The following is a 140,865-nucleotide window of genomic DNA, read 5'->3' as shown; positions in this document are numbered from 1 at the left end:
TTATAAGTTTGGTTGCGTTGAAATAAAAAGTTCTACATGGCAAAAGCCACCGTCAGCAAGGCTAAAAAACAGGCAGCTGGCTGGGGAGAAACTGTTTTCCAAACTTTAAACAGAACGCAATTCAGACGAGTTGAGGAAAGCCTGAAAAGCCAAGAAAAGCAGAAAAAAGCAGGCGAAAGGTATGTATAGAAAATTCTAGAAGAAATAAAAATGACCGAAACCCATATGAGAAAGACACCCCCATTTAGAAATCGGGAATATGCAAATTAAAACAAGATGCTGTTTTTCACCCCTACGATGGGCAAACAGTGTTGAAGTCTGATAGTTTCACATACACACGGTTGCCGGAATGTGCCCATACACCCTGCTGGTGGAAGAGTAAGTGGGTGCAACTGCTTTGAAGACATAAGCCCCAGAGAGACTTTCAAAGACGTGCCAGGGAAGCAGGTATGAGGATGTGCAAGGCAGCACTGTGTATAACGGAGAGGGGGGAAATGAACCAAAAGTAGCATCTACGAACAATGGACAAATTCAGCTCCTCTGTTTCCTCTCTTCGGCATTTCTTAGCCAGTTTTGTAGCCAAAGAGGCAACATTTGCATGACGGACCCCCTTCCCCCGTGCATCCTTGTCTCTCTGTGACTTCTTTACCAGAGCTGACCCGCAGGTCACTCTGGACCTGAGCCTGTGGACAAGTGCCCTCCAGCCCTGCACACTTGGAGGAGCACAGAGCACCCTTCCCCTCAGTGGCCAGAATGGTCTGTCACTGTGTCGGTGTGGATGGTAGAGACGCAGAGGGCCCTCACCGGGCTCCAAGGTAAACTTGGCCTTACGTGGTCAGAGCAACGTGCAGTCCCATGCAGTCCATGGGAACGCATGGATGCTGTTACGGCTCTGGGTTTAAGTTCCTGCTCCTCGTCTCCCTGCCTGTGTGGCCCTGAGCTCCAGAAGTTCCCATCCTGAGCTTTTATCACTCTTCTCTAAGATGACACGTGTCCCTGGTGAGGAACGGAGATGCCACGTGAAAACACCCAGGACAGGGCCTGGCGCCTTGAGGACCCACCTGGGGCCGGCCACGCGTGTCCTGCGTAAGGTCCAAGAACCGTTTGAGAGCTCCGAGCTGGGCCAAGCGGGAAAGTGAATCTCTGCCCACGTTGGAGCTGGGGCCTCTGCCTTTTGCCGCATCTCGAGGTTACGAAAAGCCAACCCTCAAAGGCCTCCTGCCGAGCAATCCTCGGAGGGTCCTGCTGTTCTACATCTAAGCTTCAAAACAGAAGTAACCTCAAGATGCATCTTCTACAAGCTGTGTTTTGCAAGAGCTGGGCTCTTGCAGTTGGTTTTGAGTGGCCCCGACAGTCTCTTCACGCTCGGCGAGACTCTAGGCTGGAGTCTGCGAAAGGAAAGATGCGTGGAAGTGGTGCCTCTGTGTGGGCGATGTCTTCACAGGGGCATCCAACGCTCTCGATGGGCATTACCTCTGCAGAGGGGGACTGGGGACCCGGGGTGAGAGGGAGCATCACTTTGCTGGCAAACCTTTTCATACTCTGCAGTCACCCTCCCCCATCCCCATTTATAGAAATTTATCATCATCATCATCATCATCACCATCATCATCATCACCATCATCACCATCATCACCATCATCACCATCATCACCATCATCTTATTTTATATGCTTAACAAAAGAAGAGAACTTTGGGTCAAAATGGTGCAGTAAGATTCTGCTTCAAGTACCCTGACAGCTTCCCTTCCGCAAATGCTTAGAACAGCACAGAAATAAAAGACTGACACATCACAACTTGTGGGGTATGGCAAAGGCAGCAGGCAGAGGACAATTTATAGCCTTAGCTGTAAATGAGTTCAGTGTTTGACTCAAGTCCCGAGAAAGAACTTTGAAGTGAGTCTGCAGAAAGGAAGAATGACACATGTAAGAGCAGGAGTTAATAAAATAGAGCAAAAAAATAACCAATGGTTACACTTGAGAAACACATGAGCAGGGAAGGGTCTGGAGTTTATTACAATTTTTTACTGGCATAAATGACTTCAGCAACAAATGTATCCTAAACACAATGACTCAATAATTGCGTGGTTATTTGTGTACCATCTGCCTTCCCTGGGATGCTATATGTTCTATGCTTGTCTATCCCCACAGTCTGACTCTCGAGTGATGTTCGTCAAACATACGCAAGTTGAATTCGTGGGTGGAGTTCTAGCCCTGTCACCAACAGGATCTTTGAGCAAGTTATTTAACTAATCTGAACTTCCCCTTCCCAGTCTGTCAAATGGGGAGCACAAAACCCCCCTCACACGGCTGTGGCAAGAAACACATGATGTAATGCCCTTGAAGTTCTTTCTGGTACAATTCCTGCACAGGGTGAAGAGTCAATAAATGGAGCGAGGTGTAATTATGAGTCAGAGAACTGGCTCAGACATAAGAGTGTATACTCTGCTTGCCAGGCAGCCCCTAGCTCTCTGAAGGGCAGCACCTGGTGCTGCTGGAAGGTTCCGAAGAGGCAGGCTTGAGTGGGAAGGGAAAATCTGGCCAAAGGGAATCACGGTGGTGGGGGAGGTCCCAACGAGATGACCAGTGCCAGTGACAAGCCTGCACTGGGTTGAGGAAGACAGTGCACCCACCCCTGCCCTGCTCGCTCTGGATTCCTTTTGCTGGAATTCTCTTCCCCAGACTTTTCCATGGCTCCGTCCTTTTGGCATATGGGTCTTGACTCAGTGTTGCCTCTGTTCCGGCCATTTGCCCTTTTGCCCTAAGATCCAGCCCCTTCCTTTCCCTGCCCTGCTATATATCGCAGGCCCCGGGGGGAAAGGAGTTTTCCAGGCTTGCTTGCCCACTGGCCTGTGGCTAGGTTTGGCCCTTGGGAAGTGCTGGCAACAGACCAGAGGGCAGGAGAAAGGGACGAGCCAGGGTGGTTCCAGCCCTTCTTCCCTCTCTGCTTCAGGGACCATGTCCAGCACCTGCTTTGTCTCCCTGTCGTCCAGAACCCACGGGCCAGCCCTTCCCAGTACGGTGTCCATTCCTGGGCTCTGGGACATCACTTCTTCTCTTTGCCTCCATAGGGTTGGTAGTAGCTGCCTGTCACTGCTCATTGCTGGTTCGCCTCCCTGTCCCGCCTGTCTTTTCTGCCCTCCTCGCACTTCTGTGACTAGTCCTTGCCGGTAAAGTCCTTCCACGGAGCTGCCTGCTGTGCACTCTGCTTTCTTGATGCGCTTGATGTGACATATCTCGTGTGAATCCACGGGATTCCGTGGCTTTGCTTTACAATTACTCCTGTAAAGCATCCAGTTTGGGAATAACTCAAGATTTCGAATTTCCTTTTCCAGAGTCATCAGACCGGTTAAGAAAGGTCAGAAATCACTAATTCCTGAGAGTGCCTTGTTCCGCTTGAAGGCCATCGGTCCTGGGAGGCCCCCGTTCTCCATTAAGTGCTCAAGTGTGTGTACTCATCAGGAAGAAATGGAACAGAGAGGCCATCACTCAGATTCAGCAATGACCTGACAACATAGGCCATGCACACGATCCATTCCAAATACCAATAAACGCGTAATTATGGCATCGGAGGCCGGCAGGACTCAGCCAACTTGGGTGGAGGCTGCAGTTCTAAGCCATCTCTAGAAACACATGGGAAGGCTGAAGCCTCTGAGTTTTGAACTTCAAGGCTGCCACATACTGAACAGTCATTTCCATGACTGTGGATGTGCCACAGCGTTAGAATTGTTTGGAAATACGCATTGGATACTTACTCTTCAGGCAGCTTCTCTCCAGTGCCACTGCCTCTATCTCAGGGCTCTTCCCTTCTGGTCTGGACCCCTCCCAGCTTCCTACTGGGTCTCCTGCTGCCAGAATACCCCTCGTCTCCCCCAGGTCCCTCCAAGCCACCCTACACGGCATCGTGAGAACCGCCCGTCCCAAATGCTTAGACGGCCGAGTCACTCACCCACCTGATGCCCTTGAATAACTCCCCATTGCTCGCAGGATAATTTCCTGATTCTTTAGCACAGCGCTCAAGGTTACTGCATGGTCTGCCCCCTGACTACCCACCTCGGTTGACATGAACCATTCCCTCTCAATGTGGGCTTTAAACACAACTTTTCTCATGTTTCTGCCACTGCACCTGCTCAGTTACCCCTCCGTATCTTCGCTCATGCTCCTCCTCCCTCCTAGAATACTTTTTCTTTTCTTTTCCTTCTGGCGCTAACTCCTCCCTCCCTCCCCCCTCCCCCACTCAATTTTAAGATAAAATATTTGGTATCTGAGAGATGTCTCGTCCTCCTGAGCTGAAGAAACGAAGTATCCCGATGCAGTCAAACCTCTCTGTACTTCCCAATCCCACAGCTCTTCCTCCCTTCCCCCCAGGTAGCCGCTATTTTGAATTCGGGGTTTTATAATTTCTTTAAGGATCTGTATACATTCACGTGCGTGCTCATCCCTAAGCCGTACACGCTGTCGCTGAGAATGTTTTAAGACCTCGTATAATTCTACCCCCCCAAACCAGTGCTACACTCTCTGTTAGCTAACTTGAATTTAAAAAAAATAAATACAAACCCTTATATAAATGATATAATATTCTATGTATTCTCCAGCAACTTGCGACTTTTGCCTACTATCGTGTTTTTGAGAGGTTGCGTGTTGTAAGCCTTAGTCAATTCACTCTCAGTCCTGTCCGATGTGTCGGTGTATGTGAAGGCGTGTATGTGTTTACATCGGTTCTCTTATTGAGGGCATTCAGGTTGCTTCTAATTTCTCTTCTTCCTTCCCTCCCTCCCTTTCTTCCTTCTTTTCCTCTCTCCCTCTCTTTCTCTCTCTCTTCTCTCACAAACCTTACTGCTGTGAACACCATCAACATATCTCCTTATGCATATGGGCAAGAGCTCTTCAAGGGTACCATGATCATGCAGGAATGGAACTGAAAATCAGCGGGCAAGTAAAATTTTCAATTGTACTAGGTGTTGTCAAATAATTTGCCGGAACGGTTGGAGTCGTTTATGTGGCTCATCAGTGGCCCATAAAGAAAATCCCCTTCAGTCTACATGGTTGCCTCAACTCTCTAACAACACATTTAAAAGATTTGGGGACAATCTCTTTATGCTTGTGATTTGGCATTCCCCTAATTATAAGTGGACTGTCATGTTTCCCATTGTGTGAAACGTCTGGGTAACTTTTGCTCGTATTTCTTTTATTCTTCTAAGGATTTTTGTAAATGATCGGAAAAAAAAATCAAAAATATATTTTGGATAAGAATCTGTTTTGGGTTATATATATTGCTAATATCTTTTCCCTGTTTGTGGTTTGTCTTTTTCTGCTTCTGGTATCTTTGATTAGCAGGAATGTTTCAAGTTTTGTCGAATTATTCTATTTTTTTCTCCTAGTGTTTATGCTTATGTCTTTTTTCCTCCATGTAATCTGAGGCAAGGATCAGATTTCTTTCCATCTGGGTAACCAATTCCCGAGCGCCATTTATCAGTCAACCCTTCCTTTACTTTATGCCAACTTTTCCAGTTGAATAAAAGCAGTGATCATAGACATCCTTGACTTATTCATCTTTTTAAAAGGAGTGCTTTTAAATGCTTTACCTGCAATTGTGATGCTTATATAGATTTTTAATTTATTCTTTCTATCAAGTTAAATAAATTGCCATCTTTTTCTAGATTGCTAAGATTTTATCATAAATGTTCAATTTTGTTTGATGCCTTTGTCTGCAGTTAATGAGGTACCAATTTAATTTTTCGTTCAATCTTAGTATAGTGAAATTATCAACCGTTTGCTAATAAGCCATCTTCACATTCCTACGATAGACCCAACTTGATGATTACGCATTATTATTTTATAGTCATTGATCGACTTGGATCGCAAATATCCCATTGAGTCTTTCGCAGGAGTCCCATTGAGACTTTCGCATGAAACTTGTGAACAACGTTAGCCAATGATTTTCCTTCCCCTACTGCCCCTCCCTGGTTTTATTATCGAGGTTATAGTAGCCTCACAAAATGATTTCTCTTTTTCTATTTTCTAGAAGAGTTCATATAAGATTGGAAGTCGAAAGAGGGTAGAATTCTCTGGTAAAACAATCTGGGCCTCGCAGATGGTATTTAAGTAAGTATTAAGCCACTTTATTTAGTGGTCACAGAACTACTCAGATTTTCTATTTGTTCTCGGATCACTTTCGGTAAGTTAATTCCTGAGGACTTATGACAGAGCTCAGAGGCCGTACCCTGCGGAAAGACTTCTGTGACCACTGCTTGCCTTCGTGGGTTAAATTATTCTCCTGTTAACTCCTACGTAGCATTGACATCCGTTCACTCAAAAAGTATTTATTGAGTGTGTGCTATGCGTCCTGTTCTACACGCTAGGGAAACAACAGTGAACACAGCAGACAGCAATCCTTGTTTGCACAAAATGTACATTCTAGAAGGGGCGGGCAGGCAATAAGCAAAATAAATGAATGAATTAAATGATATCCCAGAGAGAAAAGCCCCAAACGAAAGGATGCCAAGGCAGGAAGGGCCATAAGTTGTAATACACGGTCAGAAATGTCACTGTGTACGTTCCTTCATATAAGGGATATTTATTTGTGGGTGCTAGGCACTGGGATTACGGCAGGGGACTAACTAGACAAGCCTCTTGCTTTTGTGTTTGTATTTTAGGGGGAGACAAGTAACAAATAAATAAAAATCAGATCAGAATTATAGCTACTGCTGAAAGAGATCAGCAGGTGCTTTGACCGAGAGAGTCAGGGAAGCCTGCATTGAATGGAGTGTTGAGGGCAGACTCTTGGAGAGGGTGTCCTTGAAGCTGGGACCCGATGGAGAGAAGCAGGCAGTTGTAGAGGGTGTCATCCTGAAATGACCTGCCCCCCCCAGTCTTTCCCACTAGACTATGAGCTCCTCGAGGGAAGATATGCATTATTCCCATGGGTGTCCCCGACCTATCACAGGGCCTGTGTTGTAGATGCCCCAACAAGGGGAAGCAGCGAAAAGCATTTGAAACCTGATGTTAACCAGCTGCAAGAATCTGTTTATAAAGCAAATTGCTGTCATCGATTCAACAAATACGCATTGTGCCCGGGGCTGGGTTACCAGGTGAGGAGGACCTCCCCTCGAGGTGTCACAATCTCGAAGGGGGACAGACCGGGGTTATCTCGTTCACGACAGACAGTAGGCCCCAAGCAGCCCCCAGCACGGTGAGGCTGGCCTGCGGGGTGGCAGTGAGCCGGGGGCTGGGCCTCCACACAGCCGGCGTGGCACAGCCCTGGTGTGCCAGGCCCCGGGGGATGGAAGGATAGATACGGTGTCAGAGCTGGCCTGGGTCCTCCTCGGCCCGGGGTCTTCGAGATGGATCTGAGCCGTGACCAGACCACGGGAAGGTGAGCGCACAGAGCCCATCCGCCGATTTCTTAATGCTGGCGGGACACGAGCCAGCCCTGTTGAGAAGATGACACTGCAGACATTGCCTGGGCATCCAAACCTGCACATTCTAAGTCACCGGGATGTCCCGAGGCCCATTGGTTGCGGCCATTTAAATCCCAGAAGCACTTGCTTCCTCGTCTCGGGAAGCTGGGTGGGACTCATGCGTTGATTCCAAGTCGCTTTGCGCAGCTGTCCTCAGAAGGGTCAGAAATGTGTTTATGTATCATTTGGCTAATGCTTTGTGAGGGAAGCAGACATTTGGAGGAGTCAGGAAAACAAGCTTTAAAAATACATAAATAATAACAGCATCTTGCTTCCACATTTACTCACACTTTCGTAAGTAAGCATGGGTTTCCGAGAACTTAGAACCTGCTAATTTCTTCCAGGTGCTATTCAGGAGATATTATATGTATTGAAAAGAACAGAAGTCTCCTCTACTAAGGCGAAAATTAAAACGAAATCTCCAACTACTATCTTTTTTCAAGTTTATTTATTTCTCTTGTGAGAGAGAGAGAGAGAGAGAGAAAATGCTGTCAGTGCAGAGCCCCTCGCTGGGCTTGAACTCACGAACGAACCCCAAGATCGTGATCTGAGTCGAAACCAAGAGTCGGATGCATAACTGACTGAGCCACCTGGGGCCCCAGAATCTCCAGCTACTGTTCTCTTTTATTTTATTAAAAAAATTTTTTGGGGGGCGCCTGGGTGGCGCAGTCGGTTAAGCGTCCGACTTCAGCCAGGTCACGATCTCGCCGTCCGTGAGTTCGAGCCCCGCATCAGGGTTAGGGGCCTGGAGCCTGTTTCCGATTCTGTGTCTCCCTCTCTCTCTGCCCCTCCCCCGTTCACGCTCTGTCTCTCTCTGTCCCAAAAATAAAAAATAAACAATAAAAAATTTTTTTTAATCTTTATTTTTGAAAGAGAGACAGAGCGCGAGTGGGGAGGCACAGAGAGAGAGGGAGACCCAGAATCCGAAGCAGGCTCCAGGCTCCGAGCTGTCAGCGCAGAGCCCGACGCGGGGCCTGAACGCACAAACCGTGAGACCATGACCCGAGCCGAAGCTGGACGCTTCGCCGACTGAGCCGCCCGGGCACCCCTCCAACTACTATTGATGGAAAAAGTAATGGACAATTTAGGACAGAACCTGAAGAACAACAAAGGTGCAGGACCGAGCAGCTACCTTCTCAAATACTCCAGGTATCCACTGCCACCGTGGGGTCAAACCAATCTTGGCGCACAAGCCGTCTCCGGGTTCCTTCAGGAAGCGCTGGGAGCCGCACGGATGCCCCGAATGCTGGACTCAAAGCCCTCGTCAGCAGCATGCACCCGTCTGGGACCCTCCTGCGGGAGCGACCTTGGCCGACCACCTTGCGGCGGGCCACGGTAGCCATCCACGCGGGCTCCCGGGCCCCCCCGGGATCAGGCCATCTCCTGCTTAGCAGCAAGAGAACAACAAGGTCATAGAAGGGACAGTGTTCCCCAAAAACGTTCAAGACGGAGTCTACGACAGTCGCTGTTTTTCTTTTTTCTAACTTTTCTCCTTTTTGCCTTGCACCCATCACCGACTGGTGTCTTGAGGAGGCTTGCAGTCTGCCTTTTCTTCTACCTAAACTTAGTTGGGGTTTTTTTCTCCTTAAATAGCTTTATTAAATAAGCCTCACACGTGAAAGTGAAGCAACATCTATCCCACCCCGTCGGGCTTTCCTCTTCCCTTCTTCACGGGACTTGCCATGGCCGTGCACGTGGTGGTTTGCAAACGAGTCTTTGTTTGTGACCGCGCTTCAGCTAGGTGTCCTGGTTAGGGCTTGTCAGGTATAGTTAGCCCCCTGCTTTGATGGGGAAACTGAGGCCCTGAGAATCTGATTAGTCATCTAGTCCTGTTCTCCCCTTCTCCATCCCCACTGGTGTCGCCATAGAGCAGATGTCACCCTGCCGTCCCTGCCCTTGGAGTCCACAGTGATCCCATCCCTGGCCTCCATGCATCCAGATGTATCTGTTTCTGCTCCTCCGTGGCCCCGGGACAGCTAAGGAGCTACTGCCATGGTGGCAGATGGGACCGTGTGCCGTCATCCCGCAGGGCCGCCGGAGGGAGGGACTGGGTATTAGTCATACCCGTAGCTGCTGCCTGCACCAGCCGAAGCAGAGTAAGGGGCACAGCGAATGGCTTTGAACTCATGTGTAAGCGAATGCAGGAGAAAGACCTAAAAAGGGAAGGAGGGCCCCAAGTTTGTTTGGTGACTTGGGAACAGAGCTAAGGGGAGACGGCCAGGCCCCTGACTCCTGGGTTAGGGTCCTTCCCGTGCCATCGCGACCCCTTTTCGAGTTGCAGGAGGGTTTTGAATTTTGTCAAATGACTCTATTTGCTTTGAAAACCTTGATTCAGAGGGGCGCCTGGGTGGCTCAGTCGGCGAAGCGTCCGACTTCGGCTCAGGTCATGATCTCACGGTCCGTGGGTTCAAGCCCCACGTCGGGCTCTGTGCTGACAGCTCAGAGCCTGGAGCCTGTTTCAGATTCTGTGTCTCCCTCTCTCTCTGGCCCTCCCCTGTTCATGCTCTCTCTCTCTCTGTCTCAAAAATAAGTAAATGTTAAAAAAAAATTTTTTAAAACAGAAAAGAAAACCTTGTTATAGAATAATTTTTTTTCTTTTTTCTTTTCTTCTCTCTCTCTTTTTTTTTTTTCACAGCCATCAATTTACAGAAGGGTGATGGGTCGCCCGGGTGGCTCAGTCGGTGAAGCGTCTGACTCTTGGTTTCCGCTCAGGTCATGATCTTGTGGCTTTGTGAGTTCCAGCCCCGCATCAGGCTCTGAACTGACAGCGTGGAACCTGCTTGGGATTCTCTCTCTCTCTCTTTCTGCCCCTCCCCCACTTGCACTGTCTCTGTCTCAACATAAATAAGTAAACTTAAAAAAATTTTTAAAAAAGTGATCACTGGTGAGATCATGACCTTCTGGGTGAAGGCAAAACCCATCAAGTGCCCACCTCGGTCCTTGCCTTTAACTGCAACTGGGGGAGGTAAAGTGGGGGTGTGGGGGGGCGGGGGCAAGACTCTTCCCGTGGAGAAGCTGTCCATGCAGCTTCTGGAGGGTAAGCCCCTCGGCGTCCACCTGCCTTAGAAGCCAGGCCCTCCCTGGGACACCCCGCACCCCGGCCCCAGGCCGGTCTCATGCCACAGTCTCTTCGGACACACAGTGCCGTGTGCTGTGGGGTCACCAGATTGCGCTCCCGGCATGCAGCCCCTGTCCCCGGGGCCCCGGCATCCGACATCCACAACTGCAGGCGACCACAGCCCCACCTTCTTCTTTCCGGGCTACTCACCTCGGACCAACGCTTGTGTTTCTTCTTCTGAGATGGCCATCTGTGGGATTAAGCGGACTGGTCATTTGGGGAAGTATACAAATGTTAAAAATACGTAAAAAAGAAAAAAAAAAGAAAGAATCTCAACCAGGTTTTTAAATGGAGCCATTGCCTTCAAAACCAAGCCGGGAGCTCAGTGGGTGCTCCATAAACATTTGCGCAGTGTGTGAATGAAAATGTCAAATCCTTGAACCATAGGCAGGGAAGATGATCACAGGGCAGCGGACTTGTGAATTCTCCATTTTAGCTTGTTCTTGCTTTAAGAAAAGTGCATGTGCCAATGTTAATGTTTAATATCTAGGAAGCTCCGAGTTCCAGCCTGAGGCTAACGAGAAATATCAGTGACTCTGGAGAGATTCGTTGAAGTGACAGCAGAAAAGGATAGGAATGGCTTCTGCCCCAGGGTCTGCGGGGAAATCCCAAGATGCTTGGTGAAACGCTCTCCGTGATGTTATTTCAAACGGCTTTTCCCCTTATTTAATTCCTTGTGCCGTTTTGTCTCCTTCTTTATTCTGTCATTCCGTTGCTCGAGACTCCCAGCTCCCATCACCCCTCATTATTTCCTGTATTCTGGGTTTGCTTCAGACCCCCAGGGCCTACACTGCATAATGCGTCTCGGGCTGTGACCCGAATCCAGGGAGCACAGGGCAAGCTGAGAGAGGAGAGAAAGAGAAACCAGAAAGCCACAGAGGGGAAGGAGAAAAGGAGAGGCAGTTTCTACCTGCTCGTCCCGCCCCACCCTGCTGGTCACAGTGTCTCTCTCTCTCTCTCTCTCTCTGTCTTTCTCTCTCCACAACACGGCTGCAGCCACAGGAGAGACAGTGGGTGGGCGGATGTTACTCGCCTGGCATCTGATGTGCTGGCCATGAGCCCTGGGTAGCCAAACACAGGGACACACAGCCTCTCCACGCGCTGAGGCTTTGGTGTGAGCTGCATTCCTGGGTGGCTGCCTCAGTTTCCCCGCTCAGTACTCCGGGTCTTAGCCCAGTCCTGACAACTGTCCAGAGCTGCAGGAATCCTCAGGGGGGACTTGGCATCCCTTAGGGTCTTCCCCACCCCCCTGGCCAGCCCAGACAAAGCGGTCTCCTACGTAGTAGAGTTAAAGTCCCTTTAAATGCCCTTCTGACCCCCGCAGGCTAGTGTAGAGTTCTGAGGTTCCTGCGCGCTTCAAACCCAGGCCCATGGTGTGCGCGTGGGAGGGCGTGTGTGTGCATGCACATGTGTGTGCAAGAGGCTATCGAGTGTCTCTTCCCCATCCTCTTAAAAAAAATTTTTTTTTTAACATTTATTCATTTTTGAGAGACAGAGAGAGACAGGGCACGAGCAGGGGAGGGACAGAGAGAGGGAGACACAGAATCTGAAGCAGGCTCCAGGCACAGAGCCCAAGGTGGGGCTCGAACCCACGAACCATGAGATCATGAACCTGAGCCGATGCTGGACGCTTACCCCACCGAGCCCCCAGATGTCCCCTTGCCCCTTCCTTCCACTTCCAGGGAAGGAGCAATGCCTCCCAGCTTCTCCCAAGCAGTGAAGAGGGAGCTACCACATTCTCTCAAGTGTCCTGGGGGGAGAGGAGGCGCCCGCACGGGATGGGATTGTCACGGTGGTCTGGCCACTGCTGGGGCAGAGGGAAGAGAGTGGCATCTGGAGAACCTGAGTCCGGGTCCTGGTCCTCGTGTGTGTGTGTGTGTGTGTGTGTGTATCTGTGTGTGTCCCTATGCACGGTTCCTCACCAATCTGGGGCTCAGCTCGCACACCTCTAACACCGAGGCGCTGCTGACAACCAGCTTCTCAAAACTTCTGGCAGCTTCGAACAACACTGGGTCAGCGGCTGCCTAGTGGGCGGAGCTCAGACCCCAAAACCAGCCGCTGCTCCTCTGCCCTGGGGAACAGGCAATCTAGCTTCAAACAGCCTCTCCTTTAGAGAGCGGGACTAGCTGTTCATGAACAGGCAGCGGAGGCTGACGAGGGGCGGCCGGCCCTCTGACACGAGCAAGCAGGGTCGGCTGCTGGGTGGTGGCTGCCTCCCACACTTTGATGCCCTGGCACAGGGCCTGGACCCCAGCCCTGCGGGCCTCTTCCTTTAACGACAAAAGGAGCAGGTACAAGTGGATGGGACTCCTTTGAGCTGACAGATACTAAAGGCCCGGATGCTTCTGGAAACATCCAGGGAGGAATTGTAGGGGGTTAAAGCTGCAGCCGGAATCAGAACTGGAAACCCCTGTGTGACGTTAATTACCCCACTTGGAGATAAGAGCAGTGCTTCCCAGGAAGCCTTTAACATCACGGCCCCGGACGACTCAGGGCTGCGCACGGGGAGGATGAGGCTCGTCAATTATGCATGGCCCAGGCGTGCGACGCGATGGAGTCAGCTCGGCCCTGAGTGGTCAGGAGCCGGGGGGGGGGGGGGGGGGGGGGGGGGGGGGGGGCTGAGCCTCGGACCACGATCCCCTGGGAGGGGAAATGGGATGTGGCTCATCTCCAGGCTGCCCCTCCCCACCCGGGCTGTGCCGCCCCTCGGGAGTGACTCAGAGTGAGAAAGAAATCATTTGAATGGTTGAAGGTCAAAAAGGGAAAATAATTGTCGGGAGTTGTGCGCATCACAGGGCTGGTTAACGCGAGAAAGTGGAGCGGGAAGAGCTGGTTTCTCCGGGTTTGCTGGGCCCCCTGCTTGGGTGTGCTGGACCCGGGGCTTGGATGCGCGCAAGGTTTGCGCTGGAAAAGCCATGGAGAGTCTGCTCCAGGCTGTCAGTTTGCAGATAAGGATGCATAGAAGGCGAATGTGATCCCCCCCCCCCGCCCCCGCCTTCAGGGTTGCACAGCGGGTGCATGGAAGGGTAAAACATTGTGGAACAGAGGGGGCGCACGGAAGGGCTGCTTGGGGGAGAGCCCAGGATGTTGGGCGGGGGTGGAGAAAACAGTTGCTTCTCCAGCTTTTGTGGCATCACACGCCCTGGGGACCTGAATGTCTGTTACTCCCTCCCTGCCAGCCAAACTGTTAAGGGCAGTGGAGCCCCCAGGCCTTGCCTCCTGTCTCCCCCCCCCAACCCCCCACCCCGCCCCCCAGCCTGCCTTGAGGGTTTGGAGAAGGAAAGAAGGAGTGGAAGAGTGAGGAAGGAAAGAAGCAGACAGGTTGGGGGCAGCAGAGAGCGTAAATGACAAGGACACGTGATGGGGCAGGCCTCGGCAGAGGGGACCACATCCTCCTCAAGGGGCAGGCTCTGAATTTGCCAAGCATTATTCCCTCTCTGGCCTGCACTGCCCCATTTGGGCAATAAAGGATGTTGGACCCCCCATCTCAGACTTTTCCTGGGCAGATATTCACTGATTCTGTCTTCTCGGGGGCGTTCCAGGTGGTTCTCCCTCACCCCTCCTGTCCCAGCCGTGCCCCTGGAAACTGGGGAGCTCAGTCCTGACCCCAATGCCCCCGCTCAAGGCTCCCACCCCCAAGAGGAGAAGAAAGGGCCCCGCACCAGCTCTCTAGGCCAGCGTCAGAAGGTTGAGGTGCTTTCTGTCCCCCCTGGGGCTTGGCCTCAGTTGTAAACACACAATGTTTAGAAAGGTTCTGGGTGGGTTTTGCATCTTCGAGTAACACCTGGGCACCCTGTGTGGTGGCAAGTACCCCAGGGCGGTGGGGGTGGCGTGGTGCCATGACAGGCCCCACCCGGGCCTAGCCTGCTGGTGCCCCTGCAGCCTCTCCAGCCACCGGCGAGGCTTGCTTTGCTGTCTCCTTGCCCAGAAGAGGAAGCCAAGGCCTGGTCACAGGGCAGTGGATGGGGCTGCAGCCTGGATCCTCTTGTCCCAAAACTTTCCTTACGCCTGACAAACGTGGGGCCCGCAGGCCCTGTAGGAGCCTCTGGCTACGGCCCTCAGACACCGTCCTCGGTCTTGTAACCAGCGGTGACAAGGCTCCCTGGGCTCACAGGGCGGGTAAGTCTGGCTGTCTTACTGCCTGGCCGTGGAGGCCACGTGACGGGGCTCTGGGGATCCTGAGGCCATCTTGGTCCCGTCCTGGGTGGGGGCCATCTTGGTCCCGTCCTGGGCGGGGACCATGGTGGCAGGGGACGAGCACAGGAGGGGCTGCTTCTGGACAGAGGACGAGGGCCTTCCTGAAGAAATATCACCACTTGGTCCCGGGGACCGTCTGAATAAGTCACTCTCTTGCCTAAAACCTCCAGAAGCCTTTCCATTTCTCCTGGTCCCTGGGACCTCACACTGAGTCAGCATGGCCTGGGGGCTGCCCTCCGGGCCTCCTTGGCTGGAGCCTCCTGGGTACAGACTCTCCCCTGGCCCCACCCGGCTTCCAGAGCCAGCCCACTGCTCCCTTCCGAGGCTGCTGCCAGCCCCGCCTCTCCTTTCTGGCCCAGCCCTCTGCGCCTTGCTGGGGGACGGGACAGAGCCCGGCAAAGGAGCACCCAGCTCTCAGAGAGCAGCCTCAGGGCCTCCAGTGCCCACCCTGTCCCTGTGGTACGGAGACTGCCTCTGCAGGGGTTCCCTCCTGGTCCTTCATGAGGCCAGTGTCCAGCCTGGCATCCTGATGTCCGGGAGCCCACGAGTGCCCCAAACCATTTCTGTCCGAGGCCATAGCCAGACCCCAGACCCTGGAGCCCTGCCAGGTGAGGGGAGAGGAATGACAGCTAGGGCCACATGGGAAAGAGGACAAGATGAGGGCGGGGAATGGTGGCCGGTGAGCCCTGGAAGGAGGAGAAGCTGGGGGGCTGTCTGTCCGGGAATCTTCTGGGGCTCACACAGGGGCTGGGGTGGCCGGGGTGGGGGGTGGGGGGCTTGCCCGATGAGCTCACTCCAGGGAAGAGACTTCCCGCGAATGTGCTCGGAACCAAGGCTGAAGGAAGCTCGGCTCTGTAGCGAGGAGGTCACATCGCCAAACTCAAGATGGTAAGAGATCTGGTGTCTGGAAAGAATACCGTATTAAGGAGCAATTCTTCTCCTGTTATAAGTCCATTAGGAAATTAAAAATCTGGGCTGTGACTTTAAAATATGGAATGGAATTTTCTTCGGAGCCTGCAGGTAAAAAAAAAAAAATTTTTTTTTTTTCTGTAAATGCTGAAATCTAATGAATCTAAATCTCCTCATCGAGGAAAATGTTCCCAGAGGTGGTTGCTGCTCCTTAACCGTCTCCTGACTTGCAGCTAGGATCATGTTTTCAGAAATGTTAACATAAAATCCGACAACGTGTGCCCTGGGCTGGAACGGGGATCCGTGCTCCTGAGCGTTGGGGAGCACCTACTGTGTGCCAGGACCTACCCTGTGCTGAGCCAGGGGTGGGGGGGAGGGGAGGGAAGAAGGGTCAGGGCGGCCAGCAGACGGCTGGGGCGGGCTCACACCCCACAGCCCACAGCGGGTTGGGGAGACCGAGGTGCGTGTCGGGACACAGGGGCACATCTGCCGTCGTGAGCTGGGCCACCAGAGAGCGGCCGGAAGAGCCAGAGAAAGAGCCGCAGAGGACCGCACCCGGGGGGGGGGGTGCTGAGGGCCCACCAGCCCACCTGGGACACCAGACGGAGCAGACGCCGCCGTGGGGACCCGGGCTCCTAACGACGATCTTCAATTGAGAAAGCTACGCGAGAATCCAAGGAGCCCGTAAAAATTTTATCGAGGCTTTTGACCAAAGTGGCAGAAATTCTAAAAACTCGTGTCTTGAGGGTGACTATCATCGACCTAGGATGTTTGATTTGATGCCACGCACAGTCTTGAAGGATGCTGGGTGAGTGTGACGTGTGAGGTGTGTGTGATTTGGGGGGGGGGGGTGGATGTGTGGGGGGGTTATGAGGTGCGCATATGATGTGATTGTGTGTGCGTGTGTGTGTATGTGTGTGCCCGTGCGTGTGGTTGCTAAGCACTAAACCCGTGCACAGCGGATGCCCTCCAGGGAAGTCAGCGGGCCACAGGGTCCGAAGGGAGAGGAACCGCGCTGACCTCAGAGGGGGGACAAGGGTGGGGGGGGGAGGGTTGAGGACGGAGGTGGGGAGAGGCAGAAGCAAATGAACACACTGTTTTGACCCCTCCCCCCAATCAGATAACAGTTTTCTCAACACTTGTACACAACTTGGTGGCATTTAAACCCTATCAACCGAAAGACATCGTCTTGGCAAAACCCCACAGTGGCATCGAGGCTTGAGAACGTTGCAAGCAGCTTGTCGATCTGTCACAGAATCAATTCAGCGTTAGGAGGCTGAATTTCTTGGCCCCCGACCCTGCCCCCGACTAGCTGTGTCACTTGTACAGTGACCTCACTGGTCTTCATTTTCTGCAGAATCTGCAAGATGTGGGAGTCTCTCTAGACCCCAGTGGATCTTCTTTTTTTTTTTTAAGTTTATTTATTTTTGAGAGAGAGAGTGTGAGTTGGGGAGGGGCAGAGAGAGAGGGGGACAGAGGATCTGAATCGGGCTCTGCGTGGACAGCGATGAGCCTGACGGGGGGGCTTGAACTCATGGACCACGAGATCATGACCTGAGCCAAAGCCGGACCGAGTCACCCGGGTGCCCCTAGACACCAGTGGATCTTAACCCGAGTCTGTATGAGAACCACCTGGTGCTTTTCCCTCACGTGCGTGCCCAGGTCACCGTCCAGATCTCCTGAATCAGAACACCCGGGGTGGAACCGGGGACCTGGATGTCAAGTAAGCCCTACATGCGATTTTAGCTGCGAGGCAAAGTTGGGAACCAGCTGTTTAGATTATTCTGGCTCCTGTAACAAACAGCCCCCCAAATCTCACTGGGTCAACGTGACTGTAGTTCGTTCTTGGTCACGTAACCATCCAGGCACAGGCACCTACAGCAATCCTCCAGTGGGGATTTGGCCACCCTGCCTCCTGTCTTGTGCCTCTGTCATTGTCACTGTCCTCTTTGGTCTCACGGGGTGCGGGGGTGGTCTCCATTCCGGTGAGCTGGAAGGGGAAGAGCACAGAGGATCAGCGGAGCGTGGACCCCTCAGATGGGACGCAGTCACAGCGGCCACGTGGCCCCACCTTCTTCAGGGCGGCTTGGGAAACGCAGTCCGCGGGAAGCCGAGGACCTGGGTCTGCCTCAGCGGGTATAATAGTCGAGATTCTTCAGGCAGCAGAGTTTTTGGATGGTTGTCCCTTTTGCTGCCATGGTCATGGGGACAAACCTCTGCAGAGCTCTTCCATTCCGCCTCCAGTTTCCTCTGCATCAGTGTCCCCCCCCCCCCCACTCCCCCCAGATGCCATGCTCCCTGCAGCAAGTGCTACGCTGCATTCCTCATTCTTTCTGTCCCCCAAAGCACCCGGCAATGACTTTGCAAAGATGATGCACTCAAATGTTCGCCGAGTGGATGACTTACATATGTGATTTTTCACAGACTCGCTAGCCCTGGGACAAAGGGCTGGAGCCCTGGGATCTGCAGACCCAGGTCCTAACCCGGTTCCAACTTTTATTAGGCTGTGGGCCCCTCCCCCCAAGCCTCGGTTTCAGTAAAATTGGCCAACAACAGTGCCAACCTCAGAAAGCTGTGGCGAGGATGACTGAGCTACTGGTCATGACGCTGAGCACACTACCTGGGTGACAGGTGTACCTCCGCCGGGGGTCTGCCCGGGGGATCGCGCCGTCTTGAGACAGGCTCAGCGGAGGTCACATCCGCAGCCACCAGGACCTGGACAGATCAGCTCCATTTGTCTTTTTGCAAATGGCCTGCAAGTTTGGCACCGCGGAAAATAATATCTAGAAGGTTCGACAACTTTATCCAGGCGGCCCTGCCGACTCTTGAAATACTGGCAGGATGAGGGACGGCATAATGTCACTACGGAATTCCTTACATTTATACGGTACTTGGTGGCACATGTCAGTTTTTGACAGCTGCCATCCTAGCTCAGGGCTCAGCCAACTTTCTCCATAAAGCGCCAGATAGTAAACATTGCAGGCTGTGTAGACCATGTAATCTCTGTCACAACTACTCACTTCGCCAGTTTGGTGTGAAAGCAGCCCCAGACCGTATGTAAACAAATAAATATGGCCACGCTCCAATAAAACCTTATTTACGAGACAGGTAGCAGGCTGGATCCGGCCGGCTCGCAGCTCCACTGCAGGTTCAAGTTTAGTCATTTCGGCATCACGTGACTCTCTCTGCTGTAGCTGAGCGGACCGGAGGACAGTAACCCAAGACCAGGGACCCATCGAGTTACCTCCCCGGAGAAATGGAAGGACGGGGTAAGCCCATGAGGGTCAGTCAGCCTTGTTTGTCCTGCGTCCCAGGGCCTCCCAGTGCCCAGCACACGAACGGTGGCACTTTATAGACATTTATGACACGGAGCTCCAGATCGAGCCACTGGAGACTAGTCAGTGTATGGTGGACATTGACACTGCAAGGTCGCATATCCCCCTGGCAGATCAAAAGAGAGAGAAAAGAGAGAAGGGGAGCGCGGAGAGACCACGTGGCCCAGGGAAGAGAGAGAGAGAGAGAGTCAGAGAGAGCCAGAGACTGAGACAGAGAGAGGCAGACAATCTCTGAGTCCTGATGACTTCCCAGCCCCACCTGAATCCAGCTCACCCTTAAGCCAACTCCCCTTCTGAGCTCTCTGCGTGGGTGTTTGCTCTGAACAAGGACACCAGTACGGCAAGACTCAGGATGCAGCCCTCCTGAGCTGTCCCAGGACTTTTTCTACTAGTCAACGGTTTGCCACCCCTCTTTTCCATCAGAAACCCTGCCGAAAACCCGGGCTCCTCCAGGAGAGGGGTGAAAAACCAGCCTTCCCGAGAGAGAGCACCGGGTCCCGGGGCACTCGGGGCTTCTGCAGATCTCCTCGCCCCCTCCCTCTCCCCTGGATCCACCCTCCCATCTGTGGGGGTTGCCCTACTCTGCCTGGAGGGCTCCTGGGGCTCGGAAAGCACCCCAGGCTGCGGTGGCTTCGGTTCCAGGCGCATCTGTGAGGGGAGCGCATTCCGCAGGCAGAACAGGAGTGCACACACACACACACACACACACGTGCACAGACACTGCCACCATCACCATCACCACCACCACACCACGCCATTTCCTGTTTTTCTCACTGTCAAGCCGAGCGGCTCCCTGGTCTGCTTATCACACCATTAACCTGTTCGCTTCCAGGCTGGCGAACGATTCCTTTCATTTCCTCCTATTGTTTGACGGGAACGCATTTGATGCTGAATGTGTGTACGTGTGTGTGCGTGTGTGTGTGTGTGTGTGTGTTTGTAATGGAGGAAATGGCCTCAAATGGTCTGTTTGTCAGGCTTATCGGTGAGAGGAAGGCAGTTCTAAATTCTAATTCCTGGGGAAGAAGCCGGGAGGCCATCCTGTATCCTCTCCTTCCGGATATTTTTAACGCGTTGAGCACATATTTGCCAAATGTCCCCCCCTCCCCCACCCCCCCAGCCCTTTACCGGGCACTGAGAAATGCTCAAGAGACAACAAAAGAAAATGAGACCCGGACCCAAGTCTGGGGGGAAGCAGGCAGTTGACGAGTGGTGGGGGGGAGGGAGACGAAAAACGACATCTGTGAAGCCCTTGTGGGGTGTGTGGGACTGTCCTCTAAGGAAGCCCTTTCCTCCATGCCTCCCGGAAGGTGGGTTCCGTTTTATAGATGAAGAAGCCGAAGCTCTATTAGGAGGTGACATGGCTATAAAGTGGGGAAGCTAAGATGTGAGTCCACGTCTGTCCTGGCTGCGTCACCAGACCAGGCTGACTTTGGAAATTAATAAAACCGGCAAAAGAAACAATCCTTGGCCTCCAGACGTGGGCTGGGGGTGAGCCAGCTGCTGGACCCGCAGGTGCATGGGAGGGTTCAGAGAGTAGCCGAGAGTGAGGACAGGGCTCCTGGGCAGAGGAAGCCCTCGAGAAGAAGTGTCTGGAGGCGGGGGGGAGCACCCATCCCAACCAAGGGGCCTCCAGGAGGAGGTCCCTGCTCAAGGGTTGGGGAGGCTGAGCGGACCCAGTGTGGAATTGAGGGCCTTCTCTATGGGCCTTGGCCCAGCACACGCGACTCCCCCACCCCTAGCCGCACCTCCTTCCCTTCGGGCAAAGCTGGTGGGGTCTGTGTAATGCTGGGTCTCCCCATGCCTGGAATGGTCTCCCCATTCCACGTCCGGAATGACCTTATATGTGAAATCTGCTTCCTTCAGCGCAGAAAATTGCGTGTTTTACACTGTGACAAGGGGAGAGATACCTTTCTCAGATTTGTGGGGCCCGGTCTGAATAATATACCCCAGTGGGAAAGGGACACGGCTTTACACCATCCTTGAGAACGTCAGCATGGCTGATGGATGCGCCCCGCTGTTGGGAAGTTAAAAGGCCTCAGGTGGGTGGAATACCAGCTTGGGCCATGGCTTGGAAACCAGGAAGAGTCGGGAGGTAGGCCGTCTCCGTGGGCACCGCACCCTGGTCTCGCCAGGCCTGCATCAAAGCCTGCCTGGCCCTCGAGTCTGGGGACTTGGGGTCCATCTCAGGCTGTCAGGAAAACTGCTGTATGAACTGGACAAATTGCCCTCTCCTCTTGCCCTCAGCTTCCCTCTAAGTCAGCAGGGCCGTGGGCAAGACTGCGGCCACCCGTTAGAATCACTGTGGCTCCAGGCCTTGAGACCCTGACTTAATTTGCTTGAGGTTGGACCCAGTTTTTGGAGCTTCTAAAAATCTCCCCCAGCAGATTCTAACACCCGGCTGGGGCAGGAGCCTGGGACAGGAGGACGTTAGGATTGTCCTTGGGGCCTCACCCAGGGGCATGAATGAGGTCTTTGCCTCTGGAAGGAGAAATGAACCTATTTGAAAATCAGAATTGTTGTCACTTCTGACCGTCCTGTTTCTTTATTTTGATAAGCAACTCAGAGAGAGTTTGTAGGTAACGTTATTGAGATCACAGCTAATGCTTTTGTGTAATTACAGAGTATCCAGATGAAAGGCCAGGGCAGAGAAAATTGTGCTGCCCCATGCCGTAGCCACCATCCCTGTATGCCGATTGAAAATCGAACTGATCAAAAAATGAAACAAAATTAAAAGTTCATTTCCTCAAGTGTTTAGGACCCCCATGTGGCTGCTGACCGCTCAATTAACCGCCCTAGGGAAAGGACGTGTCCGTCATCACAGAAAATTCTACTGGACAGTGCTGATCGAGAGACAAGATTGTGGTGCAACCTTGTTCATTTTATAGATGGGGCAACTGAGGCCTGGTCACATTGCCGAGTGAGGCGGGGGCCCTGGGATCCTGACATTCCAGGCCCCTTGAAGAGAATTGGGGAAAGCCTTTAAAGGCTTTTGAGACTGAAGTTTTCCAGATCCATACATTTTCCTTCTGACTACCTGGCTCGACCACTAAAATGTAATGTTCTATGTCTGGTCACCTCTGCCAATGCCTGGCACACACAGAGAGCTCAAATGTGTGTTGACTGGATAAATGAAGATCAAGAAGGAAGGTGGATGGACTCCAGCAGCAGGGAAGAGGCTGCAAGAGAAATCTTTAAAAAAATTTTTTTTTTGATGTTTATGTATTTTTTGAGAGGGGCAGGGGCAGAGGGAGGGAGACGCAGAATCCGAAGCAGGCTCCGGGCTCTGAGCTGTTATGACAGCAGGCGGTGCCACGTGGGGCTCGAACTCGTGGACCTCGAGATCACGACTTGAGCCTAAGGGTAGGAACTATAGGAGGCAATCGAAGGCAGAGCGGGAGAAAAGAAGTTCCCAGGAGAGTAACCGCTAATGCCTAATGCTGCCAAGAGCCCCAAATAGGGACCGAAGTGTAGGCGGACCCTGGGGGACAGTCAGGGGATGGAGGCTGAGGCTGTGAGGCCGTGGCTGTTGGCGTCATTCGGGCGGGCCGTGTTCGCTCAGACCCCTGGTCGGTGTCGGGCTGTACTCTGCCCTTCAGGACCTGCCTTGGCAGGTGATCACAGAGGCCCCCACAGCAGCTCGAGGGCACCAAGTGTGCGTCCGGGGCTGCCCCGGAAGCTGTCACAGTCTGGCGTGGCTAAAAATGGAGGTGTGGGCTCCCACCTCTGAGCCACAGGATGTCAGTGCTCGGAAGCATCTGTACGGAAGGGAGTTGATTTTATCGAGCGTGGATCCGAGCCGGGTCTGTTATCTGAAGAGACGCCTGAGCGGGGCTGTTCGGAAGCAACAGGCCTGTGCACCCTCCTCCAGGCCCGGCCCAGCCCTCCTCCCGAAGCTCTCCGTCCTCAGCCACTGTGGTCTTCAGGCTGAGGTTAAAGTTCAGATAGCAGGTGTTTTTAGGACAAGGCTGAAAGGTTTTCTAAAAATACCCGATTTCAGTTTCTTTTTTCAAATTCTCAGTGGAACCTGTGACTTATTAGGGTTTTGTAGTCAGGGCCTGAGATAGGGGGCAATCAGTCACTGAAAATATTCCATGGGGCGCCTGGGGGGCTCAGTCGGTTAAGCGTCAGACTCTTGATTTCGTCTCAGGTCAGGATCTCATGGTTTGTGGGATCGAGCCCCGCATTGGGCTCTGTGCTGACAGCAGGAAGCCTGCTGGGGATTCTCTCTCTCCCTCTCTCTCTCTCTCTCTGCCTCTCAAAATAAATTTTAAAAAAATTCCAATTCTACGCCAATGCCCTGGGAGGGTTGTGCTGATGGCATTATAGCTGTTGGAAGGAGAGACAGTGGCACAGATTTGTGGCTACAAGTTGGGACCAAAGATCTAACGGTGGCAGGAAGGCACCCTGCCCCTGCCACACGGTTGAGATCTTACAAGATGTGTCGACTCCCCTTGTATCCCTAGAGGTAGGTGGGAAGGGAGTCGTGGTTGCTCTCAGAAGCAAGCTCTCTGCATCCTTAGGGAAACAGCTGCTGGCGCATGATGGAGGGTAAGAGTGCTGACTGCCCCAGGTGAGGGGCCCGTGGCTCTGAACCCTGAAGGGACTGAGGTCCCTCAGCTCTTGTGGGTGGAGCCAGGATTTGAACCCGGACTTATGGCTCTAAATTGCAGGGGGTTCCGCTGCAGAAATCGTCCTTTGGGAAGCCTTCCTCCTCTTTGAGCCTGTTTTCCTATCTGTCAACTGGGTTTGTTGGGATGTGTGTTTGTCAACATCGATCACTGCCTCAAAGGTGGGTGGAGGTCCCCAGTTGGGGCAGAGGGTTTGGGGAGTGGTTAAGAGTCTGGCATTGGAATCACACTGGCCACAAAATCCAGCTCTGAAGCCCTGCTCTGGGGGGAGGGGGGGGTGTGTGTGCAAATTGTTTAACCTCCCTGAACCATAGGACTGTAGAGTCTGTGGAAAGGAGATAATGGTTTTCTCCCCTCTCTCTCCCTCGGTCTCTGATTGTTAGAGTTAAGAAGGAGCAGGGGTGCCTGGAGGACTCAGTCGGTTAGGCATCCCACTTCGGCTCAGGTCATGATGTCGCAGTTATCGAGTTCAAGCCCCACATCAGGCTCCGGGCTGACAGCTCGAGGCCTGGAGGCTGCTTCGGATTCTGTGTCTCCTTCTCTCTCTGCCCTAACCCTAACCCTAACCCTAACCCTAACCCTAACCCTAACCCCCCACCCCACTCGTGCTCTGTGTCTGTCTCTCTCTCCAAAACAAATAAACATGAAAAAAATTTGCTTTTAAAAAGGAGCATCCATGCACAGGGTGCATAGATCAGTACCGGGCATCTGCAAATAGGGGCAAAATCCCCCAACGCTACTTGTCAGAATCTCCAGGAAACTGAGTGGATTTGAAAAAGTCGTCCGAGATTTCTTCTAGAGAGACCACGGATGCCTGGAGGGTGGGGCGGCCCGTCAGGTTCTCTGCATGGATTCCACCGGCTTTTCACCCCACCCCCCACCCTCGGGGTCACTCTCGGTAGGCGTCATTTTGCAGAAGAGAGAGACAGGAAACGTAAGAGTTTCACTCGCTTTCACAAGATCTCTGGATCAGGATGCCGCTCATGGCTCTGACTCCTAGTTCAGTGGTCTTTTACCCTAGGCTGCTGTCCTGGTGGGAGGACTTCCTGTCCGCCAGCTTTGCAGATGGGCCAGGACTCAAAGAGCAGGCGACTTGCTCTAACCCCATAGCCCAGGGCGCTAGCGATCCCCTCCCCCGTCCAGCCCTGACCTTCCATTGCCTCTGGAATCTCCCTAGTTCAGCGCGGCATCGATCGCACGATGCGTTGGTTAAGATATTACATTTGGGGGGTGTAATTATTTCCAAGGCAATTAGGTATTCAATATTTCTTTTTCTGCCTGCCGGTAGGAATTAATAGAGAACCTTTCAATCAGGAACAACTGTGAAACAATTTCTGACCCCAAAGATAATCAATATCACCCAGCAGAGCGTTCTTCTATCTTCAGGAGGCTGTTCATTTCTGATACTTTTACAACCAGGGGGGACTGTTCTGTTTCCATCTTCATCAGAAGCCCCTGCCCACATCCTTTACAAACGGTCTTTAAAAAGACACAGAGGGGCGCCTGGGTGGCGCAGTCGGTTAAGCGTCCGACTTCAGCCAGGTCACGATCTCGCAGTCCGTGAGTTCGAGCCCCGCGTCGGGCTCTGGGCTGATGGCTCAGAGCCTGGAGCCTGCTTCGGATTCTGTGTCTCCCTCTCTCTCTGCCCCTCCCCCGTTCATGCTCTGTCTCTCTCTGTCCCAAAAATAAATAAACGTTGAAAAAAAAAAATTAAAAAAAAAAAAAGACACAGAAATCTATATGGCTTTTTCTTACTATTTCCTTGTCAGTTCCAGGGTGCTGGGCATAGTCCTAGAGAGTCCTGCCCAGTGGGACACTGAGGGATGTTCATGTTGTTACTACTTTGCCCTGAGCCTCTGACCACATTCTCTGGGCCCTGTGGTGGGAATGGACCCTTACCCATGCCACTAGGTGATGTGTCCTGCTAGTCCCTTAGAGCCCACGGACCTGGCACCTTCCCAGGAGCACCTCTGAAGTAGTTAATGGTATCTTTTCTCCCCTCTGCCATGCAGGCTCAGTTCCAGGGCTGGTCTGTGCCTCAGTTTCCCTGCTGTCACAAGGACTGGTGTTCTGCCTGCCTGGCAAGGTCCCTGACATCCTATCCAACTCTTGCTGGGCTCCTCCCCAGGGTGGGGGCTCTGTGTACGGGGTACGGGTACTCAGAACAAATCTTTGTCGTTGGCTCCTGTTCTCTCTATCCCCTCTCCCATTTTTCTGTGTCCACATCAAGTTCTGCTCTTAAGTCTGCAGGGATTGTGAAGGGAACTCAATTAATGGCAATCAACAGAAGGGGGGAAGATTTTTCATATGCTAATAGGAACGGCTGATCTCAGACCTCCATTTACATACAACAAGGCAGGGAAGACTATTGGGCAAAAAGGGTCATGGGGGAAATGCAGAGAATGTTCTAGAACAAAGACGTCCTTTGCATATCTTGGATCTGAGGACCCCGTTTTCACTGGAACCAATGTAATTTCTGTAATTTCTACTCCCTCTACCATCTGAGGGAGTGTGGATGACCCATACCTCTGGTTCATTTGCAATGCTGGCCGCACAGGCTGCTGTCTTGGGAGACACCGTGGGAATTTCGACAGCTGATGGGAAAATGACCACACAAGTGCCTCTCAGGAAGGGAGAAGGGGGACCTACGATCCTTAAAGCCTTGAAGTCGTCCCATTATCAGTTTGTGAGGACATAGATTCAGGGGGGCTGCCGCCCCTTTCAATTCTCTGCTTCCCACGCTCCTCCCCGCTAGCTGACATGGACCTAACGGTCCCCACCATGTGACAGTGAGAGAAACCGAGGCGCAGAGATGCGAGGCGGTTGCTTCATGGTCACCCAATCGGAAATGGCAGAGCCACAGTATCAACCCAGGTACGTCTGACTGCACGTGCTTTCTCCAGCGGAGACGTCGAAGAGATTTGGGGATGATGCCACACAAGTGTCCCGTGAGGGCACAGAACAGCCGGTGGTCCACTTACCAAACGTTTAATGAGCATTCAAGCTACAGTAGGCGGCTGCCTCAGGCCGCCTGGCTCGTCTGAGTTGCGTGCATGAGACCAAAGTCCCAATTTGGGGATCTGTTCTATCCTCTGAAGTCCCCACACTGGTACTTCCTGGGCTCCGGGCTTCTGAGATCTCCCCTGTTGTTTCCTGGGAAAGAGAATAAGGAAGTGATGGCTGTGATCACGTGCTTGTGTTTCCAGTTAAACAAGCTCTCCAATGACCGTGTGTTGACAGGTCAGGCATGGCGCTATCTCCAAGGGCAAGGAGGGGATGGGCACTGTGCCCTTGGGGGATGCCCTATTGGCGTTGGATGTCTGATGTCCTTCCAGGCCGTGGCACGCTTTCAGCGTCAAGATGGGCAGGTGGCTCCACACCCGGGTTTTCCACACCCGGTGAAGGTTCTTTGAAAGGGTGGGGGTGGTGTGGGCTGGAGGGTCCTCAGCTCCTACTGGATTCCAGTCCTTCCTGCTCCTGACTCCTGAAGGCCCCTTCTGAAGAGCCTTTAGGGCAACTTATGCTTTTCCACCAGGCAGTGTCTCTCTGTCCACACATCCCTCCCTCCCTCCCTCCCTCCCTCCCTCCCTCCCTCCATCCACTCACCTGTCCATCCGTCCATCTATCCATCTACCAGCGCATTTTCTATCTGTTCTCCATTGCTCCCAGCTCTGGGTCGACAGAGACGAGAGGAAAAAGAAGGGCCCTCTCTTCTGTCTCTTTTGATGGCCTTTGGTCATGCATTTTCCAATCCCTAGATGGGGAGACACGGGCCAATCACGAAAAGTGAATGCAACCCCAACTGGCTGTCTCAGGGGATTTCAGATCAGGCCAGGCCGGTGGAGAGAGACAAAGACTACCTTCAGCTGATTCCTGGAGGCCGCAAGACCGGTCAGCTGAGCGGTCTTTACGGCACATTGGACGGCCCTGTCTTTCTTCTCCCCGGATCCTGGCATCACACAGGCAGCCATTAAAGGACAAAATCCAAATTGTCTGCTCACCTGGCAACCCTCCTCCCTGCACCCACGCCCCGCCTGGAATGGGCCCCCTCAGACCTTCCAAACAGTCTTCCCACTTGTCACTTTGGGTTTGCTGTTCTTTTTTGCCCAGGAAAGAGGACAATCAGCATAATGGCTCCCTTGTGCTGAATGTGACATCAGAGAGAGGCTACCAGAGCTGCTTCCAAGCTCTCCTCTCCGCTGTCACTCCCAGCGTCCCTGGTAGCGGCCCCAGGACCCGCCCAGCTCGCCTCGTCTGCCCCCCAAAAAGAGGCAGCAGGCGGTGGGGAAGATCACGGGGGTTCTGATGCCAGAGGACCTGTAGCGTGGCCTCTTAGGAGTCGGCCGAGCAGAGTTAATTGCCTCACATCTCTGGTCCTGGGTGTTCTCATCTCGGAGGGGGGATAGCCTCGTATCTCAGAATCAAATAAGGTAAGGCACCTGAAAAGTGCTTTGCGCCGCAGAGGGTGGGAAGCTATTCTAGGACTGGAGCGATCAAAGCCTTTGAATCCCAGCGTCAAGGCGGAAGTGACTGATGAGGCCTGTGACCATCTCATCCTTCTTCAGTGTTCTTTCTTTATTTTTTTTAATTTTACATTTATTTGTTTTCGAGAGTCAGAGAGAGACAGAGCGTGAGCAGGGGAGGGGCAGAGAGAGAGGGAGACAGAATCCGAAACAGGCTCGAGGCTCTGAGCTGTCAGCGCGGAGCCCGACGCGGGGCTCGAACTCACAGACTGTGAGATCATGACCTGAGCTGAGGTCGGACGCTCAACCGACTGCGCCACCCAGGCGCCCCCTTCAGTTTTCTTTTTTAAAAAAAAAATTTTTTTTTCAACGTTTATTTATTTTGGGGACAGAGAGAGACAGAGCATGAACGGGGGAGGGGCAGAGAGAGAGGGAGACACAGAATCGGAAACAGGCTCCAGGCTCTGAGCCGTCAGCCCAGAGCCCGACGCGGGGCTCGAACTCACGGACCGCGAGATCGTGACCTGGCTGAAGTCGGACGCTCAACCGACTGCGCCACCCAGGCGCCCCGTCAGTTTTCTTAAAAAAAAAAAAAAAAAAAAAAAAGGCTCATCACAAAAATCTGCAACGTGAACTGAGAGGCAATGTCTAGAGCCAGGTGCCCTGGAGGGAAAGGGCATGGTGGGGAACTTTCTGGGCATAACTTGCCACTTGTCCCTAGCACCCAGTGGGCAGGCCCCCCCCTTTCTTCCTGAGGCTCTGCTGCATAAAAGGAAGGCCAGAAAGCAAGCATCACTGATACATTCATTCAACACACATCACCGGGCACCTACTGGGTAATAGTGCTAAGTGCTGAGGCTACGAAAGTGGAGAAGGGAGGAGTCCAGCAGAGGTGGGGGCTTGCACAGACCTGACCCTCAGCAGCTGGGCCACTAAACAAGCCACGGAGCCCCTCTGAGCCTCAGTTTCCTGGTCTGCAAGCTGGGAACAATAAACAGCACACACCGAAGGGGGTGATGTGGTATATGCGTGGAGTATTTAGACACTGGTCAAGAAATGATAGATGACGATGGCGATGACAGTGACCGTGGTGCAGATGATGACAAAGTTCCTCTCCTTGGGAACACGCTAGGACACTACGGAGGTGCAGAGTGGGCACCTGAGTTTCACTGGGGGCCTGGGTAGCGGGCCTCCGGAGGAGGTGGCTCTTGGTCGGGCGGAAAGGGAAGGGAACTCACCAGACCATCCGTCCGGAGGGGTTGGGCCTCGGCTGCAGTCACCCCAACCCTCAAATCTCGGGGGCTTGACACTTCGGATTTATTCTTGTTCACACCCAGGCTCTGCACGTCCAGAGACTCAACATCCGGCTGTTGTAAGGACTCAGTGACGGAGGCTGCTTCCGCCTGGGGTCGGTCCACCGCCTCACCACCAAGCCCATGGAGCTCCCACCTGCTCTTCTATCCGTTGGCCAGAACTCATCACGTGGCCAGTCTGACTTGCAAGGAGGGCTGGGAAATGCGGGAGACTACGTGGGCATTCAGGAGCAATAAATGTGTGGCGCCCAGAAGGTGGGGTGGGGAGAGCCTCCCACGCTGGGGGAACAATATATTCAAAGGCTCAGGGACCAGAGGGAGAACGGTGTCTGGGAAGCCGTGAGCAAGAGTGGTAACGAGAGCAAGAAAGGAAAGAGGGACTGGGGGCTGAGTGGTGGCAAGGATGAGCCAGTGGGTCGTGCTCGAGAGCTCTGGCTGCAGTGGATCCAAGGGCTGGAGGCAAGGAGCCTCGTGGGAGGCCATAGCGGGGAGTGGGGAGCCTGCACAAGGGGTGTAGAGGTCTGAGTTGGGGCCATGGCCGCAGGGCAAGAGAGGAGGGGACAGGTTTTTGAGCTGTCGGCACGTAGAATCCAGAGGCCAGCTGGAAGTCAGGGAGATGGGGAGAGATCTGGGCAATTCCCAGCCTCTGCACTTGGGTGATTGCCATTCCCCGGGACAGGCATCCGGAAGGCAGCTTTGGGGGAAGATGAAGGGCTCGGGGGTGCATCCGCCCAGGATGCAGTGGGATACAACATTCTAGGGCTTGGGAGAGAGACTTGGGCTTGTGAATCGTCAACCCACGGATCACAGCCGTCCCGTCTGCTCAGTCGACCTCCTTGGCAGACCCCTGCCAGGCACCGCTTGGAGGAGGCAGGGCAACCAGCCAGTCCTGAAAGAACAAAGGGGAGGCTGACAGATTAAAAAGCACCATGTGTTATCTCAGCAACTGAAGTTCTGATCAATTTCCAGTCTGCGAATTTCCAATGGATAGGGGGCGGGGTCGGAAGTGGGACAAAAAATTGAGGTGCTAATTATGACAAGAGGAAGAACGCTGTTAACACGGAGTGGACAGCCTGGGGCGCAGCCCGAGCACAGCACATCAATATCCTGCTTTGTAATCTCTGAGGTAATTGAAGCGTGATTGACCCCCCAGGTCTCTGGTCTTGGGGATTTGGACTCCACTGTATTGTGAAGGGCTCCCTCCTGGAAGTGACTGTCACAGCGCGTCCTGTCCTCCTGGCAGACGGGAGCTATTGACAGATGCATCATAAAAAGCCTCGTGCATTATTAAGTGGCAGAGGTAGTTTCCTCGTGCCCCGAAGTCCTTTGCTGTCTTCTTGGTTGTTACTCTGACATTTCAAAGGCTTCTTCCAAGTCAGCCCCGACCCACGGTTCAGCCTCTAGGGACGAGTCCCATATCCCCGAACACGGCAGCTAGCGGAGGGTGAATCCCAGGTGGGATCTCTGCAACTTAATCAATACTTGCACTGGATTCTGGCCATTTTGCAGACGGGTAAATGGAGGTGCGGAGGCGTTAAGTCATTTGCCTGCTTCGCGTATGAGAGTGCAGCCAGCGACAGAAGTGCTGCTCTGGCTTATGCAAATCATGGCTGCAGGTCCTCTGCGGAGGGAAGGAGCAGGTACAGCTAGAAAAGTCGAGGACTCCACCCAAATCACCCGCCCAAAAGGGGAAATACAGCCACCCTCGTCTGAGCCTCTCTGCCCTGCAGAAAGGCCCGAGCGCCTTTTATTCAACAGAGGACTGTTCAACAATAAATATTTCTCACCCAGGGCCCCGAGAAGTTACCACCGTTGGCTCCTGCCCAGCCTGGCTGAGTCAGCAGGAAATCAGCCAAGGTGCAGAAAACCTTGTGTTCTGTGGTTTTGGTGTGTTGTTTTTTAAATATCGGGCTGGAAAGCAACAATGACTGAAAAACACACGTGAGCCCCAGCACCTCTGCGGGGCTCCGATCCCGGTCAGGGTCAGGTCAGGGTCTTGGGGTGCTGGGAATATCTCGTGGGTGGAAGGGTGGAGGCGTGGGCCTTACAGGGGATTCGGAAAGGTGTCCAAGGCAGACCTTTCTCACCTGCAGTTTCTTATCTATAAAATGGGTCGATGAATTGTCTGCTCCTAGGGGCTGGAGCGAGGTTGAAGTTTTCTGCGAAGTAAAGAGGGTTTTAGGGGGAGAGCATCAGCCTTGGATTCAGTCCTTCCCGTCACACTTCTTAGCAGAGTCCTCAGGCAAGACTTCTCCTCTTTGAGAGACTAATGCTCGTTCGCAAAATGGTATGTTAGTATTTCCCATATGGATCTTTCCAAGCTAGGAATGGGGGCTCAAAGGACTGGACAAACATGAAAGTGTAAATTGTGAAGGTCTAGGGGCACCTGGGTGGCTCAGTTGGTTGGGCGACCGACTTCGGCTCAGGTCATGATCTCGAGGTTTGTGAGGTCGAGCCCTGTGTCGGGCTCTGTGCTGACAGCTCGGAGCCTGGAGCCTGCTTCGGGTTCTGGGTCTCCCTCTCCCTGCCCCTCCCTTGCTCACACTCTGTGCCTCTCTGTCTCTCGATAATCAATAAACGTTAAACAAAATTTAAAAAAACAAAATAAATTGTGAAGTTCTAGGCATATACATATGTGTGTGTATATATATATACACACACACACATATATATATATATATATTTTTTTTTTCTTTTTACGCTGCTGTTATAATAGTGCTTTGCCCAGAGCAGGCCCTGACTGGTGGGACCTTGTTTATCTGTGTTAGGCTTTTAGCCGAAATGGGGGGACAGCTCCTTGGTTGGGGCTTAACAGAAAAGGACTGATTCTGTCTGTCCCTTCACATTGTTAATATTCCAAATAAGAATTATGCAGTCTTTTCTATGAATATTTGATTCCTTGACTCTTCAAATACCAGCTCAGCTCTCGGGCTGAAGTGAAAGAAGAAATAATTGTTTTTACAACGACCCCAGCCGGGGATGACAGCTGTAGGTCCTGGTCACAGCCTGAAAAGGAATGTCCAAGGATTGTCTCAGTTTGTGTAATGTAAATGTTGAGTCGGTGGTTCCTGGAGGGAGGGAGAAGCCACACCCAGCCCCTGTTGAGGTACAACATTGAAAGAACCGACCGCTCAGCCCTGAGCCCCTGAGAGGCAGGAGGGAAACCCTGTGTGAAGGCTGCCTTCCAGGTGAGCTCCCCGCCCAGGACCCACGGAGGCCCAGCCCCAGGGGAGGGGGAGGGGACTCTAGGCTTCATGTCCAGTGCAGCCCCCAGTGGGCACCTGTGGGAGGCGGGCCAGGGCCAGGACTCAGGATGAAAAGGGTCCCCTCCGCTTGGTGCAACGACACTGTGTCTTCCTGGCTCTGGAAAGAGGCAAGGACCAGGCCTGCCTTTACTGCAGAACCCAGAGATCTCTTGGCCCAGGCAAGATCCTTCTTACCTCTTGGCTTCTTGGGTCCTGGGCTCCTCTCTCCCAGAATGCTCCTTCCCGAGAGGCCAACCAGAGGCCAGATCCAGCGCATCTACCGTGATACAGCCTGGTGTGGACCAGGAAATAAAAGGAGTAAACAAGAGACGGCAAATGGCTCAGAGGACTATAATCATGACGTTGTCATCTGAAAACGCTCACGGTCCTTGTTGGCATGTGTTATTGGTGCATAAGTGTGTGAATCGGGAGCAAGGTGACTGGTGGCTCCTCAGGCTCCTGAAGGGACCCCTGACTGAGTGCTCCAGCCTGTTGAGTGCCACCCTGCTAGGGTGGGACTCTCAGGTGACATCTGGCCTATTTGTGGGTTGGGGGGCTGGTACCTTGAACAGAGCACTGATTCAACAGGCAATGAGCCCCACCCTGTCTCTATGTAGCAGCGAGCCTGGGAGACCATCCTAGGTTCCTAGGGAGGAACCAGTCCGTCTCTTTCGCCCCTTTCTCCTGTGGCCTCTGTACCTCCCGGTAGCTGGCCCATTTTCTCACTCTGCCCCTTTCCTTGACAGGCTGGAACAGGTTCGAGACCAGGCCTCTGAGAGGTTCCAAGAGGTCAGAGGGCCTAACCCCACCACTGACCAGAAGGGCTCACAACTCAATTCTGGATCGATGGCCCAGCTGTGAAACCAGCCTCCTCTGGTTCCCCTGATGTGGCCCATGGATTTAAATCCCCAAGTCATGCCTTGGCTGAATACTCCCTGGCCCAACCTCCTCAATGCTGAGAATGCCTAAGACTTAGAAGGTGACAAGGCCACCTGCAGTCTTCTCTTCTATCTGGGAGGGGAGAGGGTGGGGCAGGAAGAGAAAGGCTTTCACTGGTCACTCACTGAAGGTGGAGGGCCCCAGGCTCTTTCCCAGGGCCAGTGTGCAGCCGAGGGTGGAGATGTGAGCAGTGTTTGGGCTGTTGTGTCTTGAGTGGCGGTGGGAGGAGCAGGGGGATTTAGAGAAGAGGGTCAGGTGCTCAGGTAAGGCGAGAGACGTCAAAGGTAGGCTCGGAACCCAAACTTTTCTGTCTAAGGGGGCTCTCCCCTCTGCTCTGGGCTGTCTGTCCCTCTCCGCCCCTGGCGCCTCCCCCCCTCCATCCCCCCATCCCCCAGACAGCACACCCACAGTCACAGACGGGGACACTGCAGGGTTGGAAGGTGACTCAGAGCTTCTCTGACCACAGGGGCTATTAGGGATGCATGGATCCTGCGTTAACTACAACTTACTGAGTTGCTTACTGCTTTTCACTTACTGAGAACGTTATCGGAAGGGTTTAATGAAAATTGTTAAGTCTTCTTAAAAACCTAACCAAGTGAGAAAGCTCACTGAGCCCTGACCTTAAACTCTGACATTTGCTGACCTCCTTGTTAACAAGGGGAAGACACCCATCAGCACCTGGCTGGAATTTAATTTCTGTGTTCTCTCTTAATTATGTTTACTTTTTGAGAAACTTTTATGGCAAATGATAGTGGCTTTTCCATTTGTGAGGAAAAGAGATCCCCCCCTTAAAAATGCATCTTAAAAACTCCTTTTTTACCGTGGACATTTCCCAACTCAGACCAGAAATCGCAATGGGTGCCTGACGTACCACCCTCCAGCATCAACCGTCGTCGGCCTGGGGCGAGTGTCATTTCTTTATTTCCCCCGGCTCTTCCCACACTTCCGTATCGAAGTAAGTCCCAGCTTTGTCCGTGTATGTTTCAGGATGTAAATTGCTTCTATGTGAGCGTGTTAGAAGAGCATGGTATGTTAATCATCGTATAGGGAGGTCCAGATAAACGGAAAGCTAAGAGTGGTCTGAATAACCGGGGGTTGGGACCCTTGCCGACTGAGTGCATGAGACACCTGCATGAGAAGCCAGGCCAGGCACAGACACGGCACTTGGTTCTTCCCTTCCGAATCCTTTCGGACTGGGGGCCTCCAGAGGGCAGGGCTGCCGACCTGGAGGCCCAGGGTGGGGGTCCCCAGACCCACCCGGGAAAACGTCTTCCGAGGAAGCAACAACGCCCAGGAGACACTAGTCTATGGGACTTCCTGACGCAGACGTCTGGCAGGCTGAATTTTAAAATGACCCCGACCTATCACCTTTGCCCCCAGGGTCATGCTTGTGAATATGTCAGTTACGTGGCAAAAAGGACCTTGCAGAGGTCAAGTCACTAATCGGTCAGCCTTAAGACAGGGAGATTATTCTGTGTTATTAACATCCTGGATTCTCCTTGGTGGAGTCCATGTAACCACAGGAGCCCCCAAAGGCAAGACGAAGAGAAAAGCAGAGGGGCTCCAAGAGGGAGAAGGACTTGACTGTTGTTGCTGTTTTGAAGGCAGAGGAGGCCACATGAGAAGACACGCGGGTGGCCCCTAAGAGGAGAGAGAGAACCCCAGCTGACAGCCATCGAGGAAGCAGGCACCTCCGTGGCCGCAAAGAAATCGATTCTGCCGACACCCCGAATGAGCGTGGAGGTGGTTTCTTCCCCAGGACCTGCAGATGAGAGCCCAGCGTGGCTGACACCTTGGCCTCACTCTCGTGACACCTGCAGAAGATAGCCCACCAGACTTCCGACCCACGGCGCTGCGAGGTAACAGATGGGTATTGACCGAAGCCGCTGAATTTGGGGTAATTTGTTTCACGGCAATAGAAGACCGATACAGAGAATGAACACCTCCCGTCACCTCTAGTGATGCGTAATAAGGATGCTAATGACCCGTTTTGGCGAGAGCACAGTTCCAAGAGCTAATCCGGTTCCATCTTTCGTGTCAGGAGCAGGGATGTGAGGCCCAGAGAGGGGAAGGGGCCCACCCAGGGTCTCGTAGCAAACCAGGCAAGTCATTGAGTGCAGAACCCAAGCCCGGGACCCTGCAGCTCATTCGTTCACCAAGTGCCCCAAGTGTAGCGAGCAAGGTTCAGCCAGGTCGGAGGGAAGGCCCCCGAACAGGGTGCTCACAGCCTTGGAGCACCCCATACCACGCCACAGCCGCAGCCACCCTCTTGCTGGGTTTCGGTCCGGGTTTTTGTTTTGTTTTGTTTTGCTTAGACAACGGAAGCTTGTTTTCTCACAGTTCTGGAGGCTGAGAAGTCAAAGACCAGGGTGCCAGCCAGGTCGATTTCATACTGATGCCTCCACTCTTGGCTTCGGGCCGTGTGCTCACGTGACCTCCTTTTGTGCATGTTTGGAGAAAGAGATCTCTCTTTTTTTCCTTTTCTTATAAGGCCATCGATCCAACAAGGATTAAAGCGACGACAAAAGTAAATCTGATCGGTCACCACCGTAGGATGCTGGAGAACCAAGCCATGGATTTTTTAAAAAATTTAATTTTATTTATTTAATTTTTCATTCTCTTATTTTATTTACTTATTTTTTTAAAGGAGGCTCGGGGCACCTGGGTGGCGCAGTCGGTTAAGCGTCCGACTTCAGCCAGGTCACGATCTCGCGGTCCGTGAGTTCGAGCCCCGCGTCAGGCTCTGGGCTGATGGCTCGGAACCTGGAGCCTATTTCCGATTCTGTGTCTCCCTCTCTTTCTGCCCCTCCCCCGTTCATGCTCTGTCTCTCTCTGTCCCAAAAATAAATAAACGTTGAAAAAAAAAATTTTTTTTTTAATTTAAAGCAGGCTGTACACCCTGAGATCTCACAACCCCGAGATCAAGAGTCTCCCACTCTACCGATGGAGCCAGCCAGGCGGCCCCGAGCCATAATTCTGAAAACAGTAAATGAAAAAATTAAGCGTTTATCTTGCCTTCTCTTTACTAACTATACCACAAGGTAAGCCGATAATACTCAAGGAAAACTTTCCTTTTCTAGGAGTGTTCCATCCAAGAAATGACGAAAGAATAGTGGATTTTGGATGTTATAGTTTTGGATTTAGAAACATTGTTAGCTAGCAACATCACAAGAAGAAAGACAGCCAGAAGTCACGTGCTTCTGCTGGAAACACACATCACCATCCGCCAGGTCTTCTTGTCAGAAATATCTACCCTGAGTCTGACCAAGCCTGTACATCTTCTTTACCCGCTCATCCGTCGATGGCCACCTATCTTGCTTCCACATCTTGCCTATTGTAAATACCACTGCGGTGAACCTAGGGGCACACGCATCCTTCCAAATTCATGTTTTCACCGTTTTTCAAATAAATACTCAGAAGCGGAATTGCTGGGTCGATTTCTACCTTTAACTTTTTGAGGAACCTCCGCACGGTTTTCTAGGGTGGCCACCCCAGGTTGCATTCCCACCAACAGGGCGCGAGGGTTCCCTTTTCTCCACGTTCTTGCCAACCCTGGTTATTTCTGGTCCTTTTGATGCTTGCCACTCTAGCAGGTATGAGGTGGCATCTCACTGTGCTTTGATTTGCGTTTCCCTAGTGATTAGGGATGTTGAGCATCTTTTCATGTGTCTCTTGGCCATTTGTATGTCTTCTTGGAAAACATGTTTATTTGGGACCTCTGCCCATTTTCTTTTCTTTGCTTTTGAGTTGTAGGAGTTCTTGATATTTTGGATATTAACCCCTTATCGGATCTATGATTTGGCAGATTATCTCTCCCATCCAGTAGGTTGCCTTTTCATTTTGTTGATGCTTTCTTTCGTCGTGTGGGGCTTTTTGGTTTGATGTAGTGCCGCTTGCTTATTTTTGCTTTTGTTGCCTTGGCTTTTGGAGTCAGATCCAAAAAGTCATCACCAAGACCAGTGTCAGGGCCCTTACCGTCTATGTTTCCTTCTGGGAGTTTTATGGTTTTAGGTCTTACATTCAAGTCTGTAATCCCTTTTGAGTTAGTTCTTGTGTGTGGTGTGAGATAGTAGTCTAGTTTCATTCTTTTGCATGTGACTGTCCAGTTTTTCCCAACAGCATTTATTTATTTATTTGTGTTAACATTTATTTATTTTTGAGAGACAGAGACAGAGCATGAGGGGGGAGGGGCACAGAGAGAGAGGGAGACACAGCAGGCTCCAGGCTCTGCACTGTCCGCACAGAGCCCGATGCGGGGCTCGAACTCACAAACTGTAAGATCATGACCGGAACCGAAGTCAGTCGCTTAACAGACTGGGCCACCCAGGTGCCCCTCCCAACGGCATTTATTGAAGAGACCCACTGGGTTTCATTGCCATTAAAGCAACTTCTAAGGAGCTGCCTTTTCTCTAGTTTCCGTCTGAGAGCAGGTGGTCCCTAGAAATGGACACCGATGTTTTCTGATGCCATTGTCATAGAGCCACCGTGTCTGTTGTCCGTGAGTCACTTTGGGAAGCAGTGTGAATGGAGCACAGGAGGGTACGAGAGCCTTGGAGTAAGTACGAGAGCCTTGGAGTAAGACAGGCCCAGAGAAGAGGCAGGACTACAACGTAGACATGAGTCACCTTGCAGGGGCAGGGGAGGGGTCACAAATATTTAATTATGGGGCTAGCCCGATCAGATTTGTGTGTTGGAAAGATCCCAGCTGCGTATGTAGAAAAAAAAAAAAACAACAGTTCGTGGAGGTCAAGGAGAGGAGGCAGGGAGAGTAGCTAGAGCTAGCTGCAACAGGTCCCAAGGGAGAGATGAGATGGGTCCAAACTAGCAGTTCTCAACTCCACTGGGCACTGGGGGGGCTCGCGAAATACACAGATTCCTAGGTACCATGCCAGAGATTCAGATTGCTGGGCCCCGCGCTCGACCTATAGAAACGGAATCTCGGGTTTCGAAGCCCGGGAATCTGAAGTTTAAAATCCTCCCAGGCTTCTAAGGCGAGCCAGGCTTGGGAGGAGGATGGTGGCTGATTGGAGGCGCAAGAGCGAAGGATGACACTGGGGCTTCTGCATCAGGCACCGGGGCAGGTGCGTGATGGGGGCATTCATAGAAATGGCTGTTGCAAAGCACACAGCGGGTCTGGGTTGGACCCAGCAGCGAGGCCGGGCGGGGAGGGAGTGCAAATCACGAACAGCCAACTCAGAGCCTCTCTGTGTGTGGGTGTTATTCCCATTATCCTCCCCAGCACCGCTTTGTAACATTTGAGTGCGTTACATGCTCAGCCAGGAAAATGAAATTTATTTAGAAGGCCCAGGTATTTCACATCTAGGGCAGGAGGCCGCTGTAAATTGACCAAGTCAACAGCTCATTTTTGCTCTTGGGTGGATTGTAGCTCTTATGACAGAAGCGAGTGGAAATGCTACCGGCTATAAACTTTCACCTCATTGGCAAAATGTCGATTATGCAGCTAAAAACCTCTGGTGAGTAGGCGCTGCCCTCTGACAATTGGTAGCAACAGAGTCTCGGGCGGTGATAGCGATGACATTAGGTCTCTTTCATCACCCGCACGGTCTTTGTATGGCCAATTACTGGCCCTACATTCACTCCTGGCCTCAGATACTGCAGAATAAAGAGGCTGTTCCCATGGTGCTGTCATCGCTCAAATCACTTGGGGTCCTCAACTGATTTTCCTTCAGAGGTTTCTGCCTGCGCTTTTAGGACCTCCAATCTTCATCGGGCGGGGAAGGCATCGGATTCTAGGCAAGAGTGAAAATCACAGGAAGTTAAGTCTGGCGGACAAGGCGCTAATCAAGCCAGGGGGTTCCAGTGGGGTCACTCACCAGGCATTTACTGGGTGCACCTGCCACGCCAGGCGCTGAGCTAGGGGCTCCGAGGGCTGACACGCATAGGCCCCCGTTCCTGTCCCCCCGGGGCTTACAGCGCTTCAGATTTCTCAGCTGGGAACTCTGAGATGCAGCCTGTGAACGCCTTCAGGCTGTGGCAGCATCTTAGGAGTAAGGGAGCCGTTTCTCTCGGGGGAGTAGGCAGCTCTCAGGTGCGAACACAGGTTCTAATGCTTGTTCGAAGTCGGCCCTGCTTCTCCCTTCCGTGGAGAAGTTTCGACGCAGAGTCGAAGTCTGCAGCTTTAAGGAACCGCGGGTTGTTAGTACCCTCGATCCGGTAGAGGTTTTTGGATCGGGTGTAGGAAATTTTCACAAGAACCTAAATCTCACGTCGATTTGTGATGGATTAGCATACCAAAATTGGCGGAAAGTGCACTTAATGGATGCATTACTGCAGAAGGGATCTGTCTAACCAGAGCATTTCTAAATTTATGAAATTGAAATGCACTTCAGGTTACCGAGCAGTCTAAATTTGTCAAAGTCACAGGGCTGGAGGCAGGTCGTTGCTGGTGGCAGGGATCTGAAGCCAGGTCCACAGAGCGAGGGCCTGTGCGAGGATCCCCAAGGACCCTTCACACCCAGGCGCGGCCCCTCCCCGCACGCACGGGGAGCTTCCAGCAGCCCTCCACCCCCATGCTGTCCCCTTGGAAACAACCTCAAATGTGGGGACAAGGTGAAAGTGAATTGCAACTTCATCCCCGTCTCTGGTTCTCTGGTCGAGTGCTCATTGCAAATGAGGGCGTCAGCTGATGATGATGGCCTTAGGCATTTAAACTGTTCTTCCTTCTTTCAGTGGCTTTTGCATCGCAGTGGGAGGCCCTTGGGAGACCCCACTGGCTCCGGTCTCCATGCTCTAATGGAATGACCAATGGCAAGGTTTCCGCTGTTGAGCTGGGGCCCGTAGCAAGTAGTGCTCAAGGCCCAACCTTATCTCCTTTCCTTCTGAGGGGTCTGCTGTCCCCACTTTCAGATTATGGGGTCCGGGTCCTTTCAGAAACACGACTCCCATCCCTTAATCCCTTGCAAAGGGACTCCCAATAGCAATTCGTCTGGAGTTCACAGCTCTGTCAAATGCCAGGCCGTGCCTTTCAGTCCTCCAGCTGGAGACACTGAAGGCCAGAGAAGGGCTCCAGGTCTCATAGACAGCTGGTGGCTCAGAGCCTGGGTCTTCTGAGCCTCGGTATTTCCGAAGCACTTAGCACGTACGTGGCGTGGAGAGTGTGGCCCACGCTGTGTTCACCCCTTAACTTGGTTCTCGCTGCACTTTCCCATCAGGCGTGCCTGCCATTAACTCGAATTCGTTGGCATTCGCTCACACTAATGGTATAGGAGAGGCTTTGGTGCTTTTCCTGGGTTGTTTGGTTTCTGAGCCTCTGTCTCCTTGCCTGAAAAATGAGGCTAAGCATGGCCGGCTCACAAGGCTGTTGTGGTCCAAGGATGTAGTGTAGGAAAGTGCTTAGCAGAATAGGAAAGTGGTTACCAGAGTGCTTATCACATGGCGGGGCTCTGTGTGTCCCCATCCCTAGGAGGGAATGGAGACTTGGTCATCTTGGCAGCTCCAACATTCACTCCAGTGTGTGGCACAGAGCAGGTGTTCAGGGAATGTCTGCTGAGTGAGTGAATGAATGTGACTCGGTAGCCATGAGAGGTCCCTGGCCTTCCAGTTTTCTGATGTGCTTGCACTGCGTCCTATAGAATCTCTATTCAAGCAATACCTGTTCACCGGTTCAATTTATTGGTCCAAAAAGTTGTTACGTGACTGTTCTGCACAAAATTCCTTTCCATAATGCTGACTGCTAATCATAGCTAATATTTCTGAGCTCTTGCGATGTGCCAAGATTTGTGCTTAGTGTTTTTTCAAACATTTTGACGTTAATCTTCACACAAGCCCCTGCCAAGGGAATGTATCAGTCAGCTACTGCCACAATAATGCTGCGTAACAAACTCCAGCGGCTTACAAGCATTTCCTCCCTTGCCCATGCGTCTGTAGGTTGGCTGAGGCAGTTCTGCGTCCAGCTGTAGATGGGGTGACTTCGTCCCAGGCTGCCGGTTGAGTTCGGGTCTGCTCCATGTGTGGTTATCCTGGAGCCTTGCTGGAAGAGACGGCAGCTTCTTGGGATGTCTTCTTCTCATTATGAGCCACCAGAGCACAAGAGAGGAAGCCCAGCTCTGCAACACATATCGATCTCCTCATTCACTAACATCCTCTAAAATCTCACTGTCTAAAGTGAGTCATACGGCCAAGTCCAAAATCTTGGAATGGGGAAATATATTCCATGCTCTATGAGGCTGTGACAAGGGTGTGGAAGTGTAATATCCCCATCGGATCACTGATTCGATTTACTACTAGTAGGTGCTAATGTCCCAACAGAAAGTGACATGCCCAAGGTACTCAGCTAGTAGGTATGAGAGGTATGGTTTGAACCCGGGCATTTTAACTCCAGAGTTATGGAAGCCTCAGGGTGTGCATATGGGGAAGGGGATATTTGTTTCTTTTTTTTTTTTTTAATTTTTTTTTCAACGTTCATTTATTTTTGGGACAGACAGAGACAGAGCATGAACGGGGGAGGGGCAGAGAGAGAGGGAGACACAGAATCGGAAACAGGCTCCGGGCTCCGAGCCATCAGCCCAGAGCCCGACGCGGGGCTCGAACTCCCGGACCGCGAGATCGTGACCTGGCCGAAGTCGGATGCTTAACTGACTGCACCACCCAGGCGCCCCGGATATTTGTTTCTTAAAATCATCTTCACGTTTCCACCCATTAGCTGCCAATGTTACGTTGGCTCCATTCTCTCTCCGTTACACATCCATCGGTCTACCCGTTCGGTCATTCACACGTCTGGCTTTGGGGTGTTCTCTCAACCCTCCAGAATCATAGGGAAAGTGTGGAGGGCAAAAATTGCCCTCTAGTTGATCTCAGGCACGTGTATAAATACCTTTGGGAAGTCCCTGGTGGAATTCAGATCAAAGCGGTACCGTGATTTTACTCAAAAACAATTTGCTCCGTGTCAACTGTGATTTCTGACACCTGAATTTGAAAGTGATCTGGGTGGGCCCGGACCCATCTCCATAACGGGGTCATGTGTTTACTTGGAGGGAGGAGAGGAAAGACCGAGGTATGTGTGGCCATGGAATAATGTTCCACACAGCCTTACAGGAGCGGATTTCCTCCTCAGTGTTTCCATAGAACCTTCCCTGTGTTTGTTTAAACCCATTGCACACTCTGGTCTGACAGCTGCCTGGCCCAGGGCCTCCCTTGCAGACACATGTACAACTAACCCTCTTTAACAGCACCCTGCACTGTGCCCCCCGATGCAATTACTCGAGTATATAAACTTCACTGAAAGGCAGGCTTTTCTTGGGAGCCAATAAATAAGCCCCGAAGCCACAACGTGTGTAAGACCTTGAAAAATGGCATCATCATCTATTGGGAATTGTGAACCCTGCAAAAAGCAGCTCATTGTATTTTCAGAAAAAGGGTTTCGTTTAAAAAAATAATAATAATAATGAGCGAAAATCACCAAGCGGAGTCTATATGGAGAACGCAATGTGGTCTGAGATTCCGAGGCTGGTCTCTTTGCTGCCGCTTTCTTCGTAGATTTTATGTAAGAGGCATTATTTGCAGGAAAACAAGACACAGTTTTGAAGAATTCCCCTCTCATCCAGCTTCCCATCTGCAGTTATAATCCTCTGATTGTGACCTCGGCGTTAGTTGCCATGGAGGCCGAGCACAAGTTGACGACCTCAGGGCAGGCTATAGTTTCTGGGGGGTGAGAGGAAGCCTCGGGCAATACAGATCAGATTTTTCAGAACAAGAGGAAAGGGGGAAAGGCAGGATCAGGAAGCACCCCTCAGCGGCGGGCCAGCACTCTGCAGCATAGGAAACACTTTCAAGCTCCACTTCTGGCTGCTTTGAGCCAGAGGATGCTGGACCATGGCCATGGGGACATGGGCAGGCAAAAGGCTGTGTGACTGAAGACAAAGATGGTTTTTTTCTGTCCCTTGGACCTGTTTCCTGAGAGGCTGGGCTTGGTTGCTCCAAGCGCCCCCTGAGTTGAGTCTTCCAAAAACCCAGTGTCTTTTCTTTAACTGATGACCTCTTTGGTCAAGGGTCAGGGAGTCGACCACCGGGGCCGGTTCCTTGGCCTGGGACGGCCCAGGTGGTTTCCTGGAGCAGGAGCCTCCCGGCCACTGCGGCAGGGCTCCCGGTCCCGCGGAGCCTTCCCTCCCGGTAGAAGCAAACAGGCTGGGCCAAAGAGCCCGGGAGAGGCTTCGCGGGCTGCAAAAATACAACAGACGGCGCAGAACCCACCAGCGCCGTGGCCTTGCATATCAATGTATGGGCTGGCTGCAGACCGCCAAGTTCGTTAAAAATGTCTCTGGCAGAGCGTCGCGGGCCGACTTCAGGGGTTTCGGTTTGCTTTCTATTTGGAATCACCGCATCACACAAACCGTGTTTACTCGGAAGGGGAGGGGGCGGGGACCAAACCCACCGCGCGGCGCACACGCCTTGATCTCACATTCCAGACTCGAGCTGTGTCAGCGCGACATGGGGCGGGGGGAGGGTTCTCTTCGGAGGTTTCATTCGCCATCTGCACGTCACTCCCAAACTTTTCCTCCCTGCGCTCGGGGAGTCAGGTTGACGCGCCCTGGATGCGGGGCTCGAGGCGCCGGGCTGGGCGCGCTCCCGCGGAGCCCGAGCCGCAGAGGCTCCGGGGCTGGACTCCGGCTTCTCAGGTACAAGTTGGGTGCCAGGCGCGGGGGTGGGGGCGACGAGGAGCGGCGGGCGGAGGTCTGGCTCGGAGCTCCGGGTTCCGGCGCCCCTCCGCGTTCCGGCCGGGCGGCGCGGGCGGCGGCGGGGCTGGGCGTAGGGAGTCCGGGCCGGCGGAGGCTGCGCGCAGCCTCACTCCCCGCGGCGCTCCCGGCGCGGCGGCGGCGGCGGCCCAGGCAGACAATGAACTTGCGAGCGCGCCGAGCCGAGGCAGGTTTGAGCCCCGTGCCCCTCGGCCCAGTCTCCCGAAGCCCCCCCCGCCCTCCCCCCCCCCCCGCGGACATCAGCGGGGGCGTCCCCTCGCCGCCGGTCCCGGCCGCCTCCGGGCACCCCGCGCGCCGGCGACCCCGCGGGAAGGGCTGCCGGCGGCGGCGGCGGCGGCGGTGGCGCCGGGACTCGCGTGCCCCCTCCTTGGCTCGAGAGAATGCAGCCGGAGCTCGGGGACAGGGGACGAGGCGAAGGGGTGGCGGCGCTGCAGACGGCCGGAGGCCGGCGGGGGGCGCACGCCGCGGGGCACGCACGGGCCGGCTGCCCAGAAGAACGGCCCCGGGAGTCGGAGTCGGGGCGCCCCCGCGCCGCCCCGCTCTGGAAGCTGCAGGCGGAGGACGGACGGACCGACCGACAGACAGACCGGTGCTTTCACCGTGTGAGCGCGCGCCGGGTGGGTGGTGGTGGTCGGGGGAGGGGGGCGGGAATTCCCCCAGCCAGATGCTCGGCTCCCCCGCGCACTTCGGGGAAGTTTCCAGGCGCAGCCCGGGGCAGGTAAGTGGGCAGCCGCCTCTCTCTCTCCCCGACCCTGGCTGGCAGCCACCCCCGGACCTCCCGCTCCGGTGCCACGGGTGCTTTGGGCCGAGGAGGCGGGAGGACGCTGCGGGGGAGGGGGATCCCCAGGCACCCACGCCTGTGGGACCCGGTCCGGCGGGGGACACCGCGGGGGCGGGCGTGGGAGGAGACGGGGGCGCGGCCGGGCCCGGAGCGGCCTGAACTTTTGCTCCCCGCCCCCTCCTCCTTCCTCTCGGCCCTCCGCCCCCTGCCCCCTCCCGGCTGCCGGCCGTGGCTCGGGAGGCGGCGGGACTCGGGAGTTGCCGGCGCTTCTCGGCGGCGGCGGCGGCGGCCCCGGCCGGCTGGGCGCGGCGAGCCGAGCGCGGCAGGTCTGAGCGGCGCGGCGGCGGGGAGCGGGGGCTGCGGGGCGCCGAAGCCGTGGGGGAGCCGGGGCGGCGGCGGCGATCGTGCCGGAGCGCCAGGGCGTTGGGGTGCGGGTGCGGGTGCGGGTGGAGAGGACGCGTGGCGCAGTGGGCCCTCTCGGAGCCCCCTGGGAGGGCGGGATGGAGGCGGCCGGGTGAAGGAACCTCGCCTTTGGGGAATGAATGAAGAGCTGGGAAAGCGCCTTCCGACTCCTCCGGGCGAATGGATTGGCCGGCGTGCGCGCGCGTGTGTGCGTGTGTGTTTGGGATTCGGAGCCGCCTGGGTCCTGGGCGCGGCTGCCTGGCCGCCCCGTCGCGGTCCTGGTGCCCACGTTGCCCGCCCGCCCCGCGCCCTGGCGTGGCCCTGGCGGCTGGAGAGGCCGGCGGAGACACAGGAGGCGGGGGCTCGGTTGCCGGCTGCTGGCGGCTGGACGTCTGCGCCTCGCGTAGGGAGGCTCGAGAAGCAGGCGGCGAGGCTGGGGCTGAGGCTAGCTCTCCGGGGGCCCCCCGTTTGCCCCGTCCCCCGCGTGTTCACACCGGGTGAGTTGATGGCGCGGAGTTTGGGGGATGAAGTTGTGTTCTCAGGAAGCCCCAGGACGCCCCGGGAAGGGATTTGGCGCGGCGTTCAGTGAAGCGGAGCGGGGGGGTGGGGTGGGGGCTCCTCCGTAGTGCCCCCCAGCCCCTCTTTATCAGGGGCAGTTGCCATGAGGGCAGCCAGCCCGCGGAGCAGAAAGGCACCTTGAGGGCATGTGCACGCCCTGCGGGGCCCCGGAGGAAACCCGGGTTTGGAGATTTGCCCGAAGTTCCTGTAGGACCTTCCCACCCCGCTCTCCATTCCAGCCTTCCTGCCCCCGCCCCCTCCCGCCCATCCCTTGGAAAATCAGGAATCCTCCCTTACAGAACGTGGCACTTAGGGGTTTTACAAACTGAATGTTGAATCGGGATGTTTTGATTGCTACCTAAACACATTGGAGTCATACATGCTTTTGCTTAAAATAGCGTGTGCACAAAAATATCTTTTAATTAGGTGGTTTTTATCAAATAAGTTTTTCTTTACAATACTCCTGGAAGATTGGCAGGAAAATGTTCTTTTTGCCTCATCCTGGACGAGGAGGCTGAGCCAGCAAGGTGAGGCTGCTTGCCATGGTCTCCCTCTCAGCGTGGGTTTGAGCCAGAAGTAGAGCTGCGGGTCTGGGCTTCCCTTCAAGGTCCCCAGGAGAACCGTCTCTAGGCTCCCGGGAAGGAAATTCAACAGCGTCTGTCTTTTCTGATCAATGCATGACTGCAGTGAGCTGGTTTGTGGGTGAAGCAAGCAGCATGAATTCATCCAGGTATGGGGAGCAGGGGTGGGGGGAGGATGGCCAGGGCAGGGGGAGGGGGCAGGTCTGCCCACAGTGGGGTACAGGTATGCCTTGCTTTTCTTTGATGACTAGAGCTTGTGGTGCCCAAACCACGGTCTCGGCCAGGGATGCCAGCACCGTCGCTGTGGCTTCTGTGCAGGCTTCTCTTTCTGTACCTTTCTCTCCTCTGTTGCTGCTGCCCCTGGCCAGGAGAGGCCAGGCATTCGGTTTTCTACCTGCCAGAAAGAGAGAAGATGAATCCCTGCATCTGGAAGAGGCAGTGTTTGCAGGAAAGGTTGGGAGAGGTTGGGAAGTGGATTGTGTTTATTTGGTGTTTGGAGAAGAGTGTAAAAGAAACTCCAGGTTAACCAGCTGGGCCACAGGAACCTCAGGCCCTTTGAACCTGCACTATCAGAAGCTTTAGATTAGTCTGGGCTGTGATTAGATTGTGGTTGTCCAAGGCCATGCAGGACCGAGCTGGAAATCGCCCTTGCAAGTGCAGGGGGAGGAGAGGAGGGAGATTCTGGGGCTGCCCTGAATGGGTGAACCATGCCCCACCTATAGGGGGCAGCTTTCACTCGGCCTCGGCCAGTTGGAAAGAAACAGACTTGGCGGGTCTTGTTTGTTTTCAGGAGAATTCTCAAGCGTGGACCTTCAAGTGTGGGTTCTCATTCTAGAAGTGGAGTAAAAGGTTGGGGTGGTTGTATTGCCAGGAGGTCTGAAGTTTGACATCTGGCCCCGTGTCCTACCATCAGGGAGATGTGATACATGGTAAGACTTGTGGCTCACCCCCCCCCCCTTCCCCAAGGGCCCAGGGACTAAGCGCCATGTGCCAGGTTCTGTCACACACGTGTGTGTCACACACTCAATCAGTAGCTACCTGATGGAGACCCATCACGTGGAAAGTGACACTACTAAGACTTTTTATATGATTTCATTTACCAAATAGATCCCAGGGTGGAGCATCTGGGGGTGCTACGGTGGTAAGACGGGCACAGCCCCAGCCCTTACAGAAAGGGGGGGGCAGACAGAAATGCCTGTACCGGATGGACAGACCTCCAGCTGGGAAGGACAGTAGGGCAAGAACAGTGCTGGAAGGGGTGGGTTGTTGGGGGAGGAGTCTCCTTTGACAGATGTGGAAATCGAGGCTCACAGCAGTTGAAAGCCTGAAAGTGGGGAGTCAGCCCCTGCCCCTGATCTGTATCTCCTGGGCCTGCCCTTACATCCCACCATGCGGGGCTGGAGCCTCTCGGAAACCCCCAGAACACGCGCTCTCTGTGGTTGGCAGCTCTCGCTTTTCCTGTCAGTATGTTTGGACCCCATCCCCTTCCTAGTGCCTCTAGGTCCAGGATTGCAAAGATACAATTTGGAACCATGTGTCAGAGACGGGAATGTTCTTAAATTCTAAAAGCAGACACTACCTTTAAAAGTTGGGTGGCTCAGCCAGTTAAGCGTCTGACTCCTCGTTTCTTTTCTTTTCCTTTCATTTTTTTTTTTATTTATTTTGAGAGAGAGAGAGAGAGAGAGAGAGAGAGCCAGCATGAGCAGGGGAGAGGCAGAGAGAGAGGGAGAGAGAATCTCAGGCTCCACCCCATGAGTGCAGAGCTCCCCCACGCAGGGCTCCCGCTCACGAACCGTGAGATCGCGGCCTGAGCTGAAATCAGGAGTCAGACGCTTAACCGGCTGAGCCCCCCAGGTGCCCCTCGGACTCCTGGTTTCTGCTTGGGTCATGATCTTGCAGTTGGTGGGATGGAGCGAGCCCCGCGCCGGGCTCTGTGCTGGCAGCGTGGAGCCTGCTTGGGATTCTCTCTCTCCCTCTCTGCCCCTCCCCGACCCCTGCCGTCTCTGTCTCTCTCAAATAAATAAATAAAACTTAACAGTGGTAGCTGGCATGGGAGTGTCACTTAAGTGAGCAGTCAGCTGGCGGGCATCTCTCCAGCAGTATGTCGTTTGGCAAGTGATGCTTTCAGTCATTGTTCAGAATCATGCCGCCTGTCTTCCCTTCCAGTCTGTCTGTTGGGATGCCGGGGAGTATATTCAGTTGCTTCCGTGGGTGATTTTGTGCCTGTCACGTGAGCCAGGAGATCGTGTTCTCGCTTAGCCGAGCAGGTATCGGGAGACCGAGTGTTTTGACGTGCACAATGTATTTCTTTATTGTTCTCCAGTGCGGAGGTCTGATTTCCTTCCCGAGATGCTCCTCCTTTACAATAAAGCCGGAGAAGATGACCCATGTTTTCACAGCATGAAACAAGCTTAAAGGTGGCAGTTATCTAGTGAGTCTATCCCGTCTAGGTAGCTAGGAAGAAAAGTAAAGGCTTTGTGTTGATTTGGGCCAGTACAGTTTTGTTTTTTGTTTTTTGTTTTTTTAACATATGGGGGCTGGGGAGGCGGACATTTGGTCACAACAGCTGTCACTGGCTGGGTCCCCACTGGTTCCCAGCTGGCCCTGTGCCAGGCAGGTCGGACAGGTGTCCCCCTTTGTCTCTATTAGAGGGCGGGGGGAGGCTGCTTGAGATCACACAGACCGAGCTTTCAGCCACCCGGGTGTCCAGGAGGAAGGATGAGGAATGACAGCGGGGTCTGGAGGGAAAGAAGACAGGGTACAGGGTAAAAACTGTGGCTTCCCCAGAAGGGGAAGGTGGGTGTGAATCAGCAAGTGCTACGTTAGGGGGAGGTGGCCCTGGAAAGCAGGGTTTCAGTCTCCGCTGGCTTCCAAAGGGGTGTGAGGAACCTCAGGCGTTTCGGCGGCGATGATGGGAGGCATTGATGCATCGCCCCAGGTGTGGGCCCAGGGCCAAGTGCGCTGGGTTGGGGCGGGGGGGAGGGGGGGAAGCACACAGCCAGGGCAGCACCCAATTAGTGGGCAAGGCAAAGCTTGCACAAGTTGGTTATGTAACACCGCTGGCAGGAAGGACATGGTTAGCGGCTCTGAGGTCGCAGTGGTCTGGAGTGACTTCGTCCCCCGGCCTGACGGGCCGCTGTCTCATACGTGAGTCGACACCTGCCAGGTGCTCGGAGCAGGGCCTGGTGCACAGGAAGGAAGCACTCTTGTATACTCTTGAGTGCTGGAGCTCATAACCAAGGACAGAGGACGCCTCTGAATGCCCGGAAATTGCGTGGACGACTTTTGATGAAGATGGTCGGTGTGTGTATTTCAGAAGGGAGCGCACGATTTCAACAGATTCTGCCTTCGCACCTCGTAAGGCCAGGAGCCGCAGGACACCTTAGATCCTGTAGTTCCTGTTCAGGTTTTCTTTGGCTGGCTGCTTTACCTCTCGGGCCTGTTTCTTCGTGTGTGTGTGTGTGTGTGTGTGTGTGTGTGTGTGTGTGTGAGCAGGGGCCGGGTAAACGGTCACTTTGTGACCCTTTCACCAGACACCGTGGAGAGGCCGTGGGTCAGTTCGGCTGTGTTCCCCACTTGTCACAATGAAGCAGAGGGCAGATCAGGCAGCGCTCGCCGGAGACGTGCGGGGACAGCTTGCTTTCGGATGTTACATCTTGAGCCCCACCGTAAGCTTCCAAGAGTCCTGAGCAGGCTGGCAGGGGCCTCGTTGCTGGCCCAGGGCTCCCCCTGACACCTATTTTATGTTTCTAGAACTCGTCCTGGCCCCGGCCTTTCGGCTCTCGGAAGAAAGGGAGGTTGGCAGATCATCAGGAGTAGAGGGTGTCATTATAATGGAAACTTGGACACTTTCCAGAATTGTGTTTGTGGTGAAAATATTGAAGCAGGCAGCCTAGTCACCCAGGTGCCTGGAAACTACCCCAACATGGGCAAATAATTAGATGCAGACCAGGCATAATTATTTTTTCCTACATTGTGCTGGAACCTGGTCTTTTTACATTTTCTCTTGAAATGGGATACCCTCCTTTTGATTCGTCTGCTCCCTGGGGTGGAAAAGACAGTGGTGGTCTGGAGCAGGAGGGGAAGACCGTGAGGGGTGGTGATTCTGTCCCTGCCTGGGCAGCCCCGGGTCACGGGGGAACTTCTGTCCTGCTCTGCTGTGCCCTTGCGGGGACCCGCCCCGAGGGTCTGGCGCGTCTTTGCTCTCAGGCTGGAACCTGCATCCCAGAGTCTGAGAGGTCTGCAGAAGTGCATTCCTGTCTCATGCCCTCGATGGAAGGGGCCGGGGAGCTCTGTCTGCCCCTCGTGACACCTGTTTACTCACACACGCTGATGGAAGTGAACTTCAGCCCCTTCACATTTGCAGCGAATCAGATGTTTGGTGCCTCCATGCAGACGTTCTTTTAGCCTGGGTGTGGAGTCCCTTAGAGACCCTTGGCGGGGCAGCACAGGGGGTGGGTGAGCCTGGCACCATGCTGACCAGGGTGGGAGTCCCTCCTGTGTTTCTTTTTTTTCTTTCTAATGTTCATTTATTTTGGAGAGGGGGGCAGGGACAGAGGATCCGAAGCAGGCTCTATGCTGTCAATAGCAAGCCCCATACGGGGCTAGAAGTCAGGAACCATGAGATTGTGACCTGAGCTGAAGTCAGAGGCTCAACTGAATGAGCCACCCAGGCGCCCCATCCTTTGTTTCTTTGCTCCTTTACCGTAACCTTGAGCGACTGGCCTCCCCTTCTTCTGCCTCAATTTTGTCTTTGGTAAAGGGGGTTAATGATTTCTACTTTGTATTGTGTTTTGAGTATTAGAAGTATCACAATTTAGGTCTCCAGGGAGCTCCCCAAATTGAGCCCCTCTTCCTGGACAGCTTCTGAACCGAGAGAGAGAGAGAGAGAGAGAGAGAGAGAGAGAGATGAGTGGAGATAAAAATGTGGCATCTGTCCTCGACTGAAGCCTACGTTGGAGAATGTGGCTGAGCTGGCGGGCATGGGGGCATCGTAGTCCCGAACTGAGGGCGCCCCCCTCCCCCCCCAAGTCATAGGCAGAATGGGGAAGTTGCAGCTGCCCCGGGGGCAGCCCCCACCTCCCCGGGCAGCTGGTGGGGTGGCAGGCCTGCTCTGGGTGAGAAAAGGCAGGACTGGGTCACTCACATCCAGATCCTTGTTCCACGCTCCTGGGATAGTGTAGATACCACCGGCTGCAGACACACAGGCCGAGTGCCGTGCATGTGGGAGGAGACGTCAGGAGCGAGCAAGACGAGTCCCTTGCTGACATCCAGTAGTCAGTGTGGAGCCCGGGGCCTGGCCCTTGGTGGGGGCTGACAGATGGTGTCCATTAGGGCAGGGGGGCATTGAAGTTAGGCAGCAAGACCTTGTTGGCTACTTGTATCTACAGAGCGTGGGAGTGATCGCCACAGTGAGTAAATGATTAGCCGTGGACCCCGAGGCTGCGTTCTAAACCGTGAGGCAGTTCACAAGGAGTGGATGTATGTGCTGACCATGAGCCTGGCCGGGAGAACCGCGTCTGCCTCCCCTTGGCGCCCCCCCCCCCCCCGCTCCCGTGGGGCCCCCTCGCCACCTTCAGGAAACCTCGGCCAGTAACTCGTATCGTCTCTGCCACATCTCCCCTGAGCCCCTTTGTCCCCCGTCCAAGCGTTACTTTCCTCTTCTGACCTTCCGTGTTCTGCTTCGAACTCCACCTTGAACCTGTCTCACCTTGCATCATCTTCCAGTTTCCTGAGTGCTGTCTGCTTTCCCTAGCCCGGGGAGCCTCTCAAGGTTGAGGAAGGTTTCTAGGGGACCCGCTTACAACTAGGCCCGCAAAGAGTCGGGGGAGGCTTGCCGTTTATTGAACTAATGAAAACGATTCTTTCAAAAACCCATTTCTCCGGGACCGTTACGGATCTTACGCGGGCCTCTGGGTGTGCACCCGGAAGGTAGAAAAGAGTCCCCGATTTGGTGCCCCGGTACAGGAGTTAACGCTCGCCACTAAATTTTTGAAGGAGTCAAGAGCCTCATGCAATAACCTTGGATTTCCTGGCATTAGGGTTTGGGGCCACTAAACAGCTTTGTGTGTGTGTATGTGTCTTGAGAGCCTTGGGGGGAAATGTTATGGAAATTTGGTTGGTGTTTCAGAAATATAAACAGGAGCCATCTACTCAGGGAAGAAATGTGGGGGCTGTTAGTGTTTCTTATAGCTGGCATAATGGCTTGTCTTTAAATTCCAGGCGCCTTTGTTTGGAATGTAAATATTTGCATTAAAAATATAAAGTATATCCTGGCGTGTATTTATTGCGGCCATAATTTCCAACCCCCAAATCAGACTATTGGTCTACAGAGGATTATTTCCTCTGATTTGTGAACCTGTTTATATAAAGAGTCTTCCAAATGTACACACACACACAACCATATTTGCTTGTGCACGTAAGGGATCTCCAGGATTACCAAAGAGCGGGGTTGCCTTGGGGAGTCTGGGCTGAGTGTTTGTGCCTCCCAGTGTGCATTCCGGATCATGTTCTGGTAAGCAGCAGCCACTCTGAGGATGGCCAGATTTGGGCCCCGGTCCCGTGGGATTGTGTGGCTCCTCTGACCTCAGTTTCCTGGACATCCCAGGTAGGGGATGGACCACAGCTGGCTCATCTCTGGGCCACGTAACCAGACATTGATTTCAGAATTATTGTTGCTCTAGGAAGATGTGGAGAAGAATGGGCGTTTGGGGTCCGTTCTGTGGTCTGGAGGAGGCGGGGGGCAGGACGTTCTCATTTCCGGTTCATGGTTGAACTCCGAAGGCCTCTGTGGGATGTCATCCTCCGTGAGATTCTTGGGGACGGGTTAGCCTTTTCATTTTCCAGAGAACAGCCCTGCTTTGTCAGACATTTGGCGGAGACAGAGTTTTACCGCTTAGCTGGTCTCCGCCCTCTTCTCCAGAGTGAGAGGTGGGGGGCTGCAGTTGTGCTGGGCTAGGACCTCTGCTTCCAGTGGGGTGTGTGTGTGTGTGTGTGTGTTGGAGGGTGGCAGCCCCAGATGGAAACCCTGTCTCCAAGTGACTCAACAAATGGAGAAGTGGAAGTCAGCCGGCCTGTTGGGGACAGCCAACCTGGGTGATCTGTCAGCCAGCCCCAAATCTAGGCTTGTCCCCAACCCCCCGGCAAACTCTCCATCATCACAGGGTGGAGGGCAGAGGAGAAGGGGACACGGGGGTTCCTGGCAGGGCCTGGGGGACCCCACCTCTGGCCCCTGGTTCTCTGGTACCAGGGCCCACTTGTCCCTGCTTCCCAGCTACCCAGGATCCTCCCCTTGGTTGGGACCAGCTCCTCCTCGGACGCTGCGCACTGTTACTTTAGGACCGGACTCGGTTGAGGCAGCAGGAACCCTCTGGCCCTCCCCATCGCCATCTTGAAAAGAGCATCTTGACCGAAGGAGTGTCAGGCCTCCCTCTGCTTGGGAACTTTTCCTTCCTTGGGCTCCAGGGATGCTGAGCCGCACGTGGGAGAGGAAGCGAGGCAGGGAGACGGTGTGAGGAGAGAGGTATGGAGAGCTGGGATGCTAGCTCCAGCACTGCCCTGATGGGCCATCCAGTGTTAAGCGTGGAACTTTCCATGTTTGGTTCTTACTTTGACCCATCAGTGAACGTTCCTTATCTGAAAGAAACATTGTCCTGCCTCAGAAATGGTGAGCGTTTAGGAAGGACCACTTCCTGGGTGTCTGGGTGTTCTTGAAGTGCGAGAAACTCACGGTTGCCTTTTCCGTGGTCATCTTTAGCCCAGCCCACGGTGATGCGACCCCACCTCGTTCCCCGTCACAGTTCTTTTTTTTTTTTTTTTTTTTTCCAACGTTTATTTATTTTTGGGACAGAGAGAGACAGAGCATGAATGGGGGAGGGGCAGAGAGAGAGGGAGACACAGAATCGGAAACAGGCTCCAGGCTCTGAGCCATCAGCCCAGAGCCTGACGCGGGGCTCGAACTCCCGGACCGCGAGATCGTGACCTGGCTGAAGTCGGACACTCAACCGACTGCGCCACCCAGGCGCCCCCCCCCGTCACAGTTCTTAATAAAAGATTGTCTGATCCAGAAGGGCCCTGTGCGACCCCGGATTGGGCCAGCGATCCAAGTGCACTGTCCTGAGAGTCAGAGGAAATAGCTGCTTTTAGGACATGCTGAACTTGCCTAAGCAAGTTATCAGTCGGAATAAATAAGAGGCTGAAGGGACGCTCTGATTAATGAGAGCGGGAGCAGCCTGACATTTGTGTCATCCTAACTTTGAAAAGCTATTTGTACTCGCTCTAGCAGTCTCTGTGAGAAATTAGATGTGGAAAGGCGTGCAGAAGACAATGGGCACTTAGCAAATGAGACCTCCTCGCCAGAAGCACCTTCCAGGCAAAAAAAAAAAAAAAAAAAATCATTCGCCCACGGGTCGACTGTTGCAAAATCCAGGGATCCTTTGCCTTGGACAAAATTTGCATTGTAATTGATGCATTAATGATGTAGTAAAATGGGGTATTGAAAATTAGATGAAATCTCGGTTGCCATTAGGGGTAGAAAGGAAATTTGCTTTCGGCTGTTAAAACTGAAACAAATCAGTAGAAAAATGCAGGCCTGCCCACGTCTGAGTCAGCGGTTTTTTTGGATTGTGGAAGAAGATTTGCCCACTGAAAATCAGCCTTGTGCCTCTTGGACCAGCCCTGAAGCTATAGAACTGTTTGGGGAGGTGTGTGTGCACGCGTGTGGATGTGTGTATATGTATATGTGTGCAGGTATACTTAGCTTACAACGTTCTCATCGAATTGATTTTTAAAAATTGTGCAACAGGCTGCTTTTTTTGGTCCATTCAACCTATTCCCTTATTATTAGTTTAAAAAATTTTTTTAATGTTTATTTATTTTTGAAGGAGAGAGAGTCAGAGTGTGAGGGGGGGAGGGGCAGAGAGAGAGGGCGGCACAGGCTCCGGGCTCCGAGCTGTCCGCACAGAGCCCGACGCGGGGCTCAAACTCACAAACCGCGAGATCACGACCCAAGCCGAAGTCGGACGCCCAACCGACTGAGCCACCCAGGCGCTCCTAACCTCTTCCCTTTTCAAACAGCCTTCTTGAGATACAGTCCGCTCACATACCACACATTTAAATTAAATCCATCCATTTAAAACATATGATTCAGTAGTTTTGAGTGTATTTACAGATCTGTGCAGCCAGCACCACATTCAATTTGAGAACATTCCATCATCTCAGAAAGAGAGCCTTTGCCCATTCGCGGTCAGCCCCCACTTCCCTCATGCACAGCCCCCCGATACCCCAGTCCTAAGCAGTGAGGCATCTTCTGTCTCTATCAGTTTTTCTGTTCTGGACTTGTGTATGACTGGAATCGTATAAATAATACGTGTGTGTGTGTGTGTGTGTGTGTGTGCACACGCTTTTTTGTTTTTTGTTTTGTTTTTGTTTTTCGGGTTTTTCTGTACCTGGCTTGCACTCAGCATCATGGTTTTACAGTTGACCCATGTTGTAGAATGTACCAGTATGACATTCCTTTTGATGGCCAAATCGTGTTCCATTGGATGGATGGATCACATTTTATAGACGTTTGGGTTGTCTCCGACTTTGGAGTCTTGGTAATCTGCTATAAACATTCATGTACGAGTTTTTGTGTGGACACGTGTTTCCATTTCTAGGGTTATGGTTTATGAGATATTTTTACTTGCTCTTAATAATAAGATTCATTTATTTTTTTAACATGCTCTTTTCCTGGCCCTAGGGAAGGCTTAATTCTCAGATGGGTTTCTGTTTCCCATCTGAATTGTCTGAATTTATTAGAGCTAGGAAGGGCCTTCAGGGGATCATCGTCTGGCTCCATTTTGTAGATGGGGAAACTGAGGCCCCAAGAGGTCACACGGAGCCAGGACTCAGCCCTGGTTTCAGTTGTCCTGAATGTTCTTCCTAAGCTCTTCGTAAAACCCAGTCACCCTCTTGACTGGCGTGGGGTGGGCGGTTGGTGACCACCTTGCCCGAGCCCGCTGTTGTAACCCCCTCTGACCTGATGGAGGCCGGAGAGTGGCTGGTCCGCCACCAGCTGCCAAACAAGAGCTACGGCTTGTGGCGCCAGCGCCTTCTCGTTCTTTCTCCCTGCGGCAACAGGAGGCCAACGCTTATCCGGGGAATAATTAAATTAGGAACCAATTCAGAGAATGAAATTTTATCTGATCTGGCTGAGCCCATAAACAAGGGGCTGTGGCTGTGACTTCAGGGTACATTATGAAGTTGTTTTTGAAGCATTATGTTGGGCCAGAGCATTGGCGGACCTGGGCCGCCCGGCGGGGGCACCTCCTGGGGCGGGCGGCTTGCGTGGCTGGGGGTTCCTCCTGAAGTGTTGAGCCGTGTCCCCATTCTAGCTTCTCATGCACTTGTTTTCAGGTGCCATTTAAATTCTGATGCAGTAGATGGAAGTGTTTTATGGCCGGGATGTTCTGGATGCTTCAGAAAGTCCCATCTGTCAAGATCCCCACGGATGCACCTCGTTGTCATTGACGTTGTAATGCACTTCTACAATTGTAGTGAGACGTACACTTTGCAGGAAGCTCTCTGGCTGTAAATCAGGGTGCTGCGTTGGAACTCCCATGGAGCTTTTCGAAAGAAATACACCTACTCCAGTCCTTCGTCATGTCTTTGGGGGGTGGGCCCTGGACAGCTGTGCGTGTGCCCGTGCACCTGCGTGTGTAGGCACATGTTAAGCTCTTTAGCTGAGAACCACTGATGGAATCGGCAGTGATTATAATCATTCTTCAAGGGAGAATTACAATCCTTCCATGGCCAACAGGGGGACCGCGATCCTCAGGAATGAGCCTTTTTTGTCCCCAGTCTGTGTTGGGACCTGGACTGTGACTCTCTTTGTGTTTCTGGACCGGATTCCTTGGATGTGATTATTGTACATTTTCCATCACTCTGCTGCATCTGTGGGATCGTGGGTCTGTTTTCCTTCTCTGGGAACTGCCCCGGCACCATCTCCACGGCGGCCCAGCCAGCGATCTGAGAATCTCCTTTGGCACTTAGCTGGTTGTGCAGGAGTTACTTCCTTTCCATCTGCTGGTAGAGGTTATTTATTCTGCTAAGACCAGAATTGTGTCTTACTCAAGGTTATATTCCCAGGGTCTAGCCCGTGGCAAAGAATGATTGGATGGATGGATGGATGGATGGATGGATGGACGGACACATGGATGAAGGGAAGAAAGGCAAGAGTACATTGGATAATTGAAAACCTTGACCCAGCATGTGGGAAAGCAAAGGTCTTACAGGTCAGCTGGTTCATTTTCCTAGCCTACTCACAGCCCTTTTGTAGCCGGGGAGGCTGAGACCCGTGGGGGTGAAATGATTTGCCCCCGATCCTTCAGCGCCATTGGTGAAGAGTATTTGGGAGCCTGACCCTTCTGCTTCTCCAGCCCTTCTGACGCAGGCTCTGTACCTCCCCTTAAAAGTCATTTTCCTGATGGAGGAAATACTTTGTGCCTGCCACTGTGCTGGAACTCTCATGGGGAGAGATGGAGAGTAGACAGTTTCCCAAGTATCAGAACAGATCGTAAGAAGTGTCTGCGATGGGCAGTGGCTGACTGGGTGATCGGGGAAGGATTTTCCGAGAAGGTGACAAGTAGGCGGATCCTTGAATGAGAAGGCACTACCACCTGAAGCTCCGGGAGAGTGTCCCAGGCAGAGGGAACAGCAAGTTACAAGACCCCAACGGGGACCAGTTGATGGGATGGGAGAGCTGGTCAGAGGACCTGGTTTCTACCACACTTGGGTTGACGTCCATGCTTCTGTCTTCCTCCAAATTACCATTTACAGCTCGCCGCACAACACTTGTCCAAATGGCTAGTGGGGGGGGGGGACCAGGAGAAACCCCCATCCTCCTTGTCCTCTCCCTGAGGGTTTGGCTTGTGAGCAGAAGTTATTTTTATGCAAACACACGCTTGAGGGCAAAGTCTCAGGGTGGACAGCTGAACCCACACTCATCGACACAAGACCGAAACAGTGCCGTGAGTTCCCAAAGGTGAGCGTGTGGCTGATGATTTGAATTTGTGACGGCTCCAAGCGGCCCGCTTCTGGGAGAGGGGACCCTTTGGCGGGGAAGTGGGGCAAAGCAGATTCCTGTGCGGGCATGGCCTCTTCCTGGAGTGTTGCTTTCCTGCCTGGCCTTGACCAAGTCCCTCACGACTCGGCTTCCTCTTAACTCTCTCAGATGGAGGCTCTGCCCCCCTCCCTGTGCTACTCCCAGAGCTTCCTTCCCATCATCTGTTATAACCTTGCTCCTTGAGGGACCTGCCATTCATGTCTCTTTCTCGAAATCCCTTCCCACCCCAGATCCCGTAGGAACCCATGTTCCCAAATGGGAACGCCCTATTTGGTGTTCCGGCCCCCTCCACAGATTATTTCTATCACTTATTTGCATAGGCTTCAAATCTCTCTCATCCCTCCCTGGACATCCTTAAGGGTATAATGTTGCAAAGCTTCCCTAGAAATGTTTATCGTTAGCGATGGTGACGTACAGCCCCATTTTATATTGTTTATGATTAGTTTTTTAAACTATGGACAGAACATGGATTTCTCTGAGTTTAAGTAAATGGAAAAACAAAAGAGAAACAATTTTTTTTTTCCTGTAGAGCTCGATTTAGAATCATTCCAGATGTTCACTCGGCATCTCCTCCCAAGTTTGCGTGGGGCTGTCCCGCCTGGAAACTGTGCCTGTGTTGACCTGTTGAAAACTTGCCACGAATCCCTTAGTCTTTTGGCATTCCTAGATGTTGCCTTGTGATTTCATTGTCGCTTTTTATTTTGAAATAATTTGAGACGGGGGCGCCTGGGTGACTGAGTCAGTTAAGCGTCTGACTTCGGCTCAGGTCATGATCTCGGGGTTCATGAGTTCGAGCTCCATGTCGGGCTCCACACTGACAGTGTGGAACCTGCTTGAGATTCTGTCTGCTCCTTCCGTGCTCTCTCTCTCAAAAATAAATTAATTAAAAAGAAAAACAGTGAAATAATTTGAGACCCCCAAGAAGCTGCAGAAATAGTACTAAGTTCCCGTGTGCTCCTCAACCAGCTTCCCGCAGCGATAACGTCTTACGTAACCGTAGGACGTTATCACAGTCAGGAGCCTGACGTGGGTAAAATACTGTTACTAAACTACAGACGCTGTTCTGTTGCCGCTTAATTTTGTTACATGGAGGGATCCACAGCACTTTAGAATTTCATAGACTTCAGTGCTGTCGTTTGTGTTTTAGATTGTCTTTGGATCTCCTCCAATTGGTCATCAATTAAAATTCATTTCCACTGGTCAACCAATCCTGGAAGACCCGCGATATGTGCATTTCACATCCTCCAGGCACCCACGTGGTGCTCGGTGGGCCCGCAGCCTTGGTGCATGAACATGGACAACTTTCTTTCCCAGATCTGAGAGATGCTCAGATCTAAAGAACCGTAAAGAACAGTGCAGTGCATTGGCGCCCAGGACAGGGAATCGGGAAGCTTGGGTTCTGATAACGTAGCCGACCTTTGGGCGCTCGTGCTAACCTTTATCTGCACTCTGTTTACTCTCAGCAACCTTTGATATAGGCACGCTTGACACTCCCACTCAACGGATGTGAAAACTGAGGCCCGAGAGGTTCATCCTGCCCCCGTTCTGGCAGTTGGTGAGTGACACGGTGGGATTTGAACCCAGGCAGTGTTGCTTCAGAGGTTGCGCGCCCTTACCTCGTAGGGCTGCCTTCCTTGGTTCAGGTCTTGACCCTTGTGCTCCCAGCTCTCCCTGACCGCTCTGTGTGTTGGGGCTGCTTCCTTGACCTCTCCGAACCTCTTTCCTCAACTGCAACGTGAGGCGGTTGGCTGAGAAGATCTGCCGCCATGTCCCTTCCGTTTGTGAGCGCGGCTGGTTTTCCTGGTGAAAGACCAGGAGGTGCTTTGCGGGTCGGGAAGATATCTGCTGCCTGTTTTAGTTTGATGGGAGCCTCAGTTCCCACTGAATTATGCTCCGGTGTGTTTTAATTAAGCCATCTACCAACCGATTTCTTAAAAATTCAAAATCCCCACGCGGCAGGCTGTGTCTGAGCCCCCTGCGCTCAGCTGTGGGTCAGAGTGACGCTCGTAGTAACCAGAAGGCATGTGTGAGGCTGCTCAGTGCGTCGGCCTCACGGGCAGCATTAATTGTGAGATGCCACCAAAACGAGATATGAGGGCATTATCAGCAGATACTTAATTGATTTTTGCATTCTCCACAAAGGAAGGTTAAAATTAAGCTTGTTTGTAAGTGGTGTTTAAGCCTCACGGTCCTGGAGACGGCTGTGAAAACTAACAGAGCAGGGCCCTCGTCCGAGGGCCTCATCTTCTTTGCAGGTTGTGGAAGGAGCCCATCGCTCAACTAAGGGAAAGATTTGCCCACTTAAAGGGGCCAGAAGGGTGTCAGCTTCAGCCGTGAATTTCACAGAAGGGGCCTCCACTTGAGGGCGCGGTGGCTGGACTCTGGGAAGAGTGTGTAATCGCATTCGCGTGATAAGTGAAGGGCCCTTGCTGTTTAAATCGTCAGGCAAAGCTGCATCGGAGGAGATGCTGCTGTAGGTCAGAGTTAGGATCAACGGGCCCACGGAAGCCCACGGAAGCTGCTCGTGTTAACGTCACCGTTGGTACAGAAAGCAACGTTCTGGTTCCGAAACGCTCTCAGAAACGTCCCTGCGCAAGCCCACGATGAGCTCAGACCCGAGGCGTGATGCCCTTTCTGGGTATTTGCTCCTTAGCGGCCCCAGATCCCAGGAATAAGAGAAGCGCTTCGGGCGTGATCTCTCTTTCTTTCAATCCCGATTACGTAACTCGTAAGGTACCTCCACAACCGGCCGTAGGATTTATTTAGAGGGCCCAGCGCAACATGAACAGCGAGCCCCTTCCTGAAAGATTACTGAGACTTTCAGGTCGGGGCTGCAAGAGCATTGAACCAAGTGCAGGGCCCTTCCCGGCGGGGGCCCCGGGGGCCTGCCTGGGTCGCAGTCTGTGGAGCCGGCCCTGGGTATCTAACGTGCTGCTCATCCTAGACCAAGCTTGACTTATAGCAACCGGCGTGAACAGTCGAGTGTAAGTGGCCGGAGGGCAGGGCTGCAGCTGTAACGCCTCGGTGGGTTCTGTGCACGCTCAGGAGAGACTTGCTGAGCTGAGTTGGCTCCCGGAGCGATCGTCCTGGCCTGCTGGTGGGATTTCCTGTGGCTTTCTCGGGTTCCAGGTGTCAGGGATCTGGAAAAACCCACCACCGTGCTCTTCAGAATGGACAGGCACAAGCATCAAAATCCTCTAAGGAAGCTCCCTGTCAGACAGCTCAGCTTAGAGAAGAGAAAACCTGAATGTAAAACCCTTCTAGATTGTGTGTGTGTGTGTGTGTGTCTAAAGGTAAAATCCTGGTAATTTTTCACTGCACAATATAAAAGGCTGACAAACGGTGATTATCCGGCGCCCCTTAATGGATAACGTGTATTCGTCTGTGGCCCTGTGTCTCAGTCCCTAGAGGGGCAGCTTTTCATCTCTGGAATCCACTGCTTGGGCTCTTCCCCCGCCGCCCCCCCCCCCCCCCCCCCCCCCCCGCTGAGCGGAAGGCCCCTGGAGAGAGTCCAGGATTTCAGGGCCAGTGTGGGTCACTCTGGTCATTTCCCAGTGTGCAGAGGAGGGGGTTTGGCACTGTGCACCTCTCCAGGAGACTCTGGCGCCTGGAGCCGCATCCCCCCCGCCCGGAGCGAGTGGCCACAGGGCTTAGAAGCACTAACTCTCTTCTTTGTGCAAAGTCTTTGTTCTCTCCCAGCACAGCGGGCCAGGACTTGCGCGCTCAGTGGGTAGGTACCTTTCTCTCTTCGAAGCCAGCCAGAGAAGCGGGGAGTAGCATCCATCGGGGGCTGGCTGCCAAGGAGGGGGGAGGCTCCAGCAAACGAGAACCTGGCCTTTTCAGGTTTTAAACTGGAACTGCGGCTCTGGGATGAGGATTCAAGTTATTTTCCACTGGGAGGGAGCGCAGGGGTCGGTGCTCGGCTCAGAATAGGGATGGATGGACGGCCGCCCAGGTCAGCTCTTCGGAGCTTCGGCCCCGGGGGAGTTACCGCGTGCTGGGTTTCCCTTCTTTGTCCTCGGTTTGTACAGAGGTCATTGGAGACATGAGCTCAAAGCAGCCGGGGCTGTGCTGTCCTTCGTTGTTGCAAGGTGACGGGTCTGAATGGGGCTGTGAGCTCCAGGAAAGAGAGACCCGTCCTTTCTGCCTCCTGGCTGGGGAAGAGCTGGCAGGGCAGGAATCCCTTCTGGAAGCCACAGCTGCCCTTGTTGAGCCCGAGACCCCGAGTCGCACCTGGTGGCCTGGAATGAACTCCTCCCTGCCTTCAAGGGAGCGCTCGGCCCCGTGCGTCACTGCTTTAGTAATTAACGAGAACAGCACAGCACCTTCCTGTGCAGAGCACAAGCTGGTTTTATTGCTCTCCCCTGTTAAGACCTCCACAAGCATTGTTTTTATTTTGAAAAGAATAGGAGAAAAGCCCACGATATTTTTATTACCTGGTGTGGAAGTCTGAGATGACTTAAATAATACTTCTGCTTTCAAGCTGTCGGGGGAACATCTTGACGCGCGCGTGAAAAGTGAGAGGGAGAGCAGCATGGGAACATGACTGTGCCAGAGCAGTCCTTCCCCTCTGCAAACCACAGCACCTCCAAAGGGCCGGGGCCTTGTCCGTCTGGCCCGCCCCCTGCGCCCCACGCCACACTTAGCACAGCCACGCTTAGTGGCATCTTAGTGGCTGAATGCACCAGGCTGCTCTTGGGCCTGTGGGCCAGCGTTCTTGGACGGTGGCCTCGAATGGAAAGAAACTACAAAGCTAGCAGAAAATCCGACTGTCCTGTTGGAGACATTGTGGTCAGTCCTTGACATAACTCACTTCATCTTCTCTTTGGCCCGGAGAGGTAGGTGACATGACGACTTGTCTCACAGAGGGACAGATCCAGCTCAGAGAGGTTCCTGGGTCACCCCGCTGGCAGTGGCTGGGCTGAGATTTTGGTTCCAGGACTTGCCCCCCCCCTCCACCCCTCCCCCGGCTGTGCCACGGGAGATGTCAGGGAGGGAGAGAAAGAACATTCGTGGACAGTCAGCCGTTTGGGGCGCCCCGGTGTTCCCACCGTGCGAGCCCTAGCTCACAGAAGGACACAGATGACGAAGTAAACGCTGGCTGCTGGCGAGTGAGTGGTGGCTGAGACGTGTCCGGGCCCTGCAGACTCAGAGCTTAGAGTCTAGTGGGCAGACTAGACATAAACGCTTTGTCACATGGTCACTCAATTTCAGTTGTGATGAGTGTGTCACAGGGGAGTAGTGTGTGAGCACGCTTGGTGCATCCAGCCGTCGGGCCCAGGGTGCGGGGTGGTGTTGGAGACTTCCAGATCACGATGGACGAAGCTGGAGGAGACTGGGCACAAGGCAGCTGTGGGCCCCGAAGGGAGGGAGGGCAGGCCTCCGAGGGGCAGAGTCTGCACCTGTCGAGGCGACAGGGCGCGCCCGGTGAGCGTGAGGGCGGGGGCACACGCACCCCAGTGAGGTGCTGTGGCCTGTGCTTCTCTCTAAAAGGTTCACAGTGTGCGGAGTCCTTGTTCCTGGAGACTGGGCTCCCGAGACAGCCGCCGTTCGTGCCGCCACCCCTCCCCCCAGCTTGGCACCCCTGTGGCCCCGGCGGGGGGGGGGGGGGCACATGCCCCCTAGCGCCTCCTGCCTTCCACCTGGAGGGGAGCTGGGCTTCCTCGGAGACAGTGAGGGCTCCCGAGGGCCTATTTGTTTTTTTCCTCCATTGGGAGAGTTAAGAAGGATTGTCTGGAAGTAACTTGCAGAGAGGAAAGTCTCTACGGCCACAGGTGGGGACTCACTGTCTTCCCCACCTTGGGGTACTGGTCCCCTTGGTGGCGCAGTAAGAGATCAGGGACCTAATGATGAATTCCCTTCCCTGGCGGTGCGGCAGGAAGGCTTGGCCCCGCCGTTGATCGTGCAGCCTCTGCCCCCAGAAACCCTCGATGGAAAGAGGCTGAAAGAATACGCGAGCCAGCCCCTTTAAAGCCCCCACCTCGGACCTCACCCCTACCCAGGGTGCCCGGCCCAGACACCCAGGTGAGCAGGCCCTGAGTGTGGCTGAGGAGGGCCCAGGGCTTGCAGCCTCCTGGCCACGTTCACCCTGGATGAGCCAGTTTAGACCCTGGAAACCCATCAAGCCTGGCAACTGGGGGTCATTAGCCGTCTGGACTTCGAGCTGGGTCATAAAAATCAGCCTTTGGTGGTTACGAGCTCTGTTAACCATTCTGAAATGCACAAGCAGGGGAGGCTTTAGTTTGGCGCCTCTGAAAGGAAACGGATGCCCATCTGATGGGAGGACATCCACCTTCAAGGCAAGAGGGCTGGACCGCACTGGTGCGTTCGCGCAGTGTCAGAGTGCCCGCGGGCCCTCTGCTCCCCTCTTGATTCCTTACGGGGGCAGAAACTTAGCACCACCCATTCCAAACTTTCTTTTTGTATGAACTTTTTTTTTCTTGGAGTATAACATCCATTAGAGAGAGAGCACCTTGTGTATGCGTATAGCTGTTGCAGACACAACTCACCTGTGCGACCAGCACCTAGGTCAAGTGTAGGAACAGTACCCCAGAAACCCTGGTTCCACTCTTTTTTTTGTTTTTCTAATTTTTTTTAATGTTTATTTTTGAGAGAGAGAGAGACAGGTGGAGTGCAAGTGGGGGAAGAGCAGAGAGAGAGCGAGACACAGAACCCGAAGCAGGCTCCAGGCCCTGAGCTGTCAGCACAGAGCCCGACGCGGGGCTCCAACCCGTGAACCCTGAGATCATGACCTGAGCTGAAGTTGGACGCTTAATTGACTGAGCCACCCAGGCACCGCCCCCCCCTTGTTTCCACCCGCCTTGTTTCCATTCTGCTCATTAGTCAACCCCTCCTGACCTCCACAGCCTTGGTTGGTTTCCCCCTCTGTGTACATGACATAAACAGAGCCGTGCAGCGTGGTCCCTTTCTTTTTGGTTTCTTGTGTCCAACACTTTGTGAGATTCTTCCCTGGTGTTGCTTAGAGCTGTAGCTGGTTCTGTTTCGCAGCTGAATTATAGTTACCCAGTCGACTGTGGGCAGACACTACAATTTCCGGTTCATGGCTTTCCATCTAGTGCATCTTTGATGAGCCTCTGGACACGGTTCTGTTGGGCACGTACCTGGGAGTCAAGCTGCTGGTCTTTGGAAATGAGTGTGCTTGGCTCCTGTAGATGCTGCCAGTTTCCCAAACAATTGTACCAGATACAGTTCCCACCAGCAGCGGAGGAGATTCCTGAAGGAAGAGCCTGGACAAACCATACCATGAGACTGACTCCCCCTTTGCCCCCTGCCCCAGATGGAAAAGCCCTGGGGTATAACTTCTGGCCCTTCTGAGGGTTTGTGTTGCATGGATGAACCAGGAACCATTAGAGAGAAGGTCTCTACGATGCCCCGGAAGGACATTCCTGCCCCTACTAGGGTTTTGCATCTCGCAGTCTGGTGTCACTGGAAGACTGTCGTTGTACCTGAACTTGGGGGCGGGGATTTGTGGGTCTCGGGGAAGAGCACAGAATCCAGCATTGTAGTGATCACCCTCTGGGTGGCGGCTTGCATTCAAGTGAAGCCTGGGATTCCTCTCTCCTCTGGGTGCAAGTGGGCGTGGCCACCACTCCGTGGCTTCATCTGGGAAGGGTTTTTTTTTTTTAATTTTTTTTACATTTATTTATTTATTTATTAAAAAAAATTTTTTTTTCAACGTTTATTTATTTTGGGGACAGAGAGAGACAGAGCATGAACGGGGGAGGGGCAGAGAGAGAGGGAGACACAGAATCGGAAACAGGCTCCAGGCTCTGAGCCATCAGCCCAGAGCCCGACGCGGGGCTCGAACTCCCGGACCGCAAGATCGTGACCTGGCTGAAGTCGGACGCTTAACCGACTGTTAATAGGCGCCCCTATTTATTTATTTTTTGAGAGACAGAGAGAGACAGAGTGCAAGCGGGGGAGGGGCAGAGAGAGAGGGAGACACAGAATCCGAAGCAGGCTCCAGGCTCCGAGCCGTCCGCACAGAGCGCGACGCGGGGCCGGAACTCACAGACCGCGAGATCGTGACCCGAGCCCAAGTCGGACGCTCAACCGACTGGGCGGCCCAGGCGCTCCAGTCTGGGAAGGTTTTATTTGCAAATCAGTGCCGTCCCAGAACCAACTGGTTCTGTGCAAGCCCTTCTTTTGTGCAGCTTGACCAGCTGAACCTTTCGGCTCCGTGTTCAAGGGAAGCAAGGGACTCTTCCTTTCCTCACGGCTGCTGTTCAGTGTGACCAGGGGACCACAGCAGTGAGTGGGAGGAGGCAGCTGGTGTTTCTGGGGTGTCCCTGGGTGGTGATAAGAATGCTGAATGCAGGTGGGCTGGTCTCTTGTTACTGACTGAACACTGAAGGAGAGAGGGGACCCGTCACTCTCCCCCAGCACAGTGGGGAGCTCAGCCCCGGCTGAGTTCCAAGGCGATTGCTCCCCCTGGCTCCATGAATTCCTAACTTACAACAGTGGTGATGGCTGGATGAGGGACACTTGGAAGGAAGGAAACTCTGGCCATTAGGTTGAGGCGTAAAAGTCCCCTGGTGTGATTGCCCACCTGCCTCCCCGTGTCCCCAGTAGATTCAGTAGATCCTGGGCAGGGTCTGGCAGCTGTGTTTTTTATCTGGTGCCCTAGGTGAGTCACTTGTGGGAAACAGTGACTTCTCAGTGCCTTTGCTGGGAGGCTGGGTAAGAAGGGCAATGAAAGAAATAGGAAATAGACCTTGCTGTTAAGGAGCTCAGGATGCTGGGCGGCCCTGGGCAGTAGAACTTTCTGTGACCACGGAGAGGCGCTGTATCTGCTCTGCTCGTTTGGTTACACCAGTCACATGTAGTCAGTGAGTACGTGAAATGTGACCGGTACCCCCCGGCCCCCTCCCCCCCCCCCCCCCCCCCCCCCCCCCCCCCCCCCCCCCCCCCCCCCCCCCCCCCGCCAGGAGCTGAGTTTAATTTTAATTAATTTCAATTTGAAAAGATACTCGGTTCAGCTATTGGAAAACTTTTAAGAGTGTTTGGAGCAACTTGGGCATGTGGCTCTCCTTTTTTTTATTTTTTATTTTTATTTATTTTAACAATTAATTGTATTCATTTATTTTTAGTATATGTGCTGCCGAAGCGAGCACTGTATTCATTTATTTTTAAAATTTAAATCCAGATTAGCTATATGTTAGTGTCATAATGATTTCAGGAGTAGGCTTAGTGATTCATCACTTACATAGAACACCCAGTGGTCATCCCGACAGGTGTCTTCCTTAATGCCCATCCCCCTTCCCACCACCCCTCTGGCAACCCTGAGTTTGTTCTCTGTATTTAAGAGTCTCTTAGGGACTCCTAAAAACTGAGAACAAACTGAGGGTTTATGGGGGGTGGGAAGGAGGGGTGGGTGGGTGATGGGTATTGAGGAGGGCACTTGTTGGGATGAGCACTGGGTGTTGCATGGAAACCAATTTGACAATAAATTTCATATTAAATTTAAATAAGAAAAAAAGAGTCTCATATTAAAAAAGGAAAGAGTCTCTTAGGTTTGTCTCCCTCTCTGTTTTTATCTTATTTTTGCTTTGTTTTCCCCTATGTTCATCTGTTTTGTTTCTTAAATTCCACATATTAGTGAAATCATCTGATACTGTCTAATTGTCTTTCTCTGACTTACTTCATTTAGCATAATACACTCTAGTGCCTTCCACGTTGTTGCAAATGGCAAGATTTCATTTGATGGCTGAGTAGTATTCCAGTGTGTGTGTGTGTGTGTGTGTGTGTGTGTGTGTGTGTGTGTGTATCTCACATCTGTATCCATTTGCCAATTGATGGACATTTGGGCTCTTTCCATAATTTGACTATTGTCAATAGCACCGCTATAAACGTTGGGGTGCATTTGCCCCCTTCGAATCAGCATTTTTGTATCCTTTGGATAAATTCCTAGTACTGACTCTGCTTTTTAAACATTTTATGAAATCTACATACGGATCAGGAACTTCTGATGAAAATTTAGCATCCAGATTGGGAGGGGCTAGAAGTGTAAAATGCACAGTGGATTTTGACGACGCGGTCTGAAAAAAATAATGCGGGCGATTATATTAATTCCTTGGATGCTTGAACGCATGCCGAAATGGTAATATTTCGGAGAAGATCAGGTTGACGGAAACCTGGGAGAATGAACTCAATCTGGGACATTTCAACTCGGGCGCGTGGCTCACCTTCTCTCTCTCTGTGGGACATGCTGTTGGGACCATTCTCCCTTCCCTGCTGGGAGCAGAGCCAGAGAGCCAGGTCGCTGGAGGAAGCGAGAGCTGCCCGCTGTCCCCCGCATTGTTTTGCTCACCTGGAAGCGGGGTTTGGGGCTGATCACACACCTGGCCCTACATGTGGCCCCAAGGGTACTTCAGTCGAGGAGGGGAAAGCCCTCAGTGAGCTGCCCACTGCCCTGTCCTTCCTGCAGCTTCTCTCCTGGGGCTGCCTTGGAAATGGGCACTGCTCTGATGCGCCCCCCGCCTAGGAAGAAAGTACCAGCAAGCGCCCTAGGGAGAGAATACTGCAAACACTAAGCTACAGAGACGTGTCCCGGAAAGTGAAACGGGTTTCATTTCTGCCAGGCTTTGGCCCCTCTGTTTCTGGAGTCCCCTGGAGGAATCCTGTGCAGGTATGGTGGGCTGTGACAGGCGCCAGCTCGTTCTCACCCCCGCACCTAGCGCATCTGACTCATTTTCTCCCTTGTGGGCTTCTGGATGCCTCTCCCAACCGGCCTGCGAGCCCATTGCACGGGCCTCGTTTTAGCTCATTGCTGTGCCCCTGGCTTGACACACGGGCCCGGCACACGGTAGGGGGTTTCGTGAACTTTGTTGAATGGGTTCACGTGGAGCGTGCGGTCTGAAGATCGAATATGACCCTTGGAGGTGGAGGCTTGGCCTCCCTGAAGTTACGCCCCCGGGGGTGGGCTTGGGGGCCCTGGCTTGGGAGTGGTTGGGAACTCAGACCAACGTTGTGCCTTATTCTAAAACTCTAAGTGTGCGGTTTTGGGTGTTTTTCCTTCTAAAAGCCGTCTCTCGGACAACACTGCCACCATTACACGTTGACAAGAGAAAACTTCCCGCCTGGGCAGAGTCCTCCTTGTCCACTTGACCTTCCTCTGCCGTTTGCTCCTGGCAGCACCCCGGGCCGCGTCTGCATTGTCTCATCACCCTGGGAAGCAGGTGGGGCCACGCGTCCAAAGTTGGAACAGTCCCGCCTAAATGGGAACTTAGATTCGGGGGCACTTCCATCTTCGGGTGACTTCTTCACTCTTAACTGTGTTTAATGTAACCTAATGCCTCAAGGTCCTGGTTGGTTAGGCCAGGGGAAACCGGAAACGTCAAAGCCGAGGCAGGGAGAGAGAAATCTGTGCCTTTCTGAGGCGAGGCTTGGGGCCTGGTTCAGCGGGGACAAGCTGGCTGGCTGGGGAGGGCCTCAGGTTGGCCTCTGTCTCGGGTGTCCCTCAGTGGGAGCTCGTGGAGGACACGGGTCCTGGTTCATCAGTCTCCTGCTCGGCCGTTTAAAGTCAGTGACTCAGATTTCTACCCCGGAAACCATAAACTGTCTGGTGAATACCCCGCCTTCTTCAGCTGTCACAAGGCCATAGGCCCTGCCCACTGCTTGTCTGAGTTTCTCTTTCTGCACTGGCTGACCTTGATGGTGACATCACAGCATGGGGTTGCCATCCATTCCAGCCAGGAGACGGGGTCCGAAAACAGCAAGGATGAACTTGAACCTCCCTAGACTCTTGTGTCTCCTGGCTGTATTTATGGCCTGTGTGGCATTGATTTGTACAAAAGCCAGGCTTGCAGAATTCAGTTGACCCCAATTCTTCCTGCATTTGGGAGTTTTCAGGGAAGTGGGAAATCGGATGGGATGTTGGTTTGTGGGAGTTTGTATCTTTGCCTGGTGAAGCACAGACCCGTGACTCCCAGAGGGAGGGGCCCCCGGGGGTCCCTGCTGAGCAGGATGTCTGTGCAGGGATCTGGAGCCTGGTGCCTCTGAGAGGTGGAGTCCCCTCCCTGCTGGTCATGTCTCACTCTTGTCTGGCTGCAGCTTAGCCCAGAGAGGAACCTGCCCATACCTGTTGGGATACTTTCTTCCTAGCTTGGATTATCTCCTTCCTGTGCTTTTTTTTGTGAGCTGGAGGCCCAAAATCAGACCTAGCATTGTAAGGTAAAAATGATCCTGCTTTAATCATTTCAATTTGTGTTTCTCATTAAAATGGAACACTGTGTAGTTATTCACAAGGTCTTTCAAAAAAATTTTTTTTAATGTGTATGTATTTTTGGGAGAAAGACAGAGAGACAGTGCGTGAGCAGGGGAGGGGCAGAGAGAAAGGGAGACACAGAATGGGAAGCAGGCTTCAGGGTCTGAGCTGTCAGCACAGAAGCCCACGCAGGGCTTGAACTCATGAACCATGAGATCGTGACCTGAGCCGAAGTCAGACACTTAACTGACTGAGCCACCCAGGTGCCCCCACAATGTCTTATTTTTAAAATAACTGTTTCCTCTTTGTTTCCCCCCCCCCCCTTTGTATGTAAGAGTATGGATATCAAGGCATTGATACGAAAGCAGATTTTTTTTTTTTTTTATCAGAGCATAGCAATTCTTTTTAAACTGATTCGGGAGACATTAAAATGCATGTGTTTTGATCTTCTTTTTCTGGATTAGAATATGAAGGATCAGTTGTGGCAACAGGCAGCAAAGCGATGTTAATTCATTTCTGACGCATTTCAGCGAGCCAGCCTTCTAGAAGAGGCCAGAATGACACGTGGAGCTGAGTGAGACAGACCGAACCTGCAACACACCTGACGTGTTAGTGAAACACAGACCCGAAGAGCAGGAGTAATACTGGGAAGAGGAATTCTAGTAATGATGAGGAAAAGCATAATCAGGAGAGGTGCCAACTATTCAAGCACTTAGCGGCCGCTGGGCTCCCTGCTCTGCGCTGCTCGCGGATTATCTCAGTGCTCTGTGCAGTTTGCTTAGACTAGACATTAGCATCATCATCCCCAGTTTTCAGATGGGAAACGGAGGTGGGCTTGGGGGTCAGGCTTTGCAGCCAGAACGGGAACCCCAGCCGACTGGGTGACCCACGTGCTTATAGCCACCACCCTGCTCCTGAGTGATTGGCACGGGGAACACAAGTGCGGACTCGTCTTCGCCACTCCCTTGGCTCTGCCTGTGACCCCCCGAGAAGGGGAGGACTGGAGGCAGCTAGTCCTGGAATGAGCCATCTGCTCATGTGTGTGCGCGCGCACGTGTGTGTGTGTATGTGTGTGTGTGTGTGTGTGTGTGTGTGTATTTGCTTCTATTATTTCACTCATTGAGGCAAAGGTTCTGGGAATTTGGACTTCAAGTATCTGGATAATTGCCTCGGTACACACCGTTTGCATGTTATGTGTTAGACCCAGCTTTTTTTTCTTTTTTTTTTTCTCAATGTTTTTTATTTATTTTTGGGACAGAGAGAGACAGAACATGAACAGGGGAGGGGCAGAGAGAGAGGGAGACACAGAATCGGAAACAGGCTCCAGGCTCCGAGCCATCAGCCCAGAGCCTGACGCGGGGCTCGAACTCACGGACGGACCGCGAGATCGTGACCTGGCTGAAGTCGGACGCTTAACTGACTGCGCCACCCAGGCGCCCCTAGACCCAGCTTTTAATGTAATTTGAAGACCCAATTGTACTTGGGGAAATGATGTTCACACGCTTCCAACTTTGCTCCCCCGAAGTCCTTGACGGCCTCGGCGTCCAGTTATGAGCATAATTGCCCAACACCTAACATCCTCCAAGGGCCCCGTTGGTCAGACTCGAAAGTCAGCTTAGGTTTTAGGCAGATTGACTGACCTTTCGCTCTCAGACGTTGGGTTCTGTTCTGGTGGCTTCCATGCCCGACCGGACGGGCGGGCAGGTCTTAGGAGGGCAGGACGGACGTTTGCTCTCATCTGCCTCCCTCCTCAAGGCCTGGCCCTGGTGACTGAGCAGTTCGGTCTGAACAAGTGCGGGAGTTGCTGTGGTTTCGTTGATGTGCATGGAAATCACCGGCCAGAAAATATCCATAGGCGATAAGAATCTAAGCGCTTCGTGCTACCTTTGAGCAACGTTCCTAATTTCTTCTTTGAAATCCCCAAAGAGAATTTTAAAGAGGCTTGGAGAATACTGCTTGCAGGATCCTGCACTGTGAGTTCAGAGCGTGGTATCTGGGGTGCTGTTGTCACGTCGCCCAGGCTTGGGGCCCGCGTGCCCAGCGATGCTCCTGGAAGGGCAGTCGGTTATTCTGGGACATGCACACGGCTCCTCTGTTGCAGCTGCAAGGCCCCTTTTGGTGGGGTCGGGGGGGAGGATCAGACCCAAGCAGGGGTGGGGGTGAACAGGGCAAAAGCAGGAAGCTGAAGCCAAGGTATGTGCTAACGCAGGTCCTGTGGCCAAAAGGCCCTGCGGGGTCTCCGAAGGCTGTGCAGGGAGCACAAGGCCCCAGAAGGAGCTGACCCACGCTGCTGGGAGGGGGGTGACCAGCGCTGGGTAAGGGTGCCGCCCTGTCCAAGTTGAAATGTCTCCATCTCTTTGCCAGATTGTTAAGTCAGTGCTTTTGGCCATTCCTCGCACCTTGGGGATTTGTTCCTAACCATTCGCTTTCGCTTAAGGTTTTACAACTGCAAAAAGGGTGTGAAAACCTCAGAAGAACTGAGTCAGTCCAAGAGGGTCCAGCCAGGTCGTAACTGTTCGTCATCCGAAGGTGAAAGCCATCCCGGTGTAGGAACATTTAGAAAAAAGATCGGCCCCCATCACTGTGTGAAAGCGTCACCTCATCTCTTCCAGCCTCTGCCAGCCAATGTGGGGACAGGGGACAACGGGGAAGGCCTGGGAACAGACGCAGAAGCAGGGGTTCGAGCCCCCCAGCCCGGCCCGTGTGCACTGCAGGGGCCGGGAGGCATCCGTTTCTCCCCACGGCCGCCCCTCTGCGGTCCACACTCCCATCCCTGCCCGTCCCAGCCCCGCACGATGCCCGTGTTTAACCCGAATCTGTTCCCCCCACCCATAAACCCCAGTAAATCCCTCAAATTAATTAAATGGAGGAGCGCATTTAATTACAGAGGGAATTGGTATTTTATCTCCTCTGAAGTAGAGAAGAGGGAAAGGAGCTGCGAGGGCCACAGAAGAAAAAGGGAAAGAAAGAAAGGAGAGTGAAGAAAGGTAATTTGGATTTTTAGTCCGCTCTCCATACTTGTTTTCGAGACATTTCCAAACCCTTTACAGGAAGGGAATGAAAATGATCTGAAGGGCGGAGGGTTTTTTTTTTTGTTTTTTTCCCCTTCCTTTCTTTTGTTCCCAACTCAGCCCTGGGATGTGTGGCCTGTGCTGAGTAACGGTGCCGTCGGAGTGCATTCAGAAATTTGTGCGAAAGGGTTATGAGAACTGAAGACGGGTAAAAACAGAACGGAAAAAACAAACTTTCTGGCCACAGATAAGAATCATATAATTTGCTAAGACGTATCATTTTGTGTTTTCTTAAGTATGAAAGCTCATTTAGAAAGGGAAGGGGCGTGCTTGACATTGGCCGGAGTGAGGCACAGTCACGGGCCCCCGCGGCCCTGGCTTCTCCTCCTGCGGAACTGGGGCGGTGGGGGCGGCTCGCGGAGGCGTCGGGGACCTAAGGCCGATGAGGCCCCGGGCCAGCCCACCGTCCTATGGTGGAAGCCAGTGATGGCTGCGGGCCCAAGAGACACCAGGAAGTGGGTTTTCAGTGACATAAGGACTGATCCTAGAGAGGCAGAGTTGCACAATGGCAGACTTTTCTATTTTAAATACCACCCCCCCCCCCCGCATTTATTTGGACTTCTCTGTATGCGATGTAGTATATTTTTACATATGTTGCCTGCTCCCCCACCCCCTGCCTTCCTCCCTAATTTTCTTCCTTTAGGAAATAGTTGTAAAAGTGAACAGAATAGACACTCTTGCCGCTGTGGAGCTCACAGTACAGGGGTCAAGGCAGGTGCTACTCCAAAAAGTGCACAGAGACGAGAAATGGAAGGGGTTGGGCAAATGAGGTGTGGGGAGCGGGGTGGGGGGGGGCCCTGGCTGACATCTGAAGGGTGACAGGTCAACTTGACATGGGTCAAGTTCATGGGTCAGTGGTGTGGGAGAAGATGGTTGATAACAGTGGGAATAGACGGGAGAAGGGGCACCCAGGGCCTCTGTTTCTCCCGTAATCTTCCTGTAGTTCTGGGGGGAGTGGATGATGTCCCCATTCACAGCCCAGCGGCTCAGGGCTCAGAGGTTAGGTGGCCTGCCCGAAGTCAGAGCTGATGCGGTTGCTTCAGGATCTGGGGGCGTCCCCTGGGCAGTGGGTGCATGTTCCTGCTCGGCTCACCATGCCTTCCCGTGGATTCTAAGTCCTGTGCTCGTTTTTTGGTTCCACAGCCTCTGCTGGGCCTTTGGAGGGATGGGGAAGGCAGCACGTAGGCGCTCGGGTTGTGCCGAGAGAGATCTTACCGACGGCGAGCTGGCTTTGTCGGGTCCGAACAACTGTGCGCTTTAGGCAAATATTTATTTTGCTGAAACAGAGACCAGAGAAGTTCTTGATAGGAAGTCAGCTACAAGGACTTTTTTAAAGTCCTTTTTTTTTTTTTTTCTTTTCTTCAAGTTGAGAGGTGTTTGTTTGTTTTTTTTTTTTTTTTTTTTTTTTTTTAGCTCAGGAGAAGGTCTGCTCTCTGCAAACAAGTCCTGACCTTCATAATGAGGCCTGAATGCTTTCCAGATCTTTTATGAAAAAGATTCCACTCTTCTGTGGTTAATATGAAGAGGTTGCTTTGTTAACTTGTTTATAGAGCACTGAGGATCCAGAACAGCTCTTGCAGCTCAGCTGTCTGATGGCATCCACTGTATAGCTTCCTCCCACCCCCCTCCCCCCCACCCTCTCTCCCCCTCCCCCCTCCTTATTTGTGAAAAGGAGGCTTTCTCTCCTGGGTTCGCAGCAGCCCCGTTCATTGGCAAGATGGGCATGGATGTGTCAGCCTGAGAGAAACAGAGGTATTCTTGGAGACCATAACCTTTGTTCTAATACTTTACCGAACGTTCACCTCTCCAGCTTCGAGTATTGAAAACGGGCGAGCTTTTTTTGTTTGTTTTGTTTTGCTTTTGGAAAATATGTGCCACCAAACACTTTGAGGATGTCTCCACTTCGTGGAGAAAAGAATTCCTTTTCCGTAGCCTGGGCATATCCACGTTCGGCGTCCGGCGTAATACTCGTCTATAAATAATACCTGCTTGACCTATTTATTTTACAGAGTGGTGACTACGGACGAGTGAGGTTATCAGACACTGGGTCTGTCTTCTAAAGTCTCAAGGAGGGTGTGAAAGCACCATTTGGTAGCTCGGTTTCTTCTGTGGGCCTCTCCTTCCATCCAAGAGGTGGCGCTTGGCTCGGGGGGCGTTCTGGTGGCACTGGTGTCCTCATCGCCATGTCACTGCGGGGAAGCGGGGGGGGGGCTCCTCCACAGGCCTATTTTGGTCCTTCCAGACATTGCCCATAGGAAGCCTTTGCAGCTTCTCTCCTTCCCGCCTCGCAGCCAGACTTGGCTGGGTCTTCACGCACCAGGCCAGCATCCTCCCGCCGAGCTGAGCTCCTTTTGGCAGAGACAGGAGGGAGAGAAGGAAGAGAAATAAGGATCGGGGTTCAGCTGCTGCTTGTTGAGCCCTCCCCCGCCCCGCCCCGGTGTCAGCAGCCACCACCCGAGTGTCTGGCAGGGATTATCCCCATTCGATACCTACAGCCATGACATATTGTCACTGTCTCCATTCTCTAGATGAGCAGACCGAGGCACAGAAGGGTGAAGCAGTTTGTTGCCCAAGGGCACACAGCGACCAGATGGGCCTGTGTGTACGTCTGCGTCCTTCTCGGTTTGGGTTTTCGTCTTTTCTCTCTGCCACCGCGTTTCCCTTTCCACGCGGGCAACCCGCTCATTGCCCCGCACGTGTGCCCATATGACGCTCGATCCTGGGTCGTCACCGTCAAGGCCTCGTTTGGCATCAGTAAATAGCACGAGACATTGTCCTGTGGGGTCCTTCTGTCCCTCGTGCTCAGGGTTCCTCGGTGCTCTTTGGACAGTGCAGGTTTAGAAGCCAGCTCCCCCACTCCGGGGTTTCCATGGCAGCGGCGGAGCGGGCAGGGCTCACTCCCAGGCACGGCATTCTTAGTGAAATGGGAATTGGATTTTTTTTTTTAATGGTAATTGAGCATTCCGGTGTGTCCTGTTATTAATGCCATTAATGCAAAGATAATGCGAGAAATAAGGAGATGAAGCGAGGCTTCCAGGTAACTTCCAGTTTGCACCTTGCACAAAGCCCGTTAGTGCCACCAGACCCTGCCTCGAGGGGTCCCGGGGCCTCGCTGCCATCACCCCATGCCACCTGAGTTGGGGAGCGGGACAAGAGTACACTCGTTTCCCGCAGAAGGGGAAACCGGGGCCCAGAGATGGCAACTCCTGTCCTGGGGGCCTTGGCCCCGGCCCGTTTTCCATTTGCCGCCCTGTTTGACTCCGCGTTTATTATCATTACTTCGTCTTTATTGTCTTTGTGGTTGCAGAAGGAATGCTTGCTTGATGTGAGTAAAACCAAGTAAAACCGGAAGTCAGATGGAGATGTGTAAGTGGAGAGCAAATCCCTCCCCTTCCCACCCCCACAGCTAGAGGGTTCCAATGTGTGTGTTGGGGTCTCTGTCTTCCCTGCACTGATGGGGGAGCGTGGCGGGGGGTGGGGGGCGGTGTGGGCTCCAGCTTGGGTTTAAATCCAGCTCTGCGCCTTACTTGCTGTGTGATTTGGGACGAGAGACTTCACTGCCCCGAGCCTCGCTTTGTTTTACCTGCAAAATGGAGCAGAATGTACCTTTCGCTTCGCTCGATCCTCCAGGTAGAGGGGAGGCAGTCCAGCGCCAGCCACAAGAGCGGGTGCTCGGTTCCTGGTGCTTCCCCCCCCCCCCCCCCCCCCCCCGCCCTATATCACTGCTTCTCGAACTCCCCTCCAGGGCACGCTGCAGGTAGAAGACAGTTCCCCTTGGGGTGCCCCCCGCTGGCCCCCCGCTGTGTGCAGACTGCAAGGCAGGCTCCAGCTCTGTGCAGATTTTGTATCACTTAGTGATATATCCCAGCTTAACTTTATTTGAAAACAAGGCTTTTCATGTTTGATGTGTTTAAATATTTTGAACCTGGAAGCCTCACATTGCCTGGTAGTTTCCCCGCAGCCCCCGGCACACCTCCCCCACACCCTTGGGGGGCTGGTGCACCTGCCCAAACACCTGGGGTCTAAGCCCCCAAGCCGGGGTTGGTGCTGGAGTTGTCTTCCTGCCACAGCTATTAAGGGCCAGGCCTGGAGGCAGGCAGTGAATGTTTACTGACTGCAGACAGCGCCCTGGAGAAATCCGGGTTCACCTTGTTCTAAACTCCCCCTCCCCGCTGCCCCAGGACATTGTTATTCCGGCCGATTGTTCACGCTTTCCATCAAAATGAAATAAATTCCAGAGAAGTGTTTTCCGGAGGTTCTTCTTATTCAAGGGTTAACCAGATTCTTATTTTGCTTATCTTTGGAAATAAAACAATGTTTAAAACTATTCAGATCAGCAAAGCCATCTGGTGGGGAGTACCAGCTGCTCCCCATTCAATTGTGCTGCCTTTAATTTATTCATTGAAGGGTGCCGTGGTACATCTGCAAAATCATTATTCGCAGTCGGTTTTGAACATGTGAGCCGTGTGTCTATGCAAGACCTCTCTTCTTCGCCCCAACTGAAGGACATCTGGGTTGGGCTTCCTCTGTCCTTCGCGGCCCTCCGCTCTTCCCGAATTCCTCTCCAAGCAGGCGGGAGGGTTCTGGGGACTCGACAGGGGGCAGAGCCACCCTGTGCCTCTTGGCCCTGAGATGTCGTCTCTGTGCATCATGCTCGGACCTGCTGCTGCTTTGTATTCGTTTTCTTATTTGTGTTAAGGGAATGTTGTTGAAAGACAACTAGGATGTGCCTGTCATCTTTGTGGTCCCGCTGCACGAGAACCGCAGTGACCCCTCGTCCGACAACGTGTCCCTTCTTCCTGGTAGTGAGGGTTTGTTGTTGCAGGTGCGCGAACCCTTGAAAGCGTGCAGAAAGAGTAATGACAGAATATATCACATAGATGGGTTCCTGAGGTCACCGGGGCATGTGCTGTGTCCGCTTAGGGAGGGAGAGGGTGAGAGGCATGGCAGGTGCTTCACCCGGGTTTGCTGATCCCCGGTCTGATCTCTCTCTACTCTAAGTCATATGGAAGAGGAGGGGTATAGCATCCAAGTCTCGGGGCCACGACGTCCCCCTCTGCAAAGTGGAAATGCTAATTGCGCTTTTCTCGTAGACCATCATGATGCATGAACAGGATCCTCCATAGAAGACCCAGCCCGGTGTCTGGGCACAAGGAAACCCTTAATACATTTTAGCTCGTGTCACTTGTGGCCAAAGCCCCGTTCTGGATCTCAGCTGGGAGTTTGCTCCTTCACTCGTTAATTTAAAAACAAAACTATTTAGTGGGTACCCAGCCAGTGCCGGGGCAGTAGATGCTGCAGCTTCGGTGGGAAATCTCGTGCCTGCATTGATTTGAATTCGGGGCTGAGCAGCACTGACTCCACCCTCGTAGAGCTTCCAGGGAGAATCGGCCGACTCGAGCCGCCCCTCCTTGTCTGGGAGACAGGGTGGCCAGTGCGCTGAGCGATGGCTGTCCTTGCTGCCCCTGGAGCCTCAATTCCTGTGCAGGTTTATCCCAGAGCTGCTGTCTTGCGTGATGGTGCAGTGCGGGACAGAGGTCACGGGCTCTGCAGCCCAACGGGCCTACGGTTGCATTTTGGTCCTGCCGCCCGCTAGCCATGGCGGTGGTGGTGGGGCTGTATTTTCACCAGCTGGGCCTCGGTCTCCCACACGTAACGTGGGAGTCGCCGTGCTGACCTCGGAAGGTTGCCGTCAAGAAGCGACCTCACATGGCGCTCTCGTCCTCTGGGGTCCCCGGAAACCGGCTTTGGGGTATATATCCCAGGCTGCACCAAGGGTGATATTTAATTTTTAATTTTTAAGATCTTGAAACAGACCGAACATCGCTCCCTTGAAATGCCGTATCTTACATGGCCGTCATTGTTTTCCTGCCAAGAGCCGTTAGGTGGGCAGGTTTCACAGCAAATCGTGAAAGCTTGCGTCCGGTACGTTTTACCTTAACAGAAAGCCACCGTCAGTAGATCGGTAAGCTGGAGTGGAAAATCTGGTACCTGAATCTCGTATGCATTTGCGGTACCCCTGGCAATAATAAAATGAGCAATCAGAGGTAGCTTTTTCTCCCCCCAATTGGTTTCAGAAAAAGAAAATTGTCGGCCTTGTCACAAAGCGTCTTGTGCACATTGAATCATTGTGTGACAGCTGCAGCATGAACGTGTTGAAGCCTCTTGTCCACCCTTCCCGTCTGCTGAGAGAATCTGATCATTTTGACAGATAGACGGGGGTGTCTGACTGTGTTCCGTGCAAGTATCAGGTAGTTGCATGAGGGTGGCTGGGACACGTTACCCTGTTGGGGGAGCCACCGTCTCAGAGGGCATGACAGAGACCCCTTTTGATCCCCCACCTTCAACCCGCAGAGATCCTGTGGGTCAGTGACTCTGTTGTGAGGTTGCCCCTCAGCTCCGTGAACCAGTCAGTGCTGGTTCTTCCCGAGGTCTGCAGATTCCTGGGGCCCGTGGGCTTCGGGGCTGTCCTTGAAATGGGATATGTAATTCTGAGTGTCAGCACTTTCCTGGACCCTCTGGAGGCTTTGTTCTGGAGTTAGATGGAATGTTCCAGAAGGCCTGGGCTGTGCGTTTTTCATATCTCTAGCTTTAGCGAATGCCGTGGGTGCTTGATAAACATGTACCTAAGGGTGTGGGCTAAGGAGGGGCGTCTGGGTGGCTCAGTTAAGCGTCCAACTTCAGCTCCGGTCACGATCTCGTGGTTTGTGAGTTCGAGTCCCGCGTCAGGCTCTGGGCTGACAGCTCAAAGCCCGGACCCTGCTTCAGATTCTGTGCCTCCCTCTCTCTCTGCCTCTCCCCTGCTCATACTCTCTCTTTCTCTGTCTCTCTCAAAAATAAGTAAACATTAAATTTTTTTTTTTTAAATGGGGTGTGGGCTAAGGAAAAAGATGCTTTTGTATCTTTTGGGTTAATTGTCCAGCTTTTTTGCCCAGTGTAAAAACACGCATGCACCAGCTTTTCAGGCTGAAAGAGGTAGGGCCCAGAGCTGCAGTGACCTGCCCAGGGTTACCAGCCAGGAGTGTTAGTGATCAGGTCTGGATTGAGAACACGCTGCGGGTACCAGCTCAGAGTGGCCCCCGCCCCCCTCAACCTGTGCAGTAGCTTCCTGCCTTGTCTGGAAGGTGCTACCTTTGTGCCTATAGCCTTCCAAGGCACAGCTAGTCGAGGTCAGCCACCCCCTGAGTCATACTCGGTCCAGGCTTTTCCCTTTGATGTGCCAGAACAAAAGAGGGGCACGGGGCTGGGGCCTCCTCTGCCTCCCCCACAGGGCGGCCCTTTCCATTTCTCTCTGCTGTCCTAGCTTCAGCATTTTGTTAGCAGACCGGCCCCCACCTCTGTCCCCTGCCCCACACTTGGTGCCAGGCCAGCCTCTGCACACCTTGTCCCTATCCTGGTGCTGTCCCTGTCGCCCATCATACTCTGCAGCTGGAGGAGACACTCCTGCATGATGAATAGTGTCTGAACAGACCGTTTAAGACTTGGTGCCCCAGGCGCCTGCCTAAGGGACCCGCCTTACCACCCTCCCACATGCTTCTCAGGGCCCCCTGTCCTGCCTGTATCTCTGCGCAAATCTGTTCTTTCCGTAGGGGGGAGGGTGGGGGTGGATTCCTGAAGGATGGGAAGGGGCAGGACTGTCCCGGGGCCGGGCCAGGGTGAAGGGCTGGAGGTTAGGGTGGGCTCCCCGCTGATAAGGTGTGCGGGAAGACTGGGATCAGGACACTGGATCTCTGTTACGAGCTGCACATCCTTGGGGAAGTACAAAAGCACATTGGGCCTCGGTTTCCTTATCTGTGACCTGTGGGCCTGGATGAGTGGGTACCTTGCAGGTTTGATTCACCAGAGCCTGCCCAGGTATTGGCCTGGGACCTGACTGCCCACCGTCATTTGCAGATTGGTCATTGCATGAAGGACTTTAGAGCGGAAGTCCCCAGGAATCCCCCACGAGTTCCTTTCTGCCGTCTCTTAACTCCCTCTGTAAAGAAGCGGTCTGCTTAGCCCAGACGTCTAGAACTTTGGGACCAGGCACATTTTGGGAAAACTGACCCTCTCTGTTGAGCACTGAAGCAAGTTGTGGACGGATAATCGTTCTGAAGGGGCTAAGCTTTTCCCAAGATGCACCCGCAGCTGTTTCAGACTCTGCAGGGCTCCCCACCCTGGTTCCTGGGGCACCTGGATGATCCCAGTTGGCTTTGCTCTTTAACGTGTCATTTCTGCTAAAAACCTGGCTGACTGCTCTGTGCCTGCCTCTCGCTGTCACCTGCCTCTTCTGATTCATTTCTTCAGAGTAGTTGCAGACGGGAAAATCGGATACCTGCGCCTAGAATTCTGTATACAAGTGGGCCTGGAGTGAACGCCAGAGGGCTTCCCCAATAAGGAAAGGACACCTGCCGTATATTGACGTTTGCCAGATGCCGGAGTGAGCATTTTCCAGACATCGTCTCATTTCCTCTTCGCATCCACTCTAGGCAGCACTGATGGTTACACTCCCATTGTACAGATGAGGAAATAAAGTCCCAGAGTGGTTAAGTCAGTTGCCTGCGATCACAAAGCTGGCGAGGAATTGAGTGGGAATGAAAGGCAGGTCTGCCTGACTCCAGGGCCTGAAACCCTTTGTTTGCACTGCTCAGAGAACATGCTTTGCGACATCCAAACTTTCCAGCAAGTTGCAAATCACCCGGCCTCTAGGCCAGATGCAGGGGAGGACTTGGCTGCCTCCTGTGGAGATCTGATCACAGCAGAAATGCCAGTTTCTTATGAATGTATTTTATGGAATGAAAGAATAGTCTGGAATATATTTTCTATACTGTAAGGCATGGGAAGTAGTCATTATTAACACATACAGTGTTGATGATGAACTTAATATGCAGTCAGGTACGCTTTAACTTTTTAACAATGTTTCTTTTGAGAGAGAGAGTGTGAGCGAGTGCATGAATGGGGAAGGGGCAGAGAGAGAGAGAGAGAGAGAGAGAGAGAGAGAGAGAGGGAGAGAATCCCAAGCAGGCTTCCCACTGTCTGCACAGAGCCAGATGGGGGCTCGATCCCACGAGCTCTGAGAACATGACCTGAGCCTAAATCAAGAGTTGATGCTTAACTGACTGAGCCACCCAGTCTCTACAGCCGCTCAGCCCCTACAGTCAAGTATACTTTAAAAATAACTTTTAGGAGCGCCTGGGTGGCTCAGTTGGTTAAATGCCTGACTTCGGCTCGGGTCATAATCTCACGGTTCGCAAATTCCAGCCCCACGTTGGGCTCTGTGCTGACAGCTCACAGCCTGAAGCCTGCCTCAGATTCTCCGAACCTCCCCTGCTTGTGCTCTGTTTCTCTCTCTCTCAAAACTAAATAAACATTAACCAAAAAAATTTTTTAAATAACTTTTAAAAACGACCTGTGTTGTGCAGGATAGGACACACGTTTTGGGCCCGCCAGGAAGACGCTGCAGGTCATATCACACAGTTTGAAAACCTCTCTTTTAGACAAAGCACAGAGGAGGTGTTTCAGTCATCAGGAAAGGTGAAATCTGGCAAGGACATCATAAGGATTAGGCTGTAGGAAAGGTTTGCTCAAGGAGGCACCGAAGAAATTATAGTGGTCCCAGAGAGAGGCGGGGAGGAAGGCGTCGTTCTCACAAAGCGGGGAGAATGGGGTCAGCTGCCCAGATAACAAAACGTAACAGCTGTGGTTGTCACAAACACGCATTTTGCCAGAAAGTAACCTGGTGCGTGACATTGGGGCACTTTTGTCTTGTTTGAGAACGGCTGCCATCCGGGTTTGCCGGCACTGTTTTGGCATATCTGCTTCTGGTGTTAGCCAAGGGGTTCCATTAGGCAAACGCACGGATTCAGTGGATTCACTGGGTCTCTGGATGAGTTCCTTTGGCCTGAACCGCTCGTGATTCACTTTACTCCTATAAACGCACTTTTGGGGAACTTATAAATGTAGTTATACCGGTCTAACTTAGGAACACCTCGTGTTCATAACCTACGGAAGAGCGGATCAGTTAGCGGATCAGTTAGCGTACTCTTCCCATGGCGACGGCAGAGGTGTAGAGAGCAAGGCGGGTACGCGTGACGTGTCTTAAGGCCTGGGCTTGGGACTGGCCCGTTGTCATCTCTGCTCATTGTGTGGGCCAGAGCAAGTCTCAACCTGAAGCCAAAGGGTGGAGAAACGTGTTCCACTCTGCTCGTTGAAGGGGCTGCAAAGTCACTCATGCGACGAAGAGTAGAATGCGAGGCAGGGTAATAAACTGGAGCCAACAGTGTAATCTACAGTAAAGAATAATCCACTGCTACTTATCAAATACTTCTCGTGGGCCGGGACTACGTCTGTATAAAAATAGCTAAGAGTTATGTAACACTTATTATGGGCCACTCTCCTAAACGCTTCATATGAATTGATCACTCGAGGCTCACGGCAATGCTGTGGTATAGGTCCAGTGAGTATTTCCAGTTTACATCCGGGCGCACAGGAAGAGACGTGTATCATGACTTGCTCAGTGTCAAAGCCACAGGCATCCAGGCTCCAGGGCTGTGCATGGGATCTGTAACCGTCAAGGATTTCTTTTGAGAATACCGAGGCCCGCATCACTTAAGTGACTTGCCTAAAGTCACCAGGTGGACACAGCGTTGGCATCCTGGCCCGCAGGACTGCTGACTGACTGTCTTCCTTCCGCTATGCTGTGTAGACGGTGAGTGTGATAATTGAGGGTTGTAGCTTTATTCTGTTGATTTGACCGCATTGTGATCAAAAGCGTAAAGCTCCGGGCGTAAGGTCGGAACTGGTAACCTGTTGTTTGTACCGGACTCTCCAGGCTTGCTGCTTCTCAGTCTCAGAGACAATCTGATGTCTTCGAGCTAAATACGAAAAAATGTTCCTTCTTGCACTTGTTGATGAATATTCCTTGAAGGAATGTATTTCCACACACATAGCCCAGAGGAAATGTCAGCAGTTAGACATGCTAATCAGAAGAAAGCCTTGTGTTTTTAGTAAAGGTTACTTAAGACCCATCAAATCTTTTTCCTTAAAACAGTCAGGAAAATAACGTAATCAGCTATTTTTTTTTTTCTCTCTTCTCCCAGAGGGCAGATGTAAATGTTCTACCTAAATGAAGCTATTTATTTAACTCCATCCAGATTTCTTTTGAAGTTTTGTACATCTTTCTTCTGCTCTATCAGCTCCTGGCCACCATAATTTAATAAGTTTTTCCTAGGGTGAAATTGGATGCCCTTTATCGATCTTACACTGAAGGGGCATTCAATTACTTACTCTAAAGTGGTATTTCTGGGTCTCTCAATTACAATTTTGTTATAAATGGCTTGCTAATGATGCTTGGGGTACATAGGTTAATAGGGGGCATCCTAGCCAGGGCTGGGTAATTGAATGCTTTCTATTTTGGGACCAGTTAGTTATCTGATCTCTCACGGTGGTACCAGTTCCCACAATTACAGTCTGCATCCGTAGGGCACAGCATTGAGCCCAGGCTGGGAGGCAATCTCACTGAAATATATAGCAGAGTGCTTTGGTTTAGCACCTGCATGGAGTGCCAAGGGTCCTGACTAATCTGAGTCGACTGGCACCAAAATGTGGACATTCCAGACAGGTCAAGTGCAAGGGAAAGGCGTTGCTGATTTTTTAAGGAAGAACAACCTGAGTGTTAGGTTTCTCTGCGCCACCGTTCTCAGGATAATTTGTGGCATATGGAAAAGGCCAATTCGGGAGCACCAACGGCAATCCATTTTCCTTTCAACACAGCGACACTGATTCGATTTTTCTTCACCGGGTTATGTTAGTTAATAGTTACACATATTGTAAAGATCCTTTTGAGAGAATATGTAATGTGCATCCTTTTTTTGTACTTGGATGAATCTCAGCCCTGACTCCTGCCTTCCAGGTCCTACAGAGTCTGGCTCCGGCCTCCTCGTGCATCTGGTTCCTACCCCTCGCCTGCCCCAAAGCCCAGGAGTCTGCCCTCCTGGTGGTCCACCTGGGCTTTGACCCCCGGCTTCTCACCTTTACAGGGTCCTTCTGTCTCCCAGTCCCACGTGGCTGGCTTCCTTCTTGGCATTCCGGTGTCCCGTCCCCACTGGCCTTCCTTGGACGTCCTGCCGCTAGACCCCCTTTACTGTTAGGCTGCAAGTCTCAGCGGGGGTGGAGGTCAGCGCACAGAAAAGCCCCTGATGACAAAGAATTATCTAGCCCTAGTGGTGCACTGCGGACACCTGTTTTAATGGTTTCATTGTATGCTCCCTTTGTATTTTCTTCATGGCCTTTATCGCTGTGGTTTGTCCCATGCATTGTCTGTTACCCTGTAGCCTCTAACTCCTGGCAGGATATAATCTCCCGGTGGGGAAAGGCCTCCCTGTCGCCGTCACTTCTGTACCACTCGCGTCCACACAAGGCTTGGTCTGGAAGCCTCAGAGCTGCCGGCCCTGCACGTACAAGGGCCCAGCCGTGTATGGTATATGGTCATATGACTTCTTAACCAACATCATCAAGGGGTATTTTGCATACTATCTACTGGCCATCTGTTTTGGTAAAACTTGTAAGATAGCTTTGTATTTTCTTTCACAGAGGGTCCCCCGGATGTTTCCCCCTTGCCACCAACTCCAACTCCCTAGGCACCAGCTGGGTGCCCTGCAATTCAATTCAATTCAATTCCAGTAATAACTAGCCGGAGCCCACACGAACCCCACAAATTAAGGGTTCCGTCCCCCAAGACTGCCCCCACTTCAGATGCCGGTTGCAAATACTGGGTCCCTAGGCTACCCAACTTCCGTTTGACCTGGCCACAAATTCAGAGGTTCCCACAGGGCCCTCCGTAGTTCTGATAATTCACTAGAACAACGCAGAGAATTCACGAAAGCACCTTATTTACCATTACCAGTTTGTCATAGAGGAAGCAACTCAGGAATAGCCAGACCGAACACAAGCAGAGGCCAAGATGTGGGGGGAGGAGGTATGGAGCTTTCCTGCCTTCCTGTCTGGACCAGCCACCCTGCCACCATCTCCAACTAGAAGGCTCTCTGAATCCTGGCATTTGGGGGCTTTCATGGAGGCTTCATAATAAATCACTGCTCCTTGATGATTAACTCCGTCTCCTCCCTGGAGGTTGAGGAAGTGGGGCCCTAAGTTCCAGCCTTCTAACTGGCTCATCAAGGCTCCGGCATTCTGGTGACCAGCCCCATCCTGAAGCGCCCTGGGGCCTCATTCAGGAGTCACCTCATTAGCATAAGCTCAGGTGTGGCTGAAGGGGTAAAAGGTGCTCCTGTCACCTCTTGGGAAATTCCAAGCGTTCTAGAAGCCGTGTGCCAGGAACTGGGGGCAAAGACCACATGTGTCGTTTTTATTCTGTTGCCCCCCCCCGCCCCCATCTCGTATTGGCTTTGGGTCGCCGCACCTCCACGGTTTCTTCAGCAGTGCCTGGTACCACAGTCACCCTTCAGAGGGGATCCGCGGGCCAAAAGGACAGACAGGTGAATGAGTTGTTGCCCTAGTTCTCTGCGCCCTGTTTTATGCGGAAGGAGCAAGACGGAGTAGCCGTCTGGCTGGAGGGGGCAGGCTGCCCAGGGGTACAGATGCCTGGGCTCACCGTGCCCCAGAGCCTCCCTGTTGAGACTGTCCGCTTCCCCGACTACCCAGACCCGTTTACTTACTTTGCTTGTAATAAGAAACCTTTGTTTGTGTTTGGGAATATCTTGCCCATTCCGTTGGGTCCGGATTTTGTGCATTCTTGCCTCAGAGCTTCAAAGACCATGTTTTGAAAAAAATCTAATTAGACTTTCTGCAGCCAGAGACACAGAAGGGTGCGAACACGCTCCCCGCTGGGATCCTGGTTGGAGCCTTCTTTTAACCCGCTTGTCCTTGTCTTCAACATGTAAAAAAAATGTTTTCTTGGCTTAGTGATTGGATTTCCAAGTAGGGGACCTTGCCCTTTGGTTTCTTTGGTTTGGAAGAATTGTTTGTACCAAGTGATGGGTCAAGGGTGGTTGAGCAAATGGGAGGCAGAGATGTGAGCCTTGAGGCTCCTGTCACGTCCCTCCAACTGCTCTCAGAGATGAGAGGGCGGCAGAGCCCTGGACGTTGGCCTGGTTCCAGAGCACTTTGCCTCCGCCCCCGCCCACACCACCCCGACTCCTCTGCTCTTCCCAGAACTGCCCTGACCCCGATGTCAGCCTTCACTAACTAGCATTTCTCAAGCTGGTTCCTTGCGACATTAGTGAAAATTCCATGGCTGGTTATGTTTTGGAAATTTTGTGTATTCTGTTCCTCTCCTGTGGATTCACAGGGCTCAGCAGAGTATTAAAGGCTTCAGAAAGTCCTGTTGGTAAAGAAGTCTGTTTGATTTTGTCCATCTCCCCTTTTCTCCGAGTAATTTAAGCACAAAGCAGGTATTGACAACGTGCAGAGCACTCAGTGGAAGACATTTTAGGAAACGTTGCTTGGCTATTGCTCGGTCCACATATTTTGATAAGGTGTGGGCCTTTGGGTTCAAGGGAAGGGAAGGTTTCTGCCAGTGAGTTCTCCTTGTTCAGCCTTCCAGCCAATACAAGGCGGCTTTAATGGAGGGTTAGTTAATCCCGCCTTGACAGGTAGGATTGTTTGAGGGCTGTTACGTGTGTGTGCCGGGTCGGAGGGGCGTCCACTGCCCTTTGGGGTAATTCATTCTCAAGAGCTAAGGAAAAATAACGTGCTAGGATTTCCCATCTTTGATTTCACTTCAAATGTTCTTGGCCTTCACTGACCATGAAAAGTCCCAATAGTAATGGTCACTGATGACACGTCTTCATGTTGCCTACCTTTTAGGGGAGGCCAACTATGTGTAGGCATTCTGCAAACTCTTGGTGTGCGTTAACTAACTTAGTACTTGCAACAAGCTCGTAAGGGAGATACTCTTACCCTGATTTTACTAGGGAGGGTGGCAAAGCTTGGACAGGTCACGTGGCTTACTCAGGGCCACACAGCTAGTTCACGGCGGTCTACCGTTATTGGAAACTAAGCCTCCTTTTTTGCTCTTTTTACAACATCTACAAAGAAGTGTCATTTGGGCAACAATCTATTTTATAACCACAGAATTCTGTTAATGGATTTTTAAGAATCATGTTTTCCCCAGGATGATGAAAGTGAAAAATGATTTCAGGGTCTGAGTGTTATGTTACTCAGGAGAATACTGCACGTTGGATTTAATTGCTTAATAACTTAAAGTCAAATGGTTTTTTTTTTTTTTATATGATACACTCTACTGAAGGAGAGAATCATTTCAGTGTTTCTAAATTTTCATTAACTTTTGCCTCCTAAACTGGTAATAAAGGTTAGATCTCGGTAAGAGACTCTTGGTGCTATTGGGAGAGAAAAAAAAACATATTATCTCTGCATGCGCCTCTTCCTAACCAGGCTGCTTCTTGGGTATTTTGTTGATTTAAAAGCACGGATGTGTCCAAACAGTCACTGACCCTGCATGCATCCGAGAATGACTGTGAACTCCTGAGATTTGGGGATCTGGTACTTGGCTGTGGTGTGGCTGGGACGCTAGAGGATATATGCGGAGCCACATTTGGTGGCAGAGCTTGAACCCCAAAGCCAAGCACTGAGGACCGGAAACGTCTCCTTTTATCCTGTGTGATTTTCTATGACTTGCTGGCGACGGAGCAGGCTGGCTGAAACACAGGAGCGGAAAAGAGCTTCTCTCCTCGGAAGATGATCCCAGGGTTACTGCGATCATCGCGTAAGGTACTAACACCTCTTTTCTCTGTTGTTTAGGTGGTCTGACATTTTAAAGGTTCTGCTCCCCCTGAAGAGGAAACATTTGAAAGGAACACGAGATGTAAAAGAAGAAATCTTCACGGGCGTCTCCAAGGATGGAATGCCAACCCATCCCTCACTGAGACCATGATCTCTTCTCATCCCTTGGAAGCTTCCGTGTTCTCCAGCGAGAATTCTTCCCCTGTATCCTGTGCCATGGGAAAAACCTGAAGGGCAGGCAGAATTGTTCCCAGACTTGGGGATTTTTCTGAGGTTTCAGCGGCTCTTACGGGACATGACAATTGGAGATCACTTCTTTTTGTTGTCTTTCAGAGTCGAACCAAAGAAGGCACTTCCTCACTGTCTAGTGCTTTGGCTCCTGCTCATTTTTATATTTGTTTCCGTTGCTTGTGCCTTAAAACCATCTTACGTAACCAGAAGACATCCTTAAAAAGTGTTCCAGCGCGACTTGCATGCATCTGGGCTCCGCAGGGGCTCTCCCATGGCTCTGTGGGCCAGCAGTCCAAGGGCATTACCATGAGGCACTGCATTAATTGCTGCATACAGCTGTTGCCCAACAACGAGCACAAACAGCAGGTTGGCTGCGGAGGAGGCCCCCTTCACAGTCACCTGGAGTGCCCCGCGTGCAAAGGAGAGAACAAAATTGTGCTTCGTGTGGACGGTAAGCAGATGAACTTGCTTGCTGTTCTCGAGGTGAGGGCTGAGGGCAATGAGAGCTGGGGCAGGTTTCTGCGCTTCAAGAAGGGGAAGCGATGTAGCCTGGTTTTTGGATTGATGATCATGACCTTGGTGATGGCATCTTACATCCTTTCTGGGGCCCACCAAGAACTTCTGATCTCCTCACCTTTCCATTATGGAGCCTTCCCCAGCAATCCCAGCTTGATGGACGGTGAAAACCCGAGCGACACGAAAGAGCATCATCACCAACCCTCTGTAAATAATATTTCGTACGTGAAAGACTACCCAAGCATTAAATTAATTATCAACAGCATCACAGCCAGGATAGAGTTCACGACCAGGCAGCTCCCAGACATAGAAGATCTCAAGAAGCAGGAATTGCACGTGAGTAGCCTTGTGCTAATCTCCATTGATCGATTGGGTTTTAAAAATAGATGCTTCCTTTTCTGTGGCCATCTTTGGGAACACAGGAAGAAAAATGACGGAAAAAAAATGTTCTCATGTGGAACAAGGATAATTTGACGGCCTCACAGATCAGAGTGCACTGGGAGAGGGCTGTCCGTTCCCGATGTCTACACCAAGGAGGAAATTCGAAGTACTTAAGGGCGAAGCTAGAAATACCAGAAGGGCCTCCCCTTCTCATAATTTCATCGCAGGACCCGAAACGCGGCCATGGTGGTTCAAGTCGCTTTTGTAGATCACCAGAATCCTGTGTCTATTGTGTCCTAATTAGTATTTTTGTCCCTAATGGTCACTTAAATACACAACTAGTAAAGAGATTCCAACTGTGAAATTTAATTAGATTGCTGTGCGCGCGTGTGAGAGAAAAGAAAGATAAATCATGGTAGAATGGATTTTGAGTAAGCTTTTATCTTCGTTCTCTCCAAATTCTAGTTTTATTTTGGTCCAAGGAGAAAACATGGCCTTGGCTATTTACCAAGTTTCGCTTGATTTTCGTGCTTAGCCATTGTCACATAACGGTTGGGACACGCGAACACTCTAGTGAGGGTTAGGGCATGATCGCATCGCGGTCAGAACGCGTTCCTGCTAATTGTCCCCCCTCCGTGTGTCTCTCCCTGTTTTTCTTTTTCGTTGCAGATGTTTTCGGTAATCCCCAGTAAATTTCTTCCAAACAGCAAGAGCCCCTGCTGGTACGAGGAGTTCACGGGTAGGAACACCACCGACCCCTACCTGACCAACTCCTACGTGCTCTACTCCAAGCGCTTCCGCTCCACCTTCGACGCCCTGCGCAAGGCCTTCTGGGGCCACCTGTCCCACGCCAGCGGGAAGCACTTCCGCCTCCGCTGCCTGCCGCGCTTCTACATCATCGGGCAGCCCAAGTGTGGCACCACCGACCTCTACGACCGCCTCCGGCTGCACCCGGAAGTCAAGTTCTCCGCCATCAAGGAGCCCCACTGGTGGACCCGGAAGCGCTTTGGTGAGCGCCAGCTGCCGCCGCGAGGGGAGGGGCCTGCGCCTGCGCGCTTCTTCCGGTCCCCGCCTCCCGCCTTCCTCCTAAAGTGGTGTCCGGCTCCCATCCCAGGTCCCGCGGTGCTAGGCGTCGCCAGGGAGGGTGGGCAGGTCCCCGAGTCGCAGGGAGCAGGCAGTTCGCTAATCCAGGGCCGCCCCCACTCAAACCTCCAGTGGGGCTGGAACCCGGCTCCCAGTCACCAAGGGAGCATTTATTGAGTGCCGGCTGTATACAGGGCAAGGGGAAGGGTGCAGAATCAGCAGCTGCTCTTGTTCTGAAGAGCTTTGGTACACCTGCCAGCGGTGAGTGGTTAAGTGCCAGGTGGGCGTATTTCTGGGGCTGTCTGCCCCCAGCTCTGCACCGTTCCTGCCAGAGCCCCTCCCGCCCCCAACACCCCCCTGCCTAGGGAACACTACAAAGGCTGCCACGCCGGGTGAAGTTTGAGCTTCTGGCTGGCTTCTCCCAGGACCGTGAACACGTCATCAAGCTGCTTCGGGCCTAACTTGCTCTGACCTGCTCCATCTGTCTGCCTCAAGTTCAGAGTGAACATCACCTCGAGATAATTCCGGGCGACCTTGCTCGCAGCACCCCTTTGCCACAGGGGTGACCGTGGATACCGCCCCCACCCAGCCGGAGCCACCCTGCAGCCCTCATGTCACTGTTTCCTCTTAACCTTTTCCCTTCTGCCAGGAGATGTTTGGTCACTTTGACAAATGTCAGAGCTCGGGTGGGCCTCGAGGGCGTGTTTCAGGCAAAGGACCCAGGTTGCTTAGAAGGGAATCTTTAAAGTTTTCCTTAGTAGAACCTGAGTTTCGACCGAGTCCTGTTTGTGCCCTGACAAATTGACTTCATACTTTTGATGTCCTTCCCGGAGCGGATGAACAGAAGCGTAAATGTGTCTTTTGTGGTTTGGCAGCAGCGGCTGTGGGAGCCACGGTTTCACATAGGGTGATCTCCCTGCACAGCTCACCGTTTGCCCTGATGAAACCCAGCTTCCCACTGGCAGGGAAGAGGGAAGCCCAGGAACATGCTTCTGGAATCCGATCCCCAGGGTCTCCTTGAACCTCTTGCTGTTTTACACACGGCTGTTTTCTCTCCGCTTTCCGTTAACCCTGATGGTTGTGGTTTGGGGCAGTGTGTTGTTAACATATTTCCACGTGAAACTTACGCGCTTTTAAGGCAGGGGGCACAGTTGGGCTGCGTGGATCGATGCCAGAATGACTCGTGGGTTCAACCGAGCGTTTGTCCCGGGACTGTCCATTCCCCTTGTTGACGCAGACAGACAAGCTGCCTGATCCCACAGGCCAGAAACAGAAACTCAGATTAAAAAACTCCCTTTTCTGTCTGATACAGCACGTGCCTTCTGGATGCCATCGCTGCTCAGCCACTTTAGGGCCCGTCTGGCGCACGTGGTAACCAGCCCCCAAGTCTCTGGCCCTCCAAGCAGATGCTTTTATAGATCTCGAACAGGCGGGCTGTCCTTGAAGCTGCCACTTGGGGCTGAATGGTGGTGGCCTTCCGCTCCCTGAAGCGTGCATGGATTAAAGAGGACAGCCAGTTTGCAGGCGTCCTTCTTGTGAGCCCCCTCCTGCAGCTTACTCCGGTGGGCCCCCGGGCCTTCATATCCCTCTCTGGTTACTTCCCAGGAGGCCACCGTCCGGCCGTTGACAGTTTCGTTCTCAGTAACGCGGGCTTCTTGGTTCTCGTAGGAATCGTCCGCCTGAGAGATGGGCTTCGGGATCGCTACCCCGTGGAAGATTACCTGGACCTCTTTGACCTGGCCGCACACCAGATTCATCAAGGACTGCAGGCCAGCTCTGCAGAGGAACAGAGCAGGATGACTAGGATCATTATCGGTACGGCTTCTGGGCAGCTCCCACCGGGGCTACTCCCGCCCCGGGCTGGGCCCCCATTCCCCCCGGGCCCCTTCTGCCCTGACGCTGGCCCAGCTTTTGCTCTGCCCGCCGGGAACATTTGCCTGACGCCGGCCACCTCTGTTGAAGGTGCACTTCCCGACCTGGCCGTCGGTCTCACCCCTCCGTGAAACGTTGACGTCGCTTACGCGATTTCTGTAAAGCAGCGACGCTTAGATTTTTTTTTTTTTACCTTTTATTTATTTTTGAGACAGAGAGAGATAGAGCATGAACAGGGGAGGGGCAGAGAGAGAGAGGGAGACACAGAATCTGAAACGGGCTCCAGGCTCTGAGCTGTCAGCACAGAGCCCGACGTGGTGCTCGAACTCACGGACTGTCAGATCATGACCTGAGGCGAAGTCGGACGCTTAACCGACTGAGCCACCCAGGTGCCCCAAGCAGCAACGTTTAGTAGGCTTTTTTAGTTCTGTGCGGACTCAAGTGTACCGGAAATGTTTTTGTCTTTTTTTTTTTTAAGTTGACATTTCTTTGTCTTCATTTAAACTAAGCGCACACGCGTAGTACTGATCTAAGTTTGGATGGGGCATCGTAATCGCCGATAACCAATGAGTCGATTTAATATTGTGGCTTTTGTAGTCCCTGGCCACTGGGGCCCGGTAGAGAGGGACGCAGTCTCTTCCTGAAGCAGACGCAGCCCTAACACATTGTTGGTGACTGATTGCTGTTGAGAAAGCCTAGCCCTTATCAACTTAATGCCTTTAGACATTCACAATGAGGTGGTTTGATTAATAATCACTTTTTTTTTTTAATTCACAAGAACGTTTTATAAAAAAAAAAAAAAAACCTGTCTACCCACCCGCTCTTTGTATTGGATTCAGCTTAGGAGAAGACATTTATCCACTTACCTCTTCTGAACGAGAGAAACCTAATCACATATTTTGCTTCAGTTGGTTACCTAAGGCAGCAATCTGTTTTTTTTCTTTTTTTAGCATTCCTAAATGTGTTATATTTTGATTCTCCAAACTCAAGGAATCTTTTAGCAACTCAGAGGAATTGTAATCAACCATTTGAAACATGGCCTTGCTTTTGACTCTCCTGTCCAAGGAGATAGACTTCCACGCCTAAGCTCTGATTTATTTATGGTTTTTTAACTCACATCAAGTTCTGAGAGCCAGATGAGATCATACACCCCCCATCCCAGTAGTGCGAATTGGCTACTAGCTATTTTCTTGCAGCCTTGGGTCCACACACCTCAGCTCACAAGTCTAATTAATACTTGATTGTGACTCCTACACCGTATGCCTCTGGGAGAATCTCATGTTCTTATGAAAGAGCTAAAAATACACATCCTAGGGCTAGGAAATAGAGCCTAAGATAATGAATGAAAAAGGAAAGCCTTAGTGTGGTTTGCTAATTTTACTTCCAGATTTAAAAAGGAAAATTAAGGAAAAAGTTTGCTGCTCTGATACTTACCTAGAACAGAGTTTGATGAGTTTCAGGGTAGTGGAGAGGCAGGTGGAAAGCTGGCGGCTAAGGCCTGCCTGTGCCACCAGCCGGCTCTGAGACGTGTGACGAGTCGGTCTTGGCGTTCCTGAGCTTTAGTCGGCACATCTGCACCATGGGACAGAATGGACCAGATCCATTCTGGCTCCTGCGAGCCCTGAAATGCGATTCAGCTCTGCTTCAGCTTCCTCGGGTTAGGTCTTTGGTAGAGCATAAGTGTCTTCCTTCACCCCTGCTCACGGGTCAGAGAGAGCCTTTCCTCAGTGGTCTGGGCCAGTGGCTGGAGTCACAAGGGATTCCAGTGACCAGATTCTCGGGGGTGGGGCTCCAGACACACGGAAAGGCAGGCCCCCTCCCTCTGCTGTCACGGCCCCCTGCTCTGCCCCGACAAAGTGCTCAGCTGGGGATCTGACTGTTGGTGGAGTTGTTGATGGAGTCTTCCCCTAGATTGTAAGAGAGGAGAAGGCAGGGGATTGTCTGTCCCGTTTCCTTTCTCTGTCCCTAATGCCGAGCACACTGCCAGGCACTTTGAGACACTAGATGAATGTTTTCTGGATGGATGGATGGACGGACGGACAGACGGGTGGAGGGACAGACGTTTCTCTGGTTGCAGAGCTGGTTTATGTATGAGCTCTGACCGAATTTGTGCCACTTGGTTTTAGATACTTCCCTTGTTGTAATATTCTCATATTCATTGTGAGTAGAATGTTCAAAGGACTTCTGACGGGCGTGCCTTGCCCGTATTGTACGGTATTATCTTGAAAGAGAGGAAAGACCAGCACAGAAATGCTCCCCTGGGTGTGACTGAACATCCTAGAAGAGCCAGGGCCTTGCCAACTCCCCGCATCTTTGTGACGCACTCATCCCCGATCAAAGAAACTCGTCTTTTGGCTCAGATTTTCCCTGAATAAGTGATTTTGAGATGTATCAAGTACGCATGTAAAATGTTGGGAAATTGAATTGGTATGTAATGGATCGATTTGCGTCTCTTCTTAAATCTCTGAAGACTCTGCTAAAAAGAAAAAAAAAGTCAGGGAAGTGGTTCAAGTGTCGGAGAGGGAGACGCGGAAATGTGCGTGCCTTGGCCTCCTCCCCGTTTTAGAATGCGTGTTGAACGTTTCCTCCTCCGTCCACGCGGACCATCGTAAAACCAGGGCCGGGCCGGCGGGCCGTCTACCCAGTCAGTACTGAGTGAATGCCAGCTGTGTGCGGGGCGATGGGGTGGCGGGCCCGTCGGACGCAGCACCTGAGACTGAGGTCCCGTGAGCCTTCCCGCAAAGCCTTCCTCTCGTTTGGTCTCAGAGAGTGCCCCGGACCGGCCGTTGTGATTGAACAAAAAAATCTGATGCTGATTGCCATCTCATTTCCTGAAGAGCCTCCGTTTCCCTAAACTACTCTTTCATCCCTGGCACTTGGGGAAGGAAACGATCTAGTACGTTCTCAGCAGGCCCTTCCAATGCCACAGAGCTGTGTGCCGTGAGCAGAGTCAAACATCGTGAAATTGGGAGGCCAGATGCTGGCAGAGGGTTTTTTTGGGCACATCCTGGAGAAGAGCTGGGAGGGAGCGGATGCTCCGTGGTGCCTAGATCACCTGGATTTCCAGATGGAGGCCTTTGGGGGGAAGCGGAGGAAGTCGCCGTGGCAGAGGGTCGTGACTCTTCCTGGAGTCCCCTGTGCCGGTGGTGGTGGACCAGCTCACCCATCATGGCTGGTTGAGGGGAAGGCATCGATCGGAGCCCAGTTTGGCCCCCAGCACAGGCTGCCCCGCGGGAGCCCCTAACTCAGCACCGCTCATTTGTGGCGTTCTCTGTTTCTAGGGGAGGCCAGCGCGTCCACCATGTGGGACAACAACGCCTGGACGTTCTTCTACGACAACAGCACGGATGGAGAGCCGCCCTTTCTGACCCAGGACTTCATCCATGCCTTTCAGCCAGACGCAAAACTGATTGTCATGCTCAGGGACCCCGTGGAGAGGTGAGCGGTTTGGGTTTTTCGTGCATTTGGGGGTGAAGAGGCAGTTTTAAAGACCCGCCTTCTCATCATGAGCAAGATCTTGCCTCTTTTTTTTTTTTTTTTTTAAATAAACAAGCTTAACTTGCAACGTTACTGCTCTTTCTTGTGTAAATGTTATTCTTGGGGCAGTCTTCCTTGGGTCTAAACAAATTGTGGATTGTTTTCTTAGACAGTCTGACCACGGTCTTTGGGCCGTCCGCCTCTGGCCTGGGGACGTGGGCCCTTCCTTGGGTACCGTCAGGGCACGTGAAACCCCCTTGGAATCAGGGGCGTCGGGGTTTGCCGAGCGCTTTAGCTGCCGCGATTCCTTGTGTCATGACCCCGTCAGCTCCGCTGAGTGTTCCGTCTCCAGCTTTCCTCAAAAGACCAAAAGGAAGAAAAATGATGGGCAGGGCTGCTTTGTTGTAGAAAGCCGGGGTCGCCCCGTGTGACCGAGGCGCAGCTGGCGTGATACTGAACGGCGGGGCCGGGCCGGCACTGGCGATGCTCCGATCGCACCAAAGCGCGCGTAGACGGCGGAAGCTCAGGGCTTCTGGGACACTTAGCCCAGCAGTCCCCGTAGTATCACCACATCAGAGACGAGGGGCCCGCAGGCTGGTCCAGGATCCTGGAGTGGGAGTCCCCGAGCCCTGTGATGACCAGTCCAGCTCCGTGAGACTATTCTTCCTCTTGCGAAGCCGGATCTGTCTTGCAGGAGTATCCGCACTTTGGATCTGCTTCCCCACAGAGTCACACAGACCACGTGTCATGCTCCCCAAATGGCAGCGCCTGCCACATTGGAAGACAACAGCCAGGGCCTTCGGTGTCTCGCTTTTCTTTGGGCTCCGCGTCTCTTGTTATGGCCGGGGTTATGCCTCTCCCAAGCAGGTGCTGAAGTTCTAACCGCCCCCATACGTCTGAGGGTGACCTTGTTTGAAAACAGGGCCTTTGCGGCTGGACTCGAGTTAAAATGAGGTTCTGTTGGACTCGGGTGGCCCCTGATCCGGTGGCTGATACCCTTGTGAGAAGAGGAAATTTGGACACAGGGACAGGGAGGACACCACGTGATGGCAGAGGCGGAGACTGGAGTGACGCGTCCGCAGGCCCGGGAGCACCTAGGATTGCCGACCACCGCCAGCAGCTGGCGACGGGTCTGGCACAGCCCCTCACTCAGCACCCGCAGCGGGAACCCGCCCTGCTGAAGCCAGGATTTCAGACTTGGAGCTTTCAGAAATCCCAAAGAATAAAAATCCCGCAGTCACGGGCCCACAGGTTGCGGTAGAAACTAATATCCCCCTAATATCTTTCTTGGATGGCATGCATCCGGGGCCTCGTGTCCTTGCCAGGCATAGCAATAAGATGTGCTTGTTGTGGAAATTTTAGGAAATATACTGGAAAGCTATAAAGGAAAACTGTTATAAAAAGCAGCAATAGTCTCCCACCAGCTTACCTAGGCTGATAAGTGTGTGTGTGTGTGTGTATGTGTGTACACAACCGTCTGCACATCCAGTCTTACACCTGCTGCTTTTGTTTCACATTCTCGCCCCCAGGAGGACTTGCCTTAAAGTCCTGCCCTGGTCACTCCCTGCATTTATCTCTGTGTCCCTTTGGCGGAGCTCTCGAAACGGCCCCTGCAGCTCTGACCGTGGCCTGGTCAGAGGAGCGCTGGCTTGTCCCCCTCTGTCTGCGCTGCGGCAGGCCCTCCTCGTGCTGCATCACAAGGCACATCTTTGTGCCCCGGATGCCGCCACTCTGGTTCTGTCCTTCTCCTCGGGAAGCCACCCTGCCTGGTTCCGAGGCGGCCGCTGACCTCGGAGCAGCTCGCCACATCCTACCTGCTGGTTCCCACAGTTGGGAGGCAGGGATCGGCCCTTCTGCTCAGGGAGTGGGCTGCCCAGCCTCCTCCCCAGCCGGAGAGCGGTTGACACAAACCGGAGGTGCGCTCGTGTAGACATGATTATGTAACTGTCAGCCTCGGGAGGAAAGGCTCCATGACTGAGTGACCCCTCACCGCCCACTGAGGTGTTTTCACAGCTGCTCTGCCCTCCTCCCCCAGACCGCCTCCAGCCGCAGCTCCCAAGGCTGGGACATTCTCTCAAGAGTATGCTTCCTGTGCACCGAATGTCTTCCTGTCACTCTCCCTAGTTCCTCATTCTGGGGGAGGTCACGCTGTGTCTCAGGCTCGGGCCACGGGAGTGAGCGTTGCGACATCGTGTCACTCCCTGGGCATAGAGGGGTGGGGACCGGTGTGGTGTGGGTCTGGTCTTGTTCAGCGTGTGCCTGCCCCGTCCTGGGCCCCGGGCATGGGAGCCCACGGCTGGTTGCAGGACCAGCGTGGCTGTGGTTGTTAAGGTCTGTGACTTCAACCAGAGCAAGAGGGAGGGTGAGAAGTGACCCAGAAGAGGGAATGAGCTCCTAGTGGGGAGGTCTAGAGGGGTTACTCTGGAGGAGCTGAAGCCAGGCTGGGTTTTGAAGGCTGAGTAGGAGTTTGGCAAGTCGACAGAGATGGAGTGTGGTTGAGAGGAAGAAGCCTTGCGAGCAGGGAGAACAGTGAGAGCAAAGGTAAAGACCACAGGTTCTCTGGTTGGGAGGGTGGAATCACCTTTCCTAAACACGTCCCTTTCTTCCTGCAGTTCTCGATTGTACCTCCGAGGACACAAGTGCCATAAGGCGAGCCTCTCAGTGGGGAGGGCCGTGGTGCTGCCCAGATTCAGACAGCTGAGCCAAAGCAGGACCTGCCCAACTTGCCTCTAGACCCAGCCAAAAGTCGGCCTGCCTTTACAAGACTTACGGGCCACGAGACGGCCATTTCAAGTAGTCCCAGGTTTTGCCTCCTCTCTCCCCTCCTCTCCTCTCCCCTCTCCTTCCCTCTCCCAAATACTCTGTTTATTGTGAATACTCTTGCCTTTCTAGTCCTCAACAGGAAGAGTTGGTCCATTTGGTCCTTTCTCGAACCCTGACCACATGTTGGGCATGGTGCTGGGGGCTGAGCATATACATATCTGTGAAAGATGAAGGTCCATCCAGTGCCTACCCTCTGGGGGCTGGCACTTTTTTGGAGAAGTGAGGCCTTGCCTCTCTCGTGGCAGATGTCGTGGTGGCTGCCGACGAGGGAACGGCCCGATGCCGCCATGGCAGCCTGCATCAGGAGGCTAACCCCGTCATTGAATCACCTGCTGCATTCGGCATCGACTGCCGTATAACAGTTCACCCCCAAAGTCAGCAGCTTAGAACACCACACAGTTACTATTGCACAGTCTCTGTGGGTCAGAACCTGACCCGGTTTACTGCATCCTCTCCTTCGGGCTCGCTCTCAAGGCCACAGTCAGGGCTTCACCATGGTGGGGTCTCATCCAAAGGCTTGACCGGGGAAGGCTCTGCTTCCAAGCTCTCACGGTTGTTGGCAGATTCAGTTCCTCAAGGGCTGTTGGAGGGAGGGCGTCCGTTCTTCGCTGGCTGTTGGCTAGAAGCTTCCCTCAAGGCCTTGCTGCTGGATCTTGCCAACAGGGCTGCTTTCTTCATCAAAGCCAGCAAGGGGAGAGTCAGCCAGCAAGTCGGAAGTCACAGTCTTTTATAATCTGATCGCTAGACTGTCCATCCATCACCTTTACATACTCTGTCGGTTAGAAGCAAGTTACAAGGTCCAGGCCACACTCGAAGGGAGGAGGTTACATGCTCTGAATGCCAAGGAACAGGGATTTTTGCCCTGCACACCTGCCCTCCATTTCCCTGTCTGATCCTCCCAGAGACCTGGGTCCCAGCCGTGCAGCCAACAGCAGAGAAGCTGCCGGTGTGATACCCCCGTCCAGAGGCAGAGCCCCCCCCCACGCACTGTGGAGTGTGTGTTCATCTACACCTTTTCTGTGCGGGCTACTGACAGCAACAGCTGTTTTGCTGCTTTTTAAGCATTTATAAAAAATACGCAACAGTAGGGATTTCTTCTTTTTTTAAACCCGTGGCTCTTGGCCTATCCTAAGTGGCTGGCTCGTTTGCCATCCCAGCCAGAAAGGATGATAGATACTCAATGTTCAGGTCACTCGAAGAAACACACCCTTGGAGCCCTGTTCTCTTTAGTCTAACCGGGCCCCGGGCCAATAGCCCACTTGGGTCGTCCCGCGACCTCGCTCTTCCGTGGGGACGTTCCGCGGTTGGCTGCTGCCAGTGGGATTAGGCTAAACTTTTCTTTCCATCTACAAATTGGCGGGGGCCAGGGGTGGATTTTATTTCTAGTTTCAGATTCACATTTAGCCGTTATTTCTAGAATTGATCCAAGGTAGAGGGTTTAAAAATACTGGAAATGCAGGTAGCATCAAATCAATCACGTTTCAGTTTCCAGAGAAAGATGTAAATGGTAAGTTAGCCCATTTCCCCCCTTCTGGAGGAGAACAGAGGAATAGTGGAAAGTGGATAGGCTGGTGCTTGCGGCCAGAAGGGCCAGCCAGGCGTCATGTCGCAAGTTTCTCTGTGTAAGAGATAATGACGGTTTAAAAAAGTGAAGCGTTTTCTAGGCCAAATTGGCCCACTTAATTAAAAAGCAGAATTTTCTTCATTTAATCTGACGCTAAAGTGGAAAAGACCGTTCTTTTCACTGCCTCTCACGTTAGCCTCCTGCCTCTTGGTGGAGTTTGCCTCATCATTTGGAGACAGCCTCCGTTACGTGTGCAGAATGGCTGGAAGGTGCTGGCCCCTCGGACGTAGTTCACTTAGGGGACACTTGGAGGGTAGGGTCACACAGCATCTGTCAAGGACTTTACCATGTCTCTGTTTTGGGTTTCGTTCTGTGTGTAGTTTTAATGCGGGGTGCAGCAATGACCCCCACAGGGATGCTTGGTTTTCCTCTTTTATGATGACGAGTCAAACAGGACGGAGAGCTCCGCTAACAGTGAGAACTTGATTTTGACCCAGGCACCATGAGCCTGGGAACCTGGGGCGTTGTTTTCTTCATCTGCTTGTATAAATTGATTTTTTAGAGTTTATATATTTATTTTGAGAGAGAGAGAGAGTGAGCGAGTGCGTGTGTATGGGAGGGGCAGGAAGAGAGGGAGAGAGAGAATCCCAAGGAGGTTCTGTGTGCTGTCAGCATAGAGCCCAACACGGGGCTCGAACTCATGAGGCGTGAGATCGTGACCTGAGTGGAGATCAAGAGTCAGACGCCTAACCCACTGGGCCACCAGGCCCCCCTAAACTGATTTTGAAACAGCCCACTAGTGTGAGTCAATAATTAATCTATTTAGGACGATGCCCTAGGAAGGGAAGGAATGAAACACTTAATGAAATGCATCCATTTACATGCAGTTGATCATTAGGACAGAGTAATGAGCGACGCTAAGCCTTGGGGCAGGAATGCTGGTTTCATGGATCTTACTCCCAGCAAAGCGGGTGGTAGGATGTGTGAGCGGTGAGTGGCAAACCAGGGTCACCTTGTAGAGTCATAGCTCTGGGGGACCAGATAGTCTGAATCAGAACCCCAGCTCTGCCACTCACTGGCTGTGTGGCTTTGAGCAGGTTACTTGACCTCTCTGTGTCTCATTTCCTTACCGGTGAAATGGGGGAAAATAGTCCTATCTCTAGGGTTGTGAGAATGACTTAATATATGTAACGTATTTAAACAGGGCTGGATAAATACAAAATATTATGGAATTATTAGCTATTATTGTTAGGTCACAGTAGTAGCAAATAGTGACAATAACCAGACTGAGCACTCATTTACTCCCTGAACAGGCATACGTTAGAGAAGAAAGTCCTCCTTGTCTGCCTTCGTGGAGTCTATGTCCAGTGCAAGGGCCGGGGACAGCCCTCAATTAAGTGACCAAAGCGTTAACTGAGCATGTACTCAGGCTGGGCTACCTGCTAAGCCCTTTTCAGGCATTGCCTCATTTGAGCTTGGCAAGTAGGTGTGTGGGCTCAGTGGGGCTGCATTACTGGGTTCGCTGTCAACTGGTTAGTAGTGTGGCCAGGCTGGATTTGAGCCCTTGTTGGTTTGAGGAATCAGGCTTTCTTCCCTATCATAGGCTGGTCCTTGGGATGCAGATTTAACTTGGAGACGGCAGTGAGCACGCAGGAGGTTTACGGGGCCCGTTGTGGGACAAGCCGGTGGCGGGGGGGGGGGGGAGGTGGCGGTGGGGGGAGACAGGCAGAGCAGAGGTTGGGGCCATGATGCAGTCACACAGAGGTCTCCCCGACCCCACCACGAGCTCCGTGGCTTGGACGGCCCTTCAGAGTTGTCCCCAGCGAGGCCTCTCCCAGCCACCAGCCGCTGTCCCCTGTCCATGCTGGGGAAGCGTAACCATGGGGGGGGCGGGGCCTTTCCTGGACGGGACTGGGCTGTGAGCCACCAGCAGGGTGACTCCCCACTTTTGCAAAGCTCTGGAAGCAGTAAGGTCCCCTGTCTTTGATGGGTGCCTTCGGGGCATGGACCCCACGTCAGAGAGATTAAGATGCTGATCCCAGGGCGACATCGAGTTCAGATTAGCAGGAAGCTGCACCGACCGACGCTGCAGGATTGCCGGCACCCTCTGACTTGAGACGAGACGTTCTCTCGCCGCTCAGATGTCCCGCAAACAGTTCCACTTCCCTAGGTCCCTGGGAGTGCTGACTTAGTGCCACAGACACGTCCTTGGGCCGGAGTGGGGAGCTGGCGCTTCGGCGTCATGTGTGGTATTTTCTCCGTAATACATCTGCACGGGGATTGAAAAGCAGGCTGTCACCCAGCGCTGATGGACCGGTTATTAATGTCGATTATCTTAAGGGGAAATGAGGAGGACTCCCCTGTGGGCAAGAGATGGGACCAGGGGTGGGGGGGGGGGGAGGCCGTCGGAGCGGAGAGGTCGTGACAGCGGCCTCAGAGTCGCAGATCGATGATACGCCCTCTTCCTCCCTCCGGCCCGCACTCTTGCCTTTGTCTTTGAGACTCTGGGGGACGAAGAAATCAGCGGGAGTCTCCAGGAGGATTGTAGTGCAGTGTCTCCCAGTGGCCTGTTAATTTCCTGGCGGATTCAGGCATTTCGCCTCTCAGAACCTGTCTGTGGGGTGTTACGGCCTGCCTTTCGTGAGCCCTAAACGTGGCGTGGGCTCACTTTCGTAGGGCTGAGCTGTGAGCCACCCGAGGCCGAGGGGGTTGGCCGGGGATGTCACGGTGGGGAGGGAGGGCCGGCCGGGCCCAGGCCAGGACAGCTCGGGCCTTTGTGAAGGTGCTCTGAAGGCCGTTCGGGACTGACCGCCTGGCGAAGGCCCCCGTCTCGTTACCGGTGAGAGAAAAACCATCGTGCTGAAACTTCCTTGTGTGTTTGACACTGTTTATGTTTTTGGGAAATGTTTACAGAGGCGTGGGCAGCCCTGCGTGCTCCCACACGGGTTGTTTGCAGAGGGCGAGAGCCACCGGGGAGAAGGGCCCCGTTGTAGCCAGTCCGCAGAGGCTGCGAGGCGAGACGTGTGCCCACATCAGGCCAGGATGGATGGGGGTGGGGTGGTGGCGAGTCCCCTCTGGACCACCAGGTCAGTCCGGGGACCTCGGATTAGTGAGGCTGGCGAGTTGAAGCGGGGAGGGGGAGACGGCGCCTGTCACACACGGGCCAGCCCTGGGGGGCGGTGGCCACGCCCTGCGGTGGGGGTCCCCCAGCCTGGGATTCAGGCCTGGCTTCGCTACTGCTTTAATCAGGGGCAGCCCAGCGATCCACTGCGCGTTCTTCTCTTTCCTGGCAGCAGATACCCACGATCAGGGTCACTGGCAAACTGTGTCCAAGTGCTTTGTCAACCACGCTGAGCAATTAGATGAAAGGCACGTTTGGTATTGCCTCTGCGAGGTCCTGCCTTTTGTTCCCTGAGCATTTACCACGGACCCAGGACTGGCTGCTCTGGACCCAGAACCCTACTCGTGCCCGAGGGGAAGAGAAGACCGGCCCAAATGACCTCAGTGAACTGGAGATTTTGCATCCATGTGGACACGTTCGGGCCCAAACGTGGATGTTCTCCTCTGGCAGAAAATGAGCCTCATCCGTGTCACCCGTGTGTATGGCCCTAAAGTGACTCTCGACATGTTCTCCAAACGAGCTGGCCCGGCCAGTCCTGCTTCATTGTTCCTCACGGTGAGAAATGCACAGCCCATGATTCGGCGAGACGGAAGGGCCTGCTTCCCAGCCACATCAAATGGCCTTTATTTCCTCGTAGTTAAAATACACATGATGATTATTGACGGCACAGTATCGGAGGTCAGGAAGTTATCGATCAGTGATTTGAATCTGGACGCCAGCAGATGGAGAACAGTGACGGGGTTCTCGGTTTTTCATTTTCGTCATCCCCCTCTGGGTGGCTGCAGGCCCGGGGTGGGGGCTGGGTGAAGCAGAGGACAAGAGTGTTATGTGCCCACCTCCCGGGGGGGTCCTGGTGGAGGAAATGGGACGTTCACCTGCGGGTCCCTGAGAAGCCGGCTGGCGGGCACTCTGGGAACGCGGCGAAATTGGGGCCCGGCACGGCCTGCAGGCGGTGAGCCAGCCCAGGAGCCGGCAGCCGCCCCCGGCCGCCCACCATCCCAGCAGCCGCCCCCGGTCTCTTCCCAGAGCCCAGCCCTCTGAGACGGCCGAAGCGTGACGCTTCGATGGGGACCGACAGCACGGCTCAGGCTCTCGAGACCGAGCCGATGAAGTGTCGCGTGCCTTGGGGGCCCGGGGATGTCCGTGACTTCTGACGTGAGCCTCTCCGGGAACGGACGGGTTAAAAGCAGCAGGGACTTTCTGGGGGCGACGAAAACCTTCTGGAAGAGGATGGTGGCAGCATGGGTGCAGCATCGTGTGTGTGCCAAGACCTACTACTGGGTTGTTAGGACGTGGATTACGTCTCCATTTCCAAGGGCGGTGAGCACCAAACCCACTAAGGCCAAGCAGCCGATGACCGTCGGCTCATGCAAGTGGCGGAAGATCACTCCGTGCGCTCTGAAATTGTTGTTTTCAATGTTTGTTTATTTCGAGAGAGAGCGCGCGTGCACGCGGAAGCGCGGTGGAGGGGCGGAGAGAGGGGCTCTCAGCGCAGAGCCCGACTCGGGGTTCGATCTCCCAAACCGTGAGCTCATGACCTGAGCTGAAATCAAGGGTCGGACGCTCAGCTGACCGAGCCGCCCAGGCGCCCCGAGCTCTGACATCGTGACGAACACCTGAACACCTGTTTGTCGTTGCTGCCGAATGATGCCCAAGGCGACGCTCCGTAAACTCGCTTTTCCCGATGGTCACAGCGATGCTCATCTTTGTCCTGAGTGTGTGTTGGCTGCTGTGTTACACGTCACAATTGCTTTTCTGTTTCCAGGAGCTTAAGTAGTTCTGTAACAGAATTGCCTCCTGCTTTGCAGTCACTGGGCACCTAAAACAACACAAACGTCAAAACGGACCCCAAACCCATCGGCTCCGATGGCTGGCCCTCCCCCCGCCCCGGTGGATTGGCTCCTAAACTCAGACCATGGGCCGAGGCCTGTGGGATCAGGGGGCTCTGTCTGGGCCCAGGCAGACCTGGGTTCCTTTGGGCCCCAGCCGCAAAGGCCCTGGGGCCGTGTGACCTCTCCAAAGTCCAGCCTTCTCCTTGTAAGACAGGGTGACGACGCTCTGCCTGTGGCTCAGGCCGGGAGGGGGGGCTCGGGGGGACGGGTTGTGAACGCGGAATGAGAAAACGTGTGCAGTGCGTGGCGCAGGGCCTGCTGAGGGCAGCCGCGTCAGGGATGGAAGCCGTGAGGACCGTGGGAGCTGACGCCCACAGCACCCGCGAGCCCGGCCTGTGGGAGCGGCCCACGGAGTAGTGGCTGCCCCTGTTTTTGTGCCGATCTGTCCACCCACCTCTGCTCGGTGTCGTTGAAGGAATCCAGCCGGTTTTACATGGCGGGGCCTTCAGTGATGGCCTTGGTGGCCATTCCTCTGCCCCCGCGAGAGGGAGAGATGTAGTCCCGTCCAGAGGCACCAGGTTCGGGGAGCCACCCCCCCACGCATACATTCTCTCCCACTCCCCCTCGCGGCCGTGCTGGGTCCCGGGACCCCCGCACCACACAGGCAGGAGCCGAGCACACTTCCAGGAGAGCCGGCCCCCCGTCACGGGGCCGCCCCAGCAGCCTTCTAAAATAACCATAGCACAGAAGGCCTGGAATGTATTTGGACTTATATTTGGAATTGCTGTTGGAAGCGGTCCTGGCCAAATGTAACACCCATCTGTTTGGGATGGTTTAAGAGTAAGAAAATTAGATGGTTCGGCAGAAGGGGGCTTGGCGGCCCCTACAATGCAAGGGGGCTGGCTGGGTGTCGGGGCAGCTGGCTCTCAGCCAGGGAGCCCTCAGCCCCGCCAGTCGTGACTGTTCCTGCTGCTGGGGCCACTCGCTTCCTGCTGGACTGCCCCAGCTGGAGACCTCCCCCTTGTCTCAAGCTGGTTCCTGAACCTTCTACCCCCTGGGCAGTCTACCCTCCAGGAGTGTAGTTCAGGTTTCCTTCCCGCTCTGGACGGCCTTTCAGCCATTGAAGCTGTTGTCCTTCCTGCTAAGTCTTGCTTCTTCAGATGGAACAGCTCCTTCCCCCTCACCGTTTGGCACCCAGCCCTGAAAGCAAGCATCCTTTGGGATCCCAACTGGCCAGGCTGGTGCAGAGTGACACCCTCCCACATTTTTAATGCCATACCTTTATTAATGCATCCTATGGTTTGCATCAGTGTCCATGCAATTCTGTGATGATTCGTTATGAGTTCATGTCAGCTAAACCTATTGTGTGTTTACCCTGTTGGCCTCTCTCCCCCGCTTCATCATTGTACAGTTGTTTTAAAAATTTTTTTAATGTTTATTTATTTTTGAGAGAGAGAGAGGGAGACAGAGAGACAGAGCACTAGCAGGGGAGGGGCCGAGAGAGAGGAAGACAGAGAATCTGAAACAGGCTGCAGGCTCTGAGCTGTCAGCGCAGAGCCCAATGCAGGGCTTGAACTCGGAAGTCGGTCGAGTCACTGACTGAGCCACCCAGGTGCCCCCCTGTACAGTTGATGTTAAAGACCAAAATGTGGATGTTTAGGTTTACCTATTGTTACGTGAGAATGTCCGCTCCAGCCCTCGGATACTTAGTCTCGCTACATTTGCTGCCCTTCTCAACATTTTCTGAATGGCTTTAACCCATCCGAGTGGCTTTCACTCGTGCATGGTCACTGCCTGGCCCTTTCCCCCCAGAGAGTGGCTGTGGGGGAAATCATAGCATTGATCATTGCTGACATTCTTAGGAAGCACGAGCCTGATTCTTCGGGGGGGTCCAGATAGGGCTCCCCTGAAAGTTAGAGCTCATGCTTTTCCTTTGCCTTCTTGCTTACATCTCTGTAGGGAAGCGAACCGTGTGGCTCTCATCCATCTGTACACTCAGGACTGTCCTGCGGTCTCAGGGTAGGAGAGAGGTGTAGGCAGAAAACTCCTCAGTCTTCCTGGGAATTGGGGGGGTAGAACCTGGGGCTGTTGCAACAAATCACCGCAAAGCTGGGGGCTTAATGCAATGCGAATTCACCCTCTGGCAGTTCAGAAGGCTAGAAGTCTACACTCCGCATGCCACCAGGGTGGGTTCCTTCTGGGAGTTCTGAGGGAGGGGCTGTTCCAGGCCTCTGTCCAGCTGCTGCTGGTGGTTGACAGCTCTTGCTGGTCCCTGGCTCGCGGCAGTATCCCTCCAGCCTCCCCCCGTGTCTTCACGTGGCCTTCTCCCCCCCCCATGTCTCTGTCGCCTTTGTAAGGACACCAGTCATTGGATTTACAACCCACCCTCCATCCAGGATGATCGCATCTCAGGATCTTCATTCGACATAAGTTCATCTGCAAAGACCCTGTTTCCAAATAAGATCCCATTCGTAGGTGCTGGGGACACATTTTGGGAGGATCTGTAGAATCCAGACAGGAGAGGTGGCCATTCGTTGTGATGAGTGAAGTCTCTGCTCAGCTGTTGGTGACAAAGTGGAGTGTGAGGGATGTACTGTTACCCGTATGCCTCCTGGCAAGTGGACTCGAGGGGATCCCAGAGCCCCCGCACATTCTGTGGGCAGGTCCAGGTTCCCGGGGGGACTGAGGGGCCAGAGACACCCCCTCTAGAGACCGCTGAGGAAGTGGGCCCGGCCCGGCTGTGAACTTGAGTCACAGAAGATGGGGTCCTGAGTTCATTTCACCTCCCCTCAAACAGATGAAAATCAGTCATCCTATCCTCCCTCACCGTCCCCCGCCCCCGCCCCGTAGCAGGGCTGGGCTGGCCTGGTGGGCACCTCGGACAGGTCCCAGTTTATGCCCTGGGATTACTTCTTGATCTCCAAAGAGTTGTTGTGGAATCAGCAGATTCTTCATGAAGTTACTTTGTGTTTAAAATTGAGCCCGGTGTAGGGACTCTTGTTTTTCTTATTTATTTTTAATGGTTTTGTTTGTTTGAAGGAGAGAGAGAGAGAGACAGATCATGAGCGGGGGAGGAGCAGAGAGAGAGGGAGACACAGAATTCAAAGCGGGCTCCCGGCTCTGAGCTGCCAGCACAGAGCCCAGTGTGGGGCTTGAACTCACGAACCGTGAGATCATGACCTGAGCCGAAGTCGGACGCTCAACCCGACGGAGCCCCCCCGGGCGCCCCTGGACTCTTGTTTTATTTAGGAGCCAAAGTGTCTACGAGGAATGGTACTACCCCAAAATCAATTCTCAGTATGGAAAGCTTGACCCAGTGGTTGGGTTTGTAGACAGTAATTTATGTGATAGAATTCCCGCTCCACCAAAGGATTTGGATAGTCCTGTAGGAGTCCGTGGTAGGAACTCTGGAATTCAGATTTCCCATCATATACAGGTTTTGATGAGAGTTTGAAAGGTGTCTGTTACTTTTCACGGACGTGGTTTCTTGGGCTGGGCCGTGATACGGCAGGACTGATAAGTGTGTGAGCCAGGAAGGACACCCCCACCAGACCCATGGCCACAGGGAACGCGTTGGCACGTACAGGTCGACTGCTCTTTGAGGTCCATGCAAATCCGATGTAGACACTTACCCATCAACCTCTAGGTTATACTACGACTGGCCTGCAGGGACTGTCATCCTGGGACATGTGCTTGGGTGGGCACAGATCTGGGGGAGAATGTACTCACTAGTCCCTGAGCATCTCTAATGACTAGTCTGGAAACAGGGCCTTCTGGAGAGTTGGAGCGAGCAGGCCGAGGTCTACAGAACTCTCCCTTTCCGGAGTGTGTGTAGACGCCAGGCAATCGGTGGGCAGATCCCAGTCATCTCAGGACTTCTCAGAGATGTCCTCTGTGGACACTGGCTGTGGATGAATTCTAACGGGCCGTGTCACGGGCACCGTGCCCAGTGCCCGAGGAGAGCTGGTCCCCGAGAAGCCATGCTCTTGCGGTCAACACATGTGCATCCAACCTTGACTGCAGTTAGAGGGGAGGGGTGCCGGGGCGGGGGGGGGAGCGTTTGCGGCTGGCCCCTGCAATGGGGGCCCTGTGGTTTCCGCGCCGGTAGGCGTGGTTGAGTGTGGGTGTCAGGGGCGCGGCGCGGGGTGGGGGTGTGCGTTGGCAGGACACGTGTCCTTGTCAGATTCACTGAGTCGCCCTCACCCTTGCTGGAATGAGGGAGGAAGCCACGTCCGAGAGGGTGGAGGGTGGAAAGTAAGGCGTTAACGGGAGAGAGAACGTGAGTCGGTGGAGCCAGGGGGCCGACCCGTGTCAGCCCCGCTTCCCCACAGGCAGGGAGGGGGTGGCGGTGTGCGAGTGAAGGGCGAAGCAGGGAGGTCGCTTGGGGGGTGGGCGTTGGAAACGCACCAGGCAGGAATGAAGAAGGGATCTCCGAAACACCAAAGAAGATGAAGACTTTGCAAGCGGAGAGCAGGAAAAGGTGTGGGAACTCACAGCTCAGAAGTTGCGGCAAAGAAAAAAGTTACTGGCTGGCAGTGGGATGACGTTTATGTTAGGGTGCAGACCCCCATCGCCCCTGCGCTCGTGGGTGCTCAGAGCCCCCCGCCCCCCAGCCGGGAGGTGGGCGATGTGCCGCGATGACAGGCACGTGATCGGATTCCACTGGATCTGTTCTGGTACCATCCATGGTTGTGAAAATAGAAAATATGCCCCTACCTGCTTGAGTGGGCACAGAAAATTTGTGGAAGGCTCTTTCAGCCCCTGGTAAGAGAGGTCACCTCTGGGGAGCAGGACTCACAGGTTGGACCCCCGGAGAAACTGGGCGGGAGGGCTTGAGCGAGAGCCGTGTTCATGATACTGTTGTCATAATTCACCCTTTCTTATTGTTTGTCTCATGTAAGAAAACAAGTAGCCCTTGCTTAACAAAATCTATCTGTAATGCTGAGAGTCTGGTAAAATATATTCACAGTGGATTTACTGAAAGAAAGAAAGACAGAAAGAGGAAGGAAGGGAGGGAGGGAGGGAAGGAAGGAAGGAAGAGAGAGGGGAAGGAAGGAGGAGGGAGGGGAAGGAAGGAAGAAGGGAGGGAGGGAAGAAAGCGGAAGGAAGGAAGGAAGGAAGGAAGGAAGGAAGGAAAGAGGGAGGGAAGAAAGGATGGAGGGCAGGAGGGAAGGAAGGAAGAGAGCGGAAGGAAGGAGGGAGGGAAGAAAGGAAGGAGGGAGGGAAGAAAGGAAGGAGGGAGGGAGGAAAGAAAGCGGAAGGAAGGAAGGAAAGAGGGAGGGAAGAAAGGATGGAGGGAAGGAGGGAAGGGAGGGCAGGAGGGAAGGAAGAGAGAGGGGAAGGAAGGAAGGAGGGAGGGAGGAAGAGAGAGAGAAAGGAAGGAGCACGCAAACCCTTATCTTGGAGCTTGGTCAAGGCTGGTAAGGCAGGTTTCACTCAGGACCCACTCCAGTGGGTGTCAGGACACTGCGTGGGGTTTTGTGTAGGGCACAAAGACTGGCCTCAATTCCAGATCCAGCAAGGAAAAGTGGGGACTCCCAGCCAAGGAGTAGTGGGGGTCCGTGGGTTGGAAATTACTAAGAGGACACACCGGGCTAAGGTCGGTCTGAGTTCTGGCTAAATCGACCTAGCAGGATTCCTGCTGAAGGCCCAATGGGGCGATGAGACATCCCCTGGGAGATGGTGGGGGACCAGGAGCCCACCAAATATTGAGGGTGATCAGATATCGCAGGGCGGGGGATTCTGGCTGAACCGACCTGGCAGGATTCCTGCGCACTTGGGCAGTGCAGAGGTGGACGTGGAAGTCTACAAGCTGAGGCCCAGTTGGGAAGGTTTAGGGGAGCCCGGGGAAATTGGGTCCAGGAGTGACACCGTCAGTTCTCGAAGGAAAACATGGCCACATACATGTGGTGGGGTCCGTGTGAACAGGTTTACAGGGTGACTGCACACAGATGTGGGGGTGTTTTTATGTTGTGTTAAAAAATAGGTCCGTACCAATCTAGAAAGATACATTTCATAATTTGTTGTTGTTGTTGTTTTTTAATGTTTGGAACGTCTGTGGAATGGGCCAGGAATCTCATGAGAAACTATCAGATTGTAGGAGCAACAGCTGTTCTGGTTATTGTTGCCTCTGATGGAGGAGAGAGAAACCAGAAGGAGCATAACATTTTCGTGGCCCGTCTTCGCCGTCGCACGGTTTTCACAATCTGGTGTTTCTAAGCTCACCGTTCCAGTGAAAACAGCTGCGTGCTGAAGTGGCTGGATAGGATTTAAGAAGTACCGGTGGTTGGTCGGGGGGCCAGTGTAGACATGTCCGAATCCAGGAGAGCGTGGGTGGCCCGGTGAGGGGTGGGGAGGTGTGGGAGGAAGTAGGGACGGGGCTCATCTGCAGGGGAACCAAGAGAAATGGCAGCGTCCTAATGAACGAGACGAGGTAATGTCATTGCACGTCGATTTCCATCGTCACCCGCGTCGCGTGATTTCACAGTCCCCGGGTGGTAAAAGTCTCCGTTTATTTTATTCACAGGTTGTACTCCGACTATCTCTACTTTGCAAGTTCGAATAAATCTGCTGATGACTTCCACGAGAAAGTGACAGAAGCTCTGCAGCTGTTTGAGAATTGCATGCTCGATTATTCCCTGCGTGCCTGCGTCTACAACAACACCCTCAACAATGCCATGCCTGTGCGTATCCTGGAAGCCGGCCCCCTTACAGAGCAGGCCACTTGGTGGTTATTATGCAGGTGGCACGGTGGATGGGATTTTAGCATATAAACGCAGAGAAGCATTTTAATGTGCAAATGCCTCTCCCCATGCCTCAGAGCAGTGCACTCTGGCTAGTGCACAAACAAATACGCACGGGCATAAAAACTGTATAGAAAGGCTGGGCCCTTTCAGCTGGCACCAGGCTCTCTTCCCTGCTCATCTCCCCATTACAATGCTCTCTCCTCCCCCTGCAGAGAATGAGGGCACATTTAGGGAGATTGCCATTCAGTGAGGCTCCAAAAACCCACCCTGCAATTAGGACTGGCAGACGCGGGGACCCAGCTCTCGAATCGTCTTAAGCATCGTTCCCTGATCGATGGCGGATTGTTTTGGTGGTTTAACGAATCACCCACCGGTGACTTTCAGCGTTCCTGCGACAGGGCCTAAATGGAAAACTATCTCCCGTTGATCTCTCTTTTGCTTTTCTCTTACTTGCCTTCAGGAATGTGGCTGTACATTTCTTGCCTTTTTTTTTTTTTTTTTTTTTTTTATGCAGAAGAAGCTGTTGGTGGTGAATTCAGCACCCTTCAGCTGGGGGTGGCTTTCTACCGCATAGCACTCTGGGTTGTCTGCCTTTTCAGCAGATTGGTGCTGCCGGAGAGCCTAACACAGTGAAGCTGGTGCTGCCCCCGTCCCGGGGTGTGGTTCACCACTGCTCTGCGGAGCGCGGCATGTGGGACGGCACAGACCGATGTGCTCGAGGTGGAGGCTGGGAACCCCCTGGGCGTGGGGTGCTCGGGGTCAAGAGGTTTCCCTCCCTCTTCCTTGTTCTCAAGGCCGTCGTATCTGGAACGCAGGGTCCTGATTCCGGCAGGATGCACGGAGGCAGCAGGTTGGATTGAGGCTGGAGTTTTCAGTGTGTCAGAGAAGATGCGGACAGGGGCACAGATAAACCTAGAATCTGCCCAGCGGCACAGGCTAGAGGAATGGCCTTTGGAGCCAGACAGAGGGGTGGGTTCGCTTCCCAGCTGGGGCGTTTACTAAGCTGTGTGACTCTGGACAGTTGTTTTAGCTTCTCTGAGACGCCATTGCTTCGTCCTCAAATCGGGTAATAAGACTGCCGTTCCAGGCTGTTGTAAGGGTCAGAGTGATAGTTCCTTCGTGCGTAGGGGAGAAATGAAGAACCCTTGTCCCGCAGCCATCTTAGAGTTGCCGGTCCGGGCCCTGCGAATTAGACCGACCAAAGACAAATGGACAAGAGAGAGAAAAACCACAAGTTTATTAACATGTGTGTTGCACCCGTGCGTGATGAGTAGCTCAGAGGGACGGTTAGAACTCAGGCTTGTGTAATATCCCGACAGGAGAAAAGGACATTTGTAGAGAGGTGACCAGACAAAGCGAGAGGACTTTGAGTTTCTAGGGCAGCAAATCGTGGGAAGGCAGGTAAACGTACGGGGGAGCTAATGGTTGATAAGGGCTAGTTTTATCGAGGTTTGTTACGTCACATCCTCTGATGCTGTCTTGAGGCTGATAAAGGTCTAGGGTTGTCTCCAGTGATTAATTTGGTCCGTCCTGGTGGAGAGGGGAGGAAGGGCACCCTGACAAGTTTATGTACGGCTTGGAGGCAAATAGGGTGAGTGTGGAGAGCTTTTCTTATGTTTGTGTTTCTTCTCAGTTGCCTTGGGCTCAAAATAATCCTCACGCCAAAGTGGTATATTTCGGGGCAGCGTGTTCTGCCTCCCTGCACATGCATTCGTCATTTGACCGTGTCTGTGCACGGCACATGGGCTGGGAGGGCAGCCGTGACAGGACAGGCCTGGTCCTTGTGCCCCCGGGCAGTCCCAGTCCTGGCAGGGAGAGTGACCTAGCGGCTGGGGCAGGAGCCCTGGCTCCCAGCAGAGGCCACCTGAACACAAGGCACCAGGGGAACGTCTAGGAAATGCAGTGTTTGTGCCGAGGCCTGAAGGATGACGGGCTGGGGACGTGGAGGTGGTGATCTGTCCAGGTGCAGGGAGCAGCTCGGGCAGAGGCCGAAGAGTTAAGCACGGAGAGCGTTTGCTACAGCTGGGCGCAGCACATGGTTGTGTGGGTGGTGGGGCGATGGTAAGAGGGGGGTGTGAGCCTTGGGAGTCTGGCCTGACATGGGTCCCCAGGGAGGGTTTAACCGTCGTAGCAAATCTGTGTTTCAGAAAGATGCCCGATGTGTGGCGCCCAGTTACTGAGACTGTAAGGGGCTGAGTCAGGGTAGGAGACGGTGGAAGTTTCTAGAAACAATTAGGAGGACTAGTGGAAAGGACGTGGACAGGGGTTGGACTGGATCGGATCAAGCGGTGGGATGATGGGGAAGCCACGTGTTTGCTGGCCGGCAGGCCGAGTGCAGCATTTGCTTCAAATGGCTCTGGTTCTTAGCTGTTGCTTTTTAGTATGATTGCTCATGACCGTGAGGGTCATCTGTGCGGGGCCTGCAGGAGAGAAGAGCCACTACCTGGAGACGTTTCTTGAAACTTCCTAGGTGTGGCGTGGTTTGGGGACTGGCCTCATTCACAGCTGAGACTTGATTCGTCTCCAAGGGCATACAGTGGGTGCCGACTCTGTGCTCGGCACCGTGCTCAGTGCTGGAAGCAGCACGGCCATGGGGTGACCTGGAAGGGACAGGGAGGGGGCGGGAGGCAGAACAGGGAGAGTTGAGGTGATGCGTCCAGCTGGTGTGGTTCAGAGAAGGTGCTGGAACCGTCCTCTTCCAGGCCGTGTTACTACTGAGTTCTCTCTTCAAGAGGTTATGTGGCAGGTGCTCCGAAAGGGAGGGATAGGTGAGGGCTTTGCTTTGGGGGACTTCTACAAGGGAGCGCCCCAAGCTGACTGGATTTGGAAGGGCAGGGCGAGGCAGGGCCGGGCAGAGCCCCTGACTGTGAGGGTACGGCTTATTTCAGTGGCATTTCAGTGGCTTCACGTCGTGTTTCTGTCCCAGAAGAGTGAGTGTCTGATGTACACGTGCAGTCTGAACCCGGGGCCCGTGTACCACCCAGAGCTCGCCGGGCCAGCGCCTCGGCACAGTCAGGGCCACGGGGACAGAGCTGGCCGGATGCAGGTCTCACCTGCCTCTGAATAGGTTTCTAGGAGGCGAGATTTCCACAGCCACTTTGTCCCACAGGCAAGAAAGGGGTGCCCTCCCCTCCGCTGCCCTGTTGGCCTCCAGCGGGGAGCACTGAAACACGGTAGACACCGGGTGATCCGTACGCAGGAGTCGTCACGGGCCTCCACTTTGGGGTGTGCTGGAAATTCTTCCTGGTCACGAGCCTTTGCCAGTGAGAGAGGGACGATGGGACCCGAGCTTTGTTCGCCGCTGATTCTGCGCCAGGCACAGTCTTGAGCTCTTCGTGTCCTGTCGTCCCTGAAATCCATGTCCATTTTACAGGTGAGGACACCGAGGCTCACAGACATGGGCGCTCACACCCAGAGACACAGAGCGGGTAACAGGCCTCGGGTTCATCCCAGGTCCGGTGGCCTTTCGGACTCATGGCATTCCCTCCTTTCCCTGGCTAGCTCCTAAGAGCACAGGTCTGAACTGGCTTTTTCATTCCATCTCGCGTTTCGCTGAGGATGGCGAGGGGGTGGCTGAGCCCACACCTTAGGTCAGAGAGAGGTGTCCAGGGGCAGGATCGGTCGACAGGACGGGGTGGGGGGCGTCACAGACGGCAGACTGGCCGTGACCCTTCAGCCCCTTGCTCACCAGGAAGAGCCGGGCAGTGAGGAGCAGTTGGAAACCCTCCTCTTGGGCACGAACCTTCAATTCTGGGGTGAGGGACGCAAATCTCCCTCCAGCTGTGAGTCCCAGCTCAGCCACGGCGCAGGGAGGGAGAGCTTTTTCAAGCATCGGCGGACCCTGGTGCTACCCTTCCTAAGACATCCCCTGCCTTCCAGCAGCATTGGAGCGCACCAGCCGGTCCCCGCCTCCTTCTCCACCTCCTCCCAGCCGCCCCCTCTCTGTCACTGCTCTCTGCAGCCACACTCTCTCCTGTTAGGTCCTCCGGCCAGCCTCTCGCCTCGGATCAGGGGTTCCCAAAGCAGGGTTCCGACAGCGTCAGCATCCGCGGGGATCTTGCCAGCAGTGGGACCCTCAGGCTCAGCCCCGGCCCACAGAAGACAGCAGCTGAGGGGGGGGGGGTGGGCCCATCAGTCTGTCTAGCACCTTCCAGGCGGATTGGAGAGACCGGTTCCAGCCCCTTTCCCTGGAACGTGCTTCCCCTGGATGCTGCAGGGTTTCTCATCCTCTGGGTCTTACTGACCTCTGTTTTCTTTCTCCACCCCAGTTGTTTCCCTGCAGCATGGATCACAACTGGTGGTTGCGGGTTGTTTCTTCAGCAGCTCGGCTCCGGGCCCCCCAAGAGGTTCCAGGCTCCGTGAGGCCGGGGGCCACGGCTGTTACATAGCAACACATCTCCATTGCCTAGGGGGGTATCTGCATGTAGCATGCACTCGACTGTTTGCAGAATGAATGAATGAATGAATGGGGAGTTTTTGAGACTAGCGGATGCCGGGTAGGCTGTGTAGGGTGTCTCACCTAAACCCCTAATCGGGAACCAAGAGGCTCGGCGTGGAGCCTGTCTGGAAAGAGCCCCGCACCCACCCCTCCTGGGCTCTTTCCCTGCGTGGCAGGAGAAGCCCCAGTGGCGGGGACCCGGTGTCAGCTCCGGGTGCCGCTGGGTGCTCCCAGCTGGCCCCGGGCAGGCCCCCACCCCTCCCTGGGCTTCCACTTTTCCAGCAAGAGTTGGCCGCGGCAGATAACCTCAAAGGCTTGTCTTGGCTCTGCTGTCTTGCAATTTTACATCTATCAGACACTTCCCCTAAATGCCCTTTTTATCTTCGTGCCGTTTGGATCCTCCGGCCTCTGCCGGGAAAGGTGAAGAAAAACCGTTCCAAGTGGGCCCGTCTTGGTTTGTGTCGATGGCGCACAGTTGTGGTAATGATGGCTGCGTGCACCGGGAGGCGTCGCTGAGGGTGACCGGAGCTTTCCTGGAGTGGTGAGGGGGGAGGGAGGGAGGGAGGGGGAGGAAGAAGGGGGACCAGGGCTGGCCAGAAGGGGAGGCGTTCAGGGGAGCCTCCTCGCCTCCTGTGGCCTGCAGAGCCCCACGGGGTTTGTTCCCTGCCCTGCCGCCGCCCCCCGCACCCCGCCAGGACCGTCCCTGCCCGCGAAGGAAGGCCCGCTGCAGGAGGCCTCAGCCCGCGGGTCTTTGTGCTGGGGGGCTCTGCCCAAGGAGGGAGCCGACAGGCTTTCGGAGAAATAGTCTGTCACCTGTGGCCAGGTCAGGAATGCGTTCCGGCTGCTGTATCATCCCCCATCCCCACCACAAACACCAGCTTCTGTCCTTCTAGAAAGTTCTCAAGCTGCACAGGCAGGTTCTCCGGAAGATCACCCTCGGGAGGCTGGCCCTCCCTGGGAGGGGCCGGCCAGCGAGCCCGACAGAGACTTGACCTGCTCTGTGAGGCCCATGACTCCAGAAGGCACGCTCGTTACGGTCTGCCTGTGTTAGGGGTGCCGCACGCGTGATTTCTGAGGTTGGCACGTACTTGTTCTCTTTCCGGCTTTGGCCCAGCTCGGGGGGTCTTCTTTACGGGCCGGTGCGTGAGGCAGCAACAACCCCGGGGGGACAGGAGGCAGCTAATGAATTCTGGAGACCGCTTATCGCTTCTCACTGTTTATCTTCCTCCGCATCCTCCTGCCTGATTTGAAAAAGAAGGAAGTGGGAAAAGACTAGCAAGAGATGAGACTAGTCGGCTTCTGTACGTATTTTGTCAAACGTTTCACCGCCCTGCCACCACCGTGTCCGGCACGTCGCCCGAGGAGCACCGGAGCCCGGCAGGCTGGAGGAGGCCCGGGTCGGGCTGGGAGGGAGAGAGGGACCCTGAAGGGAGAGCGTCTGTCTACGCAGCTGAGCCGCTGAGGCTGGGAGGGGGCGCGTGGGGGCCGAGCGCAAGCCAGACCAACGGCAGGCAGGCTGGGAGCGGGGCCGGAGGGGCCAGGCCAGCAGGTGGGGCAGCTCGCGCTGGTGACGGGCCAGGGGTGGGTGCTCGGAGACCAGACGGGAACACCGGTTAGGAGGCTGTGACAACTGGGCCTGACCGGAGGGGCTGGCGTGGAGCTAGGCAGAGGCAGCAGGTGGAAACGTGGGAAGGTCGCAGAGGCAGAGCGGCAGACCGGAAATGGGGCAGGGTCCCCAGGACTTGGGGGAGGACGGGGGGCCCAGGAGAAAGGGGCTGCGGGCGGAAGGGGAGAGCTCTGGTGTTTTCCTGAAGCTTTGAAGAGCTGAGCAGCAGCTGTGAAGTCAGAGGGAACGTCCCACGGCCACTCTCATTTCTGACATGTTTGTAAGGCAGGGGGTCCCCCAAACCACTTTGGGGTTCAGTAGCTCCCCGGAAGGAATCGCAGGACTCACTGAAGACCGTGCTTCCAGCAGAGAAGGGACACCCACTGAACCGCCCCCGCCCCCACTCCCACCCAGGGAAGGAACACATGTGGCCACACACAGCACTGCCATCCGGGGACGCCCACCCGAGCCTGTGGTGTCTGGAGTATTTACTGGGACTCAGTCACATGCCATCCGCCTGGCTGGCCTTTACCGTCCAGTCCCTGCTGCAGGCCAGACCGATCCCCTGTCAGTCAGTCTCACTGTTTACTCTCCGGTGGCCAGATGCCCCAGGCCAGCCAAGCCACTTATCAGGCAGGACATCCCAGGTGGCCTAGAGGTCATCTCCCAGGAGCCGAGGCCAGAGGCCAGACTTCCTTTGGGTAAGGTGAATTCTTCACCGCGCAAGCTTGCGGGAGGACGTCACCCCGGGCGTGGAGGTGGGAAGGAGTGGCTGTGCGTGACACTGCTTTCTTTGGAGGTACACATGGCCCCCTGGTCACGGACGCCCAGGTGGCACCAGGCACGGGGCGGTTCACTCACCTGGCTTGTTTCTGGGGTGTTGAACGTGGTTTTCGTGGCTGTCGTGTGCTGGGTGTAGGAGCAGAAACAGCCAGGGTATCGTGCAAAGAACGTTGGCGCTGGTCACGGGTACGGTCTTAACCTCTTCCTTCACCTGAGTCTCCACTGTGGAACGTGTCGCGGAGCCACCTCCAGGGTTGTCGTGAGAATTAACTGTGACCTTAAGTAGGAATCTTCTGTGTGAGGAGCTCAGAACGCTTCCTGAAGACTCAAGAAAGCATGGCGTTTAAAATCCATCCTTTGGGGGCGCCTGGGTGGCTCAGTCCGTGAAGCGTCTGACTTCAGCCTCAGGTCATGATCTTGTGGTTCGTGAGTTCGAGCCCCGCATCGGGCTCTGTGCTGACAGCTTGGAGCCTGGAGGCTGCTTCAGATTGTGTCTCCCTCTCTCTCTGCCCCTCCCCTGCTTGCACGCTGTCCCTGTCTCTCCAAAATGAATAAATGTTTAAAAAAATTAAAAAATAGGGGCGCCTGGGTAGCTCAGTCGGTTGAGCGTCCGACTTCGGCTCGGGTCACGATCTCACGGGTGGTGGGTTCGAGCCCCGTGTTGGGCTCTGTGCCGACAGCTCGGAGCCTGGAGCCTGCTTCGGATTCCGTGTCTCTCCCCCACCCCCCACCCGTCCCACCCCTGCTCACGTTCTGTCTCTCAAAAACAAATAAACATTAAAAAAAATAATAATAAAATCCTTCCTTTGAAGGCAGTTGTTTGCTCGGGTAACTCTTGGTGCTGGTTTGTACTCAGGCCTCGTACGTTTGGAAAAGCGTTAGGGAAATTACTCCCGAAGTGATGCCCGCCTTCTGCCTTGGTTCTAGGTGAGGCTCCAGGTCGGTCTGTATGCTGTGTACCTTCTGGACTGGCTCACCGTGTTTAATAAAGAACAGTTCCTCGTCCTTCGCCTGGAAGACCACGCCTCCAACGTCAAGTACACCATGCACAGGGTCTTCCAGTTCCTCAACCTCGGTATGAATGTCACGCTGGTGGCGCGGGAGCAGGCATGAGCTCCGTGGACACTGGCTGTCCGCGGTGCTCGCTGAGTCGCAGACAGACTCTGCGCACCGGGCGGGGCCGGGCCGGGCGGCTGGTTCGGTACGTGCTTTTCAGGCGCGGGGCCTGGTGCCGGGGTGGGGGGAGGGGGTCCCTCATCTGGGAGGTTCCAGCCCAGCAGAGGAAGAGAAGAGGAGGAAGCCACTGGTAGCCGAGTCCCTGGCAGAGTGACGGTTGGTTCGTATACGTGCCGCCGGGGTCCCAGGAGGAATGGTGGAAAGGGTCATGGAAGGAGCCGTCTGCGAGCTGAGTCTTTGGGCTGGGCGACATGTCCGAGCATGGCTGGAACGGTCTTGCAGAGGCCACAGGCTCGGAGGAGGGAGCGGACGGGTCATGGCATGCCCTCAGGTTTTGGGGGCCCCTGGAGTCAGGGCCACGTGGCCACCTTCCTCTAGGAGAGTCCACTGCCGGTGGCCAGGGCGATGGCTTGTAGGGGTGGGTCTCTGGGCACAGAGGGCTGCCCACGTGGATGGGCACCCAAGGACTGCCAGAGCTCAAGCCCTCCCGCAGCCCCATCTAATGATCTGGCCCGGGCATTCTGTTGATGGCATATTCCTTAAAGTCTGTTTACCCTCCACTGGCCTCAGAACCCTTTCGTCATAGTGGTAGCAGGGAGTGTGATTGCTTTTTCCTCTGAAGGCCTAGAACCATTTTTCTTGGAGTGGGTCCCTCGTAGACTCTGCTGTGTTGGTGAGCTTGACTTTAGTCTCTGAGATGGACAGTGAGGCCAGTTCTGTTCCTTCTGCTGCACACACCCCAGCGACAGCGGAATATGGTTTTTCTGTGTAAGGGCTCAGGACTTTGGCCCGATCCCGAGGGCCTGGCACAAAGTGGCCTGAGCGGTGATCCGGTCGGTTAAGCCAGTGAGGGACTAACCGTCCAGGGGGCAGGGGATAGAGGTGGCTGGCTTGTTCCCGGGCCTCTCCCCGCTGATCTTGCTGCAGGTGGAGGTTCAGCTTACAGGGTCTCTGGGCACAGGTGGCCTTCCTGCCCCACCACCCCCACGGCCGCGATACGGCACAACAACACACAGGGTGAAATATGGCCCAGCCACAGGCCCTTTGCATCAGCAGCCTGAAGCAGAAATGACACTGGCAGGACTCCAGCAGGCTGGTTAGTAGGAAAATCTAAGCACGTGGACTGTGCCCGGCAGCTCGCACAGTTATCCACGGACACAGGCTGACGGCCACGGGAGCCAGCCCTTTGTGGGTATTTGGCACTGAGACCGGGAGGAGGTGAGGCTCAGGGGAGGCTGCCTCCCAGAGCCGCAGCTGCACTTCTGCGGGCAGGTGTCCAGCCCCAGGCCGGACGGCACCTGCTCCTTCGCGATGGCACGCTGCCACTTTCCGTCCTCAGCAACTCCAGGACCAGGACGGGTCTGGCCAGAGGGCCGAGCGCTCTTGAGGGGAGGGGAACTCCTGGCCCAACACAAAGCACGGCTGGGAGTTTTGCGAAGCTCCTTCCTGCCGCGCCTCCTGCTTCACAGTCTTTTCTTTGTGTTCCAGGACCCCTAGGTGAGAAACAAGAGACCCTGATGACAAAGAGCCCCGCGTCCAACGCGCGACGTCCCGAGGACCGGAACCTGGGCCCCATGTGGCCGGTCACCCAAAAGATCCTGCAGGACTTCTACGGGCCCTTCAACGCCAGGCTGGCCCAGGTGCTCGCCGACGAGGCGTTCGCCTGGAAGAAGACCTGAGGGTCGGGGTCCCCCTGCGGTTTCCACTGTTACCGTGATTTAAAAATCTCTCTTTGCGGGGCGGGGCCCTCTTCCTCAACAGCGTGGAGAAAACCCCCAGATGATTCTTCTTCCCCTCCCTAGGCACCTGTTTAGTATAACCGTTTGTGGTGTGAAACAACCTGGCAACTGACCCTTCACAGGGCTCCGCCATCCCGGGCCATTGGAACCTCCACCTGGGAACCGTTCCCTCCTGCGGCACAGTGGCCGGGCCGCGGGGTCCAGGCGGGGGTGGGGGTGGGGCGGGGGGCACCAGGCGGGCTGTGGGGGGGCGGGAAGGAAGCGCGGCTGGGGGCTGACAGTGTGGGATCCGAGTGAGCGCACTGGAGGTCACGTCGCCACGCCGGAGGTCGCGCCATCACGCTAGAGGTCACGCCGCGACACTGTCTGAGTTACACTTCCGTTCGGTCCTGAAACACCGGTCGGGCCGATACCTTCATTTGGGCAGAGCGTGGAGACAGACGCTTTCCTTTTTTCTCTTTTACTCCGAGGTCCGCCCTTTCTTCTCTTCAGATCTGAACCTTGTTAACTTCACTTTTACGAAAGAGAACAAGAAGCCCAAGCACATTCATCTCGGACCCCTCCCATCCTGTCCTGGTGTTTCTTATGTTTCACCAGAACACGAATGTTTCCGACGAACCATTCCTGCATTTCACCAGCCGTAGCTCCTTTTCTGCCACTTTCGAGGGCTTCTCAAGAGCTCATGCAGTTTATAATCGGGATACAAACTCAGCTTATAATTAGAAGGGAAATTTCTGCTTTAATGCCACACCGAGCAACTTCAAGGAATTGAACTCTCTGGGAAATCTAGGTGTCCTGGACCCTCACGCACACGAGGTCGTCAGACCCGGAGGGTGTGTGAACTTCTAGCTGTGGCCACAGAAGGGCCCCGTCGCTCTGCCCGCCCCCTGGAATCAGCTCCTTGCCCACACTCTCCGCCACGTGGGGCCAGAGGCCCTCCCCGTTTCCGCAAACTACAAGACACGTGTGTCCCGAGGCAGAAACAGCGAGCCACACGTGGGTGTGCTGCGATTCTTCATGGGACTTTCCAGGCCGCTCGACCGCTTGGCCCACCAACGGATGGCCTCCCGGTCTCGTCGTTTCTCGGAGGTGATGGGGAGAGACTGAAGAGGGGGCTGGAGCCCCGGGTGCGAACTCGGGGAAGCTTCGCACCGGAGTGTTTGCAAGGTGAACCAGAACCTTCCGGGCAGGGTCCCCTACACCAGAGTCAGAAAGCGCAAACGTGCAGGTGCCCGGCCATCACGCGCAGACGTGAGGATCTGCTCAGCTCTCCAGCCCCGGAGCCGTCACCTCTCTGCCATCAGAGGTGGGAGGCACAGCCCTCCGGGAGGCGCGGGGAGGGCCTTACGGCCGAGCTGTTTCTGCTGCTGAAGACCCGCTTTCTGGGACAGCAACCCCCCGCCCCCATCTCTCACGGCCGGCCGGCGCGGCGCTCGGAGCAGCGGCCGGCAGGGAGTCTGGCCGGAGCACAAGGGAGCTGCGGGGAGATCTCACTTTCAGCGTGTGTGTGTGTGTGTATTTATTCGCCGTGGGGGGTGATGTGTGCGCGTGCATGGGTCCGTTCTCTGAGTGGGTTCCCTTCCTGTTGTGTCGCTGATGAGGCGCCCCTGCTCTGGACGCGGCCCTTCCGTGGATTAATTTCCCTGCCAATTACCTTGTCGTCTTCAGTACGTGTTTTGCTGTTCCACTCCAGCCATAATTACAACACAGGATTTTTCCTACACGCTCCTATGCATGTGAATAACATGCAGTGTAATTCTGCTTCTTACAGAAGTATTACTGGAGGTCTTATTTCCAATATTATTTGGTTTATTATACAAATCTTTTTATATACGCAGGCCCAGCCCTTCCGTGCCAATCTGTGCCATCCGGACAGTCTCTCTCAAGGGGCCTTTCTCCAGAGGGCATATCTGTTGCCTTTGCTTTCTCACGTTCAGGCCCGGGTCCCCTTGACAGTGCAGGTGCCGCTCCGAGCGGCGGTCCTGGGGCTTGTCATCCAAAACCAAAGTGAAACGGAGCATTTCTCATGACCTGGTATTGAAGTTACTTTGTGTCCCCAAAGCTGTATATCGGATTGTACTCCATTGTACGCCCTTAGTAGTGGAAGGTATGTTAAGTGAACCAGTTATGCTGTATTTTTATTAATATTGAACATAATTAAATGTGGACCCCTGTGACCGGTCCCTGGGAATGCATGCTGTTCCTCACCCCACCCCGCCCCCAAGCACTCGTGCTAGGTTCTCCCTGGTGTCTGCTGTGCACAAATGAATCTCAGAAGTAGTTCAGAGTCTGAGCTGCGTGCTTTCTGTGCACGCTGCGTGAGGGGACCTACGGCATATGGTGACGGGAGAGAGACTGTCAGAGGAGGAAGGGCTTCAACGTTATCAGTGACTCCCCACCAGATGCCTCCTGTGGGTGTGAGTCAGGGTCCCAGGGCCGGCCCTGCCCGTAGACCAGCCTAACGCGGTCGTCAGACATTTGGATTTGAAGGTGGGGTGACCACAGGCAGGCCCAGCCCTTCTGTGCCAATCGGTGCCATCCAGTCTCTCTCAAGGGGCCTTTGTCCAGAGGGCATGTCGGTTGCCTCTGCTTTGCTTTCTCACGTTCGGGCCCGGTTCCCGTTGATGGCACGGGTGCTGTTCCAAACAGCGGTCCTCGAGTCTGTCATCCAAAACCAAAGTGAAAGGGAGCATCCTAGACTGTTGTCATCATGGCTGCTTCCTTCATTTCTGGGCCCAGGCCTGGCCCTGGGGACAGTGATTTTGAGACTCCTGGTGTCGCTGGGTGTGTGTCACTGTCACTAGGCACTCGGGGTCCCTTGGCTGCACTGGGATGGGCAAGCCTGTGGGAGGAGATGGGGTTGTCTCCAGTTTGCGGTTCTGGAGGCCTGGGGCCAGCATGGGCCATGGTCCCCTAGTTCTGAAAAGACCACCCTGGGAGGGTCCCTCTCCCAGCACTGCTCCCCATAGGGGTGCATTGTAGGCAGGGGGCCAGTGAGTCCAGACCTGGAAAGAGGAGGAGCCCATCTCTTGATGAGGGAGCCAGGAACAGCGTCGCTGAGCAGAGAAAATCCGGCCTGCGAGGGGAAAGGGGGTGGGTGGGACACAAGGGGGCAGGATGGACGGGTGAGTCTCCAGGATTGATTGATTCCCTGTCCTGGAGCCTTTCCGGAAACCCCCTCTGCTTTGTTCCCACCCCTACTTGGGAACCAGCTCGCAGGGAACGTAAGGACGCGGATCGTCTATATCTTATGTAAGCCGACCTTTGGAATGACCTCTTCCCAAATGCCCCTGTGTGGAACAGAAGCAGAGGCAGTGCTCGGGAGGAATTTCTGGTCTCAGCCCGCAGGGAGGGAGGGGGGAAGGTCTTGGGTGTGGGCGGTGTTTTCCTGATGCTCCAGAGATCTCACCCTGTGGGTAGCCACTCTGCATGCGGGCGGGCGAGGCAGATCCTGTAGAGACTTGTAGGGAGAACCTCTTCCCAGAACCCGGGGCAAGGCTCTGGCTGAGCAGCTGGGAGGGGGCAGGCCGGCTGGTTGGGCCTGAGCAGCAGCGGCCCTGGGGGAGCTGTATTACTGTCCTCCAGCTGCCGGAGCAAATTATGCCAAACTTAGGGCCTTAAAACGACACCAATTTATTATCTGGCAGTTCTGGAGGTCGGAAATCCAAAATCAGCCCCATGGGGCCACGGCCAAGGTGTGGGCTCTGTTCCTTCTGGAAATGCTAGGGGAGAATCTGCCTCCTGGCCTTTTCCAGCTCCTGGAGGCCGCCCCCTTCCTTAGCCCGCGGCCCCGGCCTCTGTCCTCGGGGCAGCACCTTCAAATCTCTGACTCTGCTTCCGTGGTTAATGTCGCCCTTCTCTGTCACCCTCCCGCTCCTCAGAAAGACTCTGGTGATTACTCTGCCCGCCCCCCCGGGTAATGCAGGATCTTCTCCTATCTCAGGATCATGTCTGCAAAGGCCTTTTTGCTGTGTAAGGTGACATATTTATAGGCTCCAGGGACCACGATATGGACATCTTCAGGAGTCATTATTCAGCTGCGCATAGGAGGGTGGTCCAGCCAGCTAGTCAAGGGAGTGGGTGCCCTTGGCCTGTCCCTTGCAGCTGTGCCCTGTGGGGCCCAAGCAGGTCCGAGTGGGCAGGCAGCTGCCTAGCAGAGAACCAGACCTCCCCACGCGTGCGTCCTGAGACGCTGTGTCTCCCTGTCCAGCAGGGCCCTGCGACTGGGGTGCTCGGGACAGGGTGAGGCCAGGCCAAAGCCCCACCTTTCTCCCAAAGTCAAAGTCATTCTTTTGTGTGTTTCTTCAAGTGAGCCCGGGGGCGTCCCTACCCCAGGTGGGACTGTCTCTCCATCTCTGGGTAAAAGTGATTTCTGAGCGCTGACAAGTTTTGTTTTTTCTTTATACTTTCTTGGTTCCCTAGGAGACCCACATCAGCTGCATGGGCAGTTTTGAGTTTCTGAAGTTCAGCTGTTTCCTAGTTAGTCATGCTTCAAGGGGAGCTGCTTCTGAAAGTTACAAAAATAGTTTGCGTGGTTTCTGGTCCCTGGGAGAGCCTCTGGGGGCCAGTGACCTCCATGAACTCATGCTCCAGGGATGGCATGGGAAGGCTGACTTCCAACCTCACTTTCATCGGCCATGCCTCATGGCCCCAAGCTGGACCCAAGTCCACAACCTCTACTCTGTGCCTGCTCCTGAAGCCCCGCCCGGGCAGTCTGGACCCTGTCTCCAGCCCTGGCCAACCCCCCACCCCCGCCAGCCCCCTTCCATCTCCTCCTTTGCAGACGGGCTCCAGCACAGGTCTTGGGCAGAAGGGTGGAAAACTGCAGACAGCCCTGGGTTCCTTAGGGCTGTGCAGATGGCTCCCCTAGAGCCCGCTCGGGCCGGGGCTGAGCACCGAGGTGGAAACAGTGGCGCCCCGGGGAAGCTGCAGCCGGCCTGCGAGGGACGCCAGTTTGCCCTCCTGAGGGTGGCTGCCTCCACCAGCCAGGGGCACAGGAGACCGGACTCAGGCGCCCCCCCCCCCCCCCCCCCCCCCCCCCGTCCCTGCCAGGAACTCAGTCCCGCCCATCCCCCCATCCCCCCCTCCCCCCCACCGATGCAGGCCAGCTCCCACGTCCTACACTGTTGCGCTTAGGGCTAAACAAGAAGCCAGACTGGTCCACCCCATGCTGGGCAGCATTTGCTGGCCGCCCTGCGGGTGGGGCGCGGAGGAGAATACGAAGGGGGCCCCCTGTGCCACCCTGAGGGCCCCTTACTTGCGGCACAGCTTGGGGCTAGCAGGGAGGCGGCTGGGCATGAGGCTTTCTGGCTTGCACCCTTGCTCTGCCTGCTCTGAAAGGCCCCTTTAAGGTGGGATCTAGAAGCAGGTAGATCTGTTTCAAGGCTGAATCCCGCCCCCGCCCCCGCCCCCGCCGAGTTTCATGGTTTTCCCAAGCCACGCGGTGAGATTACGGCGGGGACCCAGTGGCGCAGAGAAAGGCCGGGCCCAGGAAGTCGAGGTGGGAAAGTGTCCAGCTCCCCGCCCCCAAGTCTTGAGCCATTCTTCACCATTCTTCCACCAAAAGGGTTGATCTGCCTTGCGCTCCCCCAAACGGCCCCGCCAAGAGGGATGGAAGGGATGGAGGGCAAGCCCTGGGGCTGGAGCCAGGTGTGCTGGGTTCAAGTTCCAGGCGGGCTGGGTTCCTCACTGCAGATGCAGCCACCTCGTCATCTTGGGGACACCACCGGCCTTTCCCACATCCACACGTCTGTGAACCTCATGAGTGAGCGTCAGAGTTAAGACATCGGTCTAGAAAAGTACAGACGGGGTCAGAGGCTGCACACCTGCCTGACATCACACAACTCTGGTCCCCAGAAACAGGAGAATGGCGACTCAGATTTTTCACCTGTTAACTTCAAAGTCAATGCCTTTAACTGTGATGCTCCAGCGTCCACCTGCTACCCCCGCCGCCCACAGAGCCCTGCAGCCTCCAAACTCCTTTCCTGCCCCCTCAGCCCCCATTTGGAAGACCCTCAGGGATGGGTCTGGGCCTTCTGGGCCATAGGCTTGCTTCTGCAGACCCACCCATCAAGGGCTCTGCACGGTGAGCGGAGCTTCTAGGGAAAACACAAGGAAATAAACACGACTTTGTTCTCCCCGGCGGGTCTGGCAGCACAGTCGTCCAAGCCTCCCACCTATAGGATGAGGAGGACTTGGGGGCTGCCTACAGGGGCCAGCAGCGTCCTGAGAAGTGGGCTGCCCACCCCTAGGCCCCGCCCCACCGTCCCAAAGGCCCCAAGGGACACACTTCAGCTAGAAAGTGTGCAAAGAGTCAAAACTTAATTTTTTAGCAAATGTTTTCAGAACATCTACTTTGCACAAGGCACCGGGCCAGACTTTGGGGTGGGGGCTGCAAATTGGCTCATTCGCCGATTCCTTCCCTGGCTTCTTTCACCAAGTATTTACGGAGTGCTGACTGGATGCCTGGAGATAGGTTCCCAGGACAGCAGGCCCGGTCTCTGCCGCCTGGCCCCGGGGTCTCGGGCGGCAGACAGACAGATACAGATCGGAGCGTCACCCCAGCAATGCAGAACTACAACAGCCATGGGGCGCCACCTAGGAGAGGAACTGAGGGCAGTGACCTCTTCCTGCTGTGACCTCCACCCTTCCCCAGGCCACCGCATTTCCTGTGTGTCAGAGGCCAAGCTGGAACTCGTGACCCGGCTTCCCCCAGATGGCGTGGGCACAATGGCAGCATGCCAAACACTCGCCAGGGCGCCCCCAGAGCCTCCGGGCCAAGCGCTTGGGTGCCCGGGGCCTCACGGCCGTCATCCCACCCGGGAATGCCTCCTTCACCTTCTCGCCCGTGCAAAGGGGCCGATGATAAATACGTTAGACATCGTGGGCCCAAGAGGTAGAATGGAAGACATGATGCAGGTTCCTGTTTAACAGAGAACACAAATTGCCATAAATATTTTCTGACAGGGTTTTACGTATACTAACTCAGCACCATCTTTTGGCGATACAGGTCTGCTTAGGAGAGGATGGAATTCTTTTTTGGGGGGTGACTAACATTTCACTTAAAGCGGTTCCAAGTTGGTGTGCCCTAGCGAATCCCTTGGGGACGTTCATCCCTAAAGGCCGTCCGCAGCCGTCTCCAGGCCCTGCTCCCCTCCTCCTGAGACGCTCTCACTGGGGAGACCCCAGACCCCAGACCCCGGCTTCCAGAGCAGTGCCCTCCTGGCTCCGCCTCTTCTGTCTGATCTTGAAATGTTGGGGGCGGGGACACGCTCTGTCCTCAGCCCTCTTAGCTAGCTGTCCTCTCCTGTGACTGTGTTACCCAGTCCATGGTCTACACCGCCGCCTCTATGCTGACGGCTCCCAGGCCTTGGCTGGTGCATGTCCAGGTGGGGCCACCACATCTCCAAACTAACTGAGCACCCCCCCTCCTCCCAGCCCTTGGGGTCTGACCCTGCCCCCCTGGGCCCTCCCCTGCTGGGCCCTCCCCTGCTGGGGTCCTCCCCCTCTAGCCCCTCCCCCTCTGGCCCCTCCCCCTCTGGGCCATACCCCGCTGGGCCCCTCCCCCTCTGGTCCCTCCTCCTCTGGGCCCCTCCCTCTCAGGGTCCCTCCACCACTGGGCCCCTCCTCATCAGGGTCACTCTCCTGCTGGGCCTCTCCTCTGCTAGGTCTCTCCTCCACTGGGCCCCTCCCCCCACTGGGCCCCTCCCCCGCTGGCTCCCACCTCAGTCACAGTAGCCAGCCAATGTAGACGAAATCTTTGAGCTCCCACCTGATCATTGCTGCCTGTCCTACGAACCCTGGAACCCACCTCCCCTGCCCTCCCACTCCGCCTCTTGCACGGCGGTTCCCTCCGCCCCTTCACTGCCTTCTTCAGGCTCTTGGAGCCTGACTCCAGACTCTTGGAGTCTCATCCTTGGACCACCTTGACTAAACAGCCACTCCCTCCCCCTTCCCAAGCCACTCTCTCACTCCTCTCCTCTTCCCTACCTCCCAGAAGCCGCCATTCTGCTGCCTCTGCCCCCTGCTCCCGACCGTTCCTCGCCACCAGCCCTGTATTAATCATGGTTTTAATTTCTGTATTTCATGATGCTTTGACTTCTCGGGGGTCCTTCGGCCCTCCCGGGGCCAGCTTTCTCCTAGAGAAGGCAAACAACCCCCTTGTGAGTGAGCCTTTCGTATGCAAGCCAGCCCCATCCAAGCCCCTGCTCCAGACCAACCTCCTTCATGGGTCACCCCAGGTCCAGGGGCCAGACAACCAGGACAGCCCCTGGCCTGAGCCCAGCCAAGTCACTGCAACCAGCCCGTCTTAACCCTGCTTAGCCTGATTACCCGCTTAGCCCATTTCTTCCCTGGTCAAGACATGACGGTGGCCTGCTGCTCCCACCTCCCTGCATCCCCTTCTGTGACCTGCATCCACCCGGACAGGACGAGGCTAAGCCAGGCATGCTGCTGGGCCTCTGGAAGAGCCCCTGCCTTCCTGGGGGCGGGGGGGGGGGGGAGCAGGTGGGGCTGCCCACTCCACGGGGCCCTCCCACTTCTGTCTGAGGCTTTCTCAGAGCCCACGAATCCGGCGCTGTCCCAGCAGCCAGTTCTGAGGTTAAGGAGAGGCCCCCCTGTGGCCGGCAGCTCCTCCTTGCGCTGCGAGTTCGAGTCATGACTCAGGAATGGGGAGTGGCCGCCTTCCTCGGTCGGGGCTGGCCTCCAGAGCTCAGGGGGGCAGCCAGACATCTCACCGTTGCCATGGAGACCATTTGTTTACTCCTACCTCCAAATGAGATAATCTGGAGAACTGCCATTTTCTGTACTTTCAACATAATGGAATTCAGGAAAATTCCAAACCCAAGCCAGCCCCCAGTTCTAAAGACGGAGACCTCGGCAGCCCGCGTGGACGTCAGGATGTGGGCAAACTTCTCTGGCCGGCCTCTGATCTCCTCCTTCCCCTGAGAGCATGTATCTCACCGATGCTCGATGCTCGATTGATCATTTCCTGCCTCCCTGACTTTGCCTGAGCTGTTACTCTCCCCTCCCCCCCCAGGGGTCCCCTCCCCACTCTTCAACTGAGTCAGCATCTTACTCGGCCCCCAAGGCCAAGTTCAAGTGTGGCCTCCTCCTCCGTGATGGCCTCCTGGATTCGACCCACCCTCCCACTTCTTGACCTGCATGAGAAGGTCTCCCCCATATTAGTCACGCTCCCATCTAGTGCATCCTTGGCTTTCTAGCTGATTCGCACCAGTCAGCCCACAGCGAAGCCTGGGGAGCCCTATCCCCAGATAGCCAGCAGTGGAATGAGGGAGGCAGTGGGTGCCTGGAGAGAAAAACGAGCCGGAAGCCTTGGAGCTAGACAATACTGGGCAAGTGACTTCACTTCTCTGTGCCTCGGTTTTCCCTAGCTACCCACCAGGCGTTGGGGCCTAGAGGATTTCAGGGGCCCTTTCAGATCTGCCCCTCTCTTTGATTTATTGCCTTTTGGAAACCTGCCGCTTTCCCCACGGCGCTTAACGTCCTAAGGAGTTTTGCAGAGGCAGTGCGTGGAGAGGAGGTGGAGACAGGGGTGAGGGTGGGGGCTGGCAACCCGCTCCCTAACCTTCTGGGGTTCTGGGGATTGCTGCCCTGGGGAGCGGGAGGCACGGAAACGCAGCCCCGCGCTGCCCCCGTGTGGCCTGCGTGGGCACTGCAGCGAGGAAGCCTTTCTCAGCCAACCTTTGCGAGGGCTGTCCTGGCGGGTGTCCACCACCCATCGGGACGCTCGCTGTCTTCCCGCTCACCTCTCGCCTAGGCCAGGGAGCCCCCCGGAACCAAGAGCAACCCCAATAACAGGGCGCCCAAGGGTGGAAAGGCGCAAGGTCTCAATTCAGCCAGTTAGGAACATTGTTCTGAAGGCACCCGGGTGTGGGAGCAAAGGGTGGTCTTGGGGGCCCCCAGGGGTGCATCCCGCCTGCTTCTTGGTCTCCAGGCTTTTAGGCATGATCACGCCCAAAGTGTCCGCAGGGAAAGGGAGGCTTGGGGAGGGCCAGTCGCAGAGCTGACTCCCCATCGGGTGCCCCCTTCACTCCATGGGGGACTTCCAGAACACGCCCTCCCGATGGGCTGAGCTGAGACCCTTTGTACCTGGCAGTCATCCAGACACATCCTCCCCAGCCCCTCCCCACCTCGCTCCTCCCACCTTAGATGCCTCCCCTTCCCAGCCCTCACCCCCGACAGACCCTTCCAAGCACCCAGTCCTGAGGCAGCCTGTGGGTGGCCAAGGAGGGCCCTGAGGGAGCCATCACCTACCCCAGCGGGCCTTGGAGGTGGGGGTGGAGGTGATGGGGAGGGCCTGGGCTTGCGGCTTCTGCCCGCAGACACACAGAACTCCATCCCTGCCCATCCTCTGTGCTTCTGCCTTCTCACTTCTCCCCTGCATCCTCCCCTGGCTGGGATCTCCTCTCTGCCCCCCGCCCCCCCCAAAAGACCTGCCTGCCTGCAGGCCCCACCTCCTTAAGCCTTGCCTCTGTGGCCTCTTGGTCCCAGGAGGCAGACTCTGCTCCCCCTGTCCCTGAGCCATCCCTTCCCAGATGGGGAGGGAGGAGCTCGGTGGGTCCAGGTGGCTGCCGGGCTCCCCCCACCTCCTCTCCCAGAGCCTCCCTGTGCTAACTGAGCACCTGTCCTGCTTTAATTTAGACACCCTAGGGGTCTGGGACCTCCATGTGTCCACGGGAACTCATCCTCCTTGACCCAGTTTAACAGGGCAGACCTGACCTCCCCTCTGTCCCTTTGCCTTTGCGTTCTTCCTGTGCCTTCCCCCCATTTCCTCCCCACTTGCTGTCCTTCCAACAGCAAGGAATTTGCTGGACTCAGCATGCTGGGCTGTACTGAGAACGGCTGGGTTACACTGGGCACAGCTGGGCCGGGCTGAGCTAGGGTCCTGAAGGGCAGATCATAACCCAGATAAATCCCTGTGCCCTCCATTGCCAGGACATTTAAAGACACACAGTCTAACCATCACAGGAAGTGATCTCAGTTTACTAGCATCTGTGGAGAGACACTTTTCTCTGGCTCCTCGGGCTCATGGGCTTTCGTACGTCACGGCAGCTCCAAGACTTCTCCCTCGCCAGCTGGGGGCTGCTCCTTCTGGAACATTCGAGCTTCTGGGCTGGGCATCAGAGGAGAGAACTCACCCCTGCCTCTTCTGAGAAGTGAGCAGAGAACAGTCTGCTCAGATTGCCGGGGCCAGAGCTTGCCCGGGGCAGGACGTCCTGTCTAGCAAGTGCCCAGATGGAAAACCCATTGTTGGCTTCTCTGCCATTTCTCTGGAATCCTTCCTGATTCCAGCCTGGCCCTTCCTTTGTCCCTCCCAGGTTCTACCTGCCCCCAGAATACATCTGCGCTGCACCCTGTGAAATACCCTTACGTTGATCTCCCCGTCCATCCAATCTTCCTGCTCGTCTCACCCCCATTCTCCTCGCTCAACTGTTCGTTTTAGTTTTTAAATGACATTTGGGGAATCACTTTCAGTTTGGGGACTTCAGTGTGGTTCATTTTCAAGTCTTATTTTTTCCCGGAATCTTGTTCTTTGCCTATGGTTTTTATCCCTTCTTCACATAATCGTTTTAAGCATACTTTAAATACGATTTACAATCTCAGCTGAACTGTTCTGTTATTTAAATATGATTTATAAATGACTTACATTTATATATGATTTAAATACACTTTGTAGTTTCGCACATTATAAAACGTAAGTCATAAGTATGATTTATAATTTCATTTGAACTGTTCTGTTATCGCAAGGACTGGGGCGGGGGCGGGGGGCTCCAATCTTGTTTACCTGCTGACTTTGCCTCACCGAGAGTTGTTGCCTCGTGTAGTTTGTGACTTAAAAATTGTTGAGTCTTTCTTCGGGTGGTGTTACCAGTTTTTGCTATGGGGCTGGGGGCGGGGGGCGTGTCTCACATGCCCTGGGGGTGGAAAGTGTCTCCAGGAAAGCATTCATCTCTGCTGGGGCCTTGATCCAAGGGGTCACGTTTCTGAAATCAAATTTTGCCATAACTTTTTGGTTGGGGATGTCCTTGCTTTTGGGGGAAGTATGAATTGAAACTTTCCAACTGGAGTTTCGGTTTCGAATGGGAGCTTTTTTTTCCACCTTCACCTTTTCTGAGCAGAGTCAAGCTTTGTTCCTGAGACTTATCTCTGGTTTTCCTAGTTCGTCTTATAAGGAAGGGCCAGTCTGCCAGGGTCCTGGCTTTGTTCTGAAGCCTGAATTCATCTCTGTCTTTTTTTTTTTTTTTCAACGTTTTTATTTATTTTTGGGATAGAGAGAGACAGAGCATGAACGGGGGAGGGGCAGAGAGAGAGGGAGACACAGAATCGGAAACAGGCTCCAGGCTCCGAGCCATCAGCCCAGAGCCCGACGCGGGGTATCTCTGTCTTTTTAATGTCAGGGCTGTATTTCCTCTCCAACCAGCTTTGAAAACCAGGGAGGTTCTTAAAAGGTCCCCTCTACATGCCAAATGAAATGCAACTTGATTCTCGAATTGCTTAATAAAGCCATTTCGATCTTCGTAAATAAATAAATAACCTCGAGCCCTGAGGACACATACTTGCATTTGCCATTTCCCTGGGTTTAGGTGGTGGTGGCTCTTCAATGATCCCTCTGGCTCATAGTTCCTAACTTTATTTCTGGCTCAAGAAATCCTCCCTTTCCTTCTTTCAAGTTTGCCTCTGAGTCGCAAAGAACTTGACGGTAGATTTGGGGGCAGAGATGGTTAGCAGGGCAGAGATGGGAATTTCCTAGTGGGCTTTTTGTTATTAATTCCTAGGTTAATTTCATGGGGATCAGAATACTTACCTGTGAATGATGTAAATCTCTTACCACTTGTTGGAGCTTGCTTGATGACTCACTATATGGTTCATCTTATTAAATGTGCACTTAAAGAGGTGCATTCTGTCGTTGTTGGGACCGTGTTAATTAGGTCAAGCTAGTTGTGCTGTTCAGACTTCTTCCCGCTTTCCTATTTCTGTTGAGAGGACTATGCCCATGTCTGCTAATATTATTGTGGGTTTGTCTCTTTCTCCTTTTTTTTAAAGTTTATTTATTTTGAGATAGAGGAGGGGGAGGAGCAGAGAGAGAGGGATAGAATCCCATGCAGGCTCCACGCTGTCAGCACAGAGCCCGATGCGGGGCTCGAACTCACGAACCGTGAGATCATGGCCTGAGCTGAAGTTGGACGCTCAACCGACTGAGCCACCCAGGCGCCCCTAGTCCATTCACATTTACCGTAATTATTAATATATTGGGAATTTTTTAACTACAGTTTTACTATTTATTTTCTATTTGTTGCACCTAATTTATGTTGCTTTTCCACACCTTTGTTTTCATGTTTTCTTTCTAGGTTCATAGCTTTATGATTTTATTTTCCCTGTACAAACTTGGTACTAAATTATTCTTTGATTTATATTTTCACAGTTGTCCTAGATATTACAATATATATCCTCTACTTATTACCATCTAATTTAATGTAAGATTTTTATTTCTGCCACACAAAGTTAAGGTCTTAGAATGTTGTAGTTTCTCACCCTTTCCTGTTATTGTTAAGGATTTTAATTCTATATATATTTTATTTTATTTTAATTTTTTAACTTTAATTTTGTTTTAATTTACATCCAAATTAGTTAGCATATAGTGAAACTGATTTCAGGAGTAGATTCCTTAATGCCCCTGACCCATTGAGCCCACCCCCCCCACACCCCGTCCAGTAACCCTCTGTTCTCCATATTTAAGAGCCTCTTATGTTTTGTCCCCCTCCCTGTTTTTATATTCTTTTTGCTTCCCTTCCCTTATGTTCATCTGTTTTGTCTCTTAAAGTCCTCATATGAGTGAAGTCCTATGATATTTGTCTTTCTCTGACTGATTAATTTCACTTAGCATAATACCCTCTGGTTCCATCCACGTAGTTGCAAATGGCAAGATTTCATTCTTTTTGATTGCAGAGTAATACTCCCATTCTATATATATGCCACATTTTTTTTATCCATTCATCCATTGATGGACATTTGGGCTCTTTCCATCTTTTGGCTATTGTTGATAGTGCTGCTATATACATGGGGGTGCATGTGTCCCTTCGAAAGAGCACACCTGTATCCCTTGGATAAATGCCTAGTAGTGCCATTGCTGGGTCGTAGGGTAGTTCTATTTTTAGCTTTTTGAGGAACCTCCGTACTGTTTTCCAGACTGGCTGCACCAGCTTGCATTCCCACTATAAATATTTTAAATCAGAATGCTATGCCCACAGTGGGGAGCCCTGAAAGTCTCAGAGCAGAGGAACAGGAAAGATGAGGAAGGGGGCCATCACTGCATTTGGTCCATTTCAGGGAGGAGAGGACATATACATCATCCAGTTAGCCAAAGGCAGAACCTGCCTGTCTCATCCCTGCAGGATGACCGGGGACTACCAACAAAACAAAGGATGAAAGTGGCAAGTTCCCTGGCTTGTAACTTCTTCAAGGGCGGTGGTCTCAGGCTAACAAAAGATTCAGGAAGATATGCAGAAATGTTTTCCTTCAGGAGCAGGAACTTCCCTTCCAGATAAGGCAGAGTCAGATGGCCAGGAGCAGACCTTCTAGGAGACAGGAGCAAGGAACAGGCCACAACAAACCCTGACTAGGGAACACAGGCTCCGGGACCTGGTGCGTCAACTTCTCCAAGTGCATGGGCCAAGGGGCTGAAAACAAAAGGGGGCAACGGTGTCTGTGAAAGACGGCAAGAAGCACAGTTGAGAACTTGCCAGAGCCCGGTAAGAAGGCCTGGGGCCTCGGTGGTCCCTCCCCGTCTGCAATAACCTTGCACGCCAAGTTGCCCAAAGGCCTGGTGCCAGCAGCTACCCTGGAGCCCCGCTGGCCCCGAATTAGGAATTTATAAGCAATTCTGGGTTTCTAAGAATCAAAAGCATATTCCTGCCCCAGGAGAGTATGTCCAGACCCAGAAACAGGGGGTGCTCCTGGGTGACTCAGTCGGTTAAGCACCAGACTTGGGTTTAGGTCATGATCTCACGGTTTGTGAGTTCGAGCCTCGCGTCGGGCTCTCTGCTGTTGGCACAGAGCCTGGTTTGGATTCTCTGTCCCCCTCTCTCTCTGACCCTTCCCTGCTCATTCCTATAAACAAGCAAACAAACAACCTTTAAAAAATTTTTTAAAAAAAAGATCCAGAAACAGTCACACAAGGAAAGAACAAAATAAACAAAATCTCTGGTGAGTTACATTCGGGGTGTCTGAAGGTGGTGTTGGCCTTCGGTGACCCACTTGTCTTGGGTTCCCCAGGACTTTCCTCTTTTCAGCCATGATCGTCCTGCTCTCTGGAAACCTCCCCACAGCCCCCCAGTTGGCCTGCTGGGCTGGCATTGCACGGCGAGCCAGACTGGGGGGGGGCCAGAATTCTGTTCCTCTGCTGAGTCCAGCCGCCCCCCACCCTCCCCCACTGCCACTGTGGCTCCAGTGTGCCTGAACGGTGGGCGGGCTGGGGGGGATGGCGAAGGCTCCTTCCTCTTGACTGCTCCCTCTTCCTCCCCTGCTTCTTAGACTGGAAATTGGAGGACATATATTGAAAATATTAAAACAGAACATAAACGATTGACCATCTATTTCAGCAGAGAAGACACAAGAAACACATGGCCTTCTAACCTGACCACCCTCTGCAGGGAACCGACCTCAGGGCTCTGGGGAGCAACAGACTGGTACAGGTCTCTGGGGGCCTGGGGAGGAACTGAGCTGGAGCAGAGCCTCCTCCAGGGGGTGCTCCGGGGAGGAGCGGGGACTCCTGTGTGCCCTACCTCCTTCCTTGCCCGGCCCGGGGTGGAGAAAGGTTTGCAGTGAGGCCAGGACAGTGAAACTCAGAACCCAAAAGAAAGTCATTCCCACTCCCCTGCCCCCCAAACATGTCGATACGTGTCTCTGTTCCTATGCTGCTTATCAGCATTTTTCAGTGTTTCCCTGACAGCCTGAGAGCTTTGCAGGATTAGCTCAGGAATCAGGACAAGACATACTTCCCAAGCTTGTACCTTCCCCTTGTATCCCTTTTCACTGGTCCCACTGCTTAAAAAAGAAGTGTCAGGGTCGCTTCTCATAAATCATGTTCATAATCAATACTTAATACGCTGTAGTGCATTTTAAAAGTACCCATAGTCAGGTAGAGCTGGTTTTTCAGGCTTTCCTGGGCTCCTGGCCTGAAGCTTTCAGCCAGGAATGGGTGGGGGAGGCAGGAGGAGAAAAGAATCAAGCCCTGTGTGTGTGTGTGTGTGTGTGTGTGTGAATATCTTGTACCCTGAGTGAGGCTCCAGGGTTGGGTCCTGCAAGGTGCAGAAAGGATGTTCCTTTCCATGAAGGTCCCCTAGAGCAGCAGAGACCGTCTGGATCCCCGGTCCCCAGGTAGTGGGGCCCCACGTCACCCCCGGAGTGTGTTGGCAGAAAAGCAGCAGGTGGCTGCAGGGGGCAGGGCAGAAGAGGCGTCTGGGAGGGTGGGTCCTCGGTGTTCAGATGCTGAGTGCCCATCAGGGCTGGGGACTGTTCCAGGGCTGGGAACGTAGCCCCGGGCAAGATGAGTGTCTGTCCTCAAGGAAATCAGGGCACTTCCTGGAGGAGGCAGGAAAACACACAACCAGTTGAGGTCCTTTCTGGGGCTACTCTGGGCCACGGAAAGCATAAGACAGGGCAGTGCGGGAGAGCGTGGCTGGGTGCAGTGCTGCCTGGACAGGAGGCCAGGGCAGGAAAGGGACATGGGTGTGGGTGGCCCCACTGAGGCCGAGAGGGGAGGGGGCATCACTGTAGTTCATTCCGGCCGGACTTCTCTCCAGAGTTCTGGACTGCCACATCTGGCCGCCTGTTCGTCTTTACGGCCGGGAGGTCTAGCGAGAACCCCACACGCCTGACCTTCGCTGACCTTCACCGCCTCAGGCACCTGCTGCCCGCCTCCCTCCCTGCTTCAAGGGCCGATACCTCCAGCCTCCCCACAGCTCAGGCCCCCCGGCCAGGAGCCGTTCTCAGCTCTGCTCTCCCACCCACACCCCATTGGCTGGGATTCCGCAGGCACATCCTTGAACTAAGTCCCGATTCTGACCACCCCTTGCCTTCTCCATGGCTGCTACCCAAGCGCGCACCTCCATCATCCCCGCTGCACTGGGATGTCCCTGCCTGGGACACTCCCCTCACCTGGCAGGAAAGCCACCCTGACCCTCTGCTCTTCTTTTTGTCACGGGGCTTTCATCTTCTCTGCAGTTATCACTTAGTTATTAAGTTGCTTTTGCGTACTTACTATCGCTTTCTCACCTCCCCGTCAAAAGCTCCGTGGAGGTGAGGAGTTTTGACTTTTTGCCCCCTGATGCCTCCTGTTGTAAGTTCTCAGCTCAGAGCCTGCCTGACACACGGTCTGTGCTCCATAGATGCTGCTGTTGGAAGCTGGGTGAACTTGAGTCCTGGTTGGCCGCGGAGGGAACTTGAGTTTCTTTCTGGCCACTGGAATCGACAATGGGAGGATTTTGGCAAAAGTGTGATGCGAGCTGCTTTACGCTTTAGGACCCCCCCCCCGGCCCCCACCGCCTGCCACGTGGAAGATGGACCGGGATGGGGGCAGGACACCCAGGAGCAGGCGGGGATCCTGGTCTCTTTTGTTCCGGGGTAGGTCCTGGGGCAGTGCTTGCTGCCATGATGGAAATGCTCTGTACCTGTGCTGT

General features: G+C 53.9%; 1 protein-coding gene across 1 annotated transcript; it reads left to right on the top strand.

Moving 5' to 3' along the window:
• Positions 1-44,077: 44,077 nt before the first annotated feature.
• On the top strand, positions 44,078-123,375 carry CHST15 (carbohydrate sulfotransferase 15). Its single transcript, XM_043597797.1, has 8 exons — positions 44,078-44,240; positions 89,797-90,861; positions 91,576-91,915; positions 93,658-93,804; positions 97,143-97,299; positions 113,205-113,361; positions 121,179-121,326; positions 122,916-123,375. Exons 2-8 carry the CDS (start codon positions 90,316-90,318, stop codon positions 123,104-123,106), a joined length of 1,686 nt encoding a protein of 561 aa, XP_043453732.1. The 5' UTR covers positions 44,078-44,240; positions 89,797-90,315; the 3' UTR covers positions 123,107-123,375.
• Positions 123,376-140,865: the final 17,490 nt, after the last annotated feature.

Source organism: Prionailurus bengalensis, chromosome D2, assembly GCF_016509475.1.
Source record: "Prionailurus bengalensis isolate Pbe53 chromosome D2, Fcat_Pben_1.1_paternal_pri, whole genome shotgun sequence".
Classification (NCBI taxonomy): domain Eukaryota; kingdom Metazoa; phylum Chordata; class Mammalia; order Carnivora; family Felidae; genus Prionailurus; species Prionailurus bengalensis.
This window is presented reverse-complemented; position numbering and strand designations above follow the sequence as displayed.

What these genes read in the sequence shown, in the direction of transcription:
- CHST15 (XM_043597797.1), top strand. Translation starts at nt 90,316, where the DNA reads ATGAGGCACTGCATTAATTGCTGCATACAGCTGTTGCCCAACAACGAG. An exon ending in GTGGACCCGGAAGCGCTTTG is followed by an intron (nt 91,916 to 93,657) that starts GTGAGCGCCAGC and finishes TGGTTCTCGTAG; the next exon opens with GAATCGTCCGCCTGAGAGAT. An exon ending in GATGACTAGGATCATTATCG is followed by an intron (nt 93,805 to 97,142) that starts GTACGGCTTCTG and finishes CTCTGTTTCTAG; the next exon opens with GGGAGGCCAGCGCGTCCACC.